We start from the raw sequence: 144,179 nt of genomic DNA on the forward strand, positions 1-144,179 counted from the left end.
GAAAGAAAGAACAAACTTACTGTTGGGGTTTTAAAGTTGGTTCCAATAGGAGCAGGACAATGAGAGGAACTTGTCATTGTCATATTTTTTAGCGAATTTCAATCCAAAATAAAAAAATTATGAATTGTTGAAGTTGTGATCAATCAAAAACAAATTGGCAACTCTGTGACGTATTTTGCGAGCTCCTCTCCCATTTGTTCTGTACTAAAAGAACATCAGAAATTGTTGTTTTCCCTCAAAAAATGTCAGTCATACATGAACCCATGTTTCTATACAACCCCTGTGTGAAACATCTATTCCGTCATCTATAACGAAGAAAACAAAAGCTTATGAAATTGAATGTAGGAGAGGAGCTCGCAATATACGTCACAGTGTTGCAAATTTGTGTTTCACTGATGACAACATAAACAATTCATTACTTTATTATTATTATAATCTGTTCTTGCTCAAACTTTCACTGATCTGTCTCTCTCATTATCAGTTTATTCTGCTTATATTAAAACCATTCTAATATTAGGGTGGAATATACCTTTAATGGAAACGTGAGGGACCCGGGGGGGGGGGGGGGGGGTACTCAGATTTGGTTTGGACGGGGGTGTACCGATGAAGCCTCCAAACCCCTATCCATTTTTAAGGGTCATTATGGGGGATTTTTTTCTCGAAGTAAAGCCCAATTTTCACGATTTTCAGAAAATGTTGGAAAATTTGAAAACACGGACCCATGTTTAAAGATATTTTTGTTTAAAATTGGACCCACGTTTAGGGATTTCTTGTGAAACAGTGACCCATTAGAGCGGCACACCTCCGTATATCTTAATATGGGTACCCCCCCCCCCCCCTTCCCCGCCCGGCTCGCCCGAGCCCCGCCTTTTTCAAGTAGGTAAGTCTGCGACTCGAAAGAGCTCAATGTAAATGAAAGAGTAATAATTTTGCATTTCGGTATTTATAACTCTTGAAATCAATATTGATAAACATACAACTCAGTAGCTTGTGCATACATCATGAATGTGCAATGCGCACCCTTAAAATCCTTTCTTAGATTAAAAGGAAGGTGGCTATAACTGTCCTTTGCTTGCTCGCAATACTCTCCCTCTATTTTCCCATGAATACATGCCTAAATAGTGCAAGTAATATCACACTGAAATCAAAGTCATTATATTTACACAAACAAGAAATGGGAAAATGAAAAATCTTGCACCCCCAATCATAGGTAAAAATGAGTACATTAATCGCAGACAAGGGCGCTGCCCCTTTATTCCCGAATCAGTTTCGGAAACCGAGTTGTTGTTATATCGCCAAACTATTTCATTTACACTAAAAATCAGGCAATAGTCCCGAAATAGAATAGACTCAATTTAGGTTTCACAGGAGCTCAACGTGAGTGAATGTCCTGGTAATTGAGCTGAGATTGAAATTGAGTTGATCCCAGATATCTAATTGATCTCATTGCGGCATCCCATCCCTGCATCTTCACGTCACGAGCATGCAATGTACTTGATATGCAAATTTGATAAGGGTGAAAATTGTAAACAAACATGGCGGACGAAGAGGAGGACGATCTTCTTGTACACGAAGAACTGGAGCATCCTGATGATGATGCAGACGAGGACAGCGTGGAAGAAGATGATGAAGATGATGATGAAAATAATGGTGAGCAGGGTATAGCCTTAATTATGTTTTCGTAGTATACTCTACTACTTTAGGCTCCATGGAAAAAGTGAATGTTCGCCTCTATTATGATCAGTCCCATCTGTTTATTTTTGTGTACCGTGTTATCATCCTTCGAATCTCATCATGTTCACACACAGCTGCATTACTAAAGCTGTGTATTAAAAGCTGTGATATTGATTTTCAACATTTCAAACACTACTGTACAAAGTTTAATGCCAATTGATGACACCTAAATAGCAGTAAAATACAATTTGTTCAACTTACCGATGTTAGAAAGAATAATTTCAAATTTCAAATTTCAAATTGTAGATCTAAGTCTACTGTCATACTTGCCGATCAGCCATATCGGCATGATTGTGTGCATTTGTGCATAATGAGTGTATTGACTATTCATGTGTGCAAATGCTGCTTATTAAAATGTAGTACAGTGCTAGAGGTCAATACACATTAGCATTGACTCTCTATTATGCTTTGCTGGAGTGATCATGTTGGCTATCGCTTACCTTGTTTTCTCGCCTGCAATAAAATCTGTTATTTTTACAGTTTCTTTTTACAATGAAGAATAAGTCTTTGCAATACTGAAAAGAAACAATTAGTATCACGAGATTCTTATTACGGTGAGTCTGAATGCGCATGATGCACTTACAGTGGCACTGTTGCAGTCTAAATTGATCTTGACTTGTCCATGGAAAAAGACATCTCATATTCTTGAACTCGATAGTAAAAAATCTAGTGGTAACGCCTAAAGGAATGAATTGTGACAATTAGTAGGGTGTCTGAACGATTTTTCAATTTTCAATTTGGGATCGTTTTTCACCATTTTTGTTGGATATTGGAGTAAAAAATGTAATCAGAATAATACCTTTCAAATTTCAAGACTCACCGATGTTTCTATCAAAAGATACAGCCCCTCAAAAACTGTGCAATATTCATAGCATTTTGGTCAGAATGGACAGAAAAGTGGTTCACGCAGAGTTATAATTTCTGCTCAAAAGCTGCACAGCTAATGCACAGCACGATATGCAAAGCGTGGAGCAAGGGTATTTTCAAACTGTTATAACAAATGATCCCTTGGGACTAGAGAAAAAATAAGTGCTTGGATATATTCTTTACAGCTGGCCCAACTTATCCCTCGGGGGGGCAGTTCGTGAAATTGGTAAATCTCCGAGTTACCATGGAAACGATGTTTAAATCGCTGTTTTGAGCAAGATATATTTAGAATTCCGGGGGTGGCCCCCTATGGGGAATATGGAGAAAAACCTGCTCTTTCATATGACACCACATTTATTGAGTTTCACCTTCAGGATCATTTGTTATAAAGGTTTGAATTTCAAATTTTTCATAAAATCATTGACCAATTTTGCTTGGTCGCGCAATGCATGTACACCACATAGGGATGTGTGCAATCTCTATGGGAAAGATTTTAGCACACAACATCGGGTGCGCGATCAGACACCCTACAATTAGGATAGTGATCATAACTTTATTGAAATCCTTATAATTTGGCATAACTATTATTTGCTGATGCTGGCTAGTCTCATTCTTTGTGTCTAAAGCAAGGCCATTAAAGAGAAAAAATATTTGTGTGTTTTTGTCACAGAAATTGGCATCTTCGAAAGGTTACGACTGCAGATCAGAGGGAGAATAGATCAAGACAAAGTGAGCAAAAGACCTGAAAAAATAACTTATGACCCTTCTCTTCCAACAACACATGCGGTGAGTATCTTAAGTTTTATGAAACAAACTTCCGTGAAATGCTGATAAAACTTCATTCAGCTGTTCAAGCATATTTAAATGGTGTTGAATATGAAATAGTAGAAGCTTACTAGGGGTCTATATCTGTATTTTTATAGGATAATTAACTAATAGTTTTTTTGTGTGTATGATAGATGACATGATATCATATTTTCTTCTGACTCACAACCTCTGGGACATGCTTCCTCCACCTGGGAATCCATCATCACCAACTGGGAACAGTGCAAGAAGTCAAAGAATTTGAAGACCTATTCTGAAATTCTCTGCATTCATTGAAAACTCACTGTCACTGCTTGATAAATTGTGTATTTAAACCCCAGTGCGGAACCAGGAATAACATCACAGAGTGCTTTGTATCAAAATACACTTCAAGTACAGCAGTTTCTACTTTATTATTAGCTATTTGCAGTAATATTTATTTGTCTCTCATCTTCAATCAATTTTTGAAAATATTTTCTGTCATACAGTACCTAGGCTCCGACCTGGAGGAGTACAGTGGACGCACAGTGTTAGATGATGAGTGTTCCATATCGCTTCCCTTGGTTCAGCTTCCAGGGGTGGTCCTGGTACCAGGGGAGACCATCCCTCTTCATCTCTTCAATCCTAGACTCATCAGCATGATGAAACATATTCTACAGAACAACCGTACATTTGGAATGCTCTATGATAGGTGAGTGTGTATGTGTGTGTGTGTGTGTAAGAGAAGAACAAAATGTAATGAAAATGTTTTGAATTCATGTTAAGGAAAAACAACTGTATTTTATTTCTATTGGAAGAAAAAAAAAGTGTGTGTGTGCAAGTGCGTAATAGGGTATTACAGGTGTGCATCAATCTATCTACAAGGTATCTTATCCCAGCTTCAAGGTTGATTTCAACGTTATTCCACATATCTCTGTTTTCTGCCAGCCTAGTACATTCTTGCAGTGTCATTCCACTCCATGTCTTAATTTCTCCTCCCAGTTAGTTCTTGGTTTCCCTCTCTCTGGTTTCCCTTTCTTTAACCATTCGTATCAGGAGGGGGGAGGGGGGAGGGGGGGGGGGGGGGGGTAGGGGTCTTCTTGATCATATTCTCCATCTCACCCTATTTCTTACTCCAATACTCCATACCAAGCACTATTTCATCCTAATTGATGCAATCTTTTTATCTTTTTCTTTGGCCAAAAAAAAACACCTACCCAGTAGAGAGCTTGTGCATTGTGTAGTGCAAAGATTTATCCTTGGAAGTATAAATGGATCCTTGGCATGCATGTGATTCATTTATGATCCCACAATGTCACACAGGTGCAAGATACCAAGCATGCTAGCGCTTATATCTCATAATGCATGCGCCTAAATTGTGCAATTGCAAATAATCCTGACATAGTCGTTTTACATTTGATTCTTGATATCTTTTAGTCGTGATAGAGCATCAATACAGGACAGCTCCATCCCTGATGTAGGGACGACGGCAGAGATCTTCAGCGCTAAGGAGGAGGATGATGGAGGAATAGAGACGATGAGGCTGAAGGCCATGGGAAGACAGAGATTCAAAGTGATGGAGACGAGAAGACAGGCTGATGGGTGAGTAAGAGAGAGATGGAGGAGCGCAGGGGACTGGTGGTTATCAAACTTGTCTACATCGACTGCCTAAGGGAAACACAAAAAGTGGTCTTTGTAGACAGGTTCCTTTAGTACATGTTTCAATGTGAAACCACTTTCAAGGGAAACAAAAAATGTGCTTGTTGTAGACAGGTGGTCACCAAAGCAGGTTTGACTGCACTCTGTCTTGACATTGAAATCTTTGCATTTGAATCTTAGTTGTGTTGGTATACCATGTGGGTTAATTTGTCTAATTTCAAGTGTGTGTATGTATGTAATTGGGTTTTTACAGACTAATCAGATCTAATTATTACACTTTGATACAGACCATATTCCCTTCCCTCTACATTCATTCCCTTTGTTGGCAGCACATGGTACTTCACTGGTTCGTCATGCACCATCAGTCTCTATATTAACAGAAGAATAATTTTGGTCAAACCAACATATTTAATTACTCAAATTCATTCCTTTTCTAGAATTCTGATTGGTCAGGTGATGATGCTTCCAGAGAGGCGTCTCCCTGATGTACTATGCACTGCCAGGAGAGGGTCTCTCAGCAGGAGAAGAATGATTCCCCATCACATCTCACCCTCTGCAAAGGATGGTGGTATGCAGTGGCTCAAGGAGAGAAGGAAACGACACCTGTCTGAGGCCGATCTCACCTGGTGGCCCCCGTGGGTCTATGAGATGTATGACGCAGTAAGTTGATTCAAAGTATTCTCATAGTGGGCCAGGCAGAAGGGTTAGCAATGAAAATAATTGTAATATTAATTTTGTTTTGTTTACCAAGAGAGTCCTCATCAACTTCAATGCTGTTTTTCCTGAGGGTCCTGCAATTATTATTACCTCAGCAATTTCTAGGTATCCCTTAACACTGGGGTGGAGAGTTGCTAATGTGGACTAATGTCTTGCCAAATGATGTTGGTGCTGAGCTAGAATTTGAAACCCTCAACCCTTGGAACAAGAGTCAAGTGAATGAAGCACTATGACAGTTCTTCTATGACAAGTATTGATATGTGTACTTATCTTTGTGTTATGTAATAAAGAAATATGAAGTGTAAGTAATTTTTTCCGTCACTTTTTCAAAGGGGTTTACCACGTTTAGTTTAGATTTTTTGAGAAAATTATCAGTGACGGATTAATGTTATGGTTGTTATGGCTGATTTGCTTGATAATAAATATATTTTTTCCTGAAAAACCTGGAAGGAGACAATAGGAGAAGGTACAAGAGCATACAAGGTGTTGAGAAGGGCCAGAAGGAAAATGAAAAGTCCAACCCCACAGCCTTGGTAAAACAGATGCTAAGCAATGATGGTGTAGTGTAGCTTCTGTTATATTAAATAACTAGTACCCTTAAGATATTAGGAATCTTTCTAACTTTCTATCTTCTTCCTTACTGTTTCTATTATAGGATGCATTGATGGTGAAAATAAAGAATGAGCTGAGTGGCTGGTATGAAAACTCCTTGCAACTGAAACATATGCCTGCTTCCCCCTCTGGTAAGTTGAAACTTTTAGGATAAATAATTTTTATTGGGATTGAATAGTAGAGCTAGATTATTGGAAATAGTAAGTTGAAAGTCAAAAGAGAGATACGGTATAAGAACTAGCCCTTTAGGAGGGAATGTATTCAAAAATAGAGTTCTTGTTTATTATTTTCAAAGGTTCTGCAGCCTCACAAGAAATGTAACTCATAACTACAAACGTATGTGCATGTTCTTACATTGCACAGAAGTCCAACATTGAACAATGAAGCTAATTATATACCTCACTTAAGAAATCCAGCCATCTGATTGGTCGAATTGCATTCATAAACTTCAACTGTTCCTGTAAAATTCCCGGTAACCATGCTTAAAACATTTCAATATTTTTAATAACCATGGTTATTAAAAAAATAGGTCAGTCTCCATGGTTACCCCATAGGTTTACATGTTAAAAAATGGTTTGAGCGATGGAGGATACCATACGTGTGCGAAAAATTGGTCGGCAATTTCAATACAATTGAATCTCGATCGATCTTACCGACAATTTTATCTTGCATTGTTGACATGAAGACGAAAATTAACTCTCAAAAACAAAAAAACAACATCTGCCGATAGATCTTGATCTAAGTTCGTGCCAATATGCATTGCAAAAGTAAAAGAAGGGTCCGTTTCATGGAGCTTTTGCGAAGCATCCCTCACGCGGAGCCGTTTTCAATCCATTTTAATGTATATATTAGAGAAAACTGCCAAGCATGTTAACGACGCGCGCGATAGCCGAGTGGTCTAAGCGTTGGTTTTTGATACACCTCTTGTTGTACGCAAGAGTTCGAATCCCGTCTTCGACAAAAATGTAAATTATTTTTTATTTTTTATTTTTTAGTCTATTTTTTTTCGGCATATAAAAGTATTAATGACTGCTTTAATATTCGAGAAATAGTTGTTTTCATACGCTCTCGGGAAGGTTACAATTGGGCTATTCCCCTCGGCAAGCCTCGGGGAATAGCACAATTCTAACCTTCCCTTGAGCGTAATAAAACAACTATTTCTCTCAAAGCAGTCATTAATACTATACTATGCCTCTAGAAATAGTAACAACATCAAGAACTTATATTGGTATTAGGAAAATATCTGATTTTTTTCAAGGTGGAACATCGATATTTGATGTCATATTCCTTACACCACGCTCCATTCAAGGCTTACTTATCTTGGGTCGTTTAAAATATGATAGAATAATTGTTTTCATTATACATGTAGAGGTATTGTGGTCAAGTGGTTACGTTGCCGGACTGTCGATCACAAGGTCTGCAGTTTGAGTCCTGCCGCGGCACTAATGTCCTTTGGCAAGACATTGATCTACATTTGCCACCCTCAACCCAGGTGATGTAAATGGGTACCTGGCAGGAATTAATTTTGATATGTCTGAGGCTTTTGATAATGTTGGAGTGATGATGCTGCTCCATCAGCAGATGATGAGAGATGCTGAGGTGGCCACTGTAATGGCAGCACTGTAATGGCAGCACCACTAAAGCTGGGGTGATAATCTCCAAGTTTGGAAGCGCTTCAGTAGAGATTTAATTGTATTTCGTGCTATATAAAAGCTGAGTATTACTATTATTATTATTATTACATGTATGAGAACATATCATTGTTTGGAATAGTAAACCAGTTTCATTCATTCCGTGTCACTTATTAATAGTGGTTGAGAAATTTCAAGACCTGTAGACTAATTTCATGATAACCTTAGCCAGTATAATTGTGGAAGTTTAATCATATTCATAGCTGAATAGAAAGATTTTACCCGTTCTGTGGCAGATTTCTCATTTTGGGTTGCCAGTAACATGCCTCTAGATGACCTTCAGAGAATTGGCCTTCTAAAGATCGACAGTCCCGTACAGAGACTTAGGAAAGAGCTGGAACTCCTGCAAAAGGTACTGTCCTACACCAGTTTTACTAGTTTATCATTCCACACAATGCTGTAAGCTAGACTTTTAAGGCTCAGTCACATAAGCCATGGTAAACTGCTACTTACTATAAAATGTCTATGTACTAAATGAATGGGAAGTAGGCGTGAAAAAAGTAGATGCGGGTGACAAAGGTCCTGTACACACTCAAGTATGTATGTGATTCAATACAAAAATGTGAAGTGCAGTCCCGGGGGGTGTTTCACAAAGATCCTCAGTTGAACTTATCTCTAAGTTGGACTTAACATTTATGGAAAGCCATTAGCATCATTGAAAATATTATGTAAAAGTTATTTCAAAAGGCATAAAATGTTGATTCATATTTTCTGTTATCAAGGAGATTTCATTTTCTTGATGTAGAATTTATGAAAAGTCTAAAATACCTCAATTTTTGCTTTTGGAAATATTTAATTTTAAGGCTACAAATGGCTCTCCATAATTTTTAAGTCCAACTTAGAGTTAAGTTTGACTTTAATAGGATCTTTGTGAACCACCCCCCCCCCCCCCCTGGTATGCTTAAAAAACCCCAGCAGTCGTGGGATATGAGGACGAGCCTGAACTGTTGGCCCCTAAATCTGATACCGTAAGTTCTTGGAGTTGGTTCTTAAACACACTTAAGCCAATTTTAGTTCAGATGCTTTATTATTTTCTAGTCCTTAGTCAGCAAGGGACAGTTTTCAGTATTTTCAAGAAGTGAGCTACATGTATTGTTCTGCGATAGTTTTTCTTTCCATCCACATATATAAAAATGCGTTGAAGCCCCTTAAAGGAAAAGGAAAGTTTTTACAAATATATGTCCATCGGCAAATTTGTTTTTATTGAATACAAAAAAAAACTATGACTTGAAATGAAATAGTCTGCAAGCAAATAAATGTATTTGAATATGAATTATATAAATATACATGTATATATATATATATGTATTTTGTCTAACATAACTCTTTTATTTCTCCCCCTACAGTGTACTGTACTCTGCTGCAGAGAATGCAGTACTCAGATTGCAAACAAGAGTGATGTATTTTGGTGAGTTTACTGTAGGCCTTACCACTCCCGTTGCTTTCCTCGTCTCTCTGCCCGGTCGATTGTTTGACACACATGCAATTATGCACAAAGCAATAGGCACTAACTGACAGAAGGTTTGCTTTGTGCTACACAGTGCCTTTGAAAAATAACTTATAATAACTTCAATACAACACCTACGTGGATCCTTGTCATTTGATTGGAGGATTGTTGGTCACATGATATTCAATAGATGTTATATTGCACTGGTGTGCATTTTTGGTTATATGCAGAGTGCATTTTTGGTTATATGCAGACTGCGTACCTCTCTGCCGTGCGCGTATCCCTGTGTGTATCTGACGTGAAGGCAATCTGAATGTATGTAATCGAGAAGGCTTGACTCCAACTTTAATAAATATAAGGAGTAAAGCATAATTTTTTGATTCTATTAGATCTTCTTTGATGTTGTATAAAACAAATAATGAACGTTAATTCTATTCAACTCGGCTGACGCCTCGTTGAATAAAATGTTAATCTTTCAACTCATGAAAATATTCGCACTATTGAACTCATAACCATTCATTATTTGTATAATAACTTATTTCTGATCGTATTTAGCTCCATAGAAATAGATTAATCTTGCACCGGAAACAGTTCAATAATCAGTTCAATAATCTTGATGCCTTTTGTATGCCTATCCCATGATTGGTGTCACAGGGAAATTATGTGTGTTGCATATCGAAAGTGAATTCTTGGAAACTGTTATGTGTGCATCTTCTTATGAACATTGAAAGTGAAAGTGAATTGTAGATTTGATAATCTTTTTTTTGAGAAAGTCAAACTTGGTATGTGTTTGTTCATGATTAATATATTTATGGTTAAATAGTATATCAATGTTTAATATAGATTTTGCTGCACATGTACCTTTGTATAATTGGTATGTAGATTTGTTGTTGGAAATTAGAAGTCCTCTTCAAGGGATGAATGTGATGTTATGTTTTGTTACCCATTCTATGTTGCTTATAATGTAAGCTATGCATTTGGTGTTATTATGAGCATTCTTCTATAACACCATGTAGAGGTGTTGTGGTCTTGTTAAAGGCTTTGTTTAACAATGTTAAATCTGAGATGCATGGCCTTACGTGTTATCAGTGTCTATGCTATGGTGTAATATTGAAGCCCTAAAAAAAATGTGAGCTTGTAAATGATCGTGAAGTACCTCAAAAAAATTAAAAATCTTTGAGTGACCGGTTTGACCGGTTTGACCGGTTTGACCATACTCATTTTCCCCAATAGACTGTAGTGTTATATTTGATTTGTAATCAATTGTAATCATAAGTATTTTGATAATCAGACAAGTGATCGGCTTGTACAAGTCATGGGATTCCTGACTGACCTAAAGGTTTATAATTATGATTGCAGCATGAGCTAAATCCAGGATTTTGTTTCAGAATCTGAGACAAAGATACCCAATCCCTTAAATATGTTGCCTGACAGATGATCAAATGCTTTGCAATTAGAGCATCGGCAGTGGCACTATCATCATAGCTAGACATTAAAGACAAAGACCGGTAGTGGTAAAATTACGGTTCAAGGGTTTTGGGTTCAAAATATCCATTGAATATTGCTTAAATATGGCCTTCAGAAGTTTAGATGACAATACTTCAACCTAAATTCGCAAAAAACAAAAAATATATGCCTAAATGTTCAATTTTGAAGAGCATTCGCGATATCTACCGGTATCCAGGCCAGATCAATATAATAATTTACCAAATATATCAATTAGTGGGTAGTTTCTCTGCAAAATTTGTATAATCACGTATTAGTCAAAACATTCTTTCACATGATAATAAGAGCTTCCATTTCATATGAGAGGGGGCATTTCCAAAACTGGTCTATACCTTCAATCTCTAATAGCCGCTATCAACCAAGGTGTTGTATATGGGTACCCATTAGGTGGTAATCCTGGAATAGTTTTATCATCTTGGGGGTAATAGTAGAAAGCCTGCTTTGTAGCCACTTTCAGCATCCCTTTGGATGAATATCTGCACCTTATAAATTTAGCTATTACTATTGTATCATTTGTTTTGTACAGCATGTCCCTTGATGGGCCTATGGCTGCCTATGTGAATCCTGGAGGCTATGTGCACGAGACACTAACCGTCTACAGAGCTCAGAATCTCAACTTGATTGGAAGACCCTCAAAAGAGAACAGCTGGTTCCCAGGGTAAGCTATCCAATGTCACACATTGCCCGTTAGTGAGTCTCAGCATGTCATAAATCAGATATGCGCCAGCCTTACATGGTTCTAATCACACATTGTCATTGATATGGAAGTCTTTCATTTCAGGTGATAATCATTCCACCATGTAAGATATAGCATTAGTCTGTTATTACGACTCCTTTGCGCAAGGGGATTTTAGGGTATCCCATCTGCCATTTGTTGTTTACCCATGTTTCAATTTTTAGTGAGATGTAATGTATATTGTGCGTAAGCTTTTGGTAATTACTTTTGTGGGTATATCCCAGATAGCCATTCAAGTTAGAAAATACGCTGATGTAGCTCAATTATTTATTTGATAACAGCTTCCAATATTATAATATAATATATTTAATTGTGGCAAAATGAAACACCACAATGCATATAATATGTAGTCACTCTGTGGCACATCTGATTTTAATTCTCATGAAAAAGGGAACATAGTTAATATGACAAATATAATTTCTTTTAATAACTAGTTTGATTTGAAGTATATATCGGAGGTAGCAACTTGATTCAGTCATCAGGTATACTAAAGTCTTTGATGCTCTTGACATTGTATCAGACAAAATAGTGTGAACTTGACAATGTCTGTGTTTGGATAGGTGGACATTTCCTTGACGGCTATATTATATTCAACTCACATTATTCTTGTCCTTATCTGAGCAAAAGAAGTAGCACTCAAGAATGAGAAGATATATGATTTATTATCCTCAATCGTTTTGAATAGGTATGCATGGACCATACTCCAGTGTCGTACATGCACCAGCCACATGGGATGGAAGTTTACTGCCACAGAGAGGAAACTCAAACCAGAGAAGTTCTGGGGACTGACCCGATCAGCTCTCCAGACTGGGCTCCAAACCGATGAAGAGATGCACAGCTTTCCTCCAGAATGAATAGTCCAACTTGACATCTTAAAACAAGACAAATGTTTTGTTGAAAGGCCTCCTGCCTTGAGGTCCCCCGTCAAGCAGAGCGGACCATAAAGGACATGCATTTCACATCAAGCTATTGCTTTGAAGCTGTTCTATCAGCCTGTCTCTGTGCAGTGTTTGGTCAGTGATGTATGATGTGATATGAAAATGCAAACAATTTTTGGCCAAGTCTGCATAGTCCTTTGACTTTGTGATGTTGCTTGTATTTCAGTCATTTCATCTCAATGAAGATTTGCTGCACTTTCAGTTGATAAGCTAGTCAATGCCAAGACATCTCATAACTGCAACTTCCGCACGACTCTTTATTATGCTTTGTGGTTGTCCGTCCGTCCGTTTGTATGTTCTGTTCTCGTGAACACGTTATTTTAAGATCCGAGTGATGGATTACCGCCAAACTTGGGTCATGTATGTATCTTGCAGAGCCAATGTCATGAGGTCAAAGGTCGAAGGTCATGGGGCTCATGTATGCAAAAATAGCTTGTGAACGCAATGTCAATACTGACAGATGGATTACTATCAAACTCGGGACATGTATGTATCTTGCAGGGTCATGAGCTCAAAGTTTAAAGGATCGTACAGAAAAATAGCTTGTTATCACCCTATTCTGAGAACCTGTTCATGGATTACAATCAAACTTGAATTTTTCAAATTGCTTCTGTTTTGGTTTGTAAAATTGCTCTGTGGCGAAGGCATTATTTTCGACTGCATGCAGTCTGACATCCATCTAGTTTTACAATCAGATTGTAAAACAGCCACTTAGTGGAGATCATGATTAATCTATTACTTTTCTATAAGCTGCTATTTTAAACCAAGATTTTATTATGTTATTCATTGGAGGTTCCATAGCATTTCTTGGTAAGCGGTTATTTAGTGTTCATCACTGTGTTTTCTTGTAGTAGTCTCGCTAGAGAGTGCCTCATGTTCATTACAGCATGCTGCTTCTGATGATAATGTGTGCACGGTATTAACCAGATCTAATCTAAACTTTAACTCAATTCGACTTCTTACAATTTAGTAGCATTTTTTTATAATTTTTTTATTATGCCTCCGCTACCGAAGGTGGTGCCAGAGGCATCATGTTTTCGGGTTGTCCGTCCGTACGTCCGTACGTCCGTCCGTACGTGCGTCCCGTTTGACCGTTATCACAATATCTCAAGAACCATTTAAGATTTAAACTTAAGACTCGGGAATAGTATTTATCACCATAGGAAGACGATCTGATTAGATTTTGGAGTACGTAGGTCAAAGGTCACAGGTCACAGAGGTCAACTTATGAAATTCCTTGTATTGAGTTTGTTAGCGCGATATCTCAAGAACCATTTGAGATTTAAACTTCAAACTTAAGGATAGTATGTATCACCATAGGAAGACGATCTGATTAGATTTTGGAGCACGTATGTCAAAGGTCAAGGGTCACAGAGGTCAACTTATGAAATTCCATACATTGAGATTGTTATCATGATATCTCAAGAACCACTGGAGATTTAAACTTCAAACTTAGTGATAGTGTGTATCACTATAGGAAAACAATCTGATTACATTTTGGAGCACGTAGGTCAAAGGTCAAGGGTCATAGAGGTCAACTTATTAAATTCCATACATTGAGATTGTTATCATGATATCTCAAGAACCACTGGAGATGTAAAAACTTCAAACTTAAGGATAGTATGTATCACCATAGGAAGACGATCTTATTAGATTTTGGAGCACGTAGGTCAAAGGTCAAGGGTCACAGAGGTCAACTTATGAAATTCCATACATTGAGATTGTTATCATGATATCTCAAGAACCACTGGAGATTTAAACTTCAAACTTAGTGATAGTGTGTATCACTATAGGAAAACAATCTGATTACATTTTGGAGCACGTAGGTCAAAGGTCAAGGGTCATAGAGGTCAACTTATTAAATTCCATACATTGAGATTGTTATCATGATATCTCAAGAACCACTGGAGATGTAAAAACTTCAAACTTAAGGATAGTATGTATCACCATAGGAAGACGATCTTATTAGATTTTGGAGCACGTAGGTCAAAGGTCAAGGGTCACAGAGGTCAACTTATGAAATTCCATACATTGAGATTGTTATCATAATATCTCAAGAACCACTGGAGATTTAAACTTCAAACTTAATGATAGTGTGTATCACCATAGGAAGACAATCTGATTAGATTTTGGAGCACGTAGGTCAAAGGTCAAGGGTCACAGAGGTCAACTTATGAAATTCCATACATTGAGATCGTTATCGCGATATCTCAAGAACCACTGGAGAATTTTCACTTCAAACTTAATGATAGTATGTATCACCATATCATAATATCTCAAGAACCACTGGAGATTTAAACTTCAAACTTAATGATAGTGTGTATCACCATAGGAAGACAATCTGATTAGATTTTGGAGCACGTAGGTCAAAGGTCAAGGGTCACAGAGGTCAACTTATGAAATTCCATACATTGAGATTGTTATCATGATATCTCAAGAACCACTGGAGATTTAAACTCCAAACTTGTTTAAATTGCTCTATGGCGGAGGCATCATTTTCGACTGCGCGCAGTCAAAATTCCATCTAGTTTTATTTGAAAAGGTTTTATTATAATTGTATACAATTTACATTGGCCATAATACATACAAATGTGGTTTGATATTCTCACAAAGTATAATATACAGTAAAGCACTTTGTTAAAATTCTTGAAATACATTATAATTATTAATTATTGATTAAAGATTGCTAAAGACAAAGTTCTGTCTCAAAGGGTTATCAAACAAAGTACTTGAATACTAAGCTCAATATATCTTGGGTCTGGGTCGATCTGTTGGCAATTCATGGTGTACCGACATCAAACTGTATGCAAGGGTCAATGTACGTAGCTTAAGATCCTTGTGACTTGTTGATAACTATTCGTGTTTATCTTTCCCATTACACTTACACTTTAATACAAATGACGGAATCTCAACGTCTAAATTATGAGTACATGTCTTGATTATATTGCAGTAAGAGATGTGCATATTTGTTACTTTTAATTCATTGCTAGAACTATGGTCAAGGTAATTATGCAAGCAAAATTGATACTGTAAATTATGTGCAGTTGAATGAATTTGTTTGTAAGTATGCAAAGTATTCTTTTGACAGAAGCATAGAATCTCTAGAGTCATCTGACTTCTGTAGGAAATTAATGGATGTTAATGACATGTGTATTAAACAGAGTCAAGTTTTCATACTGCATACTGCAGTTGACACATGGAGGCTATCATAGAAGGCGAAGAAGAAAAAGTAAAATGACTCGACCAATAAGATGGTGCAGATGAGTATCAAGGAGAACTGAAATTAAATGAAGAAGGGCACAAAATAAGATTAAATTGCTGAAGAAGGTTTGAGACGAGCGATAGTCAGATTTTGCAATACTTAAATAATTCTGAAAGTATCACTGTATTGATGTTGTATGGTATATCAAAAGCTGCAAGTTTTTGTATGTGCTATCGTGCCACATTAAATCTAAAATATACCAATTCTATTGCGATTGAGTCATTTTGTACTTAAAGGTGAACTAACCCCAAAGAATTACTTTTAGTTGTTCTGAGAGATTTATTGCATTATTGCCCATTAATCTACAAGATTCCCCACCTAAGTGTATGAGAAAGGCATAAAGCAAGAATAAAGTACAGTTTCTCAGCAAGACATGGGCATCGCCATTTTCTTGATAGCATGACGTACTTTGCGGAGTCGTTTATCAACCTAATGTATTCAAATTTATAGATGCTTCCTTCCCAGGTGTTTGTGGTGTTGGGGCATTTCATTCACCTGCTATTATCCTTTGTACTCCAATTGCCGGAACGCAAATTGCATAAATAAGTTGGTGCGGTTCTCAGGTGAAGGTTTCGCATAAATTGAATATATTTTCAACCGCTATATTTTAGAATTTAAAAAAAATGAGTTACAATTGTTAAGATTTATTGTACACCACCTGGCAGGAATTCATCTCGTTTTTTAGAATACCTACACTTATTCTTTGGGGTTAGTTCTCCATTAACAATTTTGTCTGGATGGCCATTACAATTTTTCTACGACAAGAATAATTTGTCACGGTGAAAGTCCAGTTTGTGTCGGATTGTGAAGAAATAAAAGAGGGTTATTCTTATGTACTTCTGTTTGTGCTTATTAAATATCTACGTTTTGGATTTCAGGGAGTCAAAATGGGACATTTTCAAAGAAATTTGTTTGAACACTTCATAATAAAAACATTTATTCTTTACTATCTTAGAATTGAAGACATAAAGGTACCAAATGGTCCATTGGAGACGTTGTTTAAATGTTTCATTGCGAGATTAGCAAGTGTCAATTATGTTTTTACCAACATAAAATAGTTTCTGGTAATAGTTGCTGGTAGTAGTTGGTGACTCCACCAGTACTGCAGTAAATACTACCAGCAACTCCCTTACATTCTAAACAATAGGATGAGGTTCAACTGTGATGCACAGTATTGGAATGAACCATAATTATTTCAATAGTTGGAATGGAAAAAAATAAATTATGCTTTTGGAGTAGGGGTAGAGAGGGGTAGAGAGGAGGAGGAGGAGGAGGAGGAGGAGGAGGAGGAGGAGGAGGAGGAGGAGGAGGAGGAGGAGGAGGAGGAGGAGGAGGAGGAGGAGGAGGGGAGGAGGAGGAGGAGGAGGAGGAGGAGGAGGAGGAGGAGGAGGAGGAGGAGGAGGAGGAGGAGGAGGAGGAGGAGGAGGAGGAGGAGGAGGGGGGAGGAGGAGGAGGAGGAGGGGAGGGAGGAGGAGGAGGAGGAGGAGGGAATGAGTCCACTGAGAAAGAGAATGAGGGCTAGAGAGAAGAGAAGATGGGCCAACTCTACAGGATAGTGAGGAGACAGAGGAAAGATAAGGGGGTAGAGAAAAGAGGGAAGAGGTGAGAGACAAAGCAAAGAGTAGAAGGGTAACACTGAATCTCATAACGGCAGCAACGACACTACTACTTCTGTTACTAATGATGATAATAATAATGGTGATGATGATGATGATAGTAAAATTAATGGTAATAATAATAATGATAATGATAATGATAATACATGCAATAATAATAATATTGATAAAACATGTAATATTCATAATAATAATAATGATGATGATGATGATGGTGCTCATGATGTCGATGATGATGATGATGCTAATAATAAACAAAACCACACGACCCTATAGACCCTAACCAGGATCGTACGCAGAGAGAGAGGGGGGGGGGGGGGGGGGGGGTTGGGGGTCTAACCCCTCCTCAATTTTTTTTGGTGTGTGTGTTTTTGGAGGAAGCCCCCCCCCTCAATTTTTTGTTTTAATTTAAAAAAAATCATTAAAAAAAAAAAAAAAAAAAAAAAAAAAATTTCTAATGGGTGACCCCCCCCCCCCCAACGAAACGAAATATCGATCGGCCTAATTTTCAAATTTCGGGACCTCCAAAACAATGTGCTCTTACACCCCCCTCCCTCTTTTATTCAGCGGCTGGCCGAGTCGTTGCGAAATTTTTCATGAAATCATGGACCCCCCCCAAAAAAGTGCTCTTACCCCTTAAGGCTTTTTAAAGTATTTTGTTATTGAGCTGAATGACAAATGGAGGTAAAATTAATATCTGGGCCTCAAAGTCACAATTCATCAACAAGGAACGTGGTCGAAGCAAAAACAGAGGTCGGAGGACGACAAGCGGCCTCTTTAAGCCTTCTATTCGGCGCTTCTCTCTCCTTTCTTTTATTTATTTTTGATAATTTCGACTCCTTTCGTTTTCTAGTAGGATTAATATATTATTTCAATTTGAAAAGTTATTTTATATTCGTAATAATGATAACAATGCTATATATCAATGCCATTGAAATGCAATATAAAGATATCAACCATTTAGATCCCTTTGGGTTGATGCGTTGGCTTATAACGAGAATTTTCTTATTGTGATCTGTAACTATAAGGAAATATCGAAATGCAAAGTTAAATAACCAACATTATTATGTTTGTTCGTTATTCCCGGTAAAGGCAAGAGTTCGGCACCATAATACTCATTAGCCCTTCTGTCCTTGCTCCTCTCTCTCTCCCACTTGAAGGAAAAGATAATCAACAATTGATCAGAAACTCCATTAAATTTCTTTTTTCGTATTGGATGGTAGGAAAGTTACGTGTAACCAAAACAATGTTGTTAAAATACACAAATATGAGGGCATCTGTTTAAACAATGACCTCTATTTCGAACTTTAAAAATTAGCATGTATTTCGGGACACGACAAGAAACGTGTGATCTAACGTGAGAACCATTGCTGGCTCTAGATTGCTAATATTCATGAATAGTTTTCAGAACGAACTCTTAGATAATACGATCACATATAGATCACAGACCTACTACATATACTTATTTCCCAATAATGTAATAACTTTACACATCAACCCGCCGTCATCATCATAAATACAATCTACTTTATGGACGAGCGTCTTTATTTCAGCAAGATCTTTTTTTATTGCATGGTACACTTTGTCTATTCCAGCTCCGCTTCTGTGATGCGACGAAGGAACTCTGATGATGTAGCCTTTGATAGCACACCTACTCCAGGTGGTAGAGTTTCTGATGACTCGGTCGGTCCTGGCCCAATGATGACGGGGTGAGGGGTAGGTTGGGGTAAGTGGGGGTGAGGCTCTGGACTTCACCAAAATTCACCAAAATATAAATTCATACAAAAAATCAAGCCAAATGGTCGAGTATCGTTCAAGTAGAAAACAATCTGAGAAAGACTACGCATGGGCTTCAAGAAAAGAAAAAAGAGGGGGGGGGGGGATCAACAAAAAATACGATCATCACCAACTAATATTATTGGGTCAATAATTATTAAAAAAAGAACCATTCTACTCTTTGAGATAATATCGTTTATGTACTGGGTATTCTGCTTTTCTGGATTATTTTCTCGCCAGTAGGAAAGAGCCGTATACAGTTGATTGGTGAGGTTTGTTTTGGGCTGAACAAGGCCCATCCTCGAAAGACAAGACTGCAACTTGGTAAAGGGAGCTTGGCCGTGCCTATAGCAACGATAGAGGTGCCAAGTAGCCTGGATACATAGTGCAGCCATTTCCTTCTAACCTTTACTGTGGTCTAGGACAGTGGCGGATCGGGACCCCCCCCCCTGACAAAAAACGTATAAAAACATGTTAATTTTACCTTTTTTTGGAGATGGGCCCCTCCCCCCCCCTGGCGCTCAAGCGAATTATCGGCCGGCGCGATTTTCAAATTGTCGGGAGCAAAAAAAAAGTGCTCACTACTCCCCCCCCCCCCCCCCCCCCCCCCCACACTGAGCGAAATATTGGTCGACACGATTTTCAAATTACAGCACACCTTATTTCAAATTGATTTCAAATTTGGGCCCCCACTCCAAGAAATCCTGGATCCGCGCCTAGTCTAGGATATGTATAAAGAGACAGAGACAGAGACAGAGAGAGAGAGAGAGACAGAGAGACAGAGACAGAGACAGAGAGACAGAAACAGATGTTGACACCGCCTTAAAAAAAGTTTGTTTGTATTATAATTATATACGATCAAAATGCATAGGAAATCCATTTTAATGTATCTACTATCTCTTACATACAGAGCTGCGACTGATATCAAATTGCAAGTAAAAGACAGGGCCTGGGCACATATTTTTCCATGCTACCTATTGACGTCTGTCGGTATTCGTTTTTCTTGCTGAGTGAGATGCAATGTGTCATGGATGACATTGATGAGGAATATGCCACAGACGGATGAAAAGGCCACCAATGCTCTCCCCAACAAGGAATCAGAGGCGACATCTTCAGAACAAAAGTTTGTCATGGTAACTGCTTGCATCCATACCGTGCCCTAGAAAGCAAATGAAGTAAAGCGACTTAGAGCTCCATTTTCTTCAATTTTTCCTGGAGCTCGCTCTTCATAATTATTATGATACTTGTACAAGTACTTTACATTCTTTCTTCATTAGATTGTGCTTAAAATTTATCAGGTTTTTTTTACTTCCTCTTTAAAAGTTGTAATTTTTCTCACTGCGACCTCACACATCTTATATTTTTGCTTTCTTGCTTCGCTCGCTCGAAAATAAATATTCAGACAATCTCACCTAATTGCAAAGCATGTTGCTTAAGCAGTGTCTTGTACCACGTAAATTGCACTGGTAGTGCAATCACAATCGTGACGCTCCTGGATACTTGTAAAACACAGAAAAATCTATACATTAATCATACTTTCTACGATAATATTGTGAGCGAAACGAGTTCCATTTAGGATGACGAAACTTAAAACATTTTAAAGTACTTAAAAACCCAAACACTGAGTTGTAGCCTTAATCATTATTTGCTATAAATAAATAGTGTTTTTTTGCATTTAGAAAATTTCCGGGAGGAGGGGGGGGGGGAGGACGTCGTTTGCCGCACCTGTACTGTGGACACAAATATTCATTGTGACAAGAATGAACAAAGACTAGACAACGATTAAGCAGATTTGCATCATTAATCGTTTCAGAGTGTTTTCTTTTTATTCCGGTTTTTTGACAATGCAAATGCCAGAGCTGACGGTGACAATGACTTTCTCCAACATGACAAAGCCGTCTTTTAGAGAGCTTGCGATGGACAAACACGACCAGAATAGATTGTTAAGCTACTGGTTAAGACGACAGTTTTATCAATTGAATCTTATCTAGTTCAGTGGTCATGTTCAATTGGAGCGTCTCTCATCATAATATGGCATTAAACTAAAGACCTTCACCGGTCTTCCAACCTGTCTTGCACAGTTTTCGGTAAGTGAACACCATCTTCATTGGCTCTGCCTTATTTACGGGTTTTATTTTATAAAACTACCGAAATATGACTGATTTGATAAGCTAAAGAAAGACTTTCTATCAGTGCGATATAATGTTGGGTATGGTTGCAATTTCCTGGTATGTTTATTATAATGTACACCTGTATACTTGTACAATTTTACTGATAGATAGCCTCGTAACTGAATTGTGTAGACGGTATATTTTGTGTTTGGGTGCCAAATTTCAAGAATTATGAATGATTGTGAGTAGCCTAGTCATACTGATACCATTGGAATGTCGTGTCATCTTAAAAATAGCCTGGTTATAATGGGGATTTTCATATTAGATATCGCTGTGATTTGCATAGTTCTTCAACGATTCCGGCGCCAAAATATTGGCGCCATTTTATGCATTCCTGCGCTGCACGAAGATGTGTATAATGCCTACACACTATGAATATGACTGACAAAGAAAGCGGACAAAATATACAGTTCCTCAGGTACACAAAGGAACATCCCTTCACTGCTATTATGTAAAAATGTGTAGAACAGGTGTCACATGCACATTCACCTTTTTACATAATAGCAGTGAAGGGATGTTCCTTTGTCTACCCGAGGAACTGTATATTTTGTCCGCTTTCTTTGTCCGTCATATTCATAGTGTACACTATTGGCCATGTCTTTACATTTATATGGGTGCATTTTTGGTGTTGTATAGCCATGGGATTGTTTTCTTTCTTTTAGTAGCATTCAGTCTGTTTGATTTGCATGTGCTTGTTTCCGTATTCATAATACTTCGCATATTATATATAATAAACAATAAAATTATTCACACCCTTGTAATTTTTAGGTCTTTTGTGTGTTTGTTATAAATGGAAGGTGGAATAGTGAAGTTCAGACATTGGTTGAATACTTGTAATTATCAGCTGTAGATGAACGATGGATGAGTGTCACATTATTTGCATAACAATGGAAATGCTAATATATTCATTTCCTGCCAGTTTTAGAAGTATACCTTGGTCCAAGCAAGCATGACATTGAGGCCTTTTGTTCTTTACATGCACATGTTTCAGACAGTCCTAAGATGCTGTTCATGTTTTGGTACAATTCAATGATGTCTACATCTAATGTGAATACATTAAGAATTTCATCTATTGAACGTGATATGAGGAATTCCATGGCTCATGACTCTGCTTTTAGAGGACAAATTAAGTTGAGTCAATGTAGCCTTTCTCAGTTCATATCAGTATGGCGAAGACTAAAGAACTTAGTAGAGATCACCGCATGTGCAGAGTACATGCTCATAAGGATGGGAAAAGCTACAAAGCCATTTCTAAGCTATTAATAGAGTGCCTGTTGCCAGCATAGTAAAGAAACATAAGAGGTTTCCACTGTTAAAAAAAACACATTGGAAAGCGTAGTCGGAAGCCAACAATAAGGGAGTTTACAGATACAATCTGCGCATGGGCAGATAAAGGTCAATTGTACCAAAAAGGTAAAACCCACCAGAAGATGAATACTGGATATGCGCTCATGAAAGTTATGTAACATTATTCATTTATGCACCAACGGTACATTCTAAGATACGCAGGTGGAATTATTCTTTTCAAGAGGGCAAACAAAAGGTATTCATGAAGCACATCTAGGAATTTTGCAGTTATTATTCTAAGATGCTCAAAGTTGAACTTCTCCATGTGTAAAAGATCTGTGGATATTTGGGGTCATTTGTACCATGTGCTATCTGTAAACTCCCTTATATCACCTCGTCTTGCTGTAATAGGGACTTTTAGATTCTGCACGACGAGAACGTGGACTGCCCTTTTAAGGCAATGTGACGTCACTGCCAGTGCCTTAAAAGGACGTCACATTGCCTTAAAAGGGCAGTCCATGTTCTCGTCATGCAGAATCTAACAGTCCCAATGCATCTTGAGGCCCTTGGCAACCCTCCAACCACCATCAACCCCCCCCCCCCCCCAGGACAGCGTTGGTGTATTGGGCAATTGATGGACGTCGACCAAGAAAGACACTTCTCCTCACAAAGAGGCATAGAGAAGCTCGACTGGCATATGCAAGGAAGCATCTGGACAAGGATCCAAGCTTTTGGTCGTCAGTCCAGTGTGGTCGGATGAGACGAAAATAGATCTGTTTTGAACCAATTTTAAAAACTTGTTTTATTGTCAAGTGTTATAATGCTATTGTACCATAATACTTTATATTGAACATTTTTTTCTCACATATAACAATTCAACATATCTAAGTTAACTCCAGGATACAAGCAAATTATCATAGGAATTTGGCATTGTGTGTTTTGAACATAGCCTCAATATATCTTTACGAGAACAATTTGTTTTGAACATCAAAGACAATGAACATTTCTTCAATCCAATTTGTAAACATATTTTGTTCAAGGTGCATGATGGTTAATTTTCAAAGAGCCTTGTTAACCATGCCAAATGCAGGGATTGAACTTTTGAATGTAAATCTACCATACACTATGAACATAACTGACAAAGAAAGCGGACAAAATATACAGTTCCTCAGGTAGACAAAGGAACACCCCTTCACTGCTATTATGTAAAAATGTGTAGAACAGGTGTCACATGCATATTCACCTGTTCTACCAATTTTTACATAATAGCAGTGAAGGGATTTCCTTTGTCTACCTGAGGAACTGTATATTTTGTCCACTTTCTTTGTCAGTCATGCTCATAGTGATACCTAGGTCTGCATTTTCAGCGGTATTTATTATAAGACAGACCTTTTAACTTTCTTCCTTTTCGAGTTTCAAAGGAAATTATAAATCGATTCTTTGAGATCCACAATCTATTTTGGAGGAAATGGTTATAATAAAGCAACATACACAAATTGTGAAATTATTAACAATTTTATAGTAACACCTTTACCGTAAATAGTGAAATTTTTCATTTTGCAAAAATTAATGATTTTTTTTGGACTTGTTTAAGTTTCATAGCCCAGTTTAGGCGATCCGATTTCTTGTTATCATTAGTGAGGCTAAATGCCCAGGCACTGGACTGGATCATCAATCCATTTTAAGCCATTTATGAATTCAAAATGAGTTGACATTCTTATTGCTTTTGTTTTCATAACATATAAATTCGGCCCAGCATAGTGTCCAAATCTTCTTACTTCTTCAAATGAAATGCTTGCGGATTCAACACAATCATAAAAATAGAAAAGCATCGTCAGCTAATCTAATTGTGATACTTTAAACATTTACGAAGTATCAGTATTTAGAGAATTGACAGTAATACCATGTATGTCATTATTGTGCTTGAATTTCAAGGCCCTTATACTTCAACAACAAAAATAAACAAAAGTGCAAAAAGCGGACAGCCTCGTCTTATTCCCCGCCTTATTTGATTTTTTTTAGACATCCAACCATTGTTTATACACTTCCCCATCATGTTAGTATACATTACCTTCATCCAGGCAATGAATAACTCTTTAAAATTCAACTTATATGATAACTGAAACATAACATCATTATTGACCATATCAAAGGCTTTAACAAAAATATTTGAAAAAATAGCATCTTGGACAAAGAATAAATTTTGCATAGCTGAACGTTCTGTAACATATTTCAGTCTTTTACATAACACCTTTGCTATGATTTTGTAATCGGTGTTCAGTAACGATATTGGTCTCCAGTCATCTATACTTTGTTTATCCCCTTTCTTATAATAGCAACGTAAGAACAGCTAATTGTTACGTTTCGATTAATTATTTGTGTTTAAAACCTTCATTAATACATTCTATTAATTCTATTAATAAACATGAAAATGGCCTTTGTGATTTTTGTCATGAAACTGAAACAATCGAACATTATTTATTAGTTTGTAAGAAATATGTACGAAAGAGGATAAGGTTGTTTTCTCGGTTGAAAATTAAAAATAAGAGTTTAAAGAATTTACTGGGGAATGAAGATCATCTGCAAACTCTGTTGGCTTTCATAAAAGCTACAGGTAGATACCAATCATTATAGCTAACGAGTTATAACTAACTCTCTTGAAGAGGAAGAGAAGGGAAAGTATAGTTTAGCACTGCACATTAACCCCTATTATTAATAAAATACTCGCACCCTGTTCATGGTCGACACCTAAATTATTGCCCGCACCATCGAATAAACGGAAGCTGCACAGTACATGATACCCACTGAAGAGGAAAAGAAACAGCGCCATCTAATCATCAGTGATGAACAACTAAAAAAAATACAGCACAGCCAGGCAGAAATAATCTTTTTAGATTGGTCAGCCTTAAAACCCAAGAACAACAACAGCAAATCTAGTAACAATGCCTTATCTTCTTCCCCAAAAACATTAAAAGAAATTCTACAGACAGACCATCGCTACCAGGTGATTTATATTTATTCATAGAAACAGTTTCATAGCAAAAATAGCTTGCCGACATTCTTGTTCAGCAATCAGTCCTTTACAAGACAACGCTTAGTCTTCCGTTATTATACGTTCTATTCTAGAGAGGTTAGCTCCATCTGTTTTTTAAGAGTATAAGTACAAACAAAATAAGTATGATTCCACTAAAAATAGGTTCTTGGTTTGTGATTCGTTTTCTTTGCTTTTAATACAATCATTTTCTTTCCTCTTTCCGTTTCTTTTTTCAGTTTGCAGAACATATTTCGTTTTTTTTTAGTTTTTTTTTTTACCATATTCCACCCATTTTTGTCTTGATCTCATGAAAGCTCCTCTTCATTTATATGTACCATTGATCAAATTTTCTTTAGATGGATTTTCGTCATTTTCATTACTAAACTGAGTAAATTCTTCCCGTAACGGTTACAAAGTTTGATCTGAGGTTTCACCTCGAATATTTTATAGTATATTCTTTCATTTTAATTTTGTTATTTCCAATTTCATCTGCGCATTTAGGTCTGCATTTTCTAATTTAAATTTACGAATTGTCCCTTTAATTGTAGGAGAACGGCGCGCCCAGTCAGGATTTTTTTTAAATTAGTGCCATGCCTTTGTTAAGCCATGATTTTTTGTTTTACTTTCTTTTTTACTCGGACTCTTAAGGCACAGCAGAATGTATTGTAGGTAATTCCTGATCGGGAGATGGTTGTCTGTGAATGATGTACTTACCGGGCCTTGTCCCTTAAACTCTAGGTATACGGCACGCCCAGTCAGGATTTTTTGAATAAATTAGTGCCATGGCTTTATTTACCCATCAATTTTAGTTTTACTTTCTTTTTTACTCGGACTATTAAGGCACAGTAGAATTTATTGTAAGTAATTCCTGATTGGGAGATGGTTGCCTGTAAATGATGTGCCTATCGGGCCGTGTCCCTTAAATTGTGTAAGAGAACGGCACGCCCAGTCAGGATTTTTTTTTAAATTAGTGCCATGCCTTTGTTAAGCCATGATTTTTTGTTTTACTTTCTTTTTTACTCGGACTCTTAAGGCACAGTAGAATTTATTGTAAGTAATTCCTGACCTGGAGATGGTTGCCTGTGAATAATGAGCCTACCGGGCCTTGGCCCTTAAATTGTAGGAGAACGGCACGCCCAGCCAAGATATTTGTTTAATTAGTGTCATGGCTTTGTTAAGCCATGATTTTTTTGTTTTACTTTCTTTCTTACTCGGACTCTTAAGGCACAGTAAAATGTAATGTAGGTAATTCCTGATCGGGAGATGGTTGCCTGTGAATGATGTACTTTCTGGCCCTTGTCCCTTAAACTCTAGGTGAACGGCATGCCCATTCAGGACTTTTTAAATCAATTAGTGCCATGGCTTTGTTTAGCCATCAATTTTTGTTTTACTTTCTTTTTAACTCGGACTCTTTAAGGCCTAGTAGAATTTATTGTAAGTAATTCCTGATCGGGAGATGGTTGCCTGTGAATGATGAACCTATCGGGCCTTGTCCCTCAAACTTTATATGAATGGCACGCTCAGTCAGGATTTTCTTTAGTGCCATGGCTTTGCTAAGCCATGATTTTTTGTTTTACTTTCTTTTTTACTCGGACTCTTAAGGCACAGTAGAATTTATTGTAGTTAATATTTGATCGGGAGATGGTTGCCTGTGAACGATGAGCCTACTGGGTCTTGTCCCTTAAATTGTAGGAGAACGGCACACCCAGACAAGATATTTTTTCAATTAGTGCCATGGCTTTGTTAAGCCATGATTTTTTGTTTTACTTTCTTTTTTACTCGGACACTTAAGGCATAGTAGAATTTATTGTAGTTCATTTTTGATCTGGAGATGGTTGCCTGTGAATGATGAGCCTACTGGGCCTTGTCCCTTAGATTGTAGGAGAACGGCACACCCAGCCAAGAGATTTTTTCAATAAGTGCCATGGCTTTGTTAAGCCATGTAATTTTAGTTTTACTTTCTTTTTTATTCTGACTCTTAAGGCACAGTAGAATTTATTGTAGTTAATTTTTGATCGGGAGATGGTTGCCTGTGAATGATGAGCCTACCGGGCCTTGTCCCTTAAATTGTAGGAGAACGGCACGCCCAGCCAAGAGATTTTTTTCAATTAGTGCCATGGCTTTGTTAAGCCATGTATTTTTAGTTTTACTTTCTTTTTTACTCGGACTCTTAAGGCACAGTAGAATTTATTGTAGTTAATTTTTGATTGGGAGATGGTTGCCTATGAATGATGAGCCTACCGGGCCTTGTCCCTTAAATTGTAGGAGAACGGCACGCCCAGCCAAGAGATTTTTTTCAATTAGTGCCATGGCTTTGTTAAGCCATGTATTTTTAGTTTTACTTTCTTTTTTACTCGGACTCTTAAGGCACAGTAGAATTTATTGTAGTTAATTTTTGATTGGGAGATGGTTGCCTATGAATGATGAGCCTACTGGGCCTTGTCCCTTAAATTGTAGGAGAACGGCACGCCCAGCCAAGATATTTTTTTTAATTAGTGCCATGGCTTTGTTAAGCCATGATTTTTTGTTTTACTTTCTTTTTTACTCGGACTCTTAAGGCACAGTAGAATTTATTGTAGTTCATTTTTGATCTGGAGATGGTTGCCTGTGAATGATGAGCCTACCGGGCCTTGTCCCTTAAATTGTAGAAGAACGGCACACCCAGCCAAGAGATTTTTTCAATTAGTGCCATGGCTTTGTTAAGCCATGTATTTTTAGTTTTACTTTCTTTTTTATTCTGACTCTTAAGGCACAGTAAAATTTATTGTAGTAAATTTTTGATCGGGAGATGGTTGCCTGTGAATGATGAGCCTACCGGGCCTTGTCCCTTAAATTGTAGAAGAACGGCACGCCCAGCCAAGATATATTTTTTAATTAGTGCCATGGCTTTGTTAAGCCATTTATTTTTAGTTTTACTTTCTTTTTTACTCGGACTCTTAAGGCACAGTAGAATTTATTGTAGTTAATTTTTGATCGGGAGATGGTTGCCTGTGAATGATGAGCCTACTGGGCCTTGTCCCTTAAATTGTAGGAGAACGGCACGCCCAGCCAAGAGATTTTTTTCAATTAGTACCATGGCTTTGTTAAGCCATGTATTTTTAGTTTTACTTTCTTTTTTACTCGGACTCTTAAGGCAAAGTAGATTTTATTATAGTTAATTTTTGATCGGGAGATGGTTGCCTGTGAATGATGAGCCTACTGGGCCTTGTCCCTTAAATTGTAGGAGAACGGCACGCCCAGCCAAGATATTTTTTTTAATTAGTGCCATGGCTTTGTTAAGCCATGATTTTTTTGTTTTACTTTCTTTTTTACTCGGACTCTTAAGGCACAGTACAATTTATTGTAGTTCATTTTTGATCTGGAGATGGTTGCCTGTGAATGATGTGGCTACCGGGCCTTGTCCCTTAAATTGTAGGAGAACGGCACACCCAGCCAAGAGATTTTTTCAATTAGTGCCATGGCTTTGTTAAGCCATGTATTTTTAGTTTTACTTACTTTTTTATTCTGACTCTTAAGGCACAGTAGAATTTATTGTAGTTCATTTTTGATCGGGAGATGGTTGCCTGTGAATGATGTGGCTACCGGGCCTTGTCCCTTAAATTGTAGGAGAACTGGACACCCAGCCAAGAGATTTTTTCAATTAGTGCCATGGCTTTGTTAAGCCATGTATTTTTAGTTTTACTTTCTTTTTTATTCTGACTCTTAAGGCACAGTAGAATTTATTGTAGTTAATTTTTGAACGGGAGATGGTTGCCTGTGAATGATGAGCCTACCGGGTCTTGTCCCTCAAACTTTATATGAATGGCACGCCCAGTCAGGATTTTCTTTAGTGCCATGGCTTTGGTAAGCCATGATTTTTTGTTTTACTTTCTTTTTTACTCGGACTCTTAAGGCACAGTAGAATTTATTGTAGTTCATTTTTGATCGGGAGATGGTTGCCTGTGAATGATGAGCCTACTGGGCCTTGTCCCTTAAATTGTAGGAGAACGGCACGCCCAGCCAAGAGATTTTTTTCAATTAGTACCATGGCTTTTGTTAAGCCATGTATTTTTAGTTTTACTTTCTTTTTTACTCGGACTCTTAAGGCAAAGTAGATTTTATTGTAGTTAATTTTTGATTGGGAGATGGTTGCCTGTGAATGATGAGCCTACTGGGCCTTGTCCCTTAAATTGTAGGAGAACGGCACGCCCAGCCAAGATATTTTTTTAATTAGTGCCATGGCTTTGTTAAGCCATGATTTTTAGTTTTACTTTCTTTTTTATTCTGACTCTTAAGGCACAGTAGAATTTATTGTAGTTAATTTTTGATCGGGAGATGGTTGCCTGTGAATGATGAGCCTACCGGGCCTTGTCCCTCAAACTTTATATGAATGGCACGCCCATTCAGGATTTTCTTTAGTGCCATGGCTTTGCTAAGCCATGATTTTTTGTTTTACTTTCTTTCTTAGTCGGACTCTTAAGGCACAGTAAAATGTAATGTAGGTAATTCCTGATCGGGAGATGGTTGCCTGTGAATGATGTACTTTCTGGCCCTTGTCCCTTAAACTCTAGGTGAACGGCACGCCCAGTCAGGACTTTTTAAATCAATTAGTGCCATGGCTTTGTTTAGCCATCAATTTTTGTTTTACTTTCTTTTTAACTCGGACACTTAAGGCCTAGTAGAATTTATTGTAGTTAATTTTTGATCGGGAGATGGTTGCCTGTGAATGATGAGCCTACTGGGCCTTGTCCCTCAAATTGTAGGAGAACGGCACGCCCAGCCAAGATATTTTTTTTAATTAGTGCCATGGCTTTGTTAAGCCATGATTTTTTGTTTTACTTTCTTTTTTACTCGGACTCTTAAGGCACAGTAGAATTTATTGTAGTTCATTTTTGATCTGGAGATGGTTGCCTGTGAATGATGTGGCTACCGGGCCTTGTCCCTTAAATTGTAGGAGAACGGCACATCCAGCCAAGAGATTTTTTCAATTAGTGCCATGGCTTTGTTAAGCCATGTATTTTTAGTTTTACTTTCTTTTTTATTCTGACTCTTAAGGCACAGTAGAATTTATTGTAGTTAATTTTTGATCGGGAGATGGTTGCCTGTGAATGATGAGCCTACTGGGCCTTGTCCCTCAAATTGTAGGAGAACGGCACGCCCAGCCAAGATATTTGTTTTAATTAGTGCCATGGCTTTGTTAAGCCATGATTTTTTAGTTTTACTTTCTTTTTTATTCTGACTCTTAAGGCACAGTAGAATTTATTGTAGTTAATTTTTGATCGGGAGATGGTTGCCTGTGAATGATGTGGCTACCGGGCCTTGTCCCTTAAATTGTAGGAGAACGGCACACCCAGCCAAGAGATTTTTTCAATTAGTGCCATGGCTTTGTTAAGCCATGTATTTTTAGTTTTACTTTCTTTTTTATTCTGACTCTTAAGGCACAGTAGAATTTATTGTAGTTAATTTTTGATCGGGAGATGGTTGCCTGTGAATGATGAGCCTACCGGGCCTTGTCCCTCAAACTTTATATGAATGGCACGCCCAGTCAGGATTTTCTTTAGTGCCATGGCTTTGGTAAGCCATGATTTTTTGTTTTACTTTCTTTTTTACTCGGACTCTTAAGGCACAGTAGAATTTATTGTAGTTAATTTTTGATCGGGAGATGGTTGCCTGTGAATGATGAGCCTACTGGGCCTTGTCCCTTAAATTGTAGAAGAACGGCACGCCCAGCCAAGAGATTTTTTTTCAATTAGTACCATGGCTTTGTTAAGCCATGTATTTTTAGTTTTACTTTTTTTTTTACTCGGACTCTTAAGGCAAAGTAGATTTTATTGTAGTTAATTTTTGATTGGGAGATGGTTGCCTGTGAATGATGAGCCTACTGGGCCTTGTCCCTTAAATTGTAGGAGAACGGCACACCCAGACAAGAGATTTTTTCAATTAGTGCCATGGCTTTGTTAAGCCATGTATTTTTAGTTTTACTTTCTTTTTTATTCTGACTCTTAAGGCACAGTAGAATTTATTGTAGTTAATTTTTGATTGGGAGATGGTTGCCTGTGAATATATGGCTACCGGGCCTTGTCCCTTAAATTGTAGGAGAACGGCACACCCAGACAAGAGATTTTTTCAATTAGTGCCATGGCTTTGTTAAGCCATGTATTTTTAGTTTTACTTTCTTTTTTATTCTGACTCTTAAGGCACAGTAGAATTTATTGTAGTTAATTTTTGATTGGGAGATGGTTGCCTGTGAATGATGAGCCTACCGGGCCTTGTCCCTCAAACTTTATATGAATGGCACGCCCAGTCAGGATTTTCTTTAGTGCCATGGCTTTGCTAAGCCATGATTTTTTGTTTTACTTTCTTTTTTACTCGGAATCTTAAGGGACAGTAAAATTTATTGTAGTTAATTTTTGATCGGGAGATGGTTGCCTGTGAATGATGTGCCTACCGGGCCTTGTCAATAAATTTGTAGAAGAACAGGATTTTTTTAGTGCCATGGCTTTGTTAAGCCATGATTTTTTTGTTCTACTTTCTTTTTTATTCTGACTCTTAAGGCACAGTAGAATTTATTGTAGTTAATTTTTGATCGGGAGATGGTTGCCTGTGAATGATGTGGCTACCGGGCCTTGTCCCTTAAATTGTAGGAGAACGGCACACCCAGCCAAGAGATTTTTTCAATTAGTGCCATGGCTTTGTTAAGCCATGTATTTTTAGTTTTACTTTCTTTTTTATTCTGACTCTTAAGGCACAGTAGAATTTATTGTAGTTAATTTTTGATCGGGAGATGGTTGCCTGTGAATGATGAGCCTACCGGGCCTTGTCCCTCAAACTTTATATGAATGGCACGCCCAGTCAGGATTTTCTTTAGTGCCATGGCTTTGGTAAGCCATGATTTTTTGTTTTACTTTCTTTTTTACTCGGACTCTTAAGGCACAGTAGAATTTATTGTAGTTAATTTTTGATCGGGAGATGGTTGCCTGTGAATGATGAGCCTACTGGGCCTTGTCCCTTAAATTGTAGAAGAACGGCACGCCCAGCCAAGAGATTTTTTTTCAATTAGTACCATGGCTTTGTTAAGCCATGTATTTTTAGTTTTACTTTTTTTTTACTCGGACTCTTAAGGCAAAGTAGATTTTATTGTAGTTAATTTTTGATCGGGAGATGGTTGCCTGTGAATGATGTGCCTACCGGGCCTTGTCAATAAATTTGTAGAAGAACAGGATTTTTTTAGTGCCATGGCTTTGTTAAGCCATGATTTTTTTGTTCTACTTTCTTTTTTACTCGGACTCTTAAGGCACAGTGGAATTTATTGTAGGTAATTCCTGATCGGGAAATGGTTGCCTGTGAATGATATGCCTACCGGGCCTTGTCCCTTAAATTGTAGGAGAACGGCACGCCCAGTCAGGATTTTTTTTAATTAGTGCGATGGCTTTGTTAAGCCATGATTTTTTGTTTTACTTTCTTTTTTACTCGGACTCTTGAGGCACAGTAGAATTTATTGTAGGAAAATTCTTGATCGGGAGATGGTTGCCTCCTCATAATTATCCCTTTTCATCCCTTATAAGATCCCCGTTTATTTCAACATGTACCTCTTTCTCTTTTTAATAAGAGCCACTTCCCTCTTCACATAAATGCCCCCTTTCACCTCCGATAAATGCCCCCATTAAGATCTGATCGGTACCCATTTTCATTCAAAAAATGCACATTTAATTTAATTATTACAACTGCCACTTTTTCATTCTCATATGTGCCCCTTTTCATATCTGGTCAGTGCCCCATTTTTTTTTTACCTCTGATAATTTTCCTTTTAACAATGATACGAGCCTCTTTTTCTTTCTACTAAGGGACCTTTCCTCTTTTTCATAATTGCCCCTTTTCACCTCTGATAATTGCCTCTATCAAAATCCGATTGGTGCTCCTTTTTCGTTGGCAAATGCCCATTTGCCATTCTCATAAGTGTCCTTTTTCATCTCTGGAGAGTTCCTCTTTTCAGGTGTAAAAAGAGCCTCATTTGCATCTCTGATAATTACATTTCGAACTTTGACACGTGCTCCTTGATGAAGGGAAAATTTCCTGGTTTCCAATCCTGTTCACGCTTCTAGCCGTGGCATTTATTACTCACCTGCAAAATGGAAGTACAGCTAACTGTAATATTAATACAGATATAAAATCAAAATTAACACCCATTCAAGCACTACTAAGCAATGGTATCAGGCTAGACTATATTGGAGCATTGTTGACAAGGCAACAAGATCAGGCCAATGACCACAGCCCTATCAAGTTTACGATAGTGTTATTACTGGTCTTAGGAGGGGATATAGAAATTAATCCTGGTCCAGTTAGGTTTCCATGCAAACTCTGCAGCAAACCAGTTGCCAAGACCAACAGGACACTCCAGGTGTGATGATTGTGATCAATGGATTCACATAAAGTGTGGTAACATAGCACCCGAGGGGTATGTTAAACTAGGCAAGAACAGTGCTGCATGGATATGTCACTTGTGCTGCTCTCCAAACTAGTCTACATCCTTTGGCAGTGATGACTCGGTTTAGACATTGACAATTCATTGTCATCGTGTTATCTGAAGATAAAAGTAGCTCACAGTCGAACTTTAGCATGTCATCAGATGAAGAAGACAGTGAGACAGATAGAAGTACAACATCCGGTTCAGAACCAAAATCAAAACCAAAACATGGGTGATTAAAGTTTCTGTCCATAAACTGTAGAGGATTAAAAAGTAAGAAAAAACAAAGAGACTTGTTAATAGATGCCATTCAGCAGGAAGATCCAGATACAATCTGTGGCTGTGAAAGTCACCTGGAATTAAGGAAGCTACTATACTAGTGAAATCTTCCCTAGGAACTATGACATCTACAGGAAAGATAGGGACAGACATGGGGAGGAGTGTTTATTGGCTTACGCAAAAACCTGCTTGGCATGGAAGAGGAAAGCCTCCAACAGATTGTGAATCGATTTGGGTAAAGATCCTCTTTGCTGGATAACAACCACTCTATGTCGGGTCTATGTACAGACCAACATACCATGACACAAAGCCTCTGGGAGTACTGGATAAAGCCCTAAAGAAGTTAACCACCAAGAACAGGCTACTTAATATAATTTTAGCAGGCGACTTCAACACACCAGATATCAACTGGAAGACCAACTCAGTTAAAAAGAAGCCTCAGTATGGCATGAAACTTAACCAGCTTCTCTCAGATACAGCAAACGATAACACGCTAACTCAAGTCCAGCACAATCCAACAAGGAAAGGCAACGTACTTGATTTATGTTTCGCCACCTTACCTGACCAGATAAAACAAGTGGACACAGCTCCAGGCATATCTGACTATGATGTGGTAAATGTAGAGATGGACACAGCAGTCAAGTATAGACGCAAACAGCCAAGGACTGAGTATCATTATAATAAAGGCGACATGGACGGAGTCAGAAAGGAACTTGAAGACTTCAAAGAATCATTTCTTGAATCTGAGCCTATGAAAAGGGTGTGTTGAAGACAATTGGAGCCAGCTAAAGAATGCAATTTTCAATGCCATGGACAAATCTTCCTAGCAACATGTACCTTGGATAACCAGAAACATCAAGAGAATGATCAGAAAGAAGAGGAGGGCATGGAATATAGCTAAAAAATCACAGCTTGAGAAAGACTGGGATAAATTCATAGAAAGCAGGAAAGCAATAAAAGCCAAGATGAAGAAATCCCATGAGGAATATGTAAGGGGTATTCTAGAGAACTCACTGAAAGAGAAACCAAAGAGATTTTGGTCTTACATCAGTAGTCTCAAGAAAGACGTGAATGGAATACCAACTTTGAAAACAGATCCAGCGACAGGACAGGGACAGACAGCAAGATGAAAGCAACGGCATTGAACCAGCAGTACCATTCAGTATTCACAAAGGAAGAAACTAACCACGTCCCAACCAAGGCCACCAGTCAACATCCATCTATGCCATGCATTGAGTTTGATACTGATGGAATCAAAAAGCTGTTGGAGAGCCTAAACCAAGGCAAAGCTTCGGTCCCAGACCAGGTACCAAAACGCATTCTGAGAGAAGCTGCGTAACAGATAGCTCCCGTTCTTCAGGTCATCTGTAGTCAATCCTATGTAACTGGAACCTTGCCTCAAGATTGGCTCACGGCAAACATCGTAGCCATCTACAAGAAGGGTAATAGAATTACCGCCCAGTGTCCTTGACGTGTGTAACAACTAAGCTAATGGAACATATTATCTTCCACTCAATCATGGCTTACCTTCGATTGCACTCTCTACTTCCAACATTACCAACATGGAATTCGGAAACAACATTCCACCGAGTCGCAGCTTGTTTTAAAAGTCGAAGAAATAGCGAGGGCTCTGGACCATCACCACCAGATCGACATGCTGATACTCGACTTCTCCAAAGCTTTTGACACTGTACCACATCAGCCCTTATTGGGGAAAATAGACCACTACGACATCCGATACAGCACCAAGAACTGGATAACGACCTGGCTAACTACACAAACACAACGAGTAGTTGTTGATGGGGCAGCATCGGAAACCATATAGATGTTGAATCAGGGGTTCCACAGGGGACTGTTTTAGGGTCACTGATGTTCCCACTTTACATCAATGAAATTGAAGAGGACATTAGCTCAACCATCAAGCTTTTTTGCCGATGATTGCCTTCTGATCGGCAAAGATGAGGATGCCCAGGATCTACAGAAAGACCTTCAAAAGTTGCACAAATGGACCGTAAAGTGACAGATGCTATTCAATGCGAAGAAGTGCTACAGCATGACAATTCATCGCAAGCAACAAGCCTTCATCCATACCTACACCATGGGAGATGAGGTGCTCACCGCTGTTTCCAGCCAGTCTTACATGGGGATGGAGATCCATGAAAAACTTAGCTGGACACATCACATTAAGGCAGTCGCAGCCAAAGCCAACAGAACCCTTTGATTAATTCAAAGAAACCTCAGCCTATGCTCATCTGCCATTAAGAAACAGGCATACATAACACCAATTTAGATTACAATTAAAATATGGGGCGGCAATATGGGATCCATATCGGCACAACCAGATAGACAGCCTTGAGAAAGTTCAGAGGAGGGGATACGCTTCATCACAGCCGAGAAGACGTCACGGCTATGCGATTGGACATCGGACTCCTAACTCTAAAAGAGCGACGACTGCAATCACGTCTAGCCATGATGTACAAGATCCTCCACCACCAGATAGCCATCCCTCTTCCAGATTACATCACACAGAAAGGCAGAGCTACAAGAAGTCAACTTCATCTTCGTTTCATCAGACTTGGTACATGTACATCCTCTGATTCTTACAAGTACAGCTTCTTTCCTCGCACCATGAAAGACTGGGATGAGCTTCCTACAGATATCATTGAGCTGCCCCCATTTAAGCAATTCAAGGAAGCCACCAGCTGCGAGTAGTCACAGCATCATCATTTTTACTTGCACCATAAACATGTATATAATTAGGCACACATTCGCACAAGCCGTCCACCGTCAGCAGAAGATCACCGTTGTCTAGATGCTGATCAGGCTTTGACAAGTAGCAGAATAGAAGGAGACGCAAGCGCATTCTTTCGTCTAGTTTTTTTTTCCTTTGTTTTTTTTTACTTAATTGACGTGCCCCAGTATAGCTTTGCCAGTGTTTTTCAACCTTTTTATAGCTACGACACCTTTTTGAGAAATAACAATTTTCGCGTCGCTCTTCCAATTTCATTACAGAACATTAAATCCCCCCCCCCCCCCACTCTGGTTCATGTTAAGTGCCATAATCAAACGTAAGGACACATTTTTTTCCTTCTAAATTTGCGAGGGAGGGAGCAAAAGAATGGCATTTTTATATAACGATTTCATTTTGTAAACAAAACACGAGAAACGTTATATTATGTATGCGGGCACCTCGCTGCTCAATAAATAAGTACAAAAGTCATATATTCAATCACTTCGATGCACGAATATATTATATTCGGACATCTCGTTGTCCAGAATCATCCTGTTTCTTAATGTTCTGAGCGAATGAAGCGAACGAGCGTGGTAATTTTTTCATTTCGATGTAAAAAATATAAGAGATATTCGGTTACCTCGATGACTAATATTATTGTGTGTGAATTAAGGCACTTTACTGCCTGAAATCACACTATTTCCCAATGTCTCGAGTGAGCGGAGCGAGCGAGTAAAAATAAGACACTTAATTATGTATTTAAAAAGTTATTTCTGCATGAAAACTATAGTAATTTCGAATATTTTGAATTTACTAAATTGACCTTTTTCTTTTATGCCAACTGACTCTCCTTCCTTCTCTCCTGTCCAGACGCGGAAACAGGATTTCTTAAGGGGGTGGGGCCCAAATTTGAAATCATGCGAGCCAATAGTAGTATGGAATGGAGACAAGCAGTGGCATAATAAGCAAAAACGTTGGGGGTGGGGGGGGGCAGAACAAAATCCGCATCCCCACCTATCTAACTTGCAGGCCCCACTGAACGTTTTACAAAGTGGGTGGGGGGGGGGGGAGTCTAAAGTATTAACGATCAGGTATAGCGTAGCATAATTTGGCATGGGGTCTAGGGGCAAAGCCCCGACGGGGGTCAAGGGGAGGAGCCCCCGGAAACTCAGGGGGTTATGGGCATGCATTACAGTCAGATGAACATATTTTTATACCTTATTAATGACACTAGCAGGTCACTAATTTGCGTGGGGTCCAGGGGGCTGAGCCCGAGAAAACTCAGGGATTTGAGGCATTTAATAACAGGTCCCTGATGGGGTCCAGGGGGGCGAAGCTCCCGAAAGGTCAGGGGTCTAAGGCATAAAATTACCGTCCGATGAGTATTCAGGGGCCCGCTAGGGACGTAGGTGCGGTCCAGAACCCCGGAAGCCTTAGGGCCCTAGGTGTTTGCCCCCGGAAGCTCACGGGTTGTAGGCGTTTAATTACGGTCAGATGAAAATATTTTGATAACTTATTTGTGGCAGGACACTTATTGACGTGGGATCAAGGGGCGGAGCGGAGCCCCTAGAAGCCCAGACGTTTTAGGCTACTACCGTCAGATGAGCATTCAGGGGCCCGCCTTAGGGCCTTATGTTGGGTCCGGTTGGCAGAGCCCCCGAAAGCATAGGGGTATTAGCAGGCGCGCCGGAAGCAGTTTGGGATTGGGGGGGGGGGGGGGGGGGGGGGGGGGGGGGGGGGGGGGCAAACATTCCAGGGGGCTCACCTTCCAGGGACAGTGACGTAACGAGCAAAAAGAAAAATCTGCATCACCACCACACCACATGCAGGCCCCGCGAAACGTTTTTCAAAGTGGATTATTAATGATCAGAAAGAGCGTAAAATGGCGTGGAGTCAAAGGGCTGAGCCCCCAGAAGCTCAAGGGTTTGAGGCAGTAAAATTATGGTCATATAAGCATATTGAGATACCTTATTTGTGACACTGGCAGGCCACTAATTGGTGGAGAGTCCAGGGAGCAGAGCCCCCGGAAGCTCGGGGGTTTTAGACATTTAATTACGGTCAGATGAGCATCCAGGGCCCCGCCTTAGGGCCCTTGGTGGGTTCCGGGGGCTTTAGGTATTTAATAACGGTCAGATGAGCATACAGGGGACCGCCTTAGAGCCCTTGGTGGGGTCCGGGGGCGGAGCCCTCGTAAGCTCGGGGTTTTTATTTATTTAATTACGGTCAGATGAGCATATTTTGATACCTCATTTTGTGACATTGGCAGGCCACTTATTTTTATCTCTCTCTCTTTCTTTCTTTTTCTCTGTAACATACTTTTTCAAAAAATTATGGGGGCTCGAGCCCCCGAGCCCTAGCCGTTTTACAGACCATGACATAAATACCGGACAATCATGTCATTTCAGCAACATTTGTAAATCACTGGTATCGAATAAAAAATACTCCCACCCCCCCCCCCCCCCCCCCCCACTCAGTACGCCAGCGTTCAGGGCTCATGTCTTCTCACTTCTATAACAAAAAACAGACACGCTTTCCCATTATCTCACGATATGTCCACGATATGCACGTACCGCTATTATAAAAAAACCTCAATTGATAATTGTAGGTGGCATGCGCAATGTTTAGGAAATCTAATTTCTGTTAACTTTCCCTTTCTTTGAATGGAATTTTGTATGTGATTTAATTCAGGTTGTTATTATTGTTATGTTCTTTTGGTTTAAAAATACAAACCATCTTTACTCCTTTACTGTTTTTTTGTTGTTTTTTTTGAGGGGGGCTATGACCTTGGCCATAGCTTTGTTTATGCATATCACAGATATTTAGCGGTTTGAAAATTATCAAGCCGGAAGACAAAAAAGAAAAGTAGTTTTTATATTTTCCTGAATAAACCCATAATTATTCTGGTATCACCCCCTGATTCATTCCTCAAATATGCCAATCTTCCAAATATTTGAGCAATATTGTAGGCTATGGCAGGCGCGGATCCAGGGGGGCCGAGGGGGCCTTGCCCCCAGAAATTAGAGAGAAGGAAAAGAAGGGGAAGGGAAAGGAAAGAAAGAAAAGGAAGGAGAAAATAAAGAAGGAAAAGAAGGAGATGGAGGCGAAAGGGCCTTGACTCCCCCTCCCCCAAAAAATAAAAATAGAGAAGAGAGGAAAGGGATAGGAAGAAGGAAAATAGGAGATGAATTCAAGGAAAATAGAAGGAAGAAGAAAAGTAAAGAAGGGGGTATCAGTTGCGATTTTCCCGCCAACAATTTGTTGATCGGGGGGGGGGGGGGTATGGGGATTGCCATAGGGTTTGTACACGAATTTGTTCGTACTTATACTATTGCTAATTGACTCGTGTACAAAAGTTTTGAGAAAAAAATGACTCATAACACGTGTGTTTAGACTTTATGAATTTTACTTAGTGTTAATAAAGGCCAGTCATTTAATTTCCAGATCATTGTGTATAGATGTATTACAAAAACAAAATATGATTTATATGAAGCTTGTAAACATCGGCCTGCTTATGTGGAAAAAATAACTGATGCTATAGTATAGACACTACAAAAAAAGAGAGTGGCATTAAGTGTACCTAACCATATGCACCCGTCCTCAATAGTTTCATGCAGGTGGTGTTTAAACACTCCTGAATTTCAGGTGTTATGTGTTTGTTTCCTTAGTGAGTTTTCAATATGGACTTAGTTTTTTTCAAGCAAAAAGTGACTCACAACACGTGTTTCTATGTGAATTTTGACATTTTGAATTCATAGGACCCTGACATAAAGGCTTCTAAATAAGCATATTTTCGCCCGACTGTAAATTTGGGAATTTCTAATTTTCCAACAAACGCATAAAAAGGTATGACTTACAAAAAAATCGAGAAAAAATACCGGAAAATCATGTCATTTCAGTAATATTTGTAAATCACTGGTATCGAATAAAAAATAACCCCCTCCCCCATCAGTACGCCAGCATTCAGGGGCTCATGTCTTCTCAACCCTAAAACAAAAAAACAGACACGCTTTCCCATTCTCTCTCTATATTTCCACGATATGCGCGTATCGCTATATTATAAACACCTTAATTGATAAATATAGGTGGCATGCGCAATGTTTAGGAAATTTAATTACTGTTAACTTTCCTTTTCGTTGAATGGAATTTTATATGTGATTTTATTCAGGTTTTTATCATTGTTATGTTCTTTTGTGTTAGAGGTACTATGTCCCTTTTGCAGCCAACCTCAAATTTTGTAGAACTTTGCAGGAATTATGAATATGTCATTTATGTCCTCTCTGTGAAATTTAAACGTTAGCAGTGTCCTCATATTCAAATTATGCAAGGAAACCCGTTTACTTGCTAGACTTCACTGTCAGACACTATTGAGTGACTGACTGGCCTTTTTTCTTCTTTGGTAATAACATACATGAAAAGAATTGTAAAAGGTACATGAGCATTTGCCTACATTAATAACCCACTTCTTGTGATGGCCAAGATTTAACTGATTGAATCTTTGCGCAGCATAAAACGTATGACCATTCGGTACAATTGTCTGAAAATCAAGACTATTACTTTGGGCTCTATAGCCCTAAAGTCGATTTGACAACTAATAGTCGTTATTTTCCCACTTGAAGACATTTTCAAGCCCCACCTTTTTTTAGGGGAGTTCTAAATTATTATTATCTTTCAAATGCATTTGGAATTTAACTTTTTCATTTTTTTGGCCTGCAAATGGGACATAGAACCTTTAAAAATACAAACCATCTTTACTCCTTTACTGCTTTTTTTCTGGAGGGGGGGGGGGGCTTTTTTTGGGGGGAGGGGCAAAATGCGTTTTGCCCCTCCCCCCACTTTTTTGGTTGGGAGGCAATTGCCCCCCCCCCCCTGCCCCCCCCCCCCCCCCACTTCCGGCGCCTATGTTTCTCACTATGAACATGACTGACAAAGAAAGCGGATAAAATATACAGTTCCTCAGGTAGACAAAGGAACATCCCTTCACTGCTATTATGTAAACATATGTGGAACAGGTGTCACATGCATATTCACCTTTTTACATAATAGCAGTGAAGCGATGTTCCTTTGTCTACCTGAGGAACTGTATATTTTGTCCGCTTTCTTTGTCTGTCATATTCATAGTGTCTACTACCATCTTCGTTTTTTGTTGTTGTAATTCTCATAGATACATTTTTATATAACTTACCAAAGACTTTTAGGTGCGCAATACAATTTTGAACTTGTATTTTGTTTTTCTTCATCTTATTAATTACTACTCGTAGTGTTGCAATACATACTTATATCTTTTTATCGTCAATTCGTATGTAATTTTTAATTGCTGGCAAGATCCCCCCTTTTCCTGCTCTTTCTCTTTCTTCACTATTATCTCTCGGTCTCGTATTCTCTCTTTCTCTTTTTCTCACTTTCCTTCCCTCTTTCCTTTCCTCTTTCCTCCTCCCCCCTCTCTCTCTCACTCTCTCTTTCCCTTTTTTAACTTTTTTTCTTTCTACATCTTTCCCATCTTCCTAACTTTCATATGTTATTTAGGTACATATTTCCTTCTTGTTCGTATTTTTGCTTTTATTTTACATTTGGTACAAAATTAAGGAGAAACATGTGACATGTACGTGTTCTTATAATAATGTAAATGATACTGTCTTAAATTGTACACTTGTTTATAAAATGCAATGTATATCAATGTGCATTTCAGTTTATGTAACTGCGATGCATGATGCAACACATACCATATCATATACCATACCATAAGTTTTGCTCGATCGAGTCCAGTATGTTTTTGAATTTGTATAAAGGATATATAATATGTCTATGCAATACTATACTTATTGTTTAACATAAAGACAGTATGTTACTTTGTTTAATGCTAATCATTAAATTTAAATTTCATATGGAAACGAAGAAATCAAATTAAATAACATCATTATACGAAAGCCCGTCTCAATAAGTGTTTTGACAGCTAGAGATATCAATTAATTGTAAACGCCAGTGTATGATATCTAAACATATGGTCATACAACATAGCATGTTTTTGTTCTGTCATCGTGAAACGTTTGCAGGAATTCATTCTTTACGTCGATTTTGTGAAATTCGGCGTCCCTTTCCAATGCTTGGTAAGTCGCTGTTGTATCACTATAGATTTGAAATGTTTATATCTTTACAATTGTATTTCGTTATTCAGGACCATGATTGAAAACAGCTTTGGTGATCACGTTTTTTTTTCATGTATAACTATGTTTCAATTAATAAAAATGAATACTTTCCTCCGACTTTTTGTTTGTTGTTGTTGTTTCCTCTAATGAGGTGTTTATTAAAGAAGGTCGATGAAAATAGATTTCACACTTTTGAGATGACATGCCTCAGGAGAATCATGGGTGTTACCAGATTTGACAGGCTAAGAAACACACACATACGAACACAACTTAACATGGAAGAAACCATCATCGACAGGGTTGCCACAAAAAGACTGAGATACTTTGGACATATTATCAAGCGAATAAATCCAAAAAGATACCCCACATCCTTCTCAACGGAAATGTACATGGTAAACGCCCAAGGGGAAGACCAGCTAAGAGATGGACGGACTGCATCAAGGCGGACTGCAACAGCATGCAGACAACTTGACTCCCTGACTAAAGCCACTATAGGCTAACAGAAGATAGGAAGGTGTGGCAAGCCGTTGTGAAACAGAAGCCATCATACATCACAGTGATGGTGTGGCCGGCTTAAGTCAAAAAGTCAAGTAAGTTAAGAGGTGTTTATTTACATTCAAACATCAAAATCAAGTTGTGAGAACAAATACAATTGACGTACAATTTTACCAATAGAAATCGCAAATTTTCTCAACTATACAATATTTTGCAACTTTTCATCTAAAGTGCTTGTAACAGTTTATTTGATTGGGAGGTTGAATTTAAATTTGGTTATAATTATAATAGTCTGTTAGGCCTGTATGATGATGGTAGTAACAGGAAGAAAAAAAAAGGGGGGGGGGCATGTGTCAAAATAAAGGAGGTCAATTATCAGAGGTGAAAAGGAGCACTTATCAGAAGGGGAAGGGGCACTTAATACAACGGAAAAGGGGCACTTGTTGTAACAAGGGCACCTCTCAGATTTAAATAGGGGCAATTATCGTATGTGAAGGGGCATTTATTAGAGGTGGCAAGATGCACTGATCTGAAGTACAAGGGGGCACTTTTCTTATGTAAAAAGGGCACTTTTGGGGTACTTGAGGAAATTTGTGTGTGAAAAAGCCAATCCGATGAGAAAATAACAGTCAACGCTAAAAGTAAAACAGAGACATATCTATGAAATAAAAGGGACGTGTTTGGACATAATTAAGGACGCCGAACAAGGCCAAAAGAAAAATTATTAATAATTGGATAATAATTATACCTAAGGGAATGCACTTCTTCTGTCACAGGAGTCTTGAGGACGAGCTTAGCGAAGGCAGCTGACCTTGCGTCTCTAGCTCACTATAGCTCAGCAACCAACGCAACAGTACAGCGCCGCGGCCATAGTACGTCTAGTACTCGATGTCGGCGCGCGCAAGCGTATCGGAAAGTAGCTATAGTATACAGGCGCGCCAAGCTGCTGAGTTTGGTATTATTATATTAGTCTAAAAGTTTGGTCTAAATAGTAAATAGTCGAGGTCTACAGAGTTGATCCTGATATTCGGCCGTATCAGACGACAGACTGTTGAGTCATCGCCGGTCGCGGATCAGGCGGATCTGTAACCAGCAGTCTCATACATAGCTAGGCTAGCCTAATGTCCCGGGCTAATGTGCAGTTTATAACTAAGGACAAGGTGAGCCTTAACATTTTTTGGTTACGATTAGGTCTAGAAATCTAACAAGTTAGATCTAGAAGTCTAGACCGGAAATTTCTGTCTCTTTCGTTCGTTAGCCTCTTGGGTAGGGTTGACTCCTCTTCGAAAGAGATAGAGCCGACCCTACCCAAATATTAAGAGGCTAACGCGCGAAAGAGGCAGACATTTTCGGTCTAAATTATGAATATGAAAAATTATGATGGCCAGCCTATCGGCCATGGTCATGGACTATCATCACTTTATCAGAGGCCTAGATGGTGTTGTTGTGTGTCTGACAGGTTGTGTATCCGGACAGTAATAGCACCAGCAATTTGAAGAAATTTACATTAAATGTTTCATTTAAGACTAGATATAGATCTAGACCTCTAGACTAGTTTAGTATTACTATTGATATAGTCTAAGACGAATGTTTATGATTGCAAGTGCAATGTGAATGTGATGCAGATTTGTTGGGGTTAAAATCCAAAGACATCAGTAACGACTTCATTTTTGGACCAGGGTTGTGTGGGCCTGGTACCGGGTGGGGGCCGGGAACAAAGCTGTCAAATTTGTTGCGCCATGCCCATATCTTAAGGTAGGTCTAGACCCTAGTCTATATCTAGGGTCTACGTCTGCGCTCCTAACATTTTGCTTGAATGGTCTATTTTTTGTGCAAAATTTCGAGCAAGATCAACACAACACAATTATTTTTTAGAGCTGATATTCTCGAAATTGTAAGTAAGAAGTGGTACCAGGCGCGTACGCAGGGGGGGGGGGGGGGGGGGTTGGGGGTTAAACCCCCCTTTGGTAATTTTATGTATGTAAACCCCCCTAAACAAACCTAAAATTATGCCCACGGCCGACTTGAAAAAGGTGACCTTATCCCCCCCCCCCAACTGAGCAAAATGTCAAATTTCCAAATTTCGAGACCAAAAAAAAAAAAAAAAAGTGTCCTCTTCCCCCCCCCCCCCCCCGCTTATTCAGCGGTCGGCTGAGTCGTTGCGATTTTTTTTGGGACCAAAAAAAAAAAAAAAAAAGTGACCTCTTACCCCCCCCCCCCCCCCCCCCCCCCGCTTATTCAGCGGCTGGCTGAGTCGTTGCGAAATTTTCGGACCGATTTATAAATGTTAACCCCCCCCCCCCCCCTTGAAAAAATCCTGCGTACGCGCCTGAGTGGTACCAACTGATTGTATCATGTATGATATCTTGCCTTACAAATTATGAAATTACCATATTCTGATGGATCACATTTTAAAATAAATCGGCTGTAAAACTAAAAGGCACCGTGCACGAAGTAAGGTCTAGATAAATAGTTTTTTTTTTTTTACCTTTTTAGTTGAAGCGCGCACGCCGAACCGACATCGAATTTTTAGATCGCAATATCTCCGGAATGCTTTGACGATACATTTTCTAGTTAAACCAATTTGTAGTAAAAAAAAGTTTGCAGTCCATTTGATAATAATTGAAATAAATAAATGTGTGTAGAATATGAGAAATCATATATCGAATATCACATTTTCAAATATTGTCAAAATCTCCGCGAACTTTGGTCACCCCTTCATACATTCACGCATATTTCATTGTGGTTGTTGATGACCGTGATATTCGCAAAACGCTGCAAAAGTTGCCGATGTTTTGTTAACATTTTCATAATTTCCCACCCAATTTCATTTTTCCTACAATTCCTACTCGCCCTACCTACATGAAAAATAAACATCAAATAGACCGCTCCTATTAGATAAACCAACGTGAGTTTTTGTCATTGGTGATATTTTCCAACATAAAGTGTCATAGCTTTCTAAAATATTGTTTGGAAACTTGTTAAATTACTGTTTGAATAAACTTTTCGGCCACCCAACCTGTTCGGACCCCCGCCCCCCCCCCCCCACTCCGAGAACGGACGGACCCCATGCGTGTTGCCAAAATGTCCTTTTCGTAACAAAAGAAAAAGGTCGACCCGTATTGACTTTACACACCGGACTTTTGCTGAAAGGGGGGGGGGGGTGCTGAAAAAGGCTCGTATACAAAAGAAAAAGGTCGAGCCGTATTGACTTTACACACCGGACTTTTGCTGAAAAGGGGGGGGGGTCGGTTGGAACACGCATATGCGTACCCTAAATAACACTGTGGGGGGGGGGGGGGCCGGGTTCGGACCACGATCAGAAAAACGTTAACGAAATGCAATTCAACAACATTTGGAAGTCCTGTGTGCATCCATAAATACATGTATTGTGTAAACGTTTCAATGGCAATTACGTAATCTGAGCATGAGTCTAAACCAGGCCTTCTCAACTGGCGGCGCGCGCGCCACTTGTGGCGCTTGCGGTCAGTGGGAGTGGCGCGCGACTGTTGCAACAACAAAACAAAAAACAGAAAGAAAGAAAATATATATTTTAGAATTAAATACTCAGCTAAATAAAAAAGTTGCAGTTGAATTTGAGCCCAAAATGGGGAATTTATCGTTTTTTACCATTTTATACGATTCTAAACTATAAGGTCTGAACAACAAATAAGCTTACGATGGGATACCAAGTTTAACATTGCCAATTTGTGGAAACATCTTGTTTTTGTCGTTTTGATTTTCACTTTATTTTGACATTTCCCGTGTTTATTGCACACAAAAAAACTACATATAAATATACCTCCAGTGTAATTGTACCCAGAAATTTTACTGTTTTTTTCACATCAATATGAAATTAATATGATTGATTATATTGTGGAATGAAATAGTGTTAGAAATGCCCCATTTGGGCCTTTAGAAAGCCCTAATTCCAGCATCTTCAGGGGCACCGACCCCTGCTTCCCCCGTTAGGGCTTCACCCCTGGACCCCACCCATTTTCGGCTCAGTTGCTACGCTCCCTCGCAGAACATTCAACCATACAGGGTGGCACTTCAACTACAAATTCTTTTCATTTTGGCACTTCTAATAAACTAGTTGAGAAGGCCTGGTCTAAACCATGCAGGGTTGTCGCGATTTCAATCTACTTGATTTTAAATCGCGATTTTAATCGTCCGGAATACAACAACAAAAAGTCAATAAACCTGTGTGTAAAAGATTTTTTGTTTGTTTGAAATAATTAAAAGTTTATTTTTTTTCTTACTTTTGCACTGGTCAGCGTAACGATATCAATATTTTGTTACTAGCTTAAACCTAGGCCAATCACTATTTATGATGCAAACATATTCAAAGCTCATAATGAGTTTTTATCCTATTTGCTCACCTTAGCCAAAGGACTACGAACCCCCTATCCTATCCCCTCTGGTTTACATTTTCAACTACTTCTCAAAAACACAAATAGTAACAAAGCAAATCCTCAGGCAGGGAGGTTTGAAATTGTTCTGAAGGGCTACTGACCCCTCTAGGAGGAGAGGGTTTGGGAGTAGCAACCCCTTGAAATTCCCTCTTGTTTACATTTTCAACTTCTCAAAAATGCAAGGCCAGATATTAACCAAACGTGGAAGGAATCAATTTTAAGCAAGGGAGATATAAAGTTGTTCGAATTAAGTTACGTATCGCCAGTGGGGGCCCAGAGGCACCCCCCCCCCCCTCAAATTCATTAGTGGCAGTAATTGCACATTTTATTATTCTTCTTGAAACCCGTTCGCTGGATTCAAACTAAAGTGTGTAGGAATCATCTGCAGGAAAGGGAGTTCTTAAGTTATTAAAGTGGGGTATAATTATTCCCCCATTTATTATGAACGGGGCTTGGGGCAACCTTCAATACCCACCTTCTGTTCATTTTCCTTAGAAACCAAAGGAAAGAAGAACATAAATATACCCACGTGCTGTGAATCCAAAGAGGTTGTTTATTAGACGTACTTTATAATTAATAGTAAAGTCTAGATCTATATCTAAGTGATGAAAGCGACTTACTAAGTGGTGGTTACCACTTTCTCAGACTTGGTATCAGTTTTGTACCTCTTTTTTCGCGCATGCCCTCTCCCGGGCTTTTCATACTCTTGATTTTTTCTTTTTGCTTAAGCAGTCACCTATTTGCGTCTCCCGATTTCACCTATTTGTTTTTTTTACTATAAATACGAGTCTATATAAAACTGCGGATGTGTAGCTTTATGTCTATGACGTCCGCAGTTATATCTCCATCAAAGGGATTATTAACCCTAGAATTATTGATCGCGTGCTATTGACAAAAATAAAAGCGGCTATAACATAAGGAGGGGGGATGTACAAAGGATAGTGTAAGTAGTGTTTTGAGAGTAGAGAAACGAGCTGACCGGCGAACACGTCAAACCAGAAGTGTTACTTTATTGGGTGTTTTTACTCCATGGAGACAATCTTCATTTGTATATGGTATGTTATATTGACAATCTTACTGTTAAGAAATAAGAAATAAGAGTTTAAGATATAAACTTCTGCTACCATCTCTGAAAGAGTGCTCTTCTGATATGAAATAGTCTTGATCAGTACAACATTTACATGTAGTTTTGTGTTGATTGTATACCATAGAGTGGCGTATTTATACATGCACATGCTGAATTTATAATCACCACCATCGTGTGACGGCTGCATCCGAGATGAAGTTGGGCAGTCTCCCTAAGTCTTAAAACCTATAACACTTTTAAAGGATGTGCTTCATGGAAAATTAATAATTCACTTTTAAGGGTGACGAATATAAGGTGAAAATAGAATGTTCGATTCTCATATTAAAATCAAATTAGAAAAAGGCAGACCTAAATGCGCAGATGTAATGGGAAAGGTGCAAAATTAAAATTAAAGAATATATTCGAGGGGAAACCTTGGATCAAACTTTTAAACAATTACGAGAAGAATTTACTCAGTTTCGTAATGAAAATTACGAAAATCCATCTGAATAAAATTAAGGGAAAATGGAAAAAATTACAAAGAAATTAGATCAATGGTTAACATATAAATGTAAAGGAGCTTTCATGAGATCAAGACAGAAATGGGTGGAATATCGTAAACAATCAACAAGATATTTTCTGCAAACTGAAAAAAGAAAAGAAAACGAATTACAAACCAAGAACCTATTCTTACTGTAATCGTAAATTTGTTTGTATACATATCCATGTTATTAACTGATACATGATGTATATACTCTTAAAAAAGATAGATAGAGATAGAGCTAACTTGTCTGGAATAGGTAATTATTTGGCCGCAAATGGACGTCCTACAAAAATGGAAGACGAAGCGTAGTCTTGTATAAAGGACTGATTACTGAACAAGAACGTCGGCAAGCTATTTTTTCTATCAAAACAGAAATTCATCTGGTAGTGATCGTCTATCAGTCTATGTGTATTATTTTGTCGATGCTCTTTGGAAGAAATTAAAACATTTGTAATAGATTAGTAAAGGTTTTAAACAAAAGAATAATTAACCGAAATCCCCAAATTAGCTGTTCTTACGTTGTCATTATAATAAAGGGGATAAACAAAGTGTAGATTAATGGAGGCCAATATCGTTACTAAACACCGATTACAAAATCATAGCAAAAATTTTATTTTAAAGACTGAAATCTGAAATAGATAAACTGGTCTCTTTTTCTTGTATTTTTGTTATTCTTGATCTTTAAAAAGCTTTTGATATGGTTAATCATTTTTGTTTTCTTCAGTTATCATATAAGTTGAATTCTAAAGACTCATTCATTGGCTGGATTAAGGTAATTTATACTAATGCGATGGGAAGTGCTTAAACAATGGTTGGATATCAATTTTTTTGAAAAGAGGCGGGGAACTACAAGGCTGTCAGCCCTGTGCAGTTGTTTATTCTTGTTGTTGAAGTATAATGGCCTTGAAAATCAAGCAAAATAATGATGTATTAATGTCAATTCTCGAAATAATGATAATTCGCAAGTTTGTAAAATATCACAATTAGCTGACGATGCTTTCCTTTTTCTTCATTATGTTGAATCCGCCAAAATTCCACTTGGAGATTAAGGAGCTTTGGACACTATGCTGGGCCGAATTTAAATGTTATGGAAACAAAAGCAATAAGAATGTCAACCCAATTTGAATTCATAAATAGCTTAAAATGGATTGATGACCCAATTAAGTATCTGGGCATTTAGCCTCACTAAGGATAAAAAGAAATAGGATCGCCTAAACTGGGCTATGAAACTTGAAGAAGTAAAATCAATCCTCAATTTTTGGAAATTGAGAAATTTAACTGTCCATGGTAAATTTGTTCTTATTAAATTGTTAACTATTTCACAACCTGTGTATTTTACTTCAGTATTATCAATTCCTCCGAAACTGATTGTGGATCTGAATAAATTGATTTATAATTTTCTAAGGAACTCGAAAAGAAATAAGGTCAAAAGATCTGTTTTAATAAATACAGCTGAAAATGCAGACCTAGGTATGGTAGATTTACATTCAAAAGTTCAATTCCTGCATTTGGCATGGTTAACAAGACTCTTTGAAAATAACCATCATGCACCTTGAACAAAATATGTTTAAAAATTGGATTGAAGAAATATGTCCGTTGTCTTTGATATTAAAAACAAAATGTTCTCGTAATATAAAGATATGATGTTGATGCTATGTACAAAAACACAAAATGCCTAATTTCTATGTTAATTTGCTTGTATCCTGGAGTTAACTTAGATATGTTTAATTTGTTAATGCCCCTTTTTACTTTTACTAGTGCCCCTTTCCACGGTAATAAAACCCCCTCCCTTGCTCTTAAATGCCACTTTTCACCTCTGATAAGTGCCCCCTACTTTTTGGATACGTGCCCCTTTTTCCTTCCTAACATGTACCCTATTTCCTTCGGATAAATGCCCCTATCAAAATTTGATTGGTGCCCTTTTCCATTCTCACAAGTGCTTTTTTTCATCTCTGTTGAGTATCCCTTTTCAGGTGCAAGAAATGCCATTTTCACCTCTGATAATTGCCCTTTTTACTTTGACACGAGCACCTTTCTAATAACTGTCTTATTCCTTTCTGATAAGAGCCTACTTTTCCTTTCTCCATAACATGCAGCCCTAATTCAAGGCGACTTAAAGCCTCTTTTTCTTCAATTTTCCCTAGAGCTCGCTCGCTCGCATTTATAGATATAAGTAATTATGTAACTTATAAAAAGAAATTTTCAGTCTTTCTTCATAAGATTGTGCTTGAAACTCATCAGGTTTTTTTTGTTGGTCTTCTTTAAAAGATGTAATTTTTTCGCACTGGGACCTCACAGATCTAAACAAAAAAAACATTTGCTCGCTCGCTCGGAAATTTATATTCAGACCATCACACCCAAAGTTCAAAGTTTGTTGTACTACGTAAAGAAAGAAACACATATCGATGTCATCCCTGGTAGTGTAATCACAATCATGAAGATGTAGGGGTATATACCAATGTCTAAAATTGGTGTATGTTTTTTTGATGTTTCCCTTTGTAGGTGACCTGGTGCCCCTTTTTTTTCTTCAGAAAGTGCCCTTTTTTGTTGGTGCTCCCCTCCAGCTTTGGAAGACACTCCGCCGCCCTTGCATTATGCTACTTGGTGGTGATGCGGATTGTGTTCTGACCCCCTCCCCCCCCCCCAAAAAAAAAAAGTTTTTGCTCATTACGTCACTGCTCATATTTGTAGGTAAACATGTAACAAGATAACAAGATATTGCACAGTCCCATATACAAATACAAATACAAATATTACACATTAAAAGTACAATGGTTAATTTTTTTTTTTTAAACACGACTAGAACTCACTCCTCCATAAACTACCATACCCGTTACCTCACAGTAACAAAGCTAATAATAGCTTTACAAACATAGATATATTATCAATCATTTGCAGATCCTGATTCCCAAGACACACAATTTTAATAAATCACAGGATGAAAAGTACATGTTTATTCAGACGAAAGTGTATGTTGAAAAAAAAAAAATTCATGTACATAATTATGTGACAATTTGATATTTACTTGTGAGCTAGATACGTTGGTCATATAAAATGCATCAATGAAAACATTTCTTGTGCAAAATATAAATATAGTCAAGTAAAAATGTATATATAAAATACAGATAAGATGTTTCATCTGCGAAGGTTAGATTTTTTTAAAATGGTCTTTGGCTTATTTTATTCAATTTTTTTTTACAGAGCCACCGGGGACGACACCATGCAAGACTCCGGCGGTCCCATCAAAATTCTTCATTATGTCATCTCCAAGTCCTGGACCCTGCCCATTATCTTCATGGGACTCTCAGCATTTCTCTACATCTCTTCAGTACACCAAGATTTCATGAAATATACTATCAGCAATGTTCAAAGGTAATAAAGATTTTTTTTTTTTAATGACTGCTGGCTAGACGATCGCAAAGACTTCCCCAAAATCACCTTGAGGCGAATTCATTAGCCTTGAGCTTGAATATTCAAATATGAAGATGGTATAATTATTACATATAATTTAAACGTGCATTCCATGGGCAATACAATAAGCAATTGAAATTGCCCTTGATTTGATTTCTTGAAAGTATGTGCGATTGTGCTGATAATGTGCATGATGCTCATTGAAAAGTGAAAAAAAGTCAAAATTATTAACGTTTTCCTCAAGTCTAATGTCATGTTCCTTGCTTTTAAATGCATACTATTCAGACTAACCAGTCTATGCAAATACAGATTTTCCACTGGGTCAAAGGTTGTCACCGATCAATGAAGCCTTTCCATTTGAAACCATAATTATGTGGGCTGTTTTGTTACGGGATATTTTCATGGAATTATGGGGGATTTTGCATCAACATGCTCTTAATTTGAGTAAATAGAATCCCCTCTTAACAAATCTCTTTTAAAATGGTAGAACAATGTAGGCGATTGCCATAGCCTTGTCCATCATCTGTTGAAGGCGAACATTACATTATTTATTACTTAATTCGATCATGATTTATGTGGGAAATCACCCAGGGTTGAAAATTGCCTTCAAAAGTTGAATTCTCGAAAGTATTTGCAATCGTGTTGAAGTTTACACAACTATATTATATTGTGTTTTTATTCTACAGCCCGTCTCATAGAGTGTTCATTGAGCCTTCATGGAACCAAACAAATGGATTGACTGCGAAAACCGCTTTGTCTTCGGCTAGTAGATTTGTGGCGCCTTCGATAGAGAACAAAGTTGAAAAGAAGACTCTCACCCCTGGACTGGGTGTCATCCCTCCAACCTGCAAAGTACCTATACAAAGGATAGTTTATATCAAGACGCACAAAACGGGATCTACGACATTGGTATCTATACTAGAGCGGTATGGCTACAAGCGGAATATGAGCTTTGCCATGCGAAAAAGTGGACATATCATATGTGATATAAAACTTTTTGAAAAATCAATGATTTATCAAATTCCATTTAGAACGAGACGAGACTTTGACATGCTTGTCAATCATGCTCGATACAGCCGTCCAGAAATGGATAAAGTAGTGCCCCATGCCAAGTATATTTCGATTATCCGACACCCGGTCACACAACTTGAATCTGTATTTGGTTACTTTGAAGTGGGTTATCATCTCGGGATACCCGGATCGAACCCCTTCAGAACATTCATGTCAAATCCAAGAATGTACTACGAACGAAAGGCCAGCGCGTGGCAGAAGATTCGAAATGGCCAATTGTTCGACCTGGGTCTCGATCACAAGTACGACGAAAATAAAGGTAAAATCCAAGAAAAAATCGACCAACTTTCCAAAGAAATTGATTTTATGCTAATCAATGAATATTTTGATGAGTCTCTGATTATTTTACGTAAACTCTTTTGCTGGGACTTTGAGGATATTTTGTACTTATCGCATGGGATCCGAAGTAAAACTCATCGGTATAGAGTGTCAGAGGACCTGGCCGACGATGTATTGGAATGGAACGCAGGAGACGCCATGCTGTATAAACATTTCAACCAAACATTCTGGGAAAAGGTTAACGATTACGGACCAGACTTTGAGAAAGATCTGCAATATTTCCATAGCTTGGAACAGAAAGCATTTAATGAATGCATCAATGAAGGCGAAAAGAACCGCAAAGATAGAAGAGTTGAAAAATTTATACTGAAAACAGACTCATCGAACTTCTGTAAAGATATGCTTCGGGACGATGTGGCCTATGCATCGCTGATTATGAAGGGTATGGTGAACAGAGCTGTCCACGAAGCTAAGAAGAGTAAGAAGTGGTCAGACCGCAGCGTGCGCCAATTCCCACGTAGTTATGACAATCATCGTACTTACGACAATCGTCGTACTTATGACAATCGTCGGAAAATACGTCCAGACAAGGTCGCTCTTGCGATCCCAGCACGTAGGATAATAAAATCTAACGGAGCCTCCGAATTTGACGTATCTGTAAAGTGAGAGGATGAGAAAGCAAGAGATGGGAAGGATCACATAATCACAGCAAATTAAAATTGGGATGAGAAAAAAATGTGCCACGTTATATACATGTAATTCGAAGCAATAGACTATTTGCATCAGAAATACAAGCTGTAATCATACTCATCCCTAGCATGTTCACGTTTATGAAACCATTGATGTTGTGCTTTATCTCGTGCCTTAATTGGGCTTCGATTTTCCTGACACTTACACTTATTTTGTATACATTGTATACATCCGTTTTTTGTTGCAATTCATGCCCTCCAACTTAAATAGGGCCTAAGCATATTCATACAAATGTTTACACGGTTGCTATTTCAAGGGGTTTTTGTTTATAATAGTATAAATTTTATCGATGATTTGTGGTAAATAAAGTAATCAAAATGATTATAAGTGTGTGAAGAAGAATAAGACGAAAGGGAAAAGAAGGAAAAGGATTAAGACGCATTCTATTCTTAAAGTGTTCATTTGTTCCCCGTTCGATGTTCACTTCATCACAACTTTCTTTGATCTTTTTTTGTCGAATATGGGATTAATTAGGGCACTAGTAAGAATTACCCACACCAGGTACCTTTGGAACAGCCTAACGCGCCCGAGGCGATAGCCGATGGTGTTTGGACTGTTTCGAAGGTACCGAGTGTAAGTAATTTTACTTATGCCCGAACAAAATGGTGTTATTTCTTTTGTAAAATGATGTTTTATTTGTTTTATAAAATGATGTATTTTAACATGATTTTACTAATAACCGTTTATAATTATTTACTAATGACCGGTCATAAGTATTTTCTAATGAACGGTCAATAGTGAAATTACGTGTTAGGCAAAATAAATGCCTGGTCACATGTACGCTTTCATATAAAAGGAAATAACACATAGAAAAGCAACGGCAACCCCCGTGGGTACACACTCAGAAATATATCTTGCACAAAATGCGTAATAAAAGAGATGATCACACAGTGCAAGCAACCTTTACACTTGCTACTGGCCGCCCGCACAATTTTCAAGCTGTGATCTTCCTACCTTTACATCATGTTCATAATAAACAATGCATGAAAAATCGATTAAAAGCTAATAAACTTTTCTACCGGGACCGTCAGAACGGCACGTTAGTTGGGGCCCAACAAAATTATGAAAAAAAGAATCCTGTTTTTGCTCACTTCGACACAGTCCCAACACAACTAAAACGAAAGATGCCAAGAGGGAGGGGGAGGGGGTAGTGAGCACTAATTTTTAGTTGCCCCCGATTTTTTTAAAAATCGCACCCCCCTCCACCCCCCCCCTTTTAAGCACCAGGGGAGGGGGAGGGTCGTCTTTCCTTTTTTTTAAACAATGAGCCCCCCCCCCAGGATCCCACACGCACAGCGGTGTCTCCACTCATCGCGCGATCCCCCAAAAAGTTATCAGGGTACAGAATGAGAGGAGTGGTAAGGCCCCCCCCCCCCCCGAAAAAAAAAATCTTTTGGTTATCCTCGACTGCCACTCTTCATTTTCGGGCCGCTCGTATTTTTATTTATTTATTTATTTATTTATTTATTTATTTTTTTTTTATTATTTTTTTTTTAAATTTATTTATTTATTTATTTATTATTATTATTATTATTATTATTATTTTTTTTTTTGGGGGGGGGGGGGGGAGCAGTCTTAAATGCCAAACATACCATTGTATCAATTGCAAGGTTAAAAATGCGTCCCGTTGCTAGTTTGGTCTTTTCAGTACGCAATACTCTACGGTCACAAAGGTTCGTACGAACGATAATTTCGTACGAATCCCCCATTTTTTCCAAGTCTTCCCGAATTTCCATTGTCTGAAAATTGTTCGTACGGCGTTCGTAGCAGTTCGTAATGGCATTTGTGACCGAGGCTTTAAACTTGTCATTTTTATTTTTCTATGTCAATATGCCATTCATTCAAATCAGGTTCTGAGTATTCTTAAACTCATTTTAAATTCCATCTGTACTAGTTTTCAGGAGGGATTAGACCACCCTGCAAGGTCACTGGAGAGGTGGTTATGTCATCAAATCAGCTCTCAGTTAACATAAGATAAAGAGGATCATGGGGGACCAATGGTCACCGATTAGGCATTATTTGCTATATAGAGGGCGCAAGTAGCTATAAGTAGTACAATAGAGATTGAAAAGGTGCTGTATTTCAAAGCCAAATATAATTTCTGTGTTGGTCTTGATATTCATTATACATTAAACTAGTCTTTTAACTTATTAAAGTGTTTTATAGACTTTGTGTAAATGCTTGACATCCCAATGATTTTTTTTTATAGAAAAAAATCCTCCAAAATGGGGACGAAAAAAAAAATCAAAAAAAGACACAAAAAATGAAGTTTAAAAAAAAAAAATGATTTTTTTGTTTTTGTTGGCCATGGTCTAACTGTACTGTCAACGTTGATGATGTGTGATTGGGCGCGCGACATGGACACGGTCCAGGAGGCTGGCCTATGTATTGGTGTGACAGTGTGTATTATGGTTAACTAGAATCATGTGCTTCCGACTCTTTGCCCCCTTCTCTCTCTGTATATATATATATATATATATTATAACCCACATACTCACAGACACACACACTCTAAACTCTAAAAAGATTCGGGTAAAAAATTAATCCAACATTGGGTTAATTCTTACCTAATAAACGAGCATGTTCTTCTTTTTTAAAACCAATTATATTTATCTGTTTAGAAAGTAAACACAATTTTATGGTGGCCCTGAAGGGACATCGCGAATAGATTAAATCGTGAAAAATATGCGATAAAATTCACGATATCGTCAATTTTATCGCATATTTTTCACGAAGAAATTCACGAAATTGACGATATCGTGAAATTTATCGTGAACTTTTCACGATGAAATTGACGATATCGTGAATTTTATCGTGAAAATTTCACGATATAAAGTTCACGATATCGTCAATTTTATCGTGTACTCTATCGTGTACTCTATCGTGTACTCTATCGTGTACTCTATCGTGTACTCTATCGTGTACTCTATCGTGTACTCTCCTGACGGGCGCTTCGTAAACAAAACCAGCCCTAGCTGGGGGAGACAGAGAGAAGGAAAAAAGGGAAAGGGAAAGGGAAAGAGAAGATAAAAGGAAAGAAAGAATAATAAGAAGAAAAGAGGGAAACGGGGGGGGGCGAAGGGCTCTTGCCTCCTCCTCACTCCCCCCCCCCCCCGCCAAAAAATAAATAAGGAGAGAGAGAGAAGGGAAAGGGAAAGGGAAAGAAAATATAAAAGGAAAGAAAGAAGAGGAAGAAGGAAAGAGGGAAACGGGGGAAGGGCGAAAGGCTCTTACCTCCCCCCCCCCCCCGCCAAAAAAATAAATAAGAGAGAGAGAGAGAGAGAGAGAGAGAAGGGAAAGGGAAAGAAAGAAGAGGAATAAGAGGGAAACAGGGGAAGGGCGAAGGGCTCTTGCCTCCTCCCCCCCCGCCAAAAATAAATAAGAGAGAGAAGGGAAAGGGAAAGAAAATATAAAAGGAAAAAAAGAAGAGGAATCAGAAGGAAAGAGGGAAACGGGAGAAGGGCGAAGGGCTCTTGCCTCCTCCCTCCCACCCCCCGCCAAAAAAATAAATAAGAGATAGAGAGAGAAGGGAAAGGGAAAGGGAAAGAGAAGATAAAAGGAAAGCAAGAAGAGGAAGAAGAAGAAGAAAAGAGGGAAACGGGGGCGAAGGGCTCTTGCATCCCCCCGCCCCAAAAATAAATAAGAGAGAGAGAGAGAGAGAGAGAAGGGAAAGGGAAAGAGAATAAAAAAGGAAAGGAAGAAGAATAAGAAGAAAAGAGGGGCTCTTGCCTCCTCCCCCCCTCCCGCGCCAACAAATAAATAGGAGAGAGAGAGAGAGATAGAGAGAAGGGAAAGGGAAAGGGAAAGAAAATATAAAAGGAAAGAAAGAAGAAGAAGACGGAAAGAGGGAAACGGGGGAAGGGCGAAAGGCTCTTACCTCCCCCTCCCCCCTCCCGCCATAAAGGGAAAGAGAAGGGAGAGGGAAAGAAAATATAAAAGGAAAGAAAGAAGAGGAAAAAGAATAAGAAAAGAGGGAAACAGGGGCGAAGGGCTCTTGCCTCTTTTCTTTTCTTTCTTTTCCTTTCTTTCCTATTCTCCCTCTTTTTCGTTTTTCTCTTTCTTTCTTCTCTTTCCCTTTCCTTCTCTCTCTCTCTCTTATTTATTTTTTTGGCGGGGGGCGGGGGGACGAGGCAAAAGCCCTTTGCCCCCGTTTCCCTCTTTTCTTCTTCTTCCTCTTCTTTCTTTCCTTTTATCTTCTCTTTCCCTTTCCCTTTCCCTTCTCTCTCTCTCTCTCTGATTTATTTTTTGGCGGGGGGGGGGGGGGGGGGGGGGGGGCAAGAGTCCTTCGCCCTTCCCCCGTTTTCCTCTTTTCTTCTTCTTCCTCTTCTTTCTTTCCTTTTATCTTCTCTTTCCCTTTCCCTTTCCCTTCTCTCTCTCTCTCTGATTTATTTTTTGGCGGGGAGGGGGGGGGGGGGGGGGGGTGAGGAGGAGGCAAGAGCCCTTCCCCCCCCCCCCCCGTTTCCCTCTTTTCTTCTTATTATTCTTTCTTTCCTTTTTCCTCCCCCAGCTAGGGCTGGTTTTGTTTACGAAGCGCCCGTCAGGAGAGTACACGATAGAGTACACGATAGAGTACACGATAAAATTGACGATATCGTGAACTTTATATCGTGAACTTTTCACGATAAAATTCACGATATCGTCAATTTCATCGTGAAAAGTTCACGATAAAGTTCACGATATCGTCAATTTCGTGAATTTCTTCGTGAAAAATATGCGATAAAATTGACGATATCGTGAATTTTATCGCATATTTTTCACGATTTAGTCTATTCGCGATGTCCCTTCAGGGCCACCATACAATTTTATATCAGACAGACGGACAAAAAAAGGACGTTTTATCCGGTTTGGCCAACTTTTCAAAGTGGCAAATTTTTATCAAATTTGGCGAACTGACCAATGTACCGGTAATATAATTTAACCGCTTTGGCCAACTGCCCATTTTATCCGCTCTGACGAAAAGTTGAAGAAAACGGTCAGTATATCCAATTTTAACCAATAAACAAAATTCATGATGTCATGAAAACCGGTACATTTTATCCGCTTTCGCCAAGTCAAGTGGTACAATGCCAACCCCTTCTACATTGTAAATGGAATCCATTAATATATGTAATTGTTTTTTTTTAAAAATCTTTTGTACACATATTTATTATTGAATATTGAATATTGAATAATCAAATAAATAAATAAATGTTATCAGCAGAATGTTAATTCAGTTGGTTTCTTTTCTTCAACTTTGGTTGTGATCATCTTTTTATGAAAATGACAGATTGATTTAGAAGTGAGAATCTGTATCGCAGCTTAAAGAGAGAGAGAGAGAAAGCATAAGAGAGAGTCGGCATGTAAAATGGCAATTTAGTAAATGCATGCGCACAGTTTTCTCGAATAATTCGCGTTAGATGCTAAATAAAATCGAAGAGCCAGAGTTTTTGTTGACCTGCACCACTAAAGATCATAGGCACCGGAAGTGGGGGGGGGGGGGGGGGGGGGGGGGACAAAACGCATTTTTGCCCCCCCCCAAAAAAAAAAACGCCCCCCCCCCCCCCCCCCCCCCCCCCCCCCCCAAAAAAGTAAAGGAGTAAGGAAGGTTTGTATTTTTAACCCCAAAGAACTTAACAATAATACAAACCTGAATTAAATCACATATAAAATTCTATTAAAAAAAAAACCAAAGTTAACAGGAATTAAATTTCCTAAACATTGCGCATGCCACCTATATTTATCAATGGAGGTTTTCATAATACATATTTTTTTGTTTTAAATGATATTTTATTTCCTTCCTCATAATTTCAAATTATGCAATATAAAACAAGATTTTTAATACAAGACACTTCATGAGTTACATTAATCAATGAACATAGAAAAAAAAGAAGAAAAAAAATAAATTCTTGCATGTAACAGTGTATAATCAAAATAACAGTAGAGGAAGGTTTAAAGTGTAGATTTTTTTTGTTTTAAATGATATTTTATTTCCTTCCTCATAATTTCACATATCAAGAAATTCACATAACAAGAAATTATCAAGATAAGCAATATAAAACAAGATCTTTGATACAAGACATTTCATAAGTTACATCAATCAATGAACATAGAGGAAAAAAAAAGGAAAAAAAAAAGTCTTGCATGTAACAGTGTTTAATCAAAATAACAGTAGAGGAAGGTTTAAAGTTACATATTACCATCCTATCACAACACATATCACAACACATATCACAACACATTTTATAGCTCCGTTTAGTCTCATTTCACAACGCCCCCTATCGTCAGAGTCAGCAGCCATACATGTTAGCCTATGGACGTTCTTTAAAAAAATCGTTAAAAATTCATTTTTTGTTTAAACGAAAATCACATCCATCCCGACGTACGTTATCACTAGCTCTTTCATTGGAGCCCTCATGTCTTATTGACTTTTGAAATTACAGCCTTTTAGTACGTAACGTATAGTGAATGGGAATGGGCGATGATCCGTCCAGGAGGTAGAGGTCAGTGTTTTGTGCTGGCAATGTTCACGCGAGCGAAAATGAGACAATCGGAGCAATATGGCGATACGCGCATGTGCATGCGCCCCCCCCCCCCCAATTTTTTTTCTCCAAGATCGGTTGAATTTTTTGAGACCCCTCCCCAGGACGTCGATCAATTACATAAATGTGCCCCCCCCCCCAAAAAAAAAAACAACAACATCAAACTCTTGCTACGGCTCTGCTGATGGGGGGGGGGGGGGTCATTCCATTCATGCGTTTGTTGGAAAATTAGAAATTTCCAAATTTACAGTCGGGCGAAAAAAATATGCTTATTTAGAAGCCTTTATGTTATGGTCTGCACAGCGGTTGGGGTCTGGGGCTCGAGCCCCCCTCTCATTTTTTGAAAAAAGTATATTACAAAGAAAAAGAAGAAATAGAAAGAGAAAAAAAAAAGTGACCTGCTAATGTCACAAATGTGGTATCAAAATATGCTCATCTGACCGTAATTAAATGCCTAAAACCCCGGAGCTTCCGGGGGCTCTGCCCCTGAACCCCGCCAAGGGCCCTAAGGCGGTCCCCTGGATGCTCATCTGACCGTTATTAAATATCTTAAACCCCTGAGCTTCCAGGGGCTCTGCTCCCTGGACTCTCCGCCAATAAGGGACCTGCCAGTGTCACAAATAAGGTATCTAAATATGCTTATCTTACCGTAATTTAATGCCTAAAAATCCTGAGCTTCCGGGGGCTCTGCCCCCTGGACCCAACCAAGGGCACTAAGACGGGCCCCTGGATGCTCATCTGACCGTAATTGAATACCAAAACCCCTGAGCTTCCGGGGGCTCTGCCCCCTGGATCCCACTAAGGGCCCTAAGGCGGGCCCCATGGATGCTCATCTGACCGTAATTAAATACCTAAAACCCCTGAGCTTCCGGGGGCTCTGCCTCCTGGACGCCACCAAGGGCCCTAAGGTGGCCCCTGGATGCTCATCTGACCGTAGTTAAATATTAAAACCTCTGAGCTTCTGGGGGATCTCCCCCCCCCCCCTCCCTGGAACACGTAAATGGCCTTAAAGAGGGCCTCTGGATTCTCATCTAACCGTAATTAAATACCTAAAACCCCTGAGCTTCCGGGGGCTCAGCCCGTTGACCCCCTGCCGAGGCTCATGCCCTGGACCCCACGCCAATTTACGCTCTACCTGATCGTTAATACTCCACTTTGAAAAACGTTCCACGGTGCCTGCATATAACGTGTAAGAGTGGTGGTTTATGCAGATTTCTCTTCTGCCCCCCCCCTTCCAAACGTTTTTGCTCAATACGTCACTGCCCCTGGAAGGTGAGCCCCTGGAATGTTTGCCCCCCCCCCCTCCAATCCCAAACTGCTTCCGGCACGCCTGCTAAAGATTAAAGAAAACAATTTACCAATAAGGTGAGGGTCTTTTTCTACAAACGAAATTTGTGACAGCCAAAAGTCTAAATTGAAATTAAAAAATATCGCGAATATTAGTCTTTATTTGCATTGATATCGGCCATTCTTTGAATTTGGTGATTTTGGGTGAATTTACATTTAGAGATTTGTCACATGCCGTTTGGTGATACATTGTTCTGCAGGGACCTGGCAACATTTGATACGGAAGCGGAAACGTGAACCACGAAAGAAAAATAACGGGGTCTGAATGTTAAACAACGAGCAGACCAGAAATCGAATCGGCTGTGTCAGGTAGCCTCATGTTACGTAACGGTTGCTTTCACTGTCCCTGCGACGAGGTCGAACAAAAGCGAAACCAGATTATGATAGTCTAGTAAATGCATACTCGTATTTAGATTCATAATGCTTTTTCTGTCTTTGCTGATGAGTAATGAAACATTAATCTTGTAGCTAAAAAACCTCTCATTTCATTCTACTTAAAGGTCAAATCCATATTAAAGCAATTGTAAGCGTTATTCTGGGACTTTTGACTAAGGAGTAATGGACATGGGGCCTTGAGATGAGTAAATCTAAAGATCTCATTGAAGCGTGTAAATCTCTATTGTACCATAGTCTGCCTTGTGGAAATATATGCTGGTCGATCTTCCTCAACATGCGCAAAAGAGTAAGTCATGTTATAATCACTTCTACTTCAAATATGATCCACTTTCGTAAAACCAGTACTACTGTGAAATACCATATGAACATCTTCAATATTTTCTAAACGGGAAGCTTCAACCTATTTCGTGAGTTAATGGTTAACGGCAACCCTGAAAGTGAAACAGCGAGAGTGCTACACTACTACGTTCGACCAGACCTTGCGAATGTCGTAACACGTACTGATATACGGCCTGGGCCCTATAGTGTATGTAACCAATGGTCATCATTGTTTGACCTCCAGATTCAGCTTGTCTACATATAAAATGCTGGTGGTAAGTTTACATTTTACGTATACTTGTACTTACAGTTCTCTCCTTTTCGTGAGAAATCATTATTGAATCTTTACCATTAGTAATTCCAGATGAACACTGCAAAATGTCAATGTCTACCACGGTCTATATCGAACTTTATAATAGAACTTTGGAAAACGCAGCCCGGTGATTTCAGGCCTATATCATGATCATGTACATGTATACAGTATACTTATTTTTGCTGTCTGTCAATATGATGCATATAGAGATTGGGCCTATGTAAGAGCAGGGAGATGAGAGAGAAAGAAGCTTAAGGAAAAATTTTTGTTAAATATTATTGTATAACCAAGGAGGTAAGACCTCCCAGATACAGATACGAGACTCCTACCACATACTGAGCCATATAGCACCTCCTTGTATTTCTAATACATTTTAGATTTTTACATTTATATTTCGATAACAAAAAAGCCGAGAAAATGTCAACAATTTCCTGGCTCTCTCAACCAAGTTCGGAGGTTAAGTTAAGTTTGGTACATCTCTCTGACAAGTCTCATCTGCACATTATTTTTCTCCTCACGATTCTCGACCATCAACATCGCTTTTCTCGCATCTCTGTACGATCCAACATATTCGTACAGTATGATAAAAAAATCAATACTTTATCTTAATGAACGACTTTTTATTTTGTTGTTTGTTCGCCTATATATACTCCTGTCATTAATTTAATGGTAACAGGGCTGTACCAGACAATAGTCAGCACAATCATTTCTACTGTTTCTACATCCTTGATTACTAAAGATGGCGCTGCAAGAAGACGCCTAACCTGGCAAGTAGGCCAATTTATTAGGAATATTGCATTTTATATGAATGATTTCATCTCAGAACTCCATGTGTATCCTACGTTATTAATGACAAGGACTCCTTTTGTGTAAGTAACTTGCAGAACTTGAAATTATAAACTGAGCGAAATGAATTTGTTATCCCATCTCTCTCTGTATGTTCTTGCCGTCAAGCTGTACTACGAGGTAGCCCAGTCTGTCAATGGGCTAGCTTCGGGTGTTTTTATAGCAATGAATGCTTCTCCATTTACTCAGCCGCCCGATGATTTAGGCCGTAAAGGGTTAACCAGGATGTAGAGTAACCAGAAAATCTAGTAGGCCTATTCGGTTGATGAAATCATTACGTAATCCTCAATACAAAATGCAGGCTGTCTATGGAACCTTACTCGAACATCCGTGTTAATCGTTATTTGACGAAAGACTTACGATTATTGATTACACTCAAATTTAACTAGTTATTACAATGAAATGAATCTCAAAAGAAATGGATAGTAGAAATGATATGCAGGATCAGGATGTTTGTTTTTGAATTCCTATTGAAACGCTTTATTATTATCTTTCCACTTAATGTCATCCTTATTTCCTCCTATTCTGGGTCTTTTCTATTGACTAGTCCAATACGTGGACTCCTGTACTTGTTTAGCACGACTGCTATGATCGTTGATCATACTTAATTTCACAATTATTGTACTATGTTTGAATTTAACCCCTGGAGTAGTGTCATAACTATAATACTATAAGACTTGATGTTTCTTGTCAAATGTATAGTTCAATTATTGTTGATACATGTTTTATACGGTTTGTACAATTCATGAGGATCGGTATATTTTAAAACTAATTAATAGAAGGCTCATTACACATGTTTTTCACCTCATCTTTCTTGATATACTCCTCTTACTTTAACCCTTCCTTTCTTTTTCTTTCATTCTTTCTTCACATTTTGTTGATTCTTGCTCCTTGCTCCTATTCCTCATTCATCCCTTCTTTCTTTCCATACTCATCGAATTTTAGATATAGAGTTTTAATATGATATTTTTATATAAATAATGTCATAGTTCCAAGACTATTGTATTCCAATGGCAATTCAGTTGTAAGACTGTGACGATGGAATTTGTTTAATAAACCCCCCTTCTATATATACACAGGCGTACAGTCATATACATAGGCGTGTTACAAGAGTAGAGGGTGGAATCTTTTTTAAACATCAAATCTCCCATTGAGTTTCTAAAAGTGTTATGTCTAAATTCAAGCGGCAGATCACCTATAATTCGCCTCCGTGACGAATACAATGTCTAGTACTCTAGTACCAAATAATAGTCAGTGCAATCATTTCTAATATTTCTGCATCCTTTATTACTAATTGAGCTTTTACTTAGGCGTGTTAAAAGAGTGGAGGCTGGAAGGCCAAATCTCCCATTACGTTTTTTACATAATTACATGACTTGTGTTATGTCTCGATCAAAGGGGCAGATCACCCAAATCGTCTCCGTAACGAATTCAATGTCTAGTCATTATTACTATAATTATTATAAATCACATTATTATTATTATTGTTATTATTATTATTAATATTATTATTATTATTATTATTATTATTATTATTATTATTATTATTATTATTATTATTATTATTATTATTATTATTATTATTATTATTATTATTATTATTATTATTATTATTATTATTATTATTATTATTATTATTATTATTATTATTATTATTATTATTATTATTATTATTATTATTATTATTTATTATTATTATTATTATTATTATTATTATTATTATTATTATTATTATTATTATTATTATTGTTGTTATTATCATCATTATCAAATACTTTCCTATAATGCGCACCATGCTTTGAGAATGGAACTTTTTGAGTAGTATGAGTTTAGGAGCAATACAACGCTGGAACTCCTGGAAGGGAACGCACCTTTTCTGAAAAATCCTAAACTCTAACAGATATTTTGAGTTGGCTGAGCCAGCACGGATTGGAATATTTTCTAAACCACTAAAGAAACAGAGTAACTGTTGTAATAGCTCTTTGATCGCAAAGGCAAACAAATACGTGTGTATTATCCTGTAGAGTGTAAAATATGTATCTGTATTTGAAATGTTTATTAATCATAATGAACAGAAATGGATTCCTACTAGTCTTCTGATAGTATAGATGATTGGTTATGTTATACATGTAGTGTTATCATGGTGATATTATAGGCCTTTATGTGCTCAGCATTTAATGGTCAGAGTCCATTACATTTAGAAATATGACTAATTCGGATTTTAAATAATTATTTGCAAATTTCGCATTTTGTTGCAAAAGGTTACATGATAGCTTTCACTCCTACTTTGATGTTGCTTGCTGTGAGATGAAATTAAAATGCACGTGATACCCTTTAAAAAGAGAGAATCCACTGTGATGAAAGTGCAATATTTTTCGAAACCAAATAGTGCTATGCGGGTAGAAGAAGATTAGCAAAGAGGAACGATTGCCAAACAAATGTTTGTTCTGTATGCTTATTGGTTCATATGGCTGTATAATATTTTTGATTAACGTTTAATGTCTTTCTGTGAAGAAACATTGGAAATTTAGATACCGAAAATACACCCATAATAAGTACAACGTAGCGATAGAGGGAGTTTGGTTAATGCTCACCAGTGTACTCTGATTATCGACATTATGTCCGGGGGATTCATCCTATTTCATATTTAGGCAAACAGTGCAAATCTAAATATATTTAACGGTAGTATTGGGTTTGCGATCATTTCTACTGAATCCACTATCGTACACAAATAATATGATTCAATTTTTTTTTACTTACAGCTACCCCCCCCCCCGAAAAGAATAAAATAAAGACATAAAATACTCGTTTCTCAGCATTGGTAACAATGGAAACGAGATGGATAGTCTACATTCAGCCCTCATTTGATACCCCAAACAAAAATGGCCATTCCTCCTCTATTTCTTCTTCTTCTTTCTTCCTTCTTCTTCTTTCTTCTTCTTTCTTCCTTCCTTCCTTCCTTCTTTTTAATTATATTATACGTTTGCTTCGGGACCTAAGTGAATAATGTAAAAGTAATTATAAAGCTTAGAGTCCCGCCATCACGTTAACACGAGGATGTACATGTACGTGCGTGTGATTGGTATTTTTATTTTTTACCATAAAACAAATATACAACCTGTAGATGTACATCATCGTTGGTTTACAACATTTTAGTTCAAGTTAAAATTTTATTTACACATCTGATTTTAGGAAACACAAGTACAATTTATATGCATATATATATATATATATATATACATTAAAAAACGTTAAAATGAAACATCTTCAATTTAAATCATAATTTGGTGAGAAAAAAAAACAAAGGCCAATGGCCTATCAAGGCTATTCCCAGAGATAATACAATTTACATAAAACGTTTCTTAAATGTACTAAAAATGAGATAGAAATACAGAGATTAAAAATAACACAAAGCATCAATATACCGAATTAAACCAGACAAATCCATTACAACAACAATAAAAGAAAAGGAAAGGCATTTTATGTAGAAAATAATCCTAGTTATACACATTCATATACGAGATATTTCTTGAGCTTTCTTTTGAAAATTGATACTGTTGGGCATATTTGAAGTTCTTTGGGCAATTTGTTCCATAATTTTGGTCCGGCATAAATAACTGTCGTTCTTGAGAAATCATAAGTAAACATTGGCAGATGGAAAAGATTTGATTGACAAGTTTCATAATTAGTCACATTTCTATTACAAATAATCATCTAGAATCTTTGGAAGTATACTTGTAGAGTAAGAACAAATAAAGATACCAATCTGTTGCTTATGTATCGGTCACTCGAAATTTCAGAACAGAAGGGACAAAGGAGAGAAAACAAGTTTTATTCTCGCTTTCAGGAGATTCATTGAATCACCCTCTGTCTCTCTCTCATTGAAGTTATGTTGTTTTAAGAACAATAGCTCCTTTCCTTACCGGCCCTAGGTATTTCATAACATGTGAATGAAATAATTTGTAACATGGCACTTGAAGATTTATGCATTAAATTTGATTACATTACGATAATGGCCTATATAATTATGTCGGGCAGGCACAGTGCAGTGCATGCCGACTTCGGTGGTAGCGGTCAAGAGAGTCATGATAATGATAATGGACCACCATTTGAACTCTTTTAGCGAGAAAAACAAACGGCTTGAGCGGTTAGGTATCACTGTGCCTACCAACACTAGAGAATTTTTAAAAAATGAACAGAAAGTGTACCATCTCCATTTTACGAAATACCGGACCCGCCCCTGAAGAGCGCATGTTATCTTAATAATAACTGGATTAAAATCGACAGACTGGAGTTAATCTATTTTATTTTTTGAAGAGATAAGATTATTCTTTGCCATGAAGCATTGTTAACCCTATCTTGCAATTCAATTTAATTTCAGTGAACACGGGATTTTGTTTCCACGAGAAGGTCGACGTCTTCATTATTCTGATCTTCTCAACCTGTCTTCTTCAAAGTCATCAAGCAAACGAATCAACGATGAATCCCAACGGCCGGGTAAAGACGAGCAGGCCTGACGCTACACCTTCTGCCAACCAAACTTCACCGGGAAAACATGTCAAGTCGACTATCTTACCGCTGTGCTGTCTGGTGGTTGTGCTCTGTATCTATCTCCCGACGAGGACCAAATTCGCCACGCCCATAGTAGAACCAGTGCCTAGCCCCAGAATAACCAGGTATAACACATTTAAGATTTATTATATAATAATTATGTAAGGCCTATACAACTTAGTTATTCATACCATTACAAAGTTTTGTAATATCTCAAGTATATGAAAACTTCATTTGTCCCGATTTAGTAAAAATGTGACATCTAATTCGTCCAGTCCACCTTTCATTCTGGAGTAACGAAAAACACAAAAACCTCATATAATTATAGAAAGGCTATAAATATTTATGTTATTAACTTACTGTATATTTATGTGTGAGCCAATTCAATCAAGCCTGTTATTACACACGCTCGTTATTAACGCAATATTAGCACCGTTCATTTTTCATTTCCATTTTGTAAAACACTCTCTCAAGACCGCTACTTGCGCCCTCTATATAGCCAACAATGCCTAAGTGATGACCGCTGATCCCCATGGTCCCCTCTTTCTTCTGTTAAATTTAGAGCTAATTTGATGAGAAAACCACCTGCCAGTGACCAGTAGGGAGTTCTTATCCCTCTACCTGGCCAAACTAGCGCAGGCAGGCTTTAAAGGAAACCTAACCCCAATAAATAACTTTAGATGTTCTGAGAGATTTATTATATTCTTGCCCATTAATCTACAAGATCCTCCACCAAAGTGTATGAGAGAGGCATAACAAGAGAATAATGAACAGTTTCTATAAGCACGACATGGACATCGCCAATTTCCTGATAAGTGACGTACCATGTGAAGTCGTTTATCATTAATGTATTAAAAATGGATGCTTCCTTCTCAGATGTGTGTGATGATGGTTTTTCATTCACCTGCTATTATCCTTTGTACTATTATTGCCAGAACGCAAATTACATAAATAAGTCAGTGCTCTTCTGGGGTGAAGGTTTGGCATAAATAATTGGATGAACAATTCTGATAACCATTTTAACTTTCCACCTCTCCCCAGATTTCACCCGTTGATCGAGGGATCTGGTCTAAAGACAGACTCATCAAAAAACGAAAGCAGTTTGACGTTTTCCACTGCAGATGCATCACCAAGCCTTACAAGAAGTTTGTCCAGAACATCGATCGTCACCCAAGCTAGTCCAGATCTCACTACATCCAGTCCTCCGGACCCACAACACAGTTGTAATCCCGTGGAAAGGATAGTCTACGTCAAAACGCACAAGACGGGCTCCACAACCACTGCATCCATATTGGAGCGATTTGGATACCTGCGTAATTTGAGTTTCGCCATGGGTAAAGGAGGTCATATCATATCAAACGAGCAATTGTTCAAACGATCAATGCTATACCAAATCCCGAACAGAACTCGGCAAGATTTCGACATGCTTGTAAACCATGTTCGATATAACAGGAATGAAATGGATGTTGCCGTGCCAGGGGCCAAGTATGTCACCATTATAAGAGATCCCGTGACCCAGCTTGAGTCGGCCTTCGGGTATTTTGAGATGGGCAATCACCTTAAAATTGTTTCGAAAAACCCGTTTGAGACTTTCATGTCTCAGCCACAGAAGTACTACGCAATGAAAACGTACTTCTGGACAAGGAGTAGAAATGGACAGATTTATGATTTGGGTTTCGACCACGAAAACGATGAAAATGTAGCAAAAATTCAGGAAAAAATCGACAAGCTCTCCAAAGAGATAGATCTGGTTATGATCACTGAATATTTCGAAGAGTCGCTCATTCTTTTACGAAAGCTTATGTGTTGGGATTATTCAGACATTCTCTACATCTCAAATGGGATCCGTAGTAAAAGTCACAGATTCGCTGTCAACCAAGACATGGCGAATAAAATCAGAGCATGGAGCGCGGCTGATGTCATGCTCTACGAACACTTCAATCGAACATTTTGGAAAAAGGTGGATGAATACGGACCAAGCTTCCAAGAAGATTTGGCGCATTTTAGAGAAATCGAAACAAATGCTATGAATATGTGTATTAATTTGAAGAAGAATAACACCGGGGATAAGAGAGAAGATAAACTCACGTTGAAGAATAATTCTGCGTTCTGTCAAGACCTTATTCGCGCTGACGTACCTTATACGTCTTTGATTCGAAAGGGTATGGTGCGTCGTGCTGCAGAGGAAGCAGCGAAGAGATCAACACCTTGATATAATATTCACCTCTTTGATACTTTATTTATTATAGGTGCCTTCTGTTATTTATCATCAACTCGTGGGTAGGCTGAGAATGAGAGAATGTCATAACAATGATTGGTGTATCATTATGCGGACATGACTACAATGTGTCAATGAAGATAATGTAACGCCGCATCTCAGCCGTGTGCAATCCAGTCACAAACAGTGTATACCTACATGTACAAACAAATTAGATCTGTTGGTGAGTGAAAATACCACGAGTCCAATTTAGGATTAGACGCCATTTATGATACAAGGATTTATTATGCTGAATATTTTCATCTAGGTTTCAACTCGTTAAGGGGCATGTGATAGACATCAACCCTACTTCTGGCAGAAACTCTTTATAATACATGTAAATACAGGTAATGCTGAACATTCTCCGCAAGGTTTCAACCCGTTACTTTTTTTCGCTACATGAGCTTAAATGTTTTGGTCACTGTCATGGCCCTAATGACAGCCTCCACCGTACTGTGCCATTCAGTCGTCCATTTCTTTTTATCATGGTTTTGTCCAACCCACCTCCCCCCATAGTGTGAGCCTCTCCGGCTCCCGATCTGATATGCCTCTTGCATGTGCATGGGCGTATTTCACTTGCGTTAGTACACCCCCCCCCCCCCCGCCACTCAGTGTTATTAAGGGTAGGCATTATGCATGTTCCCTCCCTTTGAAAGCACACCCCTGAGACCCCTCCTATATCCAGTGTGTAAAGTCAATACGGGCCGGACTTTACTGGAGATTTTTTGGAACGAATGCGGTCCCTCGGACCTGGGGGGGGGGGGGGGGGGGGGTAGTAGGTGGTTCTGATATTTGCACGTGCTTTATATACCATCATCACGCTCATAATTTTGGCGCGTCAAAATATCGCATCAGTCGCTGACACAGTCCATTTTATGACTTGCAAATGACTTGAAGTACCTTGAAGTACCTTCAAACAAAGTACACTGAGACAATTACGATAATCAGTAAATCAAAGGTCAGAGCCTTCATAATATCCGGGGGGGGGGGGGAGGGGGTACTCAGATTGGGTTTGGACTGGTGTGCCGCTCAAGCCTCGAAACCCCTACCCATTATTAGGAGTCATTTGGGGCATTTTCTTCGAGAAAAAAAAAATCCAATTTTAATGGTATTTTTGTTAAAAGTGGGACCTATGTTTAGGGATTTTTGTGAAAAAGTTATCCATTAGAGCGGCACACCCCGTCTGTCCTAATATGTGAGTATCCCCCCCCCCCCGGGTATAATTTACCCTATGCATTTTGGAGAAATACGACATCGTGACCAATGCCGTACTCTTTTTTTTTTCAAGCGGAATTCGGGACATTTAGCCATATGAATGTCTCTTGACTCCACGAGTTCTCTCTTCATGTTTGTCCAGAACATAAATGGCGCCCGCTCCGTCAAGAAGTTCATTTACTTATCTCTCAACGACTACGGTAGTAGTAATGTTGTGCATGTCCTTTTTTCCCCGACGTGGGACATTTTATGGTTGTTGGCAGAGGCGGCGGACCCGGGGGGAGCAGGGGTCACAGTGTCCTCACTTTTTCAAGTGCCCCCTTTTAATTCTAATAGATGCACGTTCCGCGTTCTTATACCACCTCTGATAAAGTGCCTCCTTCAACAATGATAATTGCCCTTATTCAAATCTAACTGAGGTTTACTTTAACAAGTGCCCTTTTCCTTTGTAATAAGTGCCCCTTTACCACCTGATAAGTGTCCCCTTTTATGTTGGCACGTGCCCCCCCCCCTTTCTGTCTAATATGTGCCCTTTTTACTACTGATAATGCCAAATCCCCCTTTTTTATTTTAAATAAAAGCCCCTTGCCCTTCTCATAAATGCCTCTATTGAAATTTCATATGTGCCTTTTTCATTAGACAAGTGCACATTTTCATTCTCACAAGTACCCCTATTCATCTCAGATAAATGCCCCTTTTCAGGTACAAGAAGTTACCCTTACCACCTCTGATAAGTACCTTTCACCTCTTATAATAACCTATTTAAAATCTTAGTGGTGCCCTTTAACAAGTGCCTCTTTTCCTTTGTATGCCCCCTTTTCATCTCCGGTGAGTGCCCTAATTCAAATTTGAGAGGTGCTCCCTTTAACTTGTAATAAGTGCCCCTTTTCATTTGAAATAAATGCCAATTTTCGTTGCCATAAGTGCTTTGTAGGTGCTCCTTTTTTTTCTAGAGAGTGCCCTCTTTTGTTGGTGTCCCCTTCCCCACTTTGAAAGACGCTCCGCCGCCCCGGTTGCTGTTTTGGGGTGGTGGTAGTAGGGAGGGGGGGGGGGGGGGGAGGTGTTAGAGAATGATGTTGATCCCGTTATATAATATGTTTCAAGGTAGGGATAAATGATTGGTTGATGGGCATGCAGTGTACTCCCTTTCTGCATTTCGAAACTTTAGGATCTCAATAGTACCCATTAAACAAACTTTTTCTGTTAAGTAAGGTATTTGCCAGAAGAAAGCGTTTTGTATCATAATATTAACTCTAAAATACTCGGTACTTGAACTGCTCTGAAATGTTGTATGGTATTTATTCGCCTTTATTTATTCAATGTACCTCATATATTAATGCCGTTATATGAATAGGGGGTTCTGATCATTTATATTTCGATTTTTTTTGATGGAGTACAATAACAAGCATTTTCTCTTAATTCGAAATAGTATATTATAGGTTTGCGATCATGAATGTGGAGAAGGTGAAATGTTGTGTAATATCTGCTCTATATATCCGTTGTACTATCGTGTAATTTATGGAGGGACTTATTATACAATATTCCGACTAATGGAGAAAATCAGTTTCACGTGGAAATTTTGATTACGTTCACAAGGGTTAGTGTAAACAGTGAAGTACAATGTATTAGTTGCCTACGTCCTGCGTAGAAATTTATGGCAATGGCAAACAAATTCTGATGTTCAATGTAATGTGCTTTGTTTAATGTAATGTGCTTTGTTTAATGTAATGATATGATTTTGTACATGTACTGGGTGATATATTTTAATGAGGTCAAAACGAGTAATTTGAAAAATAACAATGATAATGACTAGGATAAATATAAATTTGATGTTGTTTATACACAAGCTAGACAAATCGGTATAAATATCTGTAAAGCGCTTAGAGGCATCGTCGACATAATATTACCAAGAACATTATCATTATTATTACTAATACCGCTCTTTCTGTAGACCCTACAATTATTATTACTACAGCAAGCATCGCCTGGTCCCCATTTTGCACTAGGTTCAAGAGGGAGAAATATTAGCGAAATAACTTGTCCAAGGATGTAAGGGCAGTAAGCACTGAGCAAGGATCAGATGCAGGACCTCACGAATGAAAGTTTTTTTTTTAATCATCGGTATACCACAGTCCTCCCTCTATTGTGTACAGGATAGTTCGATTGTCGATGGAAAACGGCGATCGGTTACATCAGATTGCACATTGTTAAAATGGAAAAGGGTAAAACTAATAATGCGGTTCCGATAAAATTGTAAACCTTTCTCTCCTTCTCCCCCTCCTATCCCCTCCCTCTTTTCCCTTTCGTATATCTTTTGTAACCGGGCAATAATCATGTTTTTTTTCACTGAGGTCAAAGCTATATGTCGACTTTTTCAATGAATTCTATTCGTATCTAGTCAAAGTGCACAACATATCTTAACAATAATAAATTATATCTTTTTCTCTCATACATTTTGATTTTGTTCATTTTTATATTTGTTTTAATTCATAAGTAGAGATTGTTTTCATGTAGCTGTGGTATATCAATCAGAAGAGAGTATATCCTTCCACGTTACTCGTACTGATTGATAAGCTTGGTATTCTTCACAGTCCTTATAACACAAGGCCTACGAAAAAAATATTTAGGTGCCAAAACATGGTCGGTCGGTCGGAAATCTTTTTTTTTTTAACTTTTTTTTTCTTCTCCCTCTTTGGGCTGATATTTCTCAGCTTTGAATGCTTTAATTTTTTTTTCTCTAAAAAAAGGTTAAAAAAAAAACTTTTTAAAAAAAGCCGACCGTAGATTCCAAGATTTTTGAGTCGGCCGCCAAGGGCAATACACCATCTTTTTTTAAAGGCCCAATTGCAGTTATTTTCTATAAATCAACTCAGGCAATTTCAATAGCCTGTCCCATGCATAGACATCATCTTTAGGTCTTCATACGTCATTGCCGTGTTCGCACATTTCAATAGGTCAGCACAAAGCTATTGACATTTCGTTCGGTTGATTTTTGGAAAGTAGTTTCTATAGGGTTTTATTAAAAGGTATGAGTGTGAGGGCATGTGGTTGCGTGTCTGTTCGCAAATGTGAGTGTGGGTGTATGAGTAGGAATGAAAGTGTTTGTGTTTGATTTCCACGTCATAGATTCGATTTTCCGTATTGCTCTAACCCCTCCCGTACTCCCCCGTCTTCCTGTCTCCCCCCTCTCTCTCTCTCTCTCTCTCTCTCTCTCTTTCTCTCTCTCTCTCTACCTCTCTCCCCTATATCTCTGTCCTCATCCTAAACCCCCTTTATCTCTTAAAGGTAAAGACCAGTATTGGCAACGCCCCAATTTCAAAAAATGAAATGGAAGCTCTCATTACCAATCATGTGAAAGAATATGTTTTGACTAATACATGATGATAAAAAATTTGCCGGGAAACCGCCTACTAATTCATATATTTGGTAAATTTATTTCTCTCATGGTCTGGTGAGAGAGATAGGGTAGTCCCATATACATCTTTCTGTGTATAGTGCTTGTAACTTTACGAAGAATGGGCCAAATTTCTTATCATTTTGATGATTCCAGAACCTTGCAGATGCTAGATGCTAGATGATCAACCTTTTCTGATCGATTCCACAACGTTTCTTTCACAATGCAATCGCATGACCATTACTGGTCTTTACCTTTAACCCCTCTTTCTCTAATATCTCCCTCCTTTTCACTCCCTTACTCTCATGAACCCCCTCTACTCTATTCCCTCTCTTTTTAATTACATCTTGTCTCCCCTCCCTCTCTCTGTCTCTCTCTGTCTCTCTCTCTCTCTTCTTTTTTCCTCTCTCTCTCTCTGTCTCTCTCTCTCTCTCTTACACAGGTCAATATTGGCTATGCAGATTATCCAGTACGAGGCCTTTCAAGATATCAACTTTGGGCAATTTTAAAACCATATTGCAATTGCTGTTCGGTTTGAGTAATGCGCTATTCTAATCTTGGCACGATTCAATAGAGTGACACACCAAACTACTGAACGTGCCTTAGGATGACTTTTCGTAAGTCTCTTATACCTGTTTAGATTTTACATCCCCCCGACGATTGTGTGTCAACTTCTTTTTTTTTTTAATGAGTGTATTCATTTTATTTACAGAAAGACAGTTTTCTGTACTACGGGATAAACAGATCGAGAATTAGCGTTGGGTATATCGGTGGTCTAGGATGATATAGTCCGCCTTTATAAAATGGACTATACTCTTCGTAACGTATGCTCAAAGCCTTATTGGTGTTAAATATGTGCTTAAAGATAAACTAGAGTTCTGGTAAATGTGGAAATTAATTTTTCACAGAATCCAACGAAACTAACATTGAATGTTCAAGATTACAAATAAATGACATGTGCCAAACAATTTTGTTGGAAAATATATAGAGGCTGTGTAATGAGCATAGAAAGAAAAGGAAATCCGGGTAAGTAGGCTCGACACCCATGTGCTTAACACAGATCACTATGTGCAAATGGGACTTGGGTGTTTTTATCGGAGATAATGTCCAGTAAGTTGTTGTGCGTTCGTTTTTATTTCACTGGCTCAAAAACCAATCTACTGCAGTATAAACAATCGAGAATAAATAATTTTCTCTTACCAGAGCTCAAAATTAGCTTCATTTAAGTAATTGAGTTAACGCCTTGCTAACTCCAAACTGACGATAATATCTCGTTTTATAAAAATGCTTTGCTCTTTGTTGTATTGTTAATGCACCTTCTCTTTATCACTTTCTCTTACTTGCCTCAAGCCGGTTGCCATCATTTTCAGATATACATCTTCTCTCAACATTCATATACCCCCTGCGTTTAACAAGGACTTCTTGTATTTCTTTTGGTCATACATGTATATCAAGCGTTTTCTGAATGCATCATAATATTAGTGTAACAGCTAATGCCTAAACCCCATGTATTTATACTAAGAATTGCCAATGACTACAACTGTTCATCTTCTTCTTTCAGACCATACATGATGTCAGCTGCATGCGATGCGTCATTTTGCTGAGTGACGTAGGACTGCGTCACCGACTTGTGCGTCTTGGTCTCGCCATCTTAGAATGATGTCTTCCCGGAATTGAATGAAAACGAATCAGAAATGAAAATCGCTTTGTATTACTAGTATATTGGGGTACTTGCCTTTACAGGCTTGATTACCACGTATAATGACGCAATCAAAATGACGCCTCTTGAGGAAGGGGCATTAGTTTCCGACGAACGCCAATCTTCACATATCTGTGAGATCATCGAATAAGATATAATCTTTAGCTTCATACGTTGAATTGCTGAACTTCTCTTCATCTTGTTTGCTCTTCGTCGAAGTACGATTAATAAACTTATATGTCAGATTAAAAGTGTATTGACACATTTCCTGTTTTTTATAATTCCTAGCGTAAACCCCCTTTTCACATGACTTTAATAACGGAGAAAGACACACAGGAAGTCTAGAATCAGGCAAGCTTTAGGCGAGCTAAGGAAAACAATAACTCTTAGTTCACTAACACGTCATCTACGTCGATACTTATTTTAAAACAAATATCCTGAACTCACTTAATTCAAGTGGGAACAAAATGTTGAAACCTGTTAACAGTTGTCTCGAAAGTTAGTAAAACAGATTGACGTAATTTCTATTTTGTTGTTGTTGTATACTTTAATGTCAAAGCACTTTGTTGATAGAGCAAACCAGAATGTGGTGGGTTTTCTTTCACATGGCCCCTTTATTTCCTTGCTTCATACTACTTCTATGACGTCACTTTTGCCATGCCTATATTCGTGCTCATTGATTACTATAGAGGTATACATTACACCCAAGTTCAGGTTCAGATTTTGTGCAATGAGGTATATAAGAGCCTTTCACATATGAATGCATATCTACCGAGTTTGTCAAAAATATCTGATGAATAACAGAAGATATGATTTTTTTTAGGGGGGTTGGGGTGGAGGGGGGGGGGGAGGGCTAACACCTTGTGCCCAAATACCAACTCCTAACTTCTATATTTTGCGAGCAAGATAACGTTTTATTACATTTAATCATAGTGTATCCAGTATTGATGGATTGTGCATCAAGTTCAGAAACTTTCAGATTGTAATGTTAGCATAAAGGATTACTAGAGCAGCGTTTTCCATTTTTGTTAGTGACGGCCCCCTTTTTTCAGGTATAAAAGCGGGGGGGGGGGGTCGAGGGTATTGTCCCTTCCCAAAGTATCTTCATCTTAAATCAATTTATGTCCTTGATAATGATACTGATACTCCATGGCATGGTTGAATTCACGCTTGATTGAAAATTACGACCTCAACTTAAATATCAATATTCGTAACTACAATAAAAATACACCTATCGGTTTTATAAATTGTATTGTGTATGTTTTTTCTTCTGCATTTGTATATCATTGAACTAAATGAGTGTCGAACATTTTGTCATTCATATCTTTCTGTTTATCATGGGTGGTATACACAACTTTAAAGTCTATTGTATACTATATAAACTTATATCATTGTTCATCCAATTATACTTAAGGGACAGTTATGGATGTTGGACGTTCATTAATTAACATCGTAGGGCATAACGAATCCGTTATTCTTTATACAAAATAATGCGAGTTATATTCTCGAACGATATGTAGCGTGTGTGCATTAAACATTACACTACTCTTCTGTATTGCAGTGTGTGTGAGTTTGTAAATGTGTGTGTGCAAATCAGGTAGACTTGGCATCGATTCATGCTAGTCTCTCCATTTGCACAGGGATCCTCTTCCCCGTTAACTTACATTTTGTTAGGTTTGCCGATGACTTGTGCGGAAACCAGTCATTATGGGTTCCTAGGCTGTTGTTTCTCGTCAACTGCGTAGGGGTTCCATGGAGTTAAAGGGATATAATCGAGCACTTTCATCCGTTGTATATGTATGTTTTCGAATAGCATAGTATATTTAATATGAAGTGCGATGTAATTTTACAAATCATTATCTCGATGGCGTGATTCCCTCAAATGAATGGAAACTGTGCAAGTATCATGTCCTTTTTCACAAGATGCTGTTTTTAGGAAAGAAACTACGTATAGACAAGCAGTAAATATAGTGAATGTAAATGTAAATGTAAATATAGTGAGTGTAAATGTATTTATTCCTGTTATTTTCTGCAAAATCCAAAACCATCTGTGGCTCGGGAGCTAGCGGATGGGGGGGGGGGGGGAGCTGAAGGAAAATATTATATTAGGAGACATTTTAATGAAATATCATATTGTGAGACATTTTAATTTATGACGCATGTTATTCATACGATTGTGCCGGTAACTTGATTTCTTCAATCGTTAAGAGTTCATTTTACTGTAGAAGTGTTGCCTTAATTATATCTCGCATTTATAATTATGAAATATGAATGTAAATGTATTTATTCCTGTTATTTTCTGCAAAATCCAAAACAATCTGTGGATCGGGAGCTAGCGGATGGGAGGGGGGGGGAACTGACGAAAAATACTATATTATATTATGAGACATTTTAATTTATGACCATGTTAAATGTAGGCAATAGGAAATTGAGGGGCACATGCACAATATAAATAATTATCCATATTTATGTACATAGTTTTCTATTGTTAAATGTTATATTGTATTTTCTATCATTTGTATTTTCACTGTCAAAAAAGTCATTGGAAGCAAAATTTCAATGTAATGTTTGCATGCATGGACCAATAAAATAATCTTGAATCTTGAATCTTGAATCTATATGCCTAAACAAATAACCTGAGAGACAATCAAAGCGTTGCCGTAATGTGTAATAAACTATACAAATGGGAATATTGTTATATTAACAAATACGGAAAATATTTTCATCTTCACAAACTGTTTTGCTATAGAGGCTATATAGTGAGTAATTGGTATCCAATATGGAATGATGATATGCCCCCCGCAGGTGAATCAGATCTGATTAAACCAGGGTTAATCCACTCTTCAACAGGCTTATACGTTCCCACACAGGGATTGCTTTGATATCCTCTCCGGAATGGTGTACTAAATTTCAGTGTATGCATGGTCTCAGTCAATGTGCACATGTATACATAAATACTATAGTTATATGTTTATAATTGTACATGTAATATCATTGAGCTTATAACGAAATAATTTGGACAGTATTTCTTCACTTACATATACTTTGAAGATTATTTTAATAACAGGATTGTGCACTTTTGTCATGATTGTGTTTGGTTATGATCTTTTAGAACAAAATATGATTTTGGTTAGGTGAGGAATCCTGCATTTGGGGGGGGGGGGGGGGAGGGCTACAGGTTTAGTTCACGCGTTTTCTAAATGCATCATAAATCTATCACAATAAGGGAGTTTACAGATACAATCTGCGCATGGGCAGATAAAGGTCATTTGTACCAAAATGGTAAAACCCAGAGAGATGAATACTGGATATGCGCTCATAAAAGTTATGTAACATTATTCATTTAAGCACAAACGGTACATTCTATGATACGCAGGTGGAAGCATTCTTTTCAAGAGGTCAAACCAAGGGTATTCATGGAGCACATCTAGGACTTTGGCAGTTATTATTCTAAGATGCTCAAAGTGAAACTTCTCCATGTGTAAAAGATCTGTGGATATTTGTGTTACTGTGTTGTGAAAACATCACATTTCGTTTATAGGTGTGCTGCTAGTCTAATTCCATACAAAGTCTTCTTGGGGCAGAAAATATGGTTGGATTTTGGCTGGAATTATGGCCCATGATGGCATGGTTTTTACCCTCTTACATATCTGTCAGTCAATTGTTCATTATAGTTTAAGGTCATCCACGATTGGGTGGATTATGTGTGAAATGTCTCATTTCCGCATAAGATGGGAACAGGCTGAAGTTGGTCTTGAATGTGGCAAAGAGGAATGAAGGACGGTACCTGATTGTCGAATCATATTACAGGACTGTGATTCGAATTAGCTAGCTGTGTTTTCATTAAAATTAATACTTGTATACGCATACTTATTCCAGTAGAGTCCAGTTATCACAATGAGAATAGATGGAAAAGCAGATAGGTGTGTTAATTTTGGCATTTAATTTCATTTGTAACTTTGAAAGCTAGCGCTGTAGAGTACAGATTAGCAGTCAACGCGCTATAACATATTTATATAAATACACTAATAAACAACTCTTCAATTATCAATACAATCTCTACCATAGAAATAACCTATTATTCAGATACAAAAGAAACCAGAAAGAAACGTATATACAATATCATACATTGTAAAATGTCCTTATATTTACACACTAATTTACATGTTAGTATGTACATATCGTTAACTAATATTATTACTAACTTCCTTTACACACCGGTTAACGTTATAATTATACAATACATGAAAACTCAACTTATCGTAGCTAATATATCAGTTGTTTTTATCACCGACAGTGTCGGTGATATAAAGAGAAAGACAAATGACGGAAATTTGGACATCTCACCCGTTCAAATAAGTGAAGTCCATCAGACACACCAGCTTTCAACAACTAAACTTAAGGGAAATTGCATTTAGTGTTGGACATGACTTTAATGTGAACTCTCCCTGAATAAAAAAAGAAGATTTTCAATGGCCATATTGATTTTGAAATTATTATTGATAACACAAAAGGTGTGTGTCGGGGGGGGGGGGGGGTGTATTATCAGTCAGGCAGTCGGAGAAAGGCATAATTTGCTAAGAATCCAGAGATTTGAGATTAGTTGCCAATAGGTCTATTTTTTAAACTTCATAATGCATGTACTTACTTCGATCAGGGAGGTGACTTAATAACTCCTTGCTTCGATGATCGTTGGTAGAAATATAAAACATTCCCCGTTTATGTCTTTACCATACTGGTAGAAGAAATTTAAAAGATTGTTACAAAGTAATAGGTCACGTAAATGGCGATATGTTTTTTTTTAACTTTTACCTCAAAGGCTTGTTCCATTTGGGTAACAAGCCATCAATAAAAATACCAACATTGTGTTTAAAAAAAAAATCAGCCTCCGAATTTTAACGATTACAGGATTATGCCGAAGGTATATAATAATGCACGCTAGCTACTGTTATATCAGAGATATGCACAAACCTGTCATTGTCTCAAAACCAGGAACGGTACAAGGAACTTAAGCGGGACTACATTACATGTATCTGCTTGCGCCCTTTATATAGCCAACAATGCCTAAGCGTTACCATGATCCCCTTTTTCTTATGTTCATTGAGAGCTGATTTGATAAAGTCTAATCCCTCCTGGCCAAACTAGTGCATATAGGCTTTAAGGAAGGTAAAATAATGTTTAATTATTGTGGTTCAAAGAGATTTCCTTGGAAACAGGACCAGTTTATAGCGGCCGTAGAAAAGCGATCTGAAACGTCTTGAGAAATAAAATCTGTATTATAAATATAATAGAATGGTCATTTTTTTTTTAAATAATATTTTTCGCTCGTCTTAGCAGCTGGAGGAATGAAAAACATATAAAAAGCTCGAAGACGAAGGTTTTACATGCAGTATAAAATTAGGTCCATCATCCTGGAATGTGACCATTGGTATCTTAATTTCAAGCTGAAGCCTACTCACCATTTATCACTTCCTAGAAGTTAAAATATTAGCAAGTTTTCGTCGAGGTATTTAGGTATTTGGTGACGATAACATTTTGATATGAAATTATCCTCCACATTACGCAGGAAATAACCAAGTCAACATATCAAGAACTCCAAACTTCCATAAAGCAAATATAGAGTCCTACCCAATTATTTCAAGGTAACCTGCACTATCTGGTCTATTGACGTCGTAAAACATCGTGGACTTTCCATTATTTGTTCTTCCATTTTCTTGGGAAGCTTGATCCACCCTCTGCCCACTCGGAAAGTTTGGTGAGACGTATCCGTACGTTTCACACCGCGCAATACTTCGCGATGTTCTAATAATAGGAACCTTTGGTTCCGTTTTCTCTCGGCACGACCTCGCGACGATTCGTTGTGCGGACGTCCCAGTTAGTCCGCCATTCATGTTGTTATTGCCGGTTCCAGGACCGCTGTGCATAGGACCAAAGTTTTCTCTTTTGAGCAGTGCGCCAACAGCGTACGCATTAGTGTTAAGGGACTTGGAGTTGGAGATGGGTACCTCTGCGTAAGCGTATGCGTAGGTATCTTCAGGAGGCAGCGACTTACGCGACATTCTAGAAGCAAGAGACATGATTCCTTGACTCATCATAGGGCGAATGCTGACAAGTGGTGCCGACTGGGCCTTCTTACGTCGGAGCCTGTAGATCACGGCCGCAATTGCTGCACAAACCAGCATTATCGCGAACGTTGTGACAACAGCAACATAAATTGTTGCATGATTTTGATGAGAATCTAAACCGCCGTCTGCAAGGTTTAATTCGACTACGCTCCATGAACTTGAACCATCAACATATCTCACAGAGCAAATGTACAATCCAGCATCTTTGTGTTTAACTTCCTTGAGGAAAAGTGTTCCATTTGGTAAAAGTCGGTATCTACGATCAGATGGAACGGCTCCATTGGATGATTCAACTGAAGAGGAAGAGAGGTAAGTAGGTGTTGGTGTGTACCATGCAAGCTGACTTTCGTTAACCCTCGAAATAGGGCAATCAAATTGGACCTCAGATCCCAAATCTATCGTAGATTTGTGGACCATTGAAACGAGAGACGTGACGCAATTCTTCATGATTGTTTTGACTGGTACGGACCACAAGTCCTGACCCTCAACAAGGTCAGGTGTACTACAAGTGATACCGGGTTGTGTTAGGAACTGTGGACGCCGCTCCATAAAAGCCATCCTTACATTAAGAAGGCTACAGTCACAGTGCCATTCATTGTCACTTAGATTTACCTGCTGGATGCGGCTGAGAGAATGCAATGAAAACTCATGAAGTGCCGTAAAACGATTGCTCGTCAGTGATACGTACCTCACCGACTGCGGCATGTTGGCAAACACATCCCATCTGATGGTCTCTGAAAACTCATTGCCGTCAAGATAGACTGTCCGTAGCTTTGGCAATCCTGCAAATGTGCTCACGTGCATGCTTGTTAGACCACAGCCATTTAGTGTGATCTTGGTAATGTTTGTAAGATCACTGAAGACTCCTTTGGCAATACCTGTTAAGTGATGATTATCGCTCATGTTGAGATACGCAAGACTATGAAGACCTTTCAGGAGGATCGGAGGGATCTGTTTCAAGTCACACATTCCCATATTGAGTATCTGCATGTTCTTATTGTTGTGAAACACTGTTGAGGGGAGACCTCTTAATCGGTTGTCATATAGGTCAAGCTGTATTAAAGCTGGTAACGACACAAATGTTAGCTGATCAACAGTCGTTACCCAATTACCCTCCAATTGTAAGTGTGTTAATTTCATGAGACCGTTGAAAGCCCCTCTCGCAAGGACTTTTATTCTATTGTATCTGAGATCCAGGATTAAAAGCCTGGTTAAAAGTAAAAACGTATTGTCGTTCAAGACACTCAGTACGTTTTTGTCAACGTGTAATTCCTTAAGATAGGTGAGATCACTAAAGTGGTCCTGATTAAGTACATGAATTAAGTTTGTGCTTATGCTTAAGATTTCGGTATTTGGTGGGATATCGGCGGGAAAATCCCACAGCGCCGATCCGCTGCAGTCCACTCTGTCTTGCAACAAACACCGACATGACGTAGGACAAAGCGAAAAGGTCGGCGTTGTTTTGATGAACAGTATCGCGACTATTATTACACAGCATTGTCCAACACATACTCTTGAAATATTCTCCATCTTTGCTTTGGGGTGCTCCTGATTTATCAATCCAAATCGCAGGTAATCTCAACGGTTTTTCTTACATCGGTAAGCATGTCTTTTATCCTTACAGGATGGCAAATAGAAACGAGTGACTGGATGGGCAGAAGAAACAAATGAAGTCTTCAGGAAGCATCAGTATTTACTCCATCTTTCACGTAGGTCACTGTAAAGAGAGTTAAAAGGATCAAGAATTATTACTAAATAAAATGTTGATTATTTAGGAAGATAATTTACTCTAAGATGGAAAAGCGAATTTGTTGTTAAGAATAAGAAGACGACTCTGGATGAGGTATCTACGATGTTTTCATGGTCATGCAAGAACCATTTGAAATTACAAATGATGTATTTTATTTTGCTTTTGGGCTTTTCCATTTACGTTTTGAAAAGATTTGAAGAGCCATTTCCGTTTTCCCTTCTCTCTTAGATAAACTTACTATTAACTGGACTAAGATTAAACTAGTAAAGTGAATCAAGGAAAAGGATGTAGGCCTATAAGGAATGATGCTCCAGAATGAAAGTATTACGCTCACTCTTATGAGGACAATCGCAATATGGCTGCCAAACAATGACTCGACAGGACCGACAAATCATCCAAATGTAAGGTTGATGTAAAATCAGTCAAGCTGGCAGGTATTCAAGATTACCAAAGATTTAGTAGAGGCATATCGTCCGAAACAATCACGTCCAATATTCGGTGCAGCGAATGAATACAATCAGTATGGGGAACAAAATTAATCAGAAATTGTTTGAAACAACACGGATAGATTGACATCCGATCAAAAAAATGTTGTCAGCAACCAGCATGTCGTAGGAAAAAATTTCCTCTGACCATTTTACGGTCCATATTAACTGAAGGAGTCCACACATATTCTTTCCTGATTTGATTAAGTAGATCATTTTGTCACCCAACGACAGATCAGGAACGTCCGGATGGCTGAGTGGCCCACATTGTCTCTGCTTCATAGTTTATAAAATCCTTTGTAACAGTGTACCTCAACATGACATTTACAAGGTATACTGTAAGTGCAAAGGTATTATGTTTGTAGGATTTATAGATTCATTAATTATTGTATTGACTCCTACAGAATTTAAAATTTTTCCTATGATTTTTCTTTCAAAATCTTCCATCAGCAAGTATTTATTAAGAGGAGTATCCAGTTAGTTTATCAGCAATGGGGCTTGAGTTTGTTTGGTCGTATTTTGCAAGTCAGGAAATCATCTTAATATTTAAATAACAATTTGTAACGAATAAACAGCTACGTCATTTGACTTTGATATTACGTAGGTAAACATATCATGGAACAGGGCCGGGGATTATATCTTTTTCAGAAACTTGTTTTTTTATCACGTATTTCATCATGTTAATCAGTATAAAACCACCGTGCATGGCACTGTAGCATACTTGGCTTCAACTTGTTCTTTGAGCAGTAGCGGTTCTATAGGGTAGCTTGGGGGCCCACGCCCCCTCTATAACATTTCTTCAAGCTCCCCCCCCCCCCCACACACACACACACACAAAATATATGTTTCTTGAGCCGCTTCTGCCTTTGAGAAGGCATTAAAATAATTTGATGATTTGATCAATATTTTTCCAACTCATAAGTTCACCAATCATCGAAGATTTTTACAATTCGTTGACTAATGAATTCTTTCATTTCCGTTGGCTTCATACATGGACCATCCGGTTCCAGTAGGCAAAGGGTGATACACAAAAAGCTGTAATCGGAATTTTAGGGTGATGTGCTGTTCGTGGAGAAGGGAGATGCCCGCATATTAGTTAAAGGTGTCCATCTACGCTTATACAAAGACTATGTAACCCTCCAAGACGACGTCTCTGACATCAAAAACTTCCACCCGTTTCCTTGTTAACGCCTGTCTTTTCTCCTCTTTTCTCTTTTGAACGGATCAAGACATCCTTCTTGCACTGAAATATAACAAACGTTAAGAAGGAACATAGCCCACTCATATCACGTATATTGTTCTCTATAGACAGATACTAAGTGGTAGTGGCGTAGTACTCATCATCATCATTCTGATCAAACTTTTTAAAAAATTAGGAAGAAATAATAACGGTATGATAAGGAACAAACTTATAGTTAGTATGGACATGAATAACTGAGCACACTTACATTGATTTTCCGTAATTGAGATTAAAAACCTATATCATAACTCCCTCAAGTCCGCGTAATGATACATCATAATTAAAACACAAGCTCTTGGGAGCCCTGAGAAATCACATCACAGCTTTATCAAGTTCGTTGACGAAGTAAGCTAGGTTTGAAACAAAATTGAGCATTTCCATGTTCCAGGTTAACGGCCCCTTTTTTCCATTGATCACCGTGCCTTTCAAGGACCCGCAATGACAGCGAACAACATAATGCTTCCTCTTATCAATGAGGTGTCTCTAGCTTGAGAGGCGATCCTGCATGTAACCTACCCAGATATAGAATGGCAACGTTGGCAAGCTCAACAGATAACGTAAGCATCTACTATTGAAGATGGAACGTTGTGACTGCTATGATACATGCTGTATTATTGCGAATGAAAAGGGGAAATATGGCATGACAGGTGGGAATCAATGTCTCATGTCAGAGGCCCACATCAGTCATAACAATCCACCGGGGTAATTCCCCTTCCTCTAATCAGTTCCTCTTGCCCCCTTTCCTGTGAGAGAACACGGTAGGAGAAGACCTCATTTCATTATCGCCTTTACAACTCTGTGATTGCTTCACGTTATGTTTGGGTATAGCAAAACATTGGTGTGTAGTACATTTCAACATCTGTCGCTCACACGTATACATTTCTACGTTTGTAAATGATTACATGAGTTGAAACAAAGTATGATATAATTTTCTTTCCCTTGAACGTGCACTACCCTTAACCCCTCTCATTTATTACATGCACACACTTTACTCTTTCCTATTCAATCCATTATAAACAATGATAATAATCACCCATAACAAATCTTAGCTTTGCAATTTTCCACACTTTGAATATTTGTTGAAATACTTTCAACAGATAGTACGCTAACATTGTCCTGTAAAGCAATTGTTCTATTGTTGCATCATAATGTATTTGTCAGCTGCGCCTCATACTAACATGACTTTTATTTAGCAGGGTTTTTTTTTACTCAAAAGTTTGGTTCACTTGATAAGCTAGACAATGTCGTATTTATAGCTTCATTCATGACATATGAGTTGACCATATTTGTTTCACAATTTAATGTAAATATCATAGGCAAAAAAACACGTCCTTTAATAAATATTCATTAACGAGCAATAGATATTTTCTTCGGAAAAGTGTCATACTTACCCAGAGTTTATATGGGTTTTAGAACAAATATATACATGTATGCGACGTCAATATTCACATATCTTCACATTTCCAAATAATTTAAGTATACTGAGACAATACAAAGTATAAAAAATACATGCCCTTGGACAAGGCTCTACAACTTCGTGCAATTCGTAAATAATCATGTCTGATTAATACACGTCTGTAAATACCCAATTACACACCCACCCACACACACACACACACACACACACGCACACAATTCATTGCAAGGCCTTGTAGATTAAAAAAACATAACATCAATAAGATTGGTTCAAATATACAACTCTACAAAAACTTTAAAAAACGCGTTCAAAGTAATGATCTGTATATCTTAATACATTAACAAATTGTGGCAGAACTTGATAATGCAATCTAGAACATAAGGTCGAATTTAGGGCGGGGATCAATTTCAGTTCTCAAAGTACGTGCTCCTAAGAGTTGTACACACTTATTTAATTGAACTCGATCTCGGTGCGTAAATCCAAGTTCGCCTAAAAACGACTTTCAAACAAATTACATTTCTGACAATTCCTCCTATTTCCGAGAAGAAAGTTACAGTGTATATGCGTAATTTTCAGAGAATCGATTTCGCTATAAAACAAGCACATAAAATCATTTTTTTGTTAGTGTAAATTCTCTTAGCATTGAATGTATCGAATTAAAATTGAATTCGTGGGACAAGAAATAAACAATAAAATGGTGAGAAGAATTCTTTGTTCTAAGGTAAAGTTTAATCATTTTCCACAAATAATAAAAGTACAAGAATGAGTAATACACGAAAAACTGCAAAAAAAAACAGTTAACAAAATTCAAATCATAAGGGGGACAGATAATTTGCGAAAAACAACGTCTGACGAATTACAGGTATGAATGTCGCAATACATGACGGAGACAATATAGAGGGGCTAACATTATAACAGGTATTCAAAGAGTGTAGGCTAGAACAACAACAACAAAAATCTGCATCATTACACTTCACTATTTTGACATACTCTCGAATGCCCATCATCACATAATATCCAAACAAGCAACCCTAACATCATCTGTACATTCAGCCATCAAATCGAGAAGACGTTACATCTTCTTTTTTTCTTTTGTTGCTGTTTTTTATATATATATTTTAATTCATCATCTTTTTCCAACGCATTTTTGTCCTCGAAATATGTGACGTCATTTAATGTCTAGTGAGACAGGAAAACGAAAATGTGATTTTGGGGGAGAGATCCTTATCGAAAATTTTCTTGGCGAGGCAATAGGGGAAGTGACGGCAATGAGGTCCTTCGTGATATCCAGGTATGCAGTTAAGAATGTTGAAGAAAGAAGATACAATCAGCCTGGTCTATAAGGTTTTATGTTATGGGGGTCGTACGAAGTCAATTGAATTCCCAAGGAGAGCAAGGGAAAAATTCGTTTTGAGAGTAACTGTTTTCAATATTTTCCACACAAGAAACTTGCAACATTTCCCCATTATTTAAAAAAAATAATCATTATGAGAGATTTTAGTGCTTTTGGAGTAGGCATGTAGGCCTATAATGATTATAAGTGAAAGATAACACTCATGCATGCATCATACATTAAGTGCAAATGAAAATATTATTAATAGATGACCCTTTATGGAAGCCATAAAGAAATAATACAATGTGCAATGAGGATTTTTTCTTTCTTTCTTGGGCAAAGCTTTGTCATCTGTTCTGAACTTCAAGAAGACGGGGTATTAGCTTTGTTTGAGAAAGTTAACACTAAATTAAACGATTAAAAATACATGAGGGAGAATTCAGGCTAAATGTTCATGATACGTAATATTTGAAATAAGAGGGGAAAAAACAGACAACAAATCCTGGAAAAAAACGCTTTCACATGCCCAACCCATTGAAAATGCCGAACCCTCACATCTTATATGATCTGGTTGAAGTTGCGCCAGTACACGTCTTACTTCATCCTCCGTGACTCACGCTATAGACGGAGTGTTAACCCTTGATAATCGCAGGGTTCGGTTCAAATTTCGAGAAATGAAATAAGAAATCATTTATTATTACAGGGGGTATGTGCTAAAAGCGTGATGATAATTAATATGTGCAATCAGGGGGCATTATGAAGCCGAGAAGGCCTGCGGGGGCCCGAGAGAGGAAACGGCCAAGAAGCGAATTTAGCCACGTTCTGGTTCCATTTCCTTGCCAGCATTTTCGCCCCGAAAGACAGAAAGGGGAAGAGGAGATCAATGGATAGAGAGAGAGAGAGAGAGAGAAGAAGAGAAAGGGAGTGAGTGATTAAGAGAGAGAGAGGGAGAGAGAGAGAAAGAGGTGGTTTTGCATACTCCCTATTTTAGAGACTAATTTGGTTTATTCGTATTTCTAAGGTTTCAATAATCTAATTATTTGATGTGATAATATGAATGATGGACACCCCATCCCTATCAGAAAAAAATATTAAAAGAGCACACGTGGATAGGATGAGAGCAGCAGAAGAGAAAGTGAGGCGAATGAAAGAAAGAAAGTTAAATAGAGTTTAGATGGGGTGGGGGTACACGAAGATTCATTATTTATAAAGTTATATATTCCGAAGGTTATAATCGTGCTAACCCACTAACCCCCATTTCCCTCACCAGAGGAATTAATGCCAAGAAAAATTAAAGGTCTTTCGATCGTACAACTGTATTTAATCAAAAGCTTAAAAAGGATCAAAAGGTAGAAATGGAAGGAGGTGGGACTCACAAATCAGGACAATTTACAAGGGAGTTCAAAATAATGACCGTTAAAATGAGACTGACGTAAAGCAAATGAAAGCCGATATTAAACCGCAAAGAGAATGGTTTGTGAACTTGAAAGTTGTAAAGTTGATCTACCTGACATAAAATTATTATTAGCAACAATTTCATTTACATAATAAATGACAGTTTCCTAATTCCATATTAAATCACCAAACTTTCATTTTGATATTCTTTCAGATATATAACTTCTCTCTGTAAAATGGCTCTCCCATTACCTATATGCTGCCACATGTTCATCATTACCATTCACACATTTTTAAAGAAAAAAAATAAATAAAAGTGTTCCAAATGATGCGGCGATTTTTATTTTGGTTATGGAAAACAACAAAACGGGGTTATCAACATGGCCATGTATATACAAATATGGAAGAAGAACAAAGATTAAGTTCCAAATCTTTTAGTATATTGGAAAAAGAAAAAATTAGGACTTGGCTTTCATTCTTAACCAGGCTCGACCTTAAAGGTGTTAAGGTGGTTTTCTATAAATTAAAAAAAATAGAATCTATACAGGTTGTGAGGAAGAATAATTCAGTTATCCATTATCAGAAGCGAACATTTTATCAAAATTAATGGAGGAGTACATTTTGTATTTTCACCAAAATATAAAGATGTATTTACAGCAATAACCTGTTGACACAGCGTATTTGAAAACCAATCTAAGCAAAACAAGCAAACAAACACATTCTACTCAGAAAATTCACAGGAGTAGACGAAATCTTGGGCAACAGAATTCAAGGTTGGTAGAAGCTTCAAAAACTACATTTTAAATTCTACTCACTTTGAAATTTTCAACTTGCTTGACATCGTCTGGTATATAAACAAAATACTTCCACTGAGTTTAAATCTCATGGGTCGAATGCATGATTCTACTCAGAAAATTTTCGGATTCTTAAGAAAGTGGTGTTTCCAAGCTCTGCCCTAGATCATATGTCTCTGTGAAATATCTCAATACGAAATTATATCGCAATTGAGTCGTGTATCCGAACTCTGCAATATCCTTAATCATATATGTCTCCGTAAGATAGCTCAACTTGACTTCAACTATAAATATGAGTCAACGTTGTAAACATTTGGGGGAGGAAATGTAAGGAACGCTTCACTAGACCTATGCCCTTTCCACAGAGTAAGGAGTGATTGAAGTATGAGAGTGGACACAAGGAAATGGATTTCCGAAGCAACAGAGGACAAGTTGCGTGCTTGAGACTCGAGGGATTCTTCAAATTTCATTCCAATCTATGAGTCAGTGTGTTGTTTGACATATTAGTTTCCATGCAGGAAAAATTTGAATTAAATATCACCTTGCGTTATCCTTCCTCATTACAACATTTATCAGCTTCACTTACCGATTAATATTTGAGAACATAATCAACGGACATTCCAGACGACTTTTAGACACTCTTGTTTTAGCCCATGCAAATCAAAATGAAAAGTAAAGCAAAAATGGTCTAAATGCCCAGTTTTAATCTGACATGTACAGATTTCAAGGTAAGTAAAGAAATTCGGATATTACTATATTGATAAAAATCATTTCGTAACCATACTTCCCACATTGTGTAATCCTACTTGATATCGCATAATAAAGAACAATATTTATTATAATAGGACCACTCAAATAGCAGTGATGTACATGTAGAAATACTGCGCAAGGCAAAAATTGACAAAATCATTTTTGTAATAACATGAAACTGTCAGCTTTTCCGATGAAAAGAAAAACGCTTATGATTTTTCAATCATATGACATAAATTTGTTTCAAACCCAGAGAAGCCTCGTCAGCATCAAAGCTGTTCTTCATGAGGGTCATGCAATCATTATTACCCCAGCAGTTTCCAGACATCCATTCAGTGACAAATATGGACAAATGTCTTGCCAAGGATGTTAGTGCCGGGTTGGGATTCGAACCCTCAACCCTTAGATTGAGAGTCAAATGAATGAAACTCTATACCACGACATATCCACACCTTCTCGGGTATACAGATTCTGAGCTCCCTCAAACAAAATTGACCGGCACTTCCGATCCCAGGGAATCAAAGGTTTCTTGAAAGTATGTGGGGCCACGTTTAAGGCAATGTTTTGTATAAAAACGAGCCCCTGTATTTACAATACTTTAACTACCCTTATCCTATCTCCATCTTCCATTTTAAGTGGGTCTGTTAAACAAATATTTGTGTAGCTTGTTAGTTGAAGGGACGCGTTTCAAATCAGTCAAAAGACATAATCTCTCATGAGTTTAGAGAATAATAAGATAGTGGATCAACCAATTTTGATATTTTCGAGAAAGGGGTATATTTTGCCCCCTGCTCCTCCCGTCACATCCTACGGATACCACCTAAATCTACCTTGCATCTATATACAAAACCTTACAGCTGTGCCCCCTTCTCTCTCTCTCTCTCTCTCTCTATCGGTATGATGACTTTCATTCGAAAAGAAGCTAAAATCTCTGCATATAAGCTTAGCTCATTTTAGAAATAAACTGTACCTATATATGAGTTTACTATCCATCCACCTTCAAACTTGTTGCCACAGTTTGATATGACATAAGAAACGAACGGATAGAAATATAATGCGTGTTACTTCAAACCAAGGGCGAATCCCAGATTTTAAAATGGGGGCGGGGGCAAAAAATGAAGCCCAATAACAAAGGCAATCACCAACTAAATGAAAACAAATAGGTACAAATGAAAAATATATAAAGATGAAAATAACGGGATCTCACATTTTGCCTAAAGGGTCTAAGGAGTACGGGGCCCTTTAACTCCCTGCATGCATGAGATAATCTCATAGAACTGGAACTCAGATTTTGACAAAATGAATGTCATTGCCTGTCGTTCACTCGCCACTGTGATCATGTTTCAAGCAAACTTGAACAAAGAAAGTTTGAGTCACTCGCCGGGGAGTGATGATGAAATTGCCTTGTCACAAGAAAATATAAACCACAAGTTTCCGCTTTAAAAAGTAATCTGATCCCAATATCTCATCCCCTTCTCCACCCCTCCCGCTGTTGGTAGATTGTAGGTAGTTCCGAAAGAGAAAAAAACAAAGCCATACACAAAGAAGGAGACACAAAAGTACAGCCCGAGAAGTCAATACTTGTTAGGACTTTTCCGGACAGGGCGCTGATACAACAACAATACATCAGGAACAAACAATATAGCAAAAAAGCAAGAGGCATAATATTCATTGGGAAAAAAACTGGACACAATATTATTCATAACAAATTTTAAAGACATATGCTGAGTGAGAGCCAAAAGGGCTTTAAGTAGTAGAACTTAGCACAATGTTTACCCCTCTGGCTCACAGCAGGTTTAGCTTTTAATTTTCTAATTAAAAAAAGTTTAAGATATATGAATGATTTTGATTCTGATTGTTTATCGTGAACCAAACATGTACGAAGCAACACGAACGAGATAACAATGATACAACCGAACTACATGTACGACAATTACTCAGGAAAGCAGATGGCCTTGTTTGTAACGCGGTGTTGTCAAACTTTTGTTTCGAAACTCCTAGCTGAATATACAGATTGCATTTGAAGAACAAAATCCTATGGGATAATGACATCGACAGATGAGCATCGTGCTGAAAAACTATATTATTAAGTTCACTGTATAATAGGTGAATCATGTAGAAATCCATCGCAAAGCACCATGGTAATGGAAATGTAAATCTTTGTCTTATATGCAAGTTTCATATAATTTTAGTTTTTAAATATCATGAACTTTATGTCTGTGTTGAAATCCCGGTATAATAGATCTATAGTAAGTTCATCAAGATGACAAGCATTGAAATAGCACACAATATAGTATCGAGGAATTAGTTGTACTACATCTTTTTGCCTGTAAAAGTAATTTTGTACCTTTATATCCCATGAATCTAATTAAATAATCCTCCCAACATAATTATTTACATGATATTAATACAATTACTATTCGTTCACTAGGAATGTAAATGACTTTAGATTTTAAAGGGTGTTATTCTCTTTGTCTGAGCAATGTTTTTTGTCATATAATAATACTTTTTTTCTTCTTTTCTCTCTCTATATCACCCAAATTTCTTCAATTACAGATATTTTATTGTCAGGCATTGGGTTTGATTTTAAATCGGATATAGACTCATCTTCTTTTTGATTGTTTTCTTGCTCATGTGTCACTAACGATTGTCGAATTGCTTTGATTGTTACATCAACTATAATGTAAATGTAAACGTTTATGTTTGCAGATGACAATCAAACGCATATACTCAAACGTGAACAATATTGCCAAAATTCACGTATACAAAGCAACAAAGTCAATTATGAGATCGTTTGACTCAAATGTTTTATTCAAAAGAAGATAATGAATAGAAGTGCAGTTATCTAGGCTTAGCGGATGCCAACTCCAAATGTACCAAGACATAGGTCAGAAGTTTCATCGCACAAAATGACGTCTTTCTTGGCACTCAAAGTTTTTAAGAGCCACCTTTAATTTGTTTAAAATGTCATTGTTAAGGGCTATAGTAGCAGCCGTATACATCTTAAACGATATACTACGTGACAAATCTTGCCAAAAGTCACGTAAACGAAGCAATAAAGACAATTAGGAGATTGTTTTATTCAAATGAGAATAATCATAATAAAGAATAAAAGTACGGTTTATCTAGGCTATAACTATAAGGGTTATGTTTCATCATACAAATTGATGTATGTTTTGCACTTAAAAATGTGGCTATGCATTTACCTATTAAAAGAAACTGTCTAGATTTTTTTTTCTGAAGCCTGATTTACATAGAAAATTAATCTGTAAATAGGAATAATAATGGGAATCAGGAATGGATGAATCAATCGATTTCTAATCTTAAAAAGATCGTAACAAATTGATGAAATATTGCTTAAAAATATAAGCTCTGGGTACAGACAGGGGTGCGTGTGAATTTACAACAATATTTGGCAGCAGAATTCAGTCTAACTATAGCAAAAGCATTAAAATTTGGTAGAAACAATTAATGAGTTAGGAACATTGATTTCTAAAGAAAAATACCTTTCATTCCAGTAAAGGGCGTATATAAGGTATTGCCCTACAAACAGGTTTATCCTGTTCTAGTTTTAACCGGGGGTGAAACGATTCTCACCTAATTAAAAATCTGAACCTGGGAGGGTTCGTTTTCAAGAAAATATCGACGCTTGTGTGTCAGGTTTTCCTGTGTGGATAACATCAGTAATCCTACCTCAGCGGTCATCTAAAACAAAGTAACAACAAATTGGAATTGTGCCACTTGTCTCTGACTTTCGGTTGTAGAAATCAAATCTTACTTAGTTCATAGTCATGTACCTAACCGATAATGCTGACTAGGCTCAGTGTTAAAGGTACACTGTGAAAAGGTTGGGTAATATTTGTTCAACACTTTGCCCAACGTTGTGCCAATAGTCAACCCAGCCATCTATTGGGCAACATTTTGCCCAGTGGTATTGGTAAACGTAAGTACCCTACGTCACACGTGCATAATTGTTTCGTATTTTGACCAAAAATTGGGCAAAGATATGACCCTTCAACCGCCGACTACGGTATCCCACTTGTTAGGAAAATCTTGACCAACTGTTGGGCAAAATACGAAAATATTGCCCAATAGATGGTTGGGTTGACTATTGGCACAACGTTGTGCAACGTGTTGGAAAATATTGCCCAACCTTTTTACAGTGTAGGCCTTATATGTTGACGTATATTTTTCAAATAGAAGTATTTTTGTTAGTAGTTCATTACCGGCGGATAAAGTTCAATGATATATTCAAACATGACAAAAAGTATTCCATGAAGAGAGAAAAAATTTAAGAAGGAATTTTAACAAACAATGGAATTGTGGTCATCTAACTATCGACAAGAGAATACATGGGAAACTACAATAATCGCGAGAAGTAAACAAAAATAATGCAACAAATAAATACAAAAAATTAAGATGAAGCTCAATATTTGTCGTAAACGTACATGTACACGTTAGGTCGCAACGGAGACAATGGTGTAGATACAACACAAAAATATTGATTTAACGATTCATATCCTATTACTAACCGCTGACATTCTTTGCAATATGATAGGAATAAATAAATGACAAGGATAATTCGCTCTCTGCAAAGGAACTACAGCGCGAGTATTTTAAGTTTGTGTTATGATAAGGAATTTCTAAAAATGCTCGAAATGTCAATTGTCAGAGGTGAGTTTGGTTCGTCTTGGTAATTTGTCTGCTAAATCACATCTTCCTTCCTATGTCTGATGATAGAAACACTTCTCTGATGATGGCTGGTGAGAACAAAGAGCTGTCAGGTATTAAAATCGTCATATCCAAACAATTTTAGGATAATATCCCAGGTTGAGATGCATGATTTGAGCCAAAAATAGTTTAGGCAGAGTATAAAAGGATCATAACATCATGTCTAAACCAATGGAGTAAGTACAGGGGACACGGGGCACGTGCAGCCCCCACCCCCCCCCCCCCCCCCCCATCGAATGACGAGAAAGAGTGAGTGAGAAAGGATAGGAAAAGGCAACGTGAAAAGTCTTTCCTATATCTATACTCCCCAACAAACACCTCCCCACCTCCACTCTATGAATATGATATCGTTCTCTTTCGTTTCATCCGTCAACCCCCCCCCCCACCCACCAATGCCCCCTAACTTGCTTGACCCATGCTACGCCACTAGTTCTAACTAAAGTCTGGTGACGAAAAGGCAGGAAGATATTTTGAGTCGAGAAAATTCGACAAAGTATTCCATTCCCGGGCCACAAGGACAGACGGTATTTGGAGGGATTAAATCAACAGACGAAGGGATGATTGTAAAATTTGACTTGGGTTATCTGTTTCACGCAGGAAGGCGGGCAAAATGTTTGGGTTGTGTTATTCTTTTTTTTTTAATTCCCCAACTATTTTCCCTCTGTAGGGATCCTCCTTCATGTTTTGTCTCCAGAGACAATGATGGAAGTGACTTTTGCTTAGATAGGAAAACATTAACTTAGTATGTTCGAATGCCATCCTTGCTCATTTATATACAGCAGCAATCGTTGGCAGATCAAAGATTTTCAGGCGGGAAGGGGGGGGGTGGTATTATATTCCTGTAGGAAAGAAACATGTACAATTTTAAGTCCAAAAACATTCTGACAAGAATTCAAACTTGACCAGAGGGGGCTTATACAAATATTTGCAAACGTTTTCAGAAAAAAATATTGCCAGTTTGGAGTTTACGGGGTAGGGGCTCATGCCCCCCTGTGTCCTTCATCCGCCACCAAAAACGTGGTTTGTTACAATATCAAGAGCGTGAATAACTAGATACCCAGGCAGTCTCCACAGTAGCCTATTCGCTGTCATAACTGTTAAAAATAGAAAGTATATGTTTAGGATCGTTAAGCGATGATTATAAAATGAAAACGTTATTACTTGTTAATAGGATTACATCATTATGACGAAGACCAGCATTGATTTTCTTTATTCAATTTCGAAAAACACACCCAGTTAACCGACATGGGTTGATTGGCCCTGCGGGATTGTATTTTAGTTCCTATTCTTGCTCTTATAGGCGGGTCATCACTTGTAATTTGAAGAGGATATAAGGAGTCTACCAAGGAGATAGGGACCGGGATGGTTACACCTTAGGTAGATGATAGGTTAAACCAAGTGCATGGATCTTGTCATCATCATACTGTTGCAGAAGATACCTTTCGCTTCGTGTAAACTCATCGGATGTTTATGTAACCGGGCCCGTGGCAATATGAATAAATGGTATCTTTATAGATAATGAAAATAAATCATAGTATAAACGTTATAATTTCAACGATTCAAGCAGATGCCATTGGGAAGTACTTAGAGGATTTTCATGTGCATATTTATGATGGACAAATTAAATAAACATTTCTATTTAATTTAGTCAAATTTCATATCATCTTTAACTACGAATTTACTTTAGTCAGTAGGTACAAAAAGGTGATAATTTTTCAAAAGTAAAAAAAAATGCTCTTCTTGACATCTTCGCCCACAGAAATGTTCAACTTTAGCGTCACCTCACTTGCACGTCGGTAGAAATGAAAGAATTGTAAACGGTTTGCGCGTATATAATTTTGTAGAGAATTCCAAAGTTCTTCGAAGTTCGTGAAAGAATACACGAGCTATTTCAGACATGTTGAATTAAGAAAGCAGCAAATGATACCAGTAGTTTCTCAGCATTCCACTCATATTTTCCTCGAATGATTCAACTACATATTACAGATTTTGATATCACGATGGCCATGACAGGGTCTTGGTACATGGCTCGTCAGCCGCCGGGGTCAAAGGTCCTAATCTAATCAGGAATATGCGAGTTAGGTGATTAGGGGGCTAATTAACTCTCGATTTGGTCTGCTGCGCTTTTTAGACCCGCTCCCTAGTTTCACCCCGTGGCCAGAGTGGCAAGAGTCCGAATCTAGATTATTTTGGTCCAAGGAGCGGGAGACGGGAAGGGGGGGGGGGGGGGGGGGGGGGGTGGTGAAGTCGGAGTCGGCCCGTACATTGAATAGGCCTACACATTAGGAAATTATGCTCCCAACTTCAAATTTTCGCTGGATTCACCCCTAAATTGAGCTACTATAGACCATCATGTTACTATAATTCCATGTATTTGTAGCTCAATGACGCAAATATACATGACAGCATTTAAAACTGTGAGATATCACAGACTATTTTTTCTGCGGCTGTAATAATAAAGGGGCGAATGTACAATTTTGTATAAGGGGTTGAGGTTTCAGTTCCCCACAAAACATTTCCAGATTTGTGAGGTGTTAATTTACAGTTTCAAACCTCTGACGAGCATACAAGCGGAAAGCGACAGGGAGAAGGGGGTCCGGACCCCTTGACCCCCCCCCCCCCTCTGGATCCGCCTATGTATATAAAGAATACCTTATCATTTTGCCGGGTGTTTATGGAAAGGAGGCCATGGGGGAGACCAGTGATGAAATATTGGAGAGCTTTTCGGAAGACGTTACCCGTCCAAATATACGTGTGTCGCATCCTGGTGCGGCATACCAAATAGATGATTTGTAAAAAGGAATATGAGCTAAGCCCCTGTCTATATATCCAGTCTCTCAGATCTAAGAATCTTCTGCATATAATCTACATTTACTTCAACAAGTCTCTCTCGTACCAATTTGTAGTCGACCTTTATCTTTGACGAGAAAAAGGATTCAGAATGTTTTAATTCAATTCTTGTACAATTATTCACCGAATATACCATGTGATAATTTGTGTTGACATCCTACAAAAAATCTTTTCGTTAAATTTTTGTTTTTGGTTTATTCTCTTTTTCTAGATTAAATGAAATTCTGACAGATGATGAATTGATCCTAATTTGATCTTATATTAGTTGTCTTTCCTGCCTATCTTGTTTTAATCCTTCTCCAAAAATTCTTAACATCCTGCCTTAAATACAAGAGTATAATTTATAGAGTATAATTGGTCGCCCATTTCCTTCATATCGAATATTTCTCCCAATTAATGGAGTAATCATAAACGTCAGGTCATCGATTTAACGATTAGTTTTAATGAAATATTAAACTATTATATTCGTCATGATTTTTGAAAATTAAGATACGGGCATAATACATGTATTAGAAATGTCATTTGAATGAGAAAATGGTTTTTGCAATAAAAATAAATGCAGGTTTTTTGGCTAGTTCGAAATAAAAGTCGAAAAATGCACATAATATTATGACGTGTTTATATTTTTCAGCGTTATGTAAAATTGTCATGACTCTGTTCAAACTGAAGAGGCAAGTTTCGGGGGAAGATAGGCTTGCAGGAGAAACAAGGTCACTGGATTGGGGCACACCTGTTATTAAGAACATATGACAAATAGGTTCCCCCATCGATACTCCGGCGACAGATACTCCGGTTATATAGTACATGACTGTGTATTGCAAACAATTCACATTCGAACACTATACCCATGCACATTCCTGACTGTCCTCGACCCGGGACCGAATACTATCATGAACGGAGCTAACCTTAACCCTAAACCTCGTTCAGATATGGAGGCTCGCTAACTTAAGTGTAATTTATGTCATTATGATCCGCGTACGACAGATTTCAGTGAATACGCGAACATTGCAACGTTTATAAAAAGGTAAACCATTGTGGTTTATCGGATTATTCTGTCTAAAACATTACCCCCCAAAATCTAACCCTATAGCTGTAAAACCAAATAGTATATCAAATGAAAACGTCTGGCAAGGGGAAAATCAAAAAATCTCAAGTAAAAGGAACAGAACCCCGACAATACATGGACACGCTTTGCCTTCACACGTACATGTATTTTCTGAAATAAAAACAAGAAGAAGAAGAAAAAGGAAGGAAGAGAGGAAAATCCGCCCTGGGATTGGGAGCTCGGGGAGGAAAAGAAACACCCCCACATAAGCATGAAATTAATCTCCATCCGTCATTTGACATATCCTCACTAGTATTTGAAGGTTAGCAACCGACATGTTCCTCACCCAGCTCTCACCAGCCCCCCCCCCCTCACCCCTTCCCATCATACCCTAACCCCCTCAATCCGTGTCATTTTTTCTCCATCGAGAGACGTTGAATCCTTAACTTTTAATGTGCTTGTATGTCTCTACGTTATTCCGTGTTTTTCATTAGTGCTTTGTTTCTTTTGATTTTTTTTAGAATATAAATATTAATTAATATCGTATTAGAGTGAAATAATATCATAATTGATATGTAGATACTACAAAGTTGACATGCGGAGAGCGATTGTGATTTCATAATATTCAACCTTTTCGTGTTGATCGACTGTTGATGACAGTTTTATTACCAAAATCCGCTTTTTACTTCCTGCATATAAACAGTATTACCAGGCACAACTAAAATCCATATCAGTTTAACGGTAATTGCTTTTCCTCTTAAAAGTACATTCAACTTTAGATTCGAAGAGATAACAGGTACGTTACAAATCGGTGCAAACGGGGATCAAGGTTATTGCAATTTGCAGTATTTTGTCAATGTTTGTGTTCATGTGTTCCTCATTCTATTTATTTTATTGATGTAATAATTTGATAATTTCTTATCCAACGTTTTTGTATCCACTACCCTTGTATTTGAATTTGTGTTCCTTGCTAAAATGCGGGTTTTTTTTCTCTTTTTTTTTAACCGTTGGGGAACGTTGTCGATGTCAAGAAAGAAAAGAAGAAGAAAAGGGCTTTCTTTTCCAATCTTTTTCACCCATGTCACTTATTCACTAAAAGTTAATGTTCTTTTCTAATGAATCAATTGGGTCCATCTGCTTTATGTACTTTCGAATCCTATTTTTGTTTCATTATTATAGGACCTATATAGCCTCTTTTCTAATAACGCCGCTGGTTAATACCACTAACATTGCCACAAAAGATCAAATTACTGTGAAAAGTCCTGTCAATTAATGATATACAATACAAAGCACAAGTTTATTGTAAAGTTTCAAGTTTCAAAGCACAAGTTTATTGTAAAGTTTCATTTAAAAAAAAGAAAAAGAAAATAATAAATTGAAAGAAAGTAAGAAAGAGAAAACGAGAGAGACAAAGAAGGATAGACAGAAAGAAAACCAGATCCACAATGATCATTGTTCAATACATGCCTGCTGAATTCCACCCTACAAGTTTTCTCTCCGACCCTCAAATGAAATTCTAACAGTTATTTTGTTCCCCTTCTTTTTGCCCCTTACTGAGTAATAAAAGTTACAAAGTATGAAAAATGTGACCTCACCCTTCCTCAATTTCCTTCCCGAAAGGATATCATTCGGTTAACCACTTTGCATATGCTCAATGGCAGATCCAGGGTTTCTCGGAAGAGGGGGGGGGGGCACAAGTCCACAAGTTTCTGTGACAAGAAAAAAGAAAAGAAAATCAGCCCCTTGATTCTCAATCTCCCCTCACTCCCCCCTCATATTTTGTTTGGCCGGGTGACACGAGCCCCCGGTGACCCCTGGATTCGCCGCTGGACGACCATAAAGAGACAGCAGCGAACAATAGAAGAACAGCTAATCACTTGGAACAATGACTCAGGGAAGAAGTCGAGGAGTTGCCAACTCTCCTTCATCTTCCCCCAAGTATTTAGTTCAGTGCCAGAATGTATTTCCAAACCCCTTTTGAAAAGAGACTTTATAGGCCTACTGGAAAATAGTGTGATAGATATGAAAGGAGAATTGATTTAGATTTCTAAAACAGCACATAAATTAACATTTCGAATTGCCAAACTCCCCGCCCCCAAAGTAGCGATTAATTATGTGGGATATTTTTATTGGAAAGATAATTTTCAAATTCTTCCAGTTTATGAGCAACTAAAAAATGCCAAAGAACACGAACAACTTGTTTCTCCGGATTGTTCAAATCTAATATATTGAACATTTGTATTATAAAGGTAATGTTCGCATCATGATTTAAGCTAAAGTTGTAAAAAAATTATTGAGGACATCATTATTCCACATGTATCCTCCCGCAATTTCTCCCACGTCCGCAGTATGTGTATCCATATTTACCAATATTTTGTCATGTTTGTTTTCTATGTATCAACCTTCCATCAACAAACGGTCAAGAGACTATCCGTGTCTTTGTCATATAATTAAACAGGACGATTTCTTGTATGACATTTGTTTGAGTTCGCGGGGGGGGGGGGGGGGGGGGCTGTGTCAAATATTTTTTACCTTGTATAATCATGGGCTTGGTCGATGATATAAATCTTGATAGTGATAAAAGATAATGCAGCGAATTAAAACAGTTGTTGACAGAATGCCAAACAGCAAGAGGAACAATTTGAGGTTCACTTTTAAAGATACTGAGTTCGAACTGTATAACACAAGCGCAATTACGTGTCCGACCAACTTTAGGCAATATTGTGCCCAAATAAAGTCATGTTACGCCCTTTTACTACACATTAGGCTAACTCACAATATTTGGGCCTAATTGTGCTATGATATATTAATCTTCATTGACGGTATTCCCCCCCCCCCCCCTCATATTTTCGCCATTTTTAGTGCTGAATATACTAAAAACAACCCCTAAGTACACGTGTTCTGCTTAAAATGACGTATCGTTTCCGCGGAAACAATTTTTAAAGTAAAAAATTAAAGCGTGCATGAATCTTATGATTGACATTGATTCATTCATATACATGTATATAATTAAAAATCCACCCTTACATTATGACGGTAGAATAATATTTAAATTGGTGGAAGCCGTGGAGGTGTAAAACGGGCAGATGTCTGGAAAACAGATTATACTATTGTGTCCATATCATATCCATGTACAAAACGGAACAGTTATTTCTAAAATACAAGTAGATTCACCATGATAGCTATTCGGTATTCACGACTTTTATAAAGTACAATCCTGAACTGTTTATAAACAGAACAGGATTGATGCTTAGTCCCACTTTTTGATATTGAGGGACATGGTTAGAGAAAATAAAAAACCGTTATAGAATTAGGTCTATTGCTCATAATTTGAGAAAAACATCGTTCATAGTAATCTGAGCCGCTCGGTTATCAGTTACGCTTGAAAATAAGTAAGAAAAACAAATCTTAAATCACCCCATGGGATTCTTACCTCTCTTTTAAAAATATCTATGATTCCATTTTCCAAATATCGGAGTCAAATCTTGGAGACAGCTGAACGTTATTCACATCCAATATACAAACTCACAATCCTTGTGGTTATTATAATATCCAGTGATAACATATAGGCGTAAATATAAATTGTCCAGATCGGGAATATCAAAATCACATGTTGTTCGAACAAATATCATTAGAATTGACGAAGGCAATGACCATTTCTCCCTTTCAACTGACTAGCTGTGCATGTAGTGAGCTTCTTGGTCCCTAAATTGCCAGGCAGCAGTAATGAAAACGTTTCCGCTTACGTAGCGAGGAGGAGGAACAGTGTTTTGATCGGTGCATATCCACAAGTTCATGAGTTGGGCGACTCGAGTACGGGCCATGTTTTTTTCCTTCTCCGTCTAAACTTCAGGGATCATCTTCAAAGTTTGTACTTTGCGATACCGAAGAATATCATAGATTTATACATGAATAATAGGTTTAAAGAGTTAGTCAAACCCATATTTCAAGTTGAATTGAATAAATATAAACAAAATGAAAAACAAAACATTGAAAGTTCCATCCAAATCGGACGAAAATAAGAAAGTTATGGATTTAAAAAAATTGCGAATAACTTAAAGAAACGGTGAAATATATCACATGGACTGTATACAAAATATGAGCGGATCGATGATGTCATCCCTTCACTATTCCCCATATATTTTGTTTATAAAAAGTTCAAGTTTCTCTTTTTCTTGGACACATTTTGTTAAAGAGTTTCTTTCAGATTACAATAAGTTAGAGTAATGATGATTTTGCACTTATTCCATTAGGATTCAAGCCATGTTTTACATTCCCAGAGCAAATAGTGATATTTCTGTTAATTGTATGTACAAAACAGATAGAGAAAAGTCAGGCGATGACATCATCAACTCGCTAAATTTCCTACAGCCTATGTAATACATATTACTGTTTCACGAAATTAGGCGAAACTTTGGAATTCCATAACTTTCTTATTTTCATCCGATTTTGATGAAACTTTCACTGTGTTGTTTGTTTACTTTTTCCCTATTAATTAGAAATAAATTAGAAAAGTCGGGGAAAATGCGGAGTCCGTTTCTGATATTTGACTATGATGTGTCACAATATGCTCCCTCGGCTTTCCCGGTTGAAAGGACCTCTTATGTTTTAAAAACTATCACCCCCACCCCCTGTCCTTCTGACAATTCTGAATTCGCCTCTGACCGAGTGTGTTTTCTATCCGATGACGCTTTGGAATAGTTGCGTATTTCTCGATCGAGAAGACTTTACAGATATGACTGGTGCATAATGCATTATGACTCTTTTCATATCAGGTCAAGGTCGGATTAATACCCTGAGCTCTAAAACAAGTCCCTGGTGAGGTATTTAAAAAAGGTGAATTTAGGTACTCACAGTGAACTCTATACGATCACAAAGACTTTCGGGAAAGCCTTATTTTGCAAACATCACCACAGCCATGTTCAGACGGGGCTGTCCTAGTAGGCGTTAATCTTAGCTCTACATCAATAAATATTCCATCAATATTTGACTCAAACCATTAGCTGTCCTTACTCGGACTAACTTGCCACGATCAAGTTAACACGGCCTTCCATCGACCCAGTCTTACTCGGCGTAACTTCCGGAAGTGGTGGCGCCCGCACTAGTCGACCTCAACCCACCTTCCACATCAAACCGCCCGAAATCTAATTTTCATTTTCGAAAGGTCACGGATACCCTCTAGTCGTGTAAGCGCGTTACTCCTGGAATAATTTAAGAGTGAGTCAGTCTGCGTAAAGGTCGGCGAAGCTAACACGACAATTGTTCAAATCGACGATCACTACGCCGACCTTTAAGCCGACCTTACCATACTTACGCCGACTAGCTCTAAACACGACCTATACGCCGACCAAAATTGCCATCGTGTGAACACAGCTTATGAAGTACAAAATAATCAAACATGATTCCTATTGGCAATACAAGAGTGTATATTGAATAGGGTTGATTTCTCGAAAGTCTTTGCAATCGTGTTACTTGATGTTTGTCTACATGGATAATAATGATATCCCTCATTGGAGAATCTTCCGGTTATATTAAAGGCACACTGTCCTACTTGTAGCTACTTGCTCCCTCTATATAGAAAACTTCCAAAATCGGTGCCTGTTGGTCCCCCATGATCCTCTTTTTCTTATGTTAAATGAGAGCTGAGTTAATGAGATAGCCACCTGTCACAGTGACCTCGCTGGCTCGCTGTGTGGTCTTATCCCTTCTAGCTGCAGTAGTAACGCCTACCTTTAATCATGTGGGTTTTTTTTTCAGGTTTTGTTTTAATTTTTTTTTTTTAATAGTTTTTTCGCCTTCCGTTTTTAAGTTTTATATTTGTTGGCAATGCTTTTTGTATTGACCTTCAAATATTATTTCCAACACAGCCTGGTTCAAATGTTGTCAGTACTAACAAGTTTTCAGAGGTCTCTAGAGATTTAGCTTATGAGACGATCCCTTTATGTAGGGGGAAAAGGGGGGGGGGGCATTATGGAAAAAGAAGAAGAGCCTCGCTGGAAATTGAGAGGAGTGCTTGCATTGGAAACCAGGAAGTACGTATTCCATGGCCGCCTAACATGCCTAATGCCAGATAGTGCGTGCTAGAGGCTGAGTCAGTATGCATATAGCTGACTCACTGATATAAAACTTGTAGTCTAGCCAAGTTATGATGAGGTTCCGTGGTTTGGCGATCCGAATCAAATAAAAGAAGGGTGCGGGTTCTATGCCCCCGTATTGCCAGATTACCCACTCATACTTCCTGGAGCCGAGTCAAAGTTGGCAGGTTCTTTGAGACAGCAATTAGGAATGCTTCGTAGGTGGACTTTGGAGTAAGTGAACAATTTGCAGCCGATACCAAGCCTTAATATATCCTGAGGTTCTTAAATTATATTTCCTAGTTTAAACAAAATAAAAGTGAAACGTTAACTAAGGAAATAAGAGTGAAATGAAAAGAAAAATATTGGTATAACGTCATACATTTCTGGTGGGTACTCTGCTGAAAGATGAACTGCCACAGGCACATTCGGGACCTATAATTGGCCAGTGGTCGATACAACATTTTTTTTTAAAATTCTAATCCAACCTTTTATTTGAATTTTTTATTTTACCATCATGATCATTGTAACGGCATAATATTAGATTACAGGAGAATACAGTTCAGGATAACATAAGGAATCGCCTTCAGACATCTGTGATAGTAACTTGGTAGCAGCTGCCATGGACCATGGAGATGCTACAAAGGAACACAGTTCACACCTTAGACTTGAGGTGTTAACAACCAGTGCTAATAGCGGTTAGTTGGTGAGAAGTGTTCTGAAAATGAAGGATGAAATCAGATTTTGATCAAGTCATAAATCTTGGCATTCTCAGTTTCTGCTTTGATTTTATTCCGCGAAAGGTGCAGTCCCGCACTGGAAATGTAAATCATAATCGGAGAAGGCTATATGCATGACGACAATACCATCGCTAGATGACTATGAAAAACGCAAATGTTAGTACAAATTCAGTATGTCGCAATCTGAAATTTGTGGATTGTGCAATGTCTCAAAGCTCAAACGGTAAGAACACAAAACCCTGATGTTATTACGTTACACCTCTACTTTTCGTCATCACTACAAACACAGTCGTACAGTATTTAATGTGATCTTTATAGACCAGTTCGGAGATAGCAAATATTCAAATGACCCCCAATATTCTTGGATCTTTTAAACTTGGAGAGGTCCCGCTTCGTGCCTTTCAGAATAATCACTGCCAAAGTGATCAAGGCGCTTCTAGCATACATCCAGTTTTTTCCTCTTGAAAAGAATACTTCCACCTGTGCAGGCGCGTATGCAGGGGGGGGGGGTGTCGAACCCCCCCTCAATTTTTTTTTTTGAGGAACCCCCCCCCCTAAAAATGTGCTAATGGGTGACCACAAAAAGGTGACCCCCCCCCCCCCCCCCACGGAACGAAATATCTATCGGTCAAATTTTTGGGACAAAAAAATAAATAAATAACTGTTTGGGCGTGTGTTGTTTTCTACGACCAAAGATATTCGATCATACACAGTATGTCCTCCGTAGGAGGACGTCTACGACGGTGAATAGCGCCACCTATGTGGCCCACTTTGTGCACCGCTTTACTGCGAAAGAAGAGACAGCTGCGGGATGTTATGTTGGGTGAGCATTTGGCGCTATCACTCGCCAAGCTCCTCCACGTCGTGAAACGAGATAAAGAAACTACTGAGAAAGTGAAGATAGTAGATTGCACCCTAATAAAAAAAAAGGATCCGCAGAAGAAATGTGTACTTTCTTCTGCAGAAGACTTCTGCAGAAGACAGGCGCGGATCCAGGATTTTCCAATAGGGGGGGCCGAAAATTTAAAAATCGCACAGACCAATATTTCAACTTAACATACCAATACTGACAAGGTCATAGCACCTTACCAGTACCTACAAGCGGGCACAATTTTGGAAATGGGGCAGGCTCACGTCATGTATCTTGTCCGATATCAACATCCTCCTTTTAATTTATGCTTTTTTTCCCCCTACCGCGCGAAGCGCGGAAGCTTTGACATTTCATTAAATTATTAGAGAAAGAAGACGATTCATTGTACCGTTCCGACTCTTAGTTTATGTTTCGCCCCTCCCGCGCGAAGCGCGAAAGTTTTGACGTTTCATTACATCATTAGAGAAAGATGACGATTCGTTGTACTGTTTTCGACTTTTAATTCTTGTCTGGTTTCGTTTCCCCCCTCTCCCACGCGAAGCGCGGAAGCTTTGACGTTTCATTGAGTTATTAGAGAAAGAAGCCGATTCGTTGTACCGTGTCCTTATCTGAATTCAGATCCCCCCTCCTGCGCAAAGCGCGGAAGCTTTGACGTTTCATTTAATTATTACTCTTAATCCTTGTCTGAATCCAGGTTTCCCCCCCCCCCCCTCCCGCGGAAGCTTTGACGTTTCATTGAGTTATTAGAGAAAGTAGACGATTCGTTGTACCGTGTCCTTGTCTGAATCCAGATTTTTCCCCCCTCCCGCGCAAAGCGCATAAGCTTTGACGTTTCATTAAATTATTACTCTTAATCCTTGTCTGAATTCATTTCCCCCCCCCCCCCCTCCGCGCGAAGCGCGGAAGCTTTGACGTTTCGTTAAATTATTACTCTTAATCCTTGTCTGAATTCATTTCCCCCCCCCCCCCTCCGCGCGAAGCGCGGAAGCTTTGACGTTTCGTTAAATTTGTAGAGAAAGAAGACGATTCGTTTACCGTGTCCTTGTCTGAATCCAGATTCCCCCCCTCCTGGAGAAGCGCAGAAGCTTTGACGTTTCGTTAAATTTGTAGAGAAAGAAGACGATTCGTTGTACCGTGTCCTTGTCTGAATCCAGATCCCCCCCTCCCGCGCAAAGCGTGAGAGCTTTGACGTTTCATTTAATTATTACTCTTAATCCTTGTCTGAATCCAGGTTCCCCCCCCCCCCCCTCCCGCGGAAGCTTTGACGTTTCATTGAGTTATTAGAGAAAGAAGACGATTCGTTGTACCGTGTCCTTGTCTGAATCCAGATTTTTCCCCCCTCCCGCGCAAAGCGCAGAAGCTTTGACGTTTCATTAAATTATTACTCTTAATCCTTGTCTGAATTCATTTCCCCCCCCCCCCCTTCGCGCGAAGCGCGGAAGCTTTGACGTTTCGTTCAATTATTACTCTTAATCCTTGTCTGAATTCATTTCCCCCCCCCTCCGCGCGAAGCGCGGAAGCTTTGACGTTTCGTTAAATTTGTAGAGAAAGAAGACGATTCGTTGTACCGTGTCCTTGTCTGAATCCAGATTTCCCCCCCTCCTGCGGAAAGCGCAGAAGCTTTGACGTTTCGTTAAATTTGTAGAGAAAGAAGACGATTCGTTGTACCGTGTCCTTGTCTGAATCCAGATTTCCCCCCTCCCGCGCAAAGCGCAGAAGCTTTGACGTTTCATTAAATTATTACTCTTAATTCTTGTCTGAATTCAGTACCCCCCCCCCCCCTTCTCTGCGCGAAGCGGGGAAGCTTTGACATTTCGTTAAATTATGAGAAAAGAAGACGATTCGTTATACTGTTTTCGACTCTTAATCCTTGTCTGAATTCAGTTTCCCCCCCTCCTGCGCAAAGCGCAGAAGCTTTGACGTTTCGTTAAATTTGTAGAGAAAGAAGACGATTCGTTGTACCGTGTCCTTGTCTGAATCCAGATCCCCCCCCTCCCGCGCAAAGCGTGGAAGCTTTGACGTTTCATTTAATTATTACTCTTAATCCTTGTCTGAATCCAGGTTCCCCCCCCCCCCCTCCCGCGGAAGCTTTGACGTTTCATTGAGTTATTAGAGAAAGAAGACGATTCGTTGTACCGTGTCCTTGTCTGAATCCAGATTTTTCCCCCCTCCCGCGCAAAGCGCAGAAGCTTTGACGTTTCATTAAATTATTACTCTTAATCCTTGTCTGAATTCATTTTCCCCCCCTTCGCGCGAAGCGCGGAAGCTTTGACGTTTCGTTCAATTATTACTCTTAATCCTTGTCTGAATTCATTTCCCCCCCCCCCCCTCCGCGCGAAGCGCGGAAGCTTTGACGTTTCGTTAAATTTGTAGACAAAGAAGACGATTCGTTGTACCGTGTCCTTGTCTGAATCCAGATTTCCCCCCCCCCTCCTGCGCAAAGCGCAGAAGCTTTGACGTTTCGTTAAATTTGTAGAGAAAGAAGACGATTCGTTGTACCGTGTCCTTGTCTGAATCCAGATCCCCCCTCCCGCGCAAAGCGCGGAAGCTTTGACGTTTCATTTAATTATTACTCTTAATCCTTGTCTGAATCCAGGTTTCCCCCCCCCCCCCCCCCCCGCGGAAGCTTTGACGTTTCATTGAGTTATTAGAGAAAGAAGACGATTCGTTGTACCGTTTCCTTGTCTGAATCCAGATTTTTCCCCCCTCCCGCGCAAAGCGCAGAAGCTTTGACGTTTCATTAAATTATTACTCTTAATCCTTGTCTGAATTCATTTCCCCCCCCCCCCCCCTCCGCGCGAAGCGCGGAAGCTTTGACGTTTCGTTAAATTATTACTCTTAATCCTTGTCTGAATTCATTTCCCCCCCCCCCCTCCGCGCGAAGCGCGGAAGCTTTGACGTTTCGTTAAATTTGTAGAGAAAGAAGACGATTCGTTGTACCGTGTCCTTGTCTGAATCCAGATTTCCCCCCCTCCTGCGCAAAGCGCAGAAGCTTTGACGTTTCGTTAAATTTGTAGAGAAAGAAGACGATTCGTTGTACCGTGTCCTTGTCTGAATCCAGATTTCCCCCCTCCCGCGCAAAGCGCAGAAGCTTTGACGTTTCATTAAATTATTACTCTTAATTCTTGTCTGAATTCAGTACCCCCCCCCCCCCCTCTCTGCGCGAAGCGTGGAAGCTTTGACATTTCGTTAAATTATGAGAAAAAGAAGACGATTCGTTATACTGTTTTCGACTCTTAATCCTTGTCTGAACTCAGTTTCCCCCTCCCTTAATCCTTGTCTGAATTCGTTTCCCCCCCCCCCCTCTCCCACGCGAAGCGAGGAAGCTTCCTTTGTTTCATTAAATTATTAGAGAAAGAAGACGATCCGTTGTACCGTGTCCTTGTCTGAATTCAGATCCCCCCCCCCCTCCCGCGCAAAGCGCGTTAGCTTTGACGTGTCCTAAATTATCTCTTAATCCTTGTCTGAATTCAGTTTCATCAAATTATCTGAGAAAGAAGACGATTCGTTGTACCGTTCTCTACTCTAAATCCTTGAAGAGAAAGAAGACAATTCGTGGTACCGTGTCCTTGTCTGAATTCCGATTCCCCCCTCCCGCGCAAAGCGCGGTAGCTTTTCATTAAATTATAAGAGAAAGAAGACGATTCATTGTTCCGTTCTCTACTCTAAATCCTTGTCTGAATTCAGTTTTTGACCCTCCCTCGCGAAGCGCGGAACCTTTACGTTACCCTTAATTTTTACTCTTAACCCTTGTCTTAATTCATTTTCGCCCATCGCGCGCGAAGCGCAGAAGCTTTCAGGTTTATTTAAATTATTAGAGGAGAAGGCGATGCGTTGTACCGTGACCATGTCTGAATTTAGTTCCCCCCCCCCCCCCCCGTGCGAAGCAAGGTAGTTTTGGCGTTTTATTAGAAATTATTCCTTTTAATCCTTGTCTGAATTCAGTTACCCCCTACCGCGCGAAGCGCGGAACCTTTGATGTTTCATTAAATTATAAGAGAAAGAAGACGATTCGTTGTACATTTTGACTCTGAATCCTTCTCTGTACTCAGTTCCCCCCCTCCCGCGCGAAGCGCGGAAGCTTTGACGTTTTATTTAATTATTAGAGAAAGAAGACGATTCGTTGTACCGACTCTTAAACATTGTCTGAATTTTCAAAAATGTTTCTCTGTCCCATAAAAAGTCACAGTTCGTAGGGGGAAAAAATGTCGGCCGACCGACATTATACATCTCACCGACTTCAAACTTCTGCATTGATATAGTACACGACGATCGAGCAAAAACTATCGACACTGCGGACCCGACACAGCAACATAATTATCATGCGTATCTTTCTTGCTCCCTCGACGTGGCGACTCCACCCAACATCCCCCTCTCTCTCTTACTCCCACCCCTCTTCCATCAGGCCCTTACCTACACCTATCTCTCCTCTCTTTCATCCTCGTTTCTTTTGTTTCCTTTTTATCTCTTTTTTTTTTTTTTTCTTTTTTTTTTTTTTTTTTTTTTTTTTCCTTTTCCTTTCCCTTTTCTTTTTTCATTTTCTTTTTTCTCTTTCTTTCTTCCCTTTCTTTTCCTTTTCTTGTTTTCTTTTCTTTCCCTTTCCCCTTTCTTTTTTCCCCTCCCCTCTCTCATTTTTCCCGACAGCTGCGCAATTTTACCGACAATATCCTGACAGGTGGGGGTGTCGCACCCCACCCCCCCCCCCCCTTTTGCAACGCGGCTCGGGATTTTATGTGGCTTGCCCCCTCTATTCAATAACCCCCCCCCCCCACACTCCAATAACGTCTCCCAAGCCTTCGGGAATGACCCCCGATCTCCCGATTACAATTCTGCTCCTCTTTGTAGGGGCCGGGCGCGGCTTCATCATGAGTGCTTTTACACAACTCTTTTCAGGTACTACAGCTCATAAACAAGTATGCTTAGAACTATTGAAAATAAGCTGAATTCAGACTCAATTTTGCACAACCTAAAAAATACAATACGGACACACGCGCATACCCCCCCCCCCCCAGTTTTCCCCTACTCGTTTTTTCTGTCATTTTGTGCCATTTTCTTGTCTTTCTTACTTTCTCACCCGGCTTCTATTTTTTCTTTTCCTTTCTCTTTTTTCTGTCTCTCTCTTTTCTTTTCTCTTCTTTTTTCTTTTCTCTTCTCCTTTCTTCTTTCTTCTCCTTTTTTCTCTCTCCTTCTTTCTTTTTTCCCTTCTTTTCTTCCTCTTTTTTTCCTTTTTCCCTTTTTCCCTTTTTTTTGCGCCGCCAATAGGGGGGGGGGGGGCCGCGGCCGTTTCGGCCCCCCCCCTGGATCCGCCACTGGAAGACTTGTTCAAACGATTAGGAGAAGTTCAAACGTTCAAGTCTCTTCACTGATGCGTCTGGCTAGGCCCTGGGCTAGGCAAACGAAGACCCCCTTTTGGCATGTCTTACCACAGCCTTTTCTGTACATAGCCCTATCTTGGTTTCTGTTATAACAGGCTAAATGCTGGTATTACTGATGTGTATTTGAAGGATTATGATATTATTTGTCTCTCAGAAAGGTTAACTGATTCTATTGATCTGTCTAATTTCTATTTATATGATTTTGAGTGTTACTGTTTGCCTAGAAGAAGTGAACAGAGATTAGGAGGGTTTCATAATCATGGCATGTGAATATTGATGAAAAAGCATATTTTTGCGTATTCAGAAAGGTTTTGTGATACCAGTTCCGAGGGCTCAATTATTTATCATAACTATGAGGTCTTCGAATGTTTGGTACAGGATTTGGCAGAGTCTTGGTAAAGTAACAATCACTTAAGAAAGATGTATATGGGACAACACACAAGTCATGGTGTCGGGGCTAGTACTACCCCGATTTCCTTATCTTTCTATGCTCATTACTCAGCCAGTATACATTTTCTTCCAAAATTGTTTGGCACATGACATTTATTTGTAATCTTGAACATTTAGTGTAAGTTTCGTTAGATTCTGTGAGAATTCATTTTCTTTTTTTAAGAACTCAAGTTTATCTTTAACATTAAAAGTAAATTTAATATTCCATTTTGTTTAGTTGGGGATTTTAACGCTCGCACAGGGTTACTTGCTGATTGTTTAGATATTGATGATAATGTTGTAAAACTTTTATTTGACCTACTTGGTGTGAACTTTTGTGATGATTCCAGTCTGTCACCTAGTACATGTATGAATAAGTCATATGTGCCCATCGAACGTAACAATATGGATGTTAAGGTAAATACCAATGGTAGTCATGGAATTGATCTATGCGAACTTTAGATGTTGCTATCGTCACTGGACGGCTGGGTGATGCTAATGGTATAGGAAATTTGACACGTTTCAATAAGAATGGTACAATTGATTATGCTATTGTTTCTCATGAATTGTTTTATAACATACAAAATTTCCAGGTTGACTTTTTTGATAAGTGTTTATCGGACGCGCATTGTCCTATTGTTATGACATTGCAATCAAAGCATACACACAACCAAGACATACATGATGTTTAAGTAAGGAGGGGTGATACCCAAATTAATACCATTTGTGACTCGTCTAAACCCAGGTACATGTTTTTAAGTGGGATTGTGAAAATGCAAATGAATGCTTAGATAGGCTGCATAAATTAACCTTACAATTGTCAGGAATTATTGAAAATATTCATGGAAATGTTAGTCTGGAACTGGTAGATCATTGCAACTCTCTGAGATTTGTAAGTCTTTTTTACAGGCTGCACAAGATCTTGGTGTGTGTAAGTGGAAACAGTCAAAGACAGTAAGGAGTAAAAAAAAAAAATTAAAAAAAGAAAAGAAAAAAAAAAGAACAGCGTAATGTGAGTTCTTCGTCACAATTATGGTTTGATGCTGAGTGTGATGCTGCCCGTAAAAAGAATCTTAATTCAAGGAATATGCTAATCAGAAAAATTCAGCTATAGGTAGAAGATTAGATGTCCAAGTTTCAGATATTGATGTTTTACAAAGTGACTTTCTTTTCGCAAGTAAGAAGTTTTTCAGACCTGGAAAAGTTGATAAGTACAAGGTTTTTTAGTTGATTTGTGTTCTAGATGGGTATTTAAGTAAATTCAGCTTGGATGCCAGCTTGGCAACCTTGGGCAACTTTTTTAATGGCCATATTTGCATAATCTTCTAATTAGCATAAATATGAAATAATGTTGCTAATCTCAATCCATGAAGCCTGAAACCATGGTTAATACGACTTTTCGAGGGTTTTCTATGACGAGGAATGCATTTATGATACCAGTTTTTTATTCCAAGTAATGCAATTGTCTTAAATAGCATAATTAGCATATGTACAATGTATGGACTGCATTGTCATTGTTTATCTATATAAAGCCTGAAAATGGTGCAATGCAACATTGCAAATCAATTTTGAACGACTAATCATTAATTCATGAGAAGATATTCCATGTATATGTAGTAAAATTAGCATAATTAGCACAATAATCTAATTAGCATATATGTGCAATATGTAATAATGTTGCTTATCTTAATTAATTATCTTAATTATCTTAATTAATGAAGCCATTTTACAATAGAGGGACCAACCTTAAAAAAGTGCAATACTTTTCTTATAAAATTGTGAGAAAATGAATGAAATGCTGTTTTCAAAATCTATATACAAGCAGAAAAAAAAACAGGAATGTCATTGATATCAGTATACAATAATGTTTCATATAACAAACGGATATTCTCACCAATGAAGTGCCCTGACATAAAGCCTTTCTAATTTTCATGTATAAGAAAGGGAAGTACGTTCTTCAATCTGTTTGCTATACAAGCAGAACCTAATTTATACACCACGCTCAATAAAGATATGGGTCTTTTCATCTTTTTATTTCCTTTGGGAATTAAAGAGATAACTCCCAACTTATGTGTATAGGATTATTCTGGATTGATATGCATAGTTCAAATACCTCAATAAAAAAATGAGCAATTCTTTTCAAATGAAAATGAAAAATTCGACGGTGTATCCATCTAGACCTGGTGATTTATTATTTTTCATACTTATAAGTGTTTGATGAATCTCATCAATAGAGAGTTCTCCTTCGAACGGTTGTGACATTGAAGTGGTTAATTTACTTATACCTGGATCATTTGATATTGTATTTAAGTCTACTTCAACAACATAATTGTTTTCATACAATTTAGAACGGAATAATACAATTTCTGATATAACATCGTCCTACAATGTAATCTCCTTGTTTTCAGTAGTAACCAATTTCCATATACGTTTATTCACAGTATTTATTTGTTCTTAATTCAAAAAATATTTTGATGGCTTCTCGCCATATTCTATTCATTTAATTTTATACCTCATCTTTATTCCTTCCATTTATTCTTTTCTTAACGATTCTAACTGAACTTTCTTCTCATTTAATATAACTAAAGCTCTATTTTTTTCCGATTTTATATCAATGCCTTCTCCAAATCTATAATTTCCTTCTCCAAATCAAATTTTAAATTGACCAATCTTTTCTTCTTTCTGGATACGCATCAAATTGTTTCACCTCTGATTATCGTCAACAACGTATATAAAAAAAACTGATCATTTACAGTAAATCCATATTGTGTATCTTGTCCTTCTACCTTAATTCTACTTGAATTGTTATCATATTGGACTCAAAAGGTCTCAATCGTTTGTTGAATGGCATATTTATGTTGTTCTACATAAGTATCACCCCTTAACAATGAATATTGAAATTCCGTGCCTTTTTATCTTCCCTACAATGATTTAAATTCAAAGATATATTGACCAGTGAATGATCGGATCTGTATCCAGGTAAAATCTCTATTTTATTTACGAGTGACAGTAATTCAGTGGAGACCAAAAAATAATCCAATCTAGCCGCCAGTAGGAGTAGGTTGACGCCATGTAAACACTTTATTTCCTGGACATGTAATTCTCTCCATGGGTCTATCAAATCTAAATCATTCTTCATTTGATCGACTTTTTTCTTGGCATTAGGATTACTAAGACGAATATAATTAAATGTATCTTAATCAAAATATTGGACCAAGTTTCAATCCCCGCATAAAATTGGTAATGGGTTATCACAATCGAAAGCAAGTCTTTCAATAACTGCATAAAACTAACAATATCGTGATTAGGGCCATAAAATGATATTAACGTTATGTCATAGCTATATGTTTGTAGGTCCAAAGCAACAAAATTACTTCTTTTGATCATTCAACTTTGTTTACATCCAATTGCACCCCTTCCCAAAACAAAATAGCAACACCTCTGGCATTTGACGCTTTATGACTGAAAAAAAATTATTTCCCCAAAATTGTTTTATAAAAGCGAACTTCTATACAGCTACAAAATATGTATCTTGCAAGCAACAAATTTGAAACTTTTTTGCCTTAAAGGGATCTGGTAACTTGTCTCAGATTCTGAAACAAAATCCTAGATTTAGCTCATGCTCCAATGATAATTATAAACCGCTAGGTCAGTCAGGAACCCAGTGACTTTTACAAGCCCATCGCCTGTCTGATTATCAAGATATTTATGATTGGAAATCGAAACCATACTTTGCGTTTTCCTAACAGTTTTCATAACACTACAGTCTATTGGGGAAAACTAGTACGGTAAAACCGTTAACTCAAAGATTTTAATTTTTTTGAGGCACTTCTTGATCATTTTGAAGCCGATTTTTTTTTTAAGGGCTTTAATATTACATATCACAGACACTTATTACACGTAGGGCCGTGCATCTCAGATTTAACATTGTTAAACGATACCTTCAACGAATTCTAAAACATCATTTCTCTTTTCACGATTTCCAAAAACTATCCATTAAATAGCAACTTTACCGCGGAACTATGAAAATCAAATTCTGTGGAGTTTTTCTTGATCTTTTGTAACATCAATCAAATAACTACACTATGCGCTAGGCCACTGAAACATCTACTGCAACACCTATGACAATCACAGTGATGTCTAGCACAAACAAAACTACACACAAAAACACATGTGTCTCATTTTGCGAGACTCGGCGCAATACCAAGCAAGCCACAGGTGACCACATATTTGCTGTAAATCCCCAAAACCCAACCAATCCAACTAAAGGTGTGGCGTACCAACTACGCCGAAATTAGGCTGCGTACTATTCATGAAAAAAAGTTGCTTCGGCGTAGTCCCTGTGTAGGTTATGCGTAGCCTGGCGTACGATGGCGTATGGTTACGTACCCTGTACATAGGCAGCGCGTACCTACGGCGTATGCAATTGGTGTACTTAGCGGCGTACGTTTGCGTATAACAAGCGTAGGGTTGCGTATGTTGACGTAGGCCTGGCGTACGGTTGCTTACTGTGTGCGTAAGCTTTTACTGCTCCGTCGGACTGGCGTAGGGTAGCGTACTTTTGCATAGGCTTGGCGTACCGTAGCGTAGTGTTGCGTAAACTTGCGTACGCCCACAAACTTAAACATGTTTAATTTGTGGCGTCCATCTCGCGTACCCCTTTGCGTCCCTCAGCGTGTAGTTACGTAGGTCGTCATAGGGCAGCGTACGCTCTGCGTAGTCGATACGCAACACTACGCAACTCTACGCATGGCTCGGTGTGAAAGGGGCTTCCTCGTCGTCTCCGGTTTTTGCAACTTCTGGTATGCTGACAAGACCGCGTCGCGATCAGGCATGCCGGCAAACCGAACTATGATGGGGTCAGGTGTAGGCATTCTTTGCTCCTCTCCTTGGACGTGCTGAAACGGCCGTCGAGGAAATCGATGTGTATTCTTAATTATGACGTTTTGAGCTTCCTCATGTGTAAACCCAATCTCAAAGCGCTTCCACACATTCATTTTTGCTTTTTGCTACGCCGTACATTAACAAATTCATCTTTCTGTCATGAATCTCAATAGCAAGAATAAGCTCTCTCAACTCACTTTCAGATTCTTTCCTCTTCTCCTCCATTTTAGGCAAAGTAACATTTTCTAAGGTTGTCAGCCTTGCTGATACGTCCATGGCCGCAGTTTCCACATCGGCTAGCATCTTACGGGTTTCTGCTATATCACTCCTCCTTGATGTTACATTCAAATTAACACTATCGAGTTTCTCTATAATTTTGTTAATAGGTTTAAGGAATTCAGTACGGTTGGCGGACTCACCGTTCGACGCCATAGTGTCGGCGTTCTTCGGAACAGGGCGTGAGCTTTCTTCTGTGATTTGGGTTGCTGGTTTCTGCGCCGTACGTCTGGCAGGTTGAAAAGATGTCAAATCTTGTTTTCGGTGTTTTTGACGAAGAGAATAAGGGTCCCTTTCCAATGGTTTTCTGTTACGACGATTTGAATTTTTTTTTAATTAAAAAAAAAAAGTGCTCTTACCCCCCCTCCTCCCCCCCCCCCCCCCCCCGCTTATTCAGCGGGTGGCTGAGTCATTGCGAAATTTTCGACGTGATTTTCAAATTTGAAACCCCCCTCCCCCTCGAAAAAAATCCTGCGTACGCGCCTGGTGTGACGTCATTCCTTGAATTAATGGTTAATAAATTGAAAAATGCCAAAGATTGTGGTATGGATTTGATCAGAAATGAAATTGGGACAAGTTGCCGCTTAGAAAAGCGTAGGGTTATTGTTGATTTATTCAATATTGTTTTAGACAGTGGATTCGTATACCCCCTGAATGGTGTACTTGCTTTTATCCCATTTTTAAAGAATAAAGGTGAAAACACAAATCCAGATAATTATCGAGGAATTTACCTTGCTAAGTTGCCTTGGTTAAATTTTTACCTCAATCTTGAATAAAAGATTTTCTAGCTTTCTTGATAGTAATCACAAGTATGTTATGTGAGGAACAAGCTGGATCATGTGTTTGCCTTTGAAAGCTATTATCGGTTTTCACCGATAATGTCGTTTGATTAGCAATGGCGCTTGTAAAATGGCTACTGGCTGGAATGCTCCCCAGGGAGTGGAGAATGTGCATACCTTGTGTGCGGGTAAGCATGAATCCGATGACCGGGGTAATATAGGATTTCCCGGCCAAATTCGCGTGTTTGTCATTCGAATTCATTTACTTTGCATTTAAGTTAGCACAGATCGGCTTTGCCATGCCAATTATCATTCAATGTTCCAGTTTTTGTATTTAATTTAGGATTTGGGTCGAAGGGTTTCATAGATCTGTCATTCAATATTTAGAAACTGCTCAACTAGCATTCAAATTAATATTCACTTGTCGAAGCGTAATTTTTATCATTCAAATTAACACCTGTCATTCGTATTCGTAATAGTTTTATTCAAGTTAGGCATGTTAGGGGGAAGAATTGCAACAACTTTTACAGTTTTTAAATAATGCAGTTAATGCATGATTTGCCATTGGGGTCTAAGCTGTTATTCCATTTATTTAGTTTCAGGACAATGCAGATGGGTGTAGTCAGACATAAAGTAAAGAAGGGGCGAAATCAAGGGATATGGCATTTCTGCACGGACATGTTCATATACCCGGGAAAGGTGGGGGTACCCTCAATCGCCCCTTTTTACTACAGACTCGGAATTTTACAAAAGTAATTCACATCGTCTCTTATACCCAGCACACCCCTCTGTTTTTCTTAAAGTGTTTCATAGTTTACTTGCCCGCCAGCAGATCGATGGCTAAAGACATGGCTAAATAATGAAACATGTTCAAATTGTTGACTCTAGTCCCTACCCCAGTCACAATATTGTACCCTTCTTCCATAATGAAATTATGATGACATTATGATAAATTTATGATGAAACATAAGACAAACAACTTCCTTACATGAACATTTACAAAAATATTTCGGTGTAGATCACATAAATTACTTGTAAACAAAGGACGATTGGATGCAAACATACCATATTGGGATATGCAGTGCACACTATGCCTGTCCACTGATATAAGAAGCTTCTCAGTTGAAGAATTTAGCAAGATTTACTCGCCTAACTATATTTTCACTGGCTGCTTGCCGTAGCAACAGACGGTGTTGACAAAAGACCTAAATCCGTTTTGTTGACGATCAGCCATGCATAAAGAAGACAAAACGGAGTTAAGTCTTTTGTCAACTCTGTATATTACTACGGCAGGTAGCAAGTCAAAACGAATTTGTTTAATAAAATTATGGAAATGCAAGCATAACTTTAAACAAACAGAACTTTGTTATTCCTGGCTCATTTTTTCCTGATTGAGGTTTCATTTGAAAGGGCAGAAAATGAACTTTCTAGAAATGTGATTTACTCTTTGAAATTCAGATACCGCCCCAAAAATGACTTTTTAGTTTCCTCTCTTCAAATTGTTTTTGATCACTCATGTCTGAGATATGCATCATATGAGTTGCATCAACTGCATGACTTTACAAATATGTGTCATTTATTAATCATAATTGTGATTAAGTCATGATTTTTTTTTTAATCGATAATTCTTGGTTTCGTTTTTTCTGGGATGCACTCTATATTTATATTGTATGTACATTGTGTTTACTAGTTGGTTACATTGTTCACATTTGTACTTACATACATTATTTAAACTTATTATCGTTTGTATCTTTGTGTCATTATCAATGTATAACGTATAAGAATTGTAATCACAGGTCATGCATTGCTATTCTATGGTGGCCCTGAAGGGAAATCGCGAATAAACGAAATCGCGAATTATTTACGACGAAATTGGCGACGAAATTCACGATATCGTCAATTTCGTCGTGAATAATTGGCGATAAAATTCACGACGTCGCCAATTTCGTCGTGAATAATTCGCGATTTCGTCTATTCTCGATGTTCCTTCAGGGCCACTATATACGATTATGTTTGCTTGTACTCTTATACCCCGAGAGGGGGTCAAAGAGTCAATACAATTCTACAAACTCTACAAATGTACATGCACATTTATCATATACAGAACCAATCTCTCTGCAAATTGAATGCTGAAATGTTGTTATTTAGATATATACAACCTGGCGAAAATAGCCTTGAGTAATCACAAAGTATAAAGGCTGAATTAATTGCCTCTATTATCTATATTATATCTATTACAACAAAAAACATGTCCACTGTATAAAGATACTGCAAATATAGTCATTCTTGTCACTATTGAATGAAAAGATACTAAGTTTAGGGAGGGAATGGGCATTCCCTCCCATTGTGGTTTCCAATCAAAGAGCTCTTTTATAAAGTTGATGGCATTATCAGCCTTTCAGAACTACTGTCATGGTACAAGATGTAATACAAACTAATAATTTACACCACTAACTACGTTTATAACAATCTGTGCGTTTTATGTTTAAGTTGTTTAGTGAAATTATACAAATTTACGACTGACGAAATTGTGATACCTCTGTACAAGCTGTACAACAGTATACCGCATAATGCATCCTCTTCTAAACAAAAATATAATCACAACATAATTGTAAATCTTCAGAATAAGTGATATTCGCTCCGAATGTGGAGAGTTAAACAAATGTTCATGTCATTACCGGATACCTGTGCTATTTCAGTTTAAGAACACAATATGTAAAATGAATAAGACCTCTACTCATATATTTCACTTTGTTTACAAATGAAATCGAATCGAATCTTTATTTCAATTGAATGGATGACAGCATGTTTGTCTAAATCGCCGATATGTGAATACATACACAAACACATTGGTGATATGGCTGATATACTTGATTTGGTAGAAGAAATAGATGATGAACGATCCCTTGTGTGTTTCTAGAAGGATCCTGGTGAGCTGACCAATAGGAATCTGATCGATGACTATATTAGGGAGCCAGAGGAGGAAAAATATGACGGTGATGATGATGACAACTTGAGTAGTCTTATGGTCGGACTGGTTATTCTTAAGCTTCTTTGATGATGGTTTTGTCTTATCATCGGCGGGTTGGTGTGTAGCTCTTCTTGTTTTACCTGATTCGACGTCTGGCAAAGAATCTTGGGTTTTCATCTTGCTGGTGACAGAGGGCCGTGTCGAATTTGAGATGGTACTAAGTGGTATTGACACACTTGCCTGGTGGATAGCTCTTGTTGCACACGAATCTTCAATATATGACGCAGATTCGTTAAGGGCTCTTTGCTTGTTGGATGCCAAAGATTCTACATCATTCGATATGGTTTTTACAAAGGCAGATCCAGTGGTCATTTGTTGACGGATAACCTGGCTTGCGCGAATAAACTTGTAAATCTGTATGTACAAAACTGAAATACCCAAGGCAGAAACGCAAAATACAATCGCTTGGGTTTTGGCGTATACGTCACGTCCCCAGGATATATCGCCATAGACATTGCATCCATACTCTCTTCCGAGTTTTATCGAGGTCGTGATGAAGAAGAACGGGACGTGGAGACCGAAGGCGGTAATTGCGCAACCGATAGAAACCAAGATGGCAGCTCGTCGTCCGATTCGTCGATCAAATGGCTTACAGACAGCTTGGTAGCGGTAAACAGCAATCCAGATCGTGAGAAACAGTCCGGAGTAGAGTCCCGACCTCGCTGCAATGACTTCAATGTAGCATGCCCATGGGCGCTCATCGTGAAAGAAGACCATGACGATCTTCATCCCGTTGATGATACTGGCGATGAGATCGACAACGGCAAGGGCGATGAAGGTGATGTCTGTAGCATTTTTAATACCCTGACAAGTAAAGACGATGATGATGGCTATATTGCCTGGAATCCCGATGGCAGCCGCCAGACAACCAACAGTCATTCGAAGTATATAGAAGTCGGTAAACATACTGAAGAATCACGGCGAGATGTATGCCAAAAGAGAACCAACCAAGCTTAATCTGAATTAAAAATGATATAAATTTGTTTGAATTCAGGTCTTTATGTATCTTAGCATATCTTACGCAAGTCCATGGGCTACAAAAATGATAATGCGAAGTAACAAACGCAACTTGTTTGCACTAAATCCCGGACACTGTCACGACTGCTATCCGAGGTATGGTACATTAGAAGTCGAGTTACTCTTATAATTATTATCGGCGATGGAAAATAAATTAGGGTATCTGGACGAAAACCTTCGTCATCGTCAATGTTTGCATGAATTATATTGGATAATGTCATAGCATCCGTTGGTGTCAATCATTCTATCAATGCTACCACTGTACCAATCAATGATTCAGTATATTGTCGGTCAAGTCAAAGTGTTCAATGATGATTCTGGAATGAAAGTGGCTATTTCGTTTGATGTGGACTATTGAGAATATTTAAGTCAATAAATTTGGTGAGCACTTTTACTTACCATTCATAGTACATGTATTTTTTATTTCTATTGACAGCCTTGTCAGTCAATTCCTCATTATGCACGAAATGTTTACATAGAGCTGCGGTTATTAGGGTAGACTTCATTAATAATAATATATTACTATCAACTTTTAAAAACAAATCCAAGGTTCTTTTCATCCACTTTATTGAAAAATCACCTTGTGCACATCGTCAAACATAATGACAGTAAAGAAAAGATCGGCGGCTTGTTACTTTAAAAATGTTACTTTAATATAAACCATTATATCTATTCATATCTGTTAGCCACTTAAAGTGGCCCTCATATGTCAGTCACAATGATACAAATCTCGGTTGGCGATAATACCTCTTTTTGTAAGTAAAGAGATATAAAATGCAGAGTACCTGGAATTTTTTTTTTATTTCGATTCATTTTATAAATCGACCACTAGCGTCTCGATAGAAATGCCTTCACAATGCCATGTATCAAAAAGATATAATATTATTCACATGAAGGACGGCCCTAACCTTTCCATAAAAAAGTCTCTCTATTCTATTCATTTCCTTCCTTCATAGATTTTTATATTGTGATTTCTGGTTAAGAAAAAAAGTCGTACAACAATTCTGAAGTTTAATTTTCTTCTCACAATAATATTGTTAAGACCTTATAAGATCCAATATCTATCGTTGGTAATCGATTTTGGGCCATTAGCATTCACAACTTGATTGACATCATGGTATACTTTTTGAATTGGGCAGTGGCGCGCGTATCTAGGTCTCATCTTCATGGGCTTTGAAAAGCCGAGGTGGGGGTCGTTTATATATCATATCAATGAAACCAATGGCTGGTTCAGCAGAGGCATTGGCAAAGATTACAAAGCAAATCAAACAGCCCTTTTTTCCCCTCCAAACTTGGGGAGAAGGGGGGGGGGGGCTTATAATGACCTAATATTTGCATGTTGCGGAAACTAAAAGAAGGCCTTTTGAAAAAATTGTTTTGGAGAAAGCACTTGTACAACTGTAAATGACTAATGATTACCTAACTTTTATGAACACTATTCAGTATTCATGAACATTATTATTTTATTCACCGACGACACCTTCTCTGAAACACACGAGGAAGTATTCTTCTCAAGAGGGCAAACAATAGGTATTCATTAAGCACCTCCACCACTTTGGCAGTGATACCTCCTAAATACAGAAAGTGTGACGTCTCCAACATGCGTAACAGAATACAATGTGATATAAATGTACCAATTCCGTGAGTGAACGAAGAGGGCGAACAAGTACAACAATTTCGAAGACTTGAATTCATCCATGCCATTACAGATCTTTTACGTGCAATATTTATTCTTGCGCCCAATTACATTTCGCTTTATTTCGCTTGATTTTGCTTTAAATCATGTTTTGTTTACACTGTTATATATTTTTTCATTTAGTTAAAGGGGCATGTTCCCCGTATTCCAGAGGGCGCTCAAAATACGTACGCGCGGGCGGACGGCGCTATAGCTGCCTATTGACTCCAACAGAATACGGCTCTTACGCAGATGGCATGTTCCGATAACTACAATGGGGGGAACGTGCCCCTTTAACTGACTTAATTCGTAGGAAGGAACGTAAATCTCTCGTTCCCATTTTGCTTTCCCGTCGTAAAAATTATATGCTAATTTTGCTTCACAGAACACTGAGGGTGCATGGCAGTCGACATAATTAAGAAAAGGTTAGGGGATTCTTGTCTTCGTCGGGGATCTTTTCATCTATTTTATATGCAAATATTACAAATTAATTAAATTGCATTGCATAGGGGCTCGAGCTCCGGCAAACCCAATCACTGTCGTACATTTTTAAAAAAAGGTGCCCTTAAGTGTGCCCACTCGACAACTTATTTAGAACCCTTAACTCTTTATGCGCCACTTAAAAAACCCCCCTGTGCCACATTCTTTTAGGGTCACACATTTCGAGGGAATCTTTATTGACTCTGCTGAATCAAGAGGCTATAACTCTTCACTGGATGATCATGATGAAAAATATTGTGCAGCAAAGTTGTAGACCGGAAAACGTGCTTTTCGATGAACCGTCATTTGTTATATTTTGAATTATCATTTTTATAATAATCATAATTATATAATGTTTAATTTTTCTTATTTACGGCAGTTTGTTATCCCTCTAGAATTTCTTATTTAGCAATGATAAGACATCTTCAAATCGAATCTATTAGAAAGGTGGACTTCTTACCTTTCTTTACATACCTTGCTCAAGTATTCTAACAATTCAGAAGGTTAGTATTTAGGTTGTTGAAGAAAAGAAGTTCAATAGGGAGAGACTTGAAAGTACCCCGCTCAGCCACCCTTGACAATGGGCTAATCTGCCCATTGAAATCCCTATTACCCCAGGTTATTGTCAATGTCCGGTTTAGCGGGGCATGAAAAGGGACGTCGTGGGGATGTTTTTCTTTGTTGTGCCATGATAAGTCAATAAGAAATAAGAGAATGTTATTGATTTTGCCCACTGGTATGAGCATGTAAAAATGGTATAGGCATAATATATTATATGTGATATACATGACATAATCAGCATCTTATTGAAATGTCTCATTATGAATGTTCACCGCATCTGTTCTCTCACCTTCTTTACCCCTCAATAAAATTGATTTCAAGTACATTTATCACAGCCATAGATATACAAAGAAAGAATGAATCAATCTTAAAATATAAACTATATTGCATTGTTTTCCATTTACTTTATTGTGAGAGAGCTTATTATCAGAAATGATTGACGAGTGGAGTATGCAATGAATAAAATATGGAGAACGGACGTGAGAGACATTATGAGAGAGAAATAGTGATATGAAATGAAAGGACTTTACTGTGAATAAAGATTATAAGAGAAAGAGATAAAGATGACGGCAAGACAGGATACATATTGATACGAAAATAACAATAATAATGAGATAGAGATGACGGAAAGAAAGAGAGTAAACACTGATAGCATAAGAATGAATAAAGATAATAAGAGAAAGATATAGAGATGACGGCAAGACATAGGGTACATATAGATAGGAAAATGATAATAATAATAAGATAGAGATGACGGAAAGAAAGAGAGTAAACACTGATAGCATAAGAATGAATAAAGATAATAAGAGAAAGATATAGAGATGACGGCAAGACATAGGGTACATATAGATAGGAAAATGATAATAATAAAAAGATAGAGATGACGGAAAGAAAGAGAGTAAACACTGATAGCACAAGAATGAATAAAGATAATAAGAGAAATATATAGAGATGACGGCAAGACATAGGATACATATTGATAGGAAAATAATAATAATAATAAGATAGAGATGACGGCAAGAAAGAGAGTAAACACTGATAGCATAAGAATGAATAAAGATAATAAGAGAAAGATATACAGATGACGGCAAGACATAGGGTACATATAGATAGGAAAATGATAATAATAATAAGATAGAGATGACGGCAAGAAAGAGAGTAAACACTGATAGCATAAGAATGAATAAAGATAATAAGAGAAAGATATAGAGATGACGGCAAGACATAGGGTACATAATTATAGATAGGAAAATGATAATAATAATAAGATAGAGATGACGGAAAGAAAGAGAGTAAACACTGATAGCATAAGAATGAATAAAGATAATAAGAGAAAGATATAGAGATGACGGCAAGACATAGGGTACATATAGATAGGAAAATGATAATAATAATGAGATAGAGATGACGGCAAGAAAGAGAGTATTACACTCATAGCATAATAATGAATAAAGATAATAAGAAAAAGATATACAGATGACGGCAAGACATAGGGTACATATAGATAGGAAAATGATAATAATAATAAGATAGAGATGACGGAAAGAAAGAGAGTAAACACTGATAGCATAAGAATGAATAAAGATAATAAAAGAAAGATATAAAGATGACGGCAAGACAGGATACATCTTTCTTTCATTAGTTTTATTCATTCTTATTCTATCACTGTCTACTCTCTTTCTTGCTGTCATCTCTAGCTCTTTCATTAATTTTTATTCATTCTTATTCTATCAGTCTACTCTCTTCTTTGCTGTCATCTCTATCTCTTTCTTTCATTATTTTTATTCATTCTTATTCTATCACTGTCTACTCTCTTTCTTGCTGTCATCTCTATCTCCTTCTTTCATTTTTTTTATTCATTCTTATTCTATCAGTCTACTCTCTTTCTTGCTGTCATCTCTAGCTCTTTCATTAATTTTTATTCATTCTTATTCTATCAGTCTACTCTCAGGGAACACTTTTATCACTAGAGTCTTCGTCACTGCTCGATTCGTCGGAATCAGAGTCCATGCTCCATGCTTCCATAGTAACAAGATCTCGAGCCTCCTCTACACTAAACACACGTTGACGTTTTCCAGCAGGTGCCATCGTAACATCAGTAAAAAAAATCCAAAGAAAACCGCTAAATACACGGTAATTTCGAATGTAACACTATGAAGAAAAACAGTTTACCGGAAAGTGTGCGATGTATACAATGTAAACAATAGTAAACGCAACGCGTGGCTACACACTGCGAGCGGTATTATGAATGTCTAATTGACTCGTATACATCTGTGCAAAAATGCGAAGTTGGCACGCCTACGTCCGTGCAAATCGGCGAACAAAGCAAACAAAGAGTTAAGGCCCCCAAAATCGGCTAGAGAATCCTGGATCCGCCACTGCAGTATGGTAATCACAAATAATTTTGGTCAAAACCCGAACATTCGTATAACAAATCCAAATTGTTTCATTGTGTAGGATTTGTCTATAGAGGGCAACATTTTAGTCATCAACCTAAGGCTTTTCATGACATTCTTCTTCTGGTATACTCCTCAACGCGCCGTTAGCGCATATGTTTTTTTACACAATAATTATTTATCCACTTCAGTCAAATATACTGTGCAAACGACTAAAGACAGTCTAGCATTACCCTTAGGCCAAAAAAAAAAAAATGTTTGGTTTTCCTCGATTGCTTTTACACAACTATTCAGCCATTTTCGCGAAAAATTTCCAAGAAGTGCTCTGGTAAAAGAGTCTAAGTCGTCAGCGCACTTATGTGCAAGCACGTATACCCAGGGAAGGGAAGATGATAGAAAGGGGAAAACAAGGATAGTTGAGAGGATATGGAGAAGGAAAAACAAGGAAATACATAAGGAAAGAGAAGAGGATAAGTCAAAAGAAACACATAGAAATACATCATTGAAGAGCTAAGAGGATCATAGATCTAGACTAAAAACAATACAAGGAGAAAGGGAACTATCAGATAAAAACAAAGAAATAGATGACGAAGGAGAAAAGGATAGACTGAAGGAGAAACAAAGAAATACATAACGAAGGAGAACTGGGGGAAATAGATTGAAGGAAAATCAAAGAAATATATAACGAAGGAGAAAAAAAGGATAGATTGAAGAAAAAGAAGAAATACATGACAAAAGGGAAGAGGATAGATTGAAGGAGAACACAGAAATACATAATGAAAGAGAAGAGAGGATAGATTTAATCCGAAACGAATAACGAGTATGTAGTATGTACACATGTACAGCTCCAGCAATCCAACAAAACTGCTAAGGGTAATGCTAGACTCTATCTCTAGTCGTTTGCACAGTATATTTGACTAAAGTGGCTAAACAGTTGTGTAAAAAAAATACGCGCGGGCCGGGGCGTAGCGACCAAGTGAGATTTTGCAATGTAGAATGCTGAAATATTATGCATTCTAGAAAATCCCTAAGCCCAATATGTACGTTCTTTCCGCTACATGTATATTTCTTTCTAGCTATATATCTAAATTTCCAGAGGGACGTGTCCCTCTATCAGGCCCAGGATCGCCGCCCCTGTCCATGATTACTACAAACATGAGTTCAAATATAAGCACAAGCGAGTTGGTATGAGCTGAATCCAAATGAATGGCAAAATAAGAGTTGTGAAGCGGCCCTACCGTTAATTTAAAATTTGACTGTTAGGTATATAGCTTCTAATTGAAAGACATCCAAAATATTGTGCCCTTTTCAATTTTTTTCAAAAAGCAGGGGCTGTTTTTAACGTTTAACTTTGAATCCGTGGCTCGAGATTTTATGCGGCCGGCCCGGCCCCCTCTAGTCAATAACGTTTCCAAAGCCTTCTGGAATGACCCCAAATCTCCCGATTACAGTTTTTCCGTTATTCGTCGTTACTGTCACTTAGCGCCATTTCCTTGTCTTTCCCCCTTTCTCACCCGACTTTTCTCTCCCCCCCCCCCCCACCCACTCAAGTGTTATCTAGGGTACGCGCATGTATGTTCCCTCTTTTTGAAAGCACCCCTTTATCTTCGGTATGTAAAGTCAGTGAGGGCCGTAATTTTGTGTATTACGGGCCGGACTTTGTTGCGTAAAAAGTAACCCTTTATCGGAGATTTTCGGAACACAAATTCGGTCCCTCCGTGAGGTGGGGGGGGGGGGGGGGGGTATCTTCTTTTTCTTTTCTCCTTTTTTTTTTCTCTCTCTCTACTTTCTTTTCTTTTCTCTTTTCTTTTCTCTTCTCCTTTCTTTTCTCTTCTCCTTATTTCTTCTCTTCTCCTTTCTTTCGCCCCTTTTTTTGGTTTGCGCCGCCAATAGGGGGGGGGGGGGGGGGGGGGGGGGGCGCGGCCGTTTCGCCCCCCCCCTGGATCCGCCACTGATTTAATAGACAAAGTATTTTGATTTACCTGTCGTAAAATGAGGAGAATGTAATTATAAGAGACTTTACATTGATCGTGAACAAACTTGTGACTTACTGCTTGGTCAGCGAGCCAGTCTATTTTCATCAATTAGTTTTAATCATTTTAATTTTTCGTCCCCGGATCAAAACAGTTTCAAAAAATTGTAGTCATGTGTATAAATATGGTATAGCCATAGCGATTTTGTAAATAATGAAGGAAAGTCCAGCGCCATCTTCTTCTCTTTTTTTGGGGGGGGGGGGGGGTGGGGGATCCGCACGCATAACTACCAGGTGGCATAATGGGCAGTTACTTTGTAAGGGGGGTGTGGATATTGACGATATTTGTCAAGATGTTGGTCCCGAATCTGGCTATTTAATTTTGATCTCCACCACACCAACGCTATATGCTACCACCCGAAGATAGCGAGATCATTATTTTTAGGAATGGGCTGGTGAGCATGATTTTAAGTTCGTTGATAACGCCATCTTCGGCAGTTTGAATCAAGTGTGTAGGAAATACAAAGAACCGGCCGAATTCTGGACTAACAAGATGTGGCCTACAAACTACGTTTTAGCTACGGCATACCTTTTTTTTTGTTATGTCGATTATTCATGAGGCCAGAGTACTTTGTATCTACCCACTATACTAACAAATTACTTTTCAATGATTGCTTATACTTGCTTATCAGAGCCTTGGGGCACTTCTCGCACCTAATAAGGGGCAATCGTCAGAGATGAAAAAGGGCACTTTTGAGAACAGAAAAGGGGCACTTATTACAAAGGAGAAAGGGCAATTATCAGAAGGGAAATTGCACTAATTACGAAGGATAAGGGGGCACGTGTAAAATTAACAGGGGCACTTATCATAAATGAAAAGGGGCAATTATTATAAACATAGGCGCCGGAAGTGGGGGGGGGGGCAGGGGGGCACTCGCCCCCAATCAAAAACGTGTGGGGAGGGGGCAAAACGCATTTTGCCCCCCCCCCCCCCAAAAAAAAAAAAAAAAAAAAAGAAGAAAGAAAAGCAGTAAAGGAATAACGATGGTTTGTATTTTTAACCCAAAAGAACAAAACAATAATAAAAACCTGAATTAAATCACATATAAAATTCCATTAAAAGAAAAGGAAAGTAAACAGGAATAAAATTCCCTAATCATTCCGCATGCCACCTATATTTATCAATGGAGGTTTTTTATAATAGCGATTCGCGCATATCGTGGAAATATTGTATAAGAGGATGGGAAAGCGTGTGTGTTTTTTGTTATAGGGGTGAGAAGACATGAGCCCCTGAACGCTGGCGTACTGACGGGGGGGGGGGGGGGGTGTTTTCTTATTCAATACCAGTGATTTACAAATGTTGTTAAAAATGACATGATTTTCCGGTGTTTTTTCTATAAAAAATTGTAAGTCATACCTTTTTATGCGTTTGTTGAAAAATAAGAAATTTCCAAATTTACAGCGGGGCGAAAAATATGCTTATTTAGAAGCTTTCGTGTCAGGGCCTGTAGAACAGCTGGGCTCGGGGGCTTATCTGACCATAATTTAATGCTTAAAAACCCTGAGCTTCCGGGGCTCAGCTAGGCCCTGGACCCCACGCCAAAATACGTTCTACCTGATCTTTAATACTCTACTGTGAAAAACGTTCCGCGGGGCCTGCATGTAACGTGTAAGAGTGGTGACGGTGATGCAGATTTTTCTTCTGCCCCCCCCCCTTCCAAACGTTTTTGCTCAGTACGCCACTGCCCCTGGAAGGTGAGCCCCCTGGAATGCCCCCCCCCCAATCCAAAACTACTTCTGGCGCGCCTGATTATAAAGTTAAAGGGGGCATCTCTCACATTTGAATACGGGCACTCACGGGAGATGAAAAGGGACACTTATAAGAATAAAAAGAGGCACTTGTCAAAATACAAGGGACACCTCTCAGAACTGAAAAAAGGCAATTATAAGAGGTGAATAGGCACTTAATATCAGAGGTGGTAAGGGGCACTTCTTGTACCTGAAAAAGGGGCACTCACCTGAGATGAATAGCGGCACTTGTGAGAAGAGAAAGGGGCACTTATTACAAAGGAAAATTGGTAAATGTCGTAGGAAAAGGGACACATATCAGATTTTAATGGAGCTATACAACAGAGGTGCGGGTAGGGGCATTTAAGAAAAGGGGAGATGGCTCTTATTTAAAAAGGGACTTTTATCAGAAGGGAAAAAGCCACTTATTAGAACGAAAAAAGGGGGGCATTTATCAGAGGTGAAAAGCGGCACTCATCAAAGATAAAAAGGAGCAGTTATCTGAAGAGGAAAGGGCACTTATTACAAAAGAAAGGGCACTTGTTAAAGTATAATGGGCACCTGTCATATTTGAATAGGGCAATTATCAGAGGTAAAGGGGCACTTATCAGAATTTTTAAAGTTTTTTTTGCCTGACTACAAATTTGCGAATTTGTCATTTTCCAACAAATGCATAAAATACAGAAATGTAATTTACAAAAAAGTGAGAAAAACCCCGGAAATTCATGTAATTTCAGCAACATTTGTAAATCACTTGGATTCAGAAATTAACCACGATTTAATTTAATCGGGGGAGCAACCCCCCCCCCCAACCCCCCCCCCCCCCCCCATCAGTACGCCAGTGAGTGCTCTAACTAGAACATATATTGACAAAAAGTTATCTCTCTCTCTCTCTCTCACACACACACACTCACTCACTCTTTCTTTCTTTCTTCGTCACCAGCCCCGAGCCCTCCATAACTTAAATTCAATGGGGGGGGGGGAGGAGGGGGGGGGGTCTGTTAGATTTTTGTCTCTACTACGGAACTCTATACCCCCTCCCCCTTTTTTTTCCCGATGGTTCTGCCACCCCTCTAGCTGGTTTATTGCATCACGCGGCATCTATAATGCACCTGCCCATTCTCCAAATCCTCGACCTGCGCTGCCAGTACTACTACCAGTACACCGTCGCGTCAAACATCACTCACTGTAGTGCATTCTTACAGCCTACAGGATCTACTCTTCTCAGAGTCAGTTGCTTGATTCTTGGAAAGCAAGAGTCTCCTAAAATCGTTTTTTGAATTAATTTCTGGCCCATGTATGGTAAGTCTTATCTTGAAATCTGTAGATAAACTAAACATGATTTTGTGAGTCGAAAATTGGGTGATTGAGCAGATTGTTTTTCGTAAGAGGATGAGGACTTGTGGTGTGAGTCTGGTAGCCGGGAGTAGCCCGTGCCGCCGGGAGACAAGCCGAGAAAGAACACCGATTACCGGTAGGTATACGGTTGAAACAAATTGAACTTGGACTGGTATCGCTGCACTTTTTGCTTTCATATTCTTCTTCTTCTTCTTCCAGTTCAAGTGCTGCTTCAAGGTGATGAAGATAAATGCACTGGTTGTTCGATGTATGAGGTTGTATTAGTTGAGAAAATTTATGGAGTTCGAAAATTACAAGTTACTAAAAGAAGAATAGGAGACAGATTGTATTGATTTCTTCATTTTCTTGTTTTCACTCACTCAATCACTGTTCCCCATTTTTATAATGAATTTGGACATTAGTATATATTTTGTTGGTGTGATATATTTTCAGACATGCATCTTCATTTGAATATCACACATGTGGTCTTTACAATTACACACATGCAATCTTTCTCTATGAACGTGATTCTTTCAGAAGGTTTCTGTTAATTTCAATTCATTCCAATACCAGAGAAGATTACATTTAAAGGTTGTACAAACTCATGAATATACTTCTCAAAATGATATATTTTTCATCTGTTGGAAACTTTCAAGTTGTACATATATTCTTGCCAACATCACTAGTTGATGAAAAGTAGTGTTACATGTACACTGCATATATACATTTGTTTGATTTGAGTGGGTGTATTTTGTTGAGCTCTCCAGGAAGCCAGGATTTGAATCGTCGGTCGGGTCAGGACCGTGACCTCATCACATGTCCCATTGATAGATTGATTAGATTCATCAAATCTTGTGACAATTGTGACAGTCGGTCTCTCCACCAACTCAGTTTAGTTTTTTATTTATCAGTATTCCCACTAATCGTATATTATTAACAAATCCTAGAAACTCCACATGTTTTCCAAGAACCCTCCTACTATTTCAGGGTTGGATGTTCTGTCGCTCTCCCCTGTGTGTAGTTGCTTGTCAGCATAGAAAGTTCTTCTCCTGGAGATATTTTTGAAGGATGTTTTAAAGTTAAACAAGATGGTTTCCAAATTTCATTTCATGCAATGCTGTGTTCTTAAATAATTATTTGTTTACATTTGCAGAAGTCTCCATGTACTGTATTGAATGCATTGATTTATCATGAATTCTCAATCTATTCTGCAATTTCCTACTAATTTCATTCTGTTTGCATCGTCTTGTTTGTTTGTCCTGTTTGTGCTCTGTTGCTTGTGCTACTGGTAAGCTTCTTCGCATGGCTTTTATCAATCCGACCAATCCTATCAAATGGATGAATGATGCATTGAAATAAAGGCAGTCATCTGTAAATTGAACCTAATGAGATGAGACCTCTGCTCTTAATATGTCCTGCCATTGCACATTGAGAGCATTTACACTTGACAGCTAGAGCAATTATAGAGTTGGGAGCAATATTTTATTCCCCTATCACAAAAGAGAAGAGGCCGACTTGACCAAAGAGTGTGATGGCGATTTCATCAGGATAAGTGAATTGATGTTAGAAGATGGTCTTGAGGGAATTCATGTGGGCGAAATCACATCATCCGCTGATTTTCCTCTGGAAGTTGATCTAGTAAAATCATCAGTCCTATGGTTTGGAGTTATTGGGTTTACAGTATGAATGACACGTTTAATTTAGCGTGTAGATCAGCAATAACTTCCATCTTCTACTCAGGAGGAAAATTTTCTTGAAATTATTCATATTTTCCTTCTGAGCAAACCTAAACATTCTCTGATTTCTAGCATGCCATGGCCTACCGTAATTTAGAATCTGGCTAACATCCTCAACCAAGGCCATCTCCCCTTTCTTGCTGCCAGCGGAAGATGGCACAATCCCCGAATTTTAGATGCTGGCAAAAAAAAGAATTTTGGTTGGGCATATAGATTCATGAAACTTATTATCTTTGGTTCGCAGCAGGTAGGGGTTGGGAGAGATGGCAATCACTAAATAAAAGGAAACCTCCAGATTCTGGACCAGCCATGGCATGCTCTGACCAATTCTGAATAAAATGTTGTCCCTGGTCTGCCCTGTCAGTTTTTATTGTATTGTGTACTGCATTAAGTGGGAAATCCGAATCCACCCACTCAGATATTTATAAGTGAACTGTGATGCATTCCATATAGTAACTAAACAGCAAGATCACCCCCATGTCCTTTTATGGTTAAATTAATGACTTCTTGTTTAGGATCACTTTATGGTAATTAAACTGTATTTCCTGTGAGATCACAATTGTGCTTTTTATTCTTCATTTGTCTTCAGATTGAAATGGTAATTTGTTTGGCAACATACTAAATTACTTCATTGTAAAAGAACAAACAAAATGTAATGGGTATTTGGTTTATTTTACCTGGCTGCTGAGAGATCATGTGCAAGTTGTGCATGCTTGTAAGTACATGTAAACAACCAGGAGACCGACTGCTTAAAGTCCTCTCCGAGTGACTTGAGAAATTCAAAATACTGCCTTTAGAGGGCACTAGCAAATCCACTTGGTTTTGGACCTGTGGGTCTTCCAAGTTACGAGACCACCACTCTACCATTGAGCTATCTCCCCTTCTCCGAAAGTGATTGCTTGGTCGATTTCCAAATTGGCGTTGAAATTGATCTTTGATGATGAACGGAGTAAATGAATATATAGGGGTTCATGTATTTGGTTGACCCAATTGTTTGTGCCAAGGTCCTACAGGAAGCAGGCGCATACCATGGATATCACAAATACTGAAATAGGGCCCAAGTGCAGTTCTACAGATAGAGCTGTGAATTTTGTTTCATAGTAGACTACACTACTACAGTTTGTAGATCAATAGGAAATTTGTACTTCCTCAGGAAACAACCTCTTGAATAAAGCTTACCAGTACTTTTTTTTCCTCATGAAATTGCCTGATGAATCAAATTAATTGTAGTTTGTAGGATTAAGATGAACATGAGGAGTGGACACGAAACATTTTATCTTTGCTAAGTGCAGAGGAGGCAGCAAAGGGGCAAGAAAAGGTCCAGGAGAAATTACTCTGTTTGAACTGCAAGGAAAAAAAACTTTGGAATCATCTTTTTTTCTTGTGAAAGCACCTATTTATGTGGATTAAGTTTAGAATTGAGATGTATAGATGTAGATAAATAGTTGAAAAGAAACAAATCTGTATGAATTTGAAGTGAAGAGAAAAACTGTGGTCACGTTGCAAGGAAACAAGCTTTGGGATAGAGTTTTTCTTTCGAGAGAAAGAATTGGTTTATTGGGATTGGTTTAGGAATCGATTAGAGTCCACTTGGAATGAAGAGGAGAAACTCGAGTGGTGAGGAAAAGTCCCGCTGAAATGAGTGCCCCTATGGTGTTGTGTTTGGTAATGGATGTTGAGATGTAGAGCTGCAAATCACTTGGGACAGGTTTCATAGAGGTTCGAGGTGGGAGGCTGATTGTTGATGTGTGATTGGTATATATCTCTATCTATTGAAACTAGTTGAACGTCTGTGAGGAGAGTGAAAGAATCACTGCATGATGTGATGCCTTGAATTCGATGAATGGATTCCAGTGTAGTAGTTGAGATCTTGGCCATGTATTATACATGTACATGTACAGTGTTTGCATGAGTTATGATTTGTCCAAATCAATCACTTATTGTAAGTCATAAAATCTCTTTTCTCTTGACAGAGTTAGGGTTGATATTAACCTCAAGTTAATGTAGGACGTTGAGGTTCAGAGACCATGACCAGGTGGAAAACTTGATTGTATACATTCATTTAGCATAACTGTAGTCCAAATCCTACTCATGAAAAACCTGAAACTGATACTCTGTAATCCAATGAGAACAACTTTAGAATCTGTTCATCATGATGTGGCATCGTCTGTAATGAGAAACCTACCATAATTGTGAATACATACGTACATTGTTTCCTTGGTCATGTCCCTGAATACAACACGTTTCTGCGTCAAAACAAAGTTAGCATGATGATAATGTGAAGTACCAGTCATTATGTTCTCAATTTCTTTTAATACATTTAGGTGCCGTTAAAACTAAAAGGATTAGAAAAACAGTACCGGTAATACATGTATGAATGATGCATGATGTACTCTTTAGGTCAATTACCCTCCATGACTTCAAAGTTGCTCTAAAAAGCCATCTCTTTCTAAACAGTGCTATTAAATCATGGCAATGTAGCGTATTAATTTGTGTTGTTTTAGTTTACTTTATTTTAGTTAAGAAAATTATATGTTTGTGATAGTAATATGTACAGCGCCATGAGCGTCAGAGCCTGGCGGATACCGGCGCTATATAAATATCCATATTATTATTATTATCAAACAACATTTGTGGGTAATTGACCTACATGTACTGTACACTGTAAATAATAGTAGCAACTACTGTCATGTAAAGAGGTGTTGCATAAGTTGAATGTTTTTGAAAAGGCAAATGTTTAACATTTATGAAGTAGACTTTTGATTGTACACATATCTCATCAAAATTCTTAAAAACATCACTTTTGTGAAATTCCCTCTTTGGTTTACATAATTGAATGAAAGTACTGACGTCAATGTATTGTGGGAACAGTTGCCAAATCTGAAAGGTAAAATGACGTATGGCTTTCATAAAGTTTCATGATCAAATTATGTACCAGGCATATTGATCAAAGTGAGTGAAAAGGGTTCTTACTAACCCTTTTGATTGCCAAGTGTACAGCCTAGGGTGGTATTCTTTTATTCAGAGCAACTTCCTGGACTGAACTTTTCGAAACTATTGTACAGAGTGTTTGGGCAAGGCAGACATGTTTGCATGCACACTTATTTTATCAGAATTTAGATGTGACTCATTTAGTGCTTGCCTTTTCATGAAGTACATGTTTATTGATTGTTTCATGCTATCTTGTAGAAGTTTGATTATACCGGTGTTAAAGACCAAGTACAACATGTATGTAAATGATAAATCTCCTCTTTAGACCTCTATTTTTTGTTAGTACATGTGTAAGTCCCTGTAAAGACTATAGTCTGTAATTCCTAACTTTGGGTAGGCTACTTGTATTGTAAGTCTTTAACATTGCATGGGGAAATGCGCTTTATGACCTGTTGTATTAAAAAAGTTGCTTGTTTTCGGAGGTAGATTTTAGTTCGAGGACTTTTACTACACCATTGTTGAATGATCAGTTTGAAGGAAGTTTGGCAGGAAACCTACAACTTCTGTGCCTGTACATGAAGGTGCGATATTACATACACAATCTTGTTGATTGTTTGTTCTCTCATGCGTATAATTATGTCTGTAACATTGGAATCAGATTCAGGGGTTTGATGTACATTGTACATGTATGCACAACTGCTGAAAACACCCTTTAAAAAATGGATTGGTGTGCAGAAGATAACTTTTCTCAGATCATAATGTCTGTTGAGAGCCAGAAAGGTATTGAGTTTAACTCTATGCAAAATAATGTGAGTTAATGCTGTTCTGGCTCTCAAAAGACAATGTCATATTATTTCTCAGAATAAGTGATCTGTCACAAAGATACTCCTACACAAATCCATCATACATATCAATGTACGGATTTGTTTGTTCATAATGATGACTAAGATGTAATACAGAGAACTTTACATATGATTTAATTTGGACCTAAATTGTATATGGGCTTTTTAGGTCTTCTAGGTTTGCCACCACAGGCCACATCTTGTCCCTTCTCCAAGAATTGGCAAAGAAGGTGATCCCCCGATCCCCCGTCTCACAAGAAGCAGGATATGATCAAATAACATGTCAGTGATTCAACAGATCTTACAACATGTACACTCCGCAGTGCAAAGCTTACTGCTGTATAAATGTTTATTGTTCTCCTTAGTTCTCTGTGGCTATGATTATGAGTTGATAGGAGTGTGATGTGAGAACAACTGGGTAGCACACTCCATTGAATTATTGTTGATCCATAGTTTTTTGGGCTTACTGTAAGTTGAGGACAAGACATACATTCATGTTTGAGAGGGTGAACCCCTGTCTTCAAAGTACAGTAGGATTAGAATCAGTTCTGATATATGATTACTCATGATTTCATTGATTCAACAAAATGTTTGTCATGTATACAGGTACGGTGCAGAGATTACTGATTTTCATAATTCATATCCCTTTCATGTAAAGTTCAGTTTAGCTGGCAATAAGCCAGTTCATAGTTGCAGTCTGAGCATGAGCAGAAAGGTCATTGCAGACCAAATTGTGAAATACACAGAGACAAAATACTGGATACGTGCTCATGAAAGTTATGTACCGGTAATCATTATTCATTAATGCACAAGCAGTGCACTCCATGATTATCATACACAGGTGGTAGTATTCTTTGAAAAGGGGAAACAGAGGCTATTTATGTAGCACCTGCATCGCTGTAGGAGTGATTATTTCAAAATCTAAAAAGTGGGACCTCTTCATGTATCGAAGATCTGTGGATATTTGGGGTCATTTGGGACATGTGCTAAGCGTGAACTGGTCTATTGAAGTTCCATCGGCTTGGGTGATTGTTGATTCAGGTAGAGTACAATGTGTCGGTGTTTGAGGGCCAGAGGGATTTTGCCTTGGATGTTGTTGTCGATTCTCATTCTATTCTATGATTATTTCAGTCTGTAAATCAGAGTTCACTTTCACATCCAGCAGTTAATTGTCCTCCTGCGTTTCTTTTCTTCACAAAGAAGGTGTGTCAGAAAGTGCATTTGAGGTTGTCATATCAAGTTCTGCTGCTTCAGAGTTCTCTGGGAAACATAATAATAATTATTAAAAAAATTTAAAAAACTTTTAAAGTCCACTACAAATTTTATTAAACCGAAAATGAAAATTCTTTTTGCCCAATTGATTGTGAGCCCGGCAGCCACTGAGCAGCGCCAGATCGACCCATGACCTCTCGGTTGTGAGGTGGACGCTCTACTGATTGAGCCAACAAATCGGTGAGTGAGTAAAACATGAGTTGAGCTCAGTGGTTGCATTCTGAAACATGTACCGGGGCTCATGAGCTTCATATTGCCCCCTGGCCTAAACAGATCCCCTCATTATTATTAACATGCAGCTTTATAAAGAATTTGTTTTCGATGGGTTGTAATCTTTAGAAAATTTATGGGAGAAAAGGGCAATTTACAATGTAGCTTTGGAGGTGGAAGTGACAATATTCATTTAATTCACTTTGAAGGAATAAAACCATTATTCTAAACTTATTTTTAAAAAGAGCATGGACCTATTATTTACAAGTACATGAAAATCATTGAAATATTAGTTTAGCTTTCATGAAGAGTTTCAGAGTTTGAAAAAGACAAAACAACAGTTGAATTGCTAGTTTTGCTACATTAATTGTCACATGACTCCCATCCATGGCCATTTTAACCGGTTTCCTTCAAAATTTGTTAACCTGATACCCATACAGAAGCCAGAAGGTCATTCTAGATATCATATATTTAAACAAATTCTTTTTGTATTTCATGCTGGTGCCCTGTGGCTACATGTATACAACTACAAGCTAAATGATATAATCCTCATTATAGTTATGTATGCACGAGCCAGCCAATGACACACGCCACTGTTTACACACGCTTTTACGTCTCTCTTCTTATCGTATAGTAGCACTACACTGTGTGCTTGTGTGGACAAAGCCCAAGAGTGTATTGACAGTCTGATAGCAGTAGTCATAAATATCAGTACCGGGTAGTCTATCAGTTTCACTTGGGTTGACACTCATACATCCTCTCTGAAACAATTGGAAGACCAAGATCTACAGTATCTTTACTTTGGAGGATACAAGTCATTTTGGTATGATCTTTTGTGTAACAATATTTTCTTCTGGAAGGGCAGATACAGTAGTAGGGTGTCCTATTGTCCTACACATACAGTAAGTTGATGAAGGTATCTTTTGTTAAAGTGCATTGATTCATTGAGTGTTCTTTTGTTTGTGAAGAGACGGGAGGCTTACAATTGGGATAGACCTTTGCACGTTGTGGTGAGTACATGTACGGTACATCAATTTGTAAACATCGTTCTTTGTACCTACGATGGTATACCGACTTCATTTTATATGCCTACATAGATATGATTAGAGGATCTGAGACTTTGTTTGCAAATTTACATTTTCATTCAAAGCCTGATTACAAGACAATATTTGCAGTTTTTCAAAAGTGGGTAAGCACTCATATTCATGTGCAGTATTTATGAACATCTGCTTAAAGATTAATTATAATGATGGAAAATCAATATGATTAA

The 144,179-nt window shown here is 38.2% G+C and overlaps 6 protein-coding genes, 1 long non-coding RNA gene and 1 other non-coding gene across 12 annotated transcripts in view; 6 read left to right on the forward strand and 2 right to left on the reverse strand.

Annotated features, from left to right (window-relative positions):
* Window positions 1-1,494: 1,494 nt before the first annotated feature.
* LOC755682 (protein cereblon) lies at window positions 1,495-13,710 on the forward strand. The gene is made up of 10 exons (XM_030972642.1): window positions 1,495-1,650; window positions 3,272-3,387; window positions 3,894-4,096; window positions 4,822-4,986; window positions 5,481-5,703; window positions 6,416-6,503; window positions 8,300-8,415; window positions 9,410-9,471; window positions 11,543-11,674; window positions 12,438-13,710. The coding sequence occupies exons 1-10, from the start codon at window positions 1,536-1,538 to the stop codon at window positions 12,604-12,606; spliced, it is 1,389 nt and encodes a 462-aa protein (XP_030828502.1). The 5' UTR covers window positions 1,495-1,535; the 3' UTR covers window positions 12,607-13,710.
* A 34,467-nt stretch (window positions 13,711-48,177) lies between these two features.
* Window positions 48,178-54,214, forward strand: LOC100893172. Its single transcript, XR_004061878.1, has 3 exons — window positions 48,178-49,397; window positions 53,154-53,324; window positions 54,050-54,214. It is a non-coding gene; the product is annotated as an uncharacterized LOC100893172 (transcript).
* A 15-nt stretch (window positions 54,215-54,229) lies between these two features.
* On the forward strand, window positions 54,230-55,844 carry LOC115919501 (galactosylceramide sulfotransferase-like). Its single transcript, XM_030973515.1, has one exon. It carries the CDS (start codon window positions 54,309-54,311, stop codon window positions 55,377-55,379), a length of 1,071 nt encoding a protein of 356 aa, XP_030829375.1. The 5' UTR covers window positions 54,230-54,308; the 3' UTR covers window positions 55,380-55,844.
* A 7,993-nt stretch (window positions 55,845-63,837) lies between these two features.
* On the forward strand, window positions 63,838-75,675 carry LOC115918280 (galactosylceramide sulfotransferase-like). Its single transcript, XM_030972333.1, has 3 exons — window positions 63,838-64,317; window positions 69,583-69,877; window positions 70,794-75,675. The coding sequence occupies exons 2-3, from the start codon at window positions 69,681-69,683 to the stop codon at window positions 71,962-71,964; spliced, it is 1,368 nt and encodes a 455-aa protein (XP_030828193.1). The 5' UTR covers window positions 63,838-64,317; window positions 69,583-69,680; the 3' UTR covers window positions 71,965-75,675.
* Window positions 75,676-77,032: 1,357 nt separating this feature from the next.
* Window positions 77,033-78,644, forward strand: LOC115929994. The gene is made up of 2 exons (XR_004066788.1): window positions 77,033-77,235; window positions 78,180-78,644. It is a non-coding gene; the product is annotated as an uncharacterized LOC115929994 (long non-coding RNA).
* Window positions 78,645-82,237: 3,593 nt separating this feature from the next.
* LOC105443757 (leucine-rich repeat-containing protein 70-like) lies at window positions 82,238-105,904 on the reverse strand. Of its 2 annotated transcripts, none has more exons than XM_030972856.1 (2): window positions 105,666-105,904; window positions 82,238-86,159 (listed from the first exon to the last, which is right to left on the reverse strand). In XM_030972856.1, exon 2 carries the CDS (start codon window positions 85,970-85,972, stop codon window positions 83,942-83,944), a length of 2,031 nt encoding a protein of 676 aa, XP_030828716.1. In that variant the 5' UTR covers window positions 85,973-86,159; window positions 105,666-105,904; the 3' UTR covers window positions 82,238-83,941. The 2 variants fall into 2 exon arrangements, with proteins under 2 accessions (XP_030828716.1, XP_011675628.1); XM_011677326.2 differs by lacking the exon at window positions 105,666-105,904 and adding an exon at window positions 88,126-88,379.
* Window positions 105,905-124,445: 18,541 nt separating this feature from the next.
* On the reverse strand, window positions 124,446-125,570 carry LOC105446711. The gene has a single exon (XM_011683870.2). The coding sequence runs from the start codon at window positions 125,568-125,570 to the stop codon at window positions 124,446-124,448; it is 1,125 nt and encodes a 374-aa protein (XP_011682172.2).
* Window positions 125,571-135,785: 10,215 nt separating this feature from the next.
* Window positions 135,786-144,179, forward strand: part of LOC757182 (proline-rich transmembrane protein 4) — a 19,559-nt gene continuing 11,165 nt past the window's right edge. Inside the window, exon 1 of one of the 4 annotated variants that reach the window (XM_001197591.4) lies at window positions 135,786-135,882. The gene's annotated coding sequence lies outside the window, so the exon portion shown is untranslated. The other 3 variants (XM_030972320.1, XM_003727459.3, XM_003727460.3) reach the window with 3 other exon arrangements.

This window comes from Strongylocentrotus purpuratus, unplaced genomic scaffold (genome assembly GCF_000002235.5).
Source record: "Strongylocentrotus purpuratus isolate Spur 01 unplaced genomic scaffold, Spur_5.0 spur5_scaffold_6, whole genome shotgun sequence".
In the NCBI taxonomy this organism is placed as follows: domain Eukaryota; kingdom Metazoa; phylum Echinodermata; class Echinoidea; order Camarodonta; family Strongylocentrotidae; genus Strongylocentrotus; species Strongylocentrotus purpuratus.

Excerpts from the sequence above, each read along its gene's own strand:
- LOC755682 (XM_030972642.1), top strand. The coding sequence starts at position 1,536 with ATGGCGGACGAAGAGGAGGACGATCTTCTTGTACACGAAGAACTGGAG. Across the intron at positions 3,388-3,893 it reads CTCTTCCAACAACACATGCG|TACCTAGGCTCCGACCTGGA; the intron begins GTGAGTATCTTA and ends TCTGTCATACAG. Across the intron at positions 11,675-12,437 it reads GAGAACAGCTGGTTCCCAGG|GTATGCATGGACCATACTCC; the intron begins GTAAGCTATCCA and ends CGTTTTGAATAG.
- LOC115919501 (XM_030973515.1), top strand. The coding sequence starts at position 54,309 with ATGAGCTTTGCCATGCGAAAAAGTGGACATATCATATGTGATATAAAA.
- LOC115918280 (XM_030972333.1), top strand. The coding sequence starts at position 69,681 with ATGAATCCCAACGGCCGGGTAAAGACGAGCAGGCCTGACGCTACACCT. Across the intron at positions 69,878-70,793 it reads CCTAGCCCCAGAATAACCAG|ATTTCACCCGTTGATCGAGG; the intron begins GTATAACACATT and ends ACCTCTCCCCAG.
- LOC105443757 (XM_030972856.1), bottom strand. The coding sequence starts at position 85,972 with ATGGAGAATATTTCAAGAGTATGTGTTGGACAATGCTGTGTAATAATA.
- LOC105446711 (XM_011683870.2), bottom strand. The coding sequence starts at position 125,570 with ATGACTGTTGGTTGTCTGGCGGCTGCCATCGGGATTCCAGGCAATATA.